General features: G+C 38.4%; 1 protein-coding gene and 1 long non-coding RNA gene across 2 annotated transcripts; both read right to left on the bottom strand.

The window, feature by feature from the left end:
* Positions 1-69346: 69346 nt before the first annotated feature.
* On the bottom strand, positions 69347-91276 carry LOC150057100 (uncharacterized). The gene is made up of 6 exons (XR_016537039.1): positions 91190-91276; positions 87494-87530; positions 80152-80314; positions 79214-79347; positions 70182-70252; positions 69347-69436 (listed from the first exon to the last, which is right to left on the bottom strand). It is a non-coding gene; the product is annotated as an uncharacterized LOC150057100 (long non-coding RNA).
* Positions 91277-93021: 1745 nt separating this feature from the next.
* Cog6 (component of oligomeric golgi complex 6) lies at positions 93022-143489 on the bottom strand. The gene is made up of 19 exons (XM_090342304.1): positions 143259-143489; positions 141910-142053; positions 139618-139689; positions 138031-138089; positions 132686-132797; positions 131144-131226; positions 130736-130806; positions 129084-129177; positions 122798-122926; positions 122630-122721; positions 121179-121243; positions 119384-119475; positions 116456-116573; positions 107790-107921; positions 106640-106807; positions 104040-104147; positions 102326-102379; positions 100273-100352; positions 93022-93536 (listed from the first exon to the last, which is right to left on the bottom strand). The coding sequence occupies exons 1-19, from the start codon at positions 143409-143411 to the stop codon at positions 93389-93391; spliced, it is 1974 nt and encodes a 657-aa protein (XP_090198430.1). The 5' UTR covers positions 143412-143489; the 3' UTR covers positions 93022-93388.
* Positions 143490-144179: the final 690 nt, after the last annotated feature.

The following is a 144179-nucleotide window of genomic DNA, read 5'->3' as shown; positions in this document are numbered from 1 at the left end:
CTTCAAGGCACCTGATGAATCTTCTTACTTCTGAATCAGGGTTCTCTCATAGTTTATGTGATTCCTCTCATCTGGTATTTAACTTATTCATCTCCTTTTTCCCAGGAAGGATGCCTCCTTAAATTCCTTCCTACCACACTCTTTTCTTCCTCACTCCCTTGAATTCCAGCAAATAGCCCCACAATTACAAATATGCGCCCCCCACCCTGCTTCTTTTTGTGTATTATGCTCAGAGCTACATTCCCCTAGGAAGGGTACCCCTCAGTTTTGAATGAAACTTTAAGTGTTGGAGTTACTTGTTGTCCTTTTCTAGACTTTATTCAAATAAACACCCTTCTAAACCAATTAATAGTAATACACAGCATTGAACACCATTTGTGTAAACAGCTCTTTCTTCTGAATTTCACAGTTCTAATGTCTATACCTGGATGTTCGCATGCTGTGTTTTCACTCTTAATTTCTTATCCACAGAAAGTTATGTCTCTCTAACTTTCTGTCTCTGTAAAGTCACCATGATTCATCGAGTTCCTAAGATCGGAAGCAGATGTCACATTTAGTCCTTCTTTTAATCGTTTAATTAGCTTCTAATCCAATCTAATAGCATATATTAAAATTTTCTCCTCTAAAATATAGCCCACACTACATCTTTCCATCCTCTTCTTGCCTCAGCTGTCTCATCCTTTGTCCATTTCACAGATGACCTAATTAGTTTAACTGAGTATATCCATGAGTCATGGAGTCAACTGATAGTATGCTCCATTCAAAGGCCTAACAGTGAGAATATTTATTAATTATCTGTAAGTTGAGCTGTCACAAGGTTTTCAGATTAGTAGCTTAAAAATGTCACCAAAGACTAAATTCCTTTCTATTTTTTTCTGCATACTTTGCAGGCTACTTGGGGTGTAAAGGAAACCAATACAAACTTGAAATTCATTCTTGCTGTGGTAGAAAGAGATCCCATAACTTTCATTTGACATTCTTATGTCTTCTGCTGGCATCTGTAAAATGGGTGGTGTCACTTATCAGCTTGCAAGTAGAATGACATATAGTTTATAGTTTTCGACTCACTCAGTCTCTGTGACCTTATTTATAGTTACAACCCCAGCAAACCCAGTGGAATCACTCATCGCTGTGGATTCATCCATCTCAGGATAGCCACTTGCTTTTCACTACAAGCATGCTCTAGACATACTTGCTATGACTTTCTCTTGTGTCCTGAATCTAGCCACCATCTTCTAACACCTGCCTGGTATTTTCAGGCAGGTCAACTTCTAGGTCAGTCCAAACAATCTTCCCTACAGTATCACTGTATTAACCAAATGCATCATAACTGAGCTATTAACAGCATTAATAATGAGGATTCCTCAGCATCTAACAACATTAGTTAGGAAGATGTCCATATTGTGAAAAATAAAGCCAGAGTCAGATAGCTTAGTAAATGCAACAGAGCCAAGGTAGCTGAATCAAGAGGAGAGAATATTATCATCTCAACTTTGCCAGACAGATCTCAGACACCCTGCTTTCTAGACTACAACACTCAATGCCACACAAGCATCATGCCCTCATCATGTGAGAACAGTTGCAGGCAAATTGCTCAACAATTAACATTGAGACAGCAATAGCTTATTAGAGTCATGTAGGTCATAGGACTAACTGAAATGGTCACCCTCTGAGTTTCTTTCATTTTTAAAATCAATACTTATCAAGGAGATAATAATCATATTAATTACAACTATAAAGAAAGTGTTTTACCCCTGGCCTCACATAAGGTACCAAGTACTTTTCCCAATAGCTCTTGTTATTTTTCCGACAACTCTTAAAGACAAATTCTCTGAAAGGGGTGACGTTGATTTAAAAAAATGTTGTATTTATAAACTGATTTTTTAAATAAAGATTTTATTAACACTGATTTTTTTCATATATTTTTATTGTAATTAATAGAAGGGTTATATTATATTTGCCAGATAGAAGGTGCATTACTTCACATACATTGATACCCTTTCTCATGTTTTGGTCCCCATTTCCCTTTCCCCCACCCCCACCCCTCATATTGTTTTCCCCCCTTCCCTATCCAATTTCAAATAACCAAATACACATATATCCAATATATCAGATATCAAAGTGAAATACTGTAACAATATGAGATAACCAAGGGACAGCAAAAGAGATGAGAGATAACATAGTACATTAAGGACAACAGTCACTCATTATATGGCTTTTGTTTCCTTATCCTGGAGTTCTTTACATTTAGTGTCATACTATTTGGCCTAATGTCTCTAGATTTTGTTCTATTGTAAATCTCTGCTAGGGAAGCCCAAGGTTTCTACTGATTATGACAAATGAGGGAGACTATTGGGCCTATGCTCCTTTGAGACTGGCTTACGTCACTTAATATGATTTTTTCTAAGTCTTTCCATTTCCTTACAAATGGGGTGATGTCGTTCTTTCTGACAGCTGCATAGAATTCCATTGTGTATAAATACCACATCTTGTTGATCCACTCATCAACTGAGGGACATCTGGGTTGGTTCCATACCTTTGCTATGGTAAATAGTGCTGCAGTGAACATCATTGTGCTAGTGGATTTACTATGTCCTTGTTTCTGGACGGTTGGGTAAATGCCAAGTAGTGGAATTGCTGGGTTATGAAGCTTAGGGTAGATGTCCAGGAGTGGTATGGCTGGATCATAGAAAAGGTGTATTTTTAGTTTTTTGAGGAACCTCCAGACTGCCTTCCAGAGTGGCTGTACTAGTTTACATTCCCACCAGCAGTGCAGAAGGGTTCCTCTTCTTTCACATATTCACCAGCATTTGTTGTCTGAGTTCAGAATATTGGCCATTCTGATTGGGGTAAGGTGGTATCTTAGGGTTGTTTTTCTTTGCATTTTCTTTATGACCATGGGTGATGAGCATTTTCTCCTGTTTCTTTGGCATTTTTACCTCTTCCTCTGATAAGTCTCTCTTTAGTTCCCGTGTCCATTTAGCTATTGGTTTGTTGGGTTTGGGGGGATTTGTTTCTTGAGTTCCCTGTAGATAGTGGATATTAAGCATTTATCTGATGTATTATTGGTAAATATCTTATTCCAGTTGGTTGGCTGTCTTTCTACTTTAGTAGCTATGCCCTTGTGCACAAACTTTTCATTTTTAGGTAGTCCCATTTGTCAAATCTCTCTCCAATCTGTTGTGACCCTGGGACTCTATTCAAGAAGTTTTTGCCTGTGCCTATGAGTTCCATTGTCTCTCCTACTCTGTCATGTAGCAGTTTCAGAGTTTCAGGTTTGATATTGAGTTCTTTGATCAATTTTGAGTTCATGTTCATGCAAGGAGACAGCCTGTATAAACTGATTTGTTAAAAGACAATTCATTTGTAAAATTACTTAAAGATAATAATTATTAAAAAATAAAGCAAAAAGAAAAGGACACAAGCACAGAATGATCTCTGGGGCTTTGAGTTACATTAACATGCATTGTGTGTGGGGGGGGGGTATTGGTATAATTAGAGATAAGAATCTCACAGACTTTCCTTTCAGGGAAGCCTTAGAACCTTGATTCTCAGATCTCAGCCTCCTGAGTAGCTAGGATGAGAGGCATGAGTCACTGATACCCAATTGACACATGCATTTTATATGTTTTCTATATGTACACTTAATATTCATGCATTTCAATATACATGCACTTGACATCAACAGAAAAAAGTATTTAACTCTGGTTATTTATATTTATGCTGCAATACTTAGGGGAATGAGTATGCATATTTGTGAATTTACAGTGCAATTGATCAGAACTTAAGGTGGATTGAGGAGTGGATGAAAAGGTCTGTGGCAAAGGAAATTGGAATAAAATAGAAAACTTAGGTAGGAGGCTGATATCTGCTCACTTTAGAAGTCCTCCTGCTCTGCTATTTGTTTGACATGTTTTGTAATAGAATGATCTGGAAGAAAATGGAGGCTTACGGGAATTAAATGGTGGTCTTCAGGTTACAGTCTGAGGCTGGGATAAGACTCAAATCCAGGTCATTTCACCTTAGTTCCCAGGCCAACCAAGGCTTAAGAAAACCATTATCTCTCAGTGCTTGGAAGAAAGCGGCAGTGCAAGGAAATACTTCAGCCTGGTTTACAGAGCTGTGCAGAAGGAGGGATGCCCTGCCATAAAAGGATGGTATTTCAGTAAGGTGAATTCAGATTTCAATCCCACATCAATTCCTCTCAGAGAAGCTTGCCTCCTTCATAGTAGTCCCTTTGGGGTGTTTGACATTTATTGTAATGATACTGCCTTGCTCAGAGGGCTGTTGCTTGTCTCCAGGGAGCACTTTCTGAGTTTAAGAATACTTCTTCGCATATTCTCAATGATGACAAACCTTTGTCATTTAAAAGGATCCAAATGTCATCTGAAGCCCAGTCAGGTGAATAAAATTCAAGGTTTACAACATTGTTTCTTTGCCAACCTACCCAGTACAGACAAAACATCAACAAGGATTTGTCATTTGTTTTGCATTTTAAAAATGAGATAGAATTCACCGCCTGTGGCTCACACCTGTTACCCTAGCTACTTGGGAATCTGAGAATGAGAAGATCAAGGTTCAAAATCAACCCAAGCTGTATGCATGTGGCCCAGCTCCACCCTGCAGCAAGAAAAGGTGAGGTGAGCGGCCCCTAACTCGGGCAGAAGGAGAAACAGCTTCTGCAGGCTCTGGGACTGGTGGCCCTAGTTTTCCTGCCCTAAGTGGGGCTGTGAGGTCTGCACCGCGAGGGGCAGCCAGGGTAGGATTGGGGGCCACGCTGGTAACGTTGGCCGGCCAGGTCAGAGCCCCAAGCCAAGTGCCCAGGATGTCTTCAGTGGACCTTGGGAGCTGTGACTTGAAGGGATTTCAGGCTGCAGAACCAATGTCAGCCATTCTTCCAGAATCATGTGTTCATTCTCAACAGCAAGAAAGAATGAAAGGATCTCTGGGCCCTGTGTTCCCAAACCTGTACTGATTGTCAAGCTAGAGAAGGTGCAGAACCATGCATAGGAAATTCTTCTGACAAGAATATCACAGCAAAGATATGGAACCAACCCAGATGCCACTCAGTAGATGACTGAATTAAGAAGATGTGGTACTTATACACAATGGAATGCTATGCTGCCATCAGAAAGAATGACATCATTGCATTTGTAAGGAAGTGGAAAGACTTGGAAAAAGTCATATTAAGTGAAGTAAGCCAGACCCAAAGGAACATAGCTCAATGGTTTCCCTCATTTGTAATAATTAGTACACATCTAGGACTCTCCTAGCAGAGGATTACAATAACTCAGAAACCTAGGTATATAAGGTCATATAGGGTGAGAATAAATGAAAGGATCTCTAGGATATGGGAACGAGAGCTGTATCTTGTGTCGTCGTTGTTCTTAATCTTGTGTGATTGTTGTCCTTAATCTATGTTATTTCTCATCTCTTTTTTTGCCTTTTGGTTAATACCAGATTGTTACTGTATCTGACTTTTTTACCTGGCATATTGTATATATGTTTATTTGTTTATTTGAAATAGGAAAGGGAAGGGGAAACAAGATGATTGGGAAGGGGTGGGGAGAGGGAACTGGGGACAAAACCATGAGGAGGGGAATCAATGTGTGAGAAGTAATGCAACCTACTACCTGTAAATGTAATTGTAACCCCTCTATACATTACCCTGACAATAAAAAAGAGACTACAAAAAATATCTGTAGAAAATGAGGCTGAATGATGGAAACAACCAGATGCCCTACTACAGATGAATAGATACAAAAAATGTGATACACACACACACACACACACACACACACACACACACACAATGGAATTCTACATAGCCAACAGACAAGACAAAATAATGGCATTCTCGGGGAAGTGGATGAAAAGAAAAAAAATCATATTAAGTGAAGTAAGCCAGACTCAAAGGAACATAGGCTCAAGAGTCTCCCTCATTTGTCAAATTCAGTAGAAACCTTGGGCTCTCCTAGCAGAGAGTTACAATAGAATAAAATCTAGAGACATCATGCCAAATAGTATGACACTAAATGTAAGGACCTCTAGGATAAAAAAACAAAAGTCATATAATGAGTGATTATTGTCCTTAATGTACTATGTTATCTCTTATCTTTTTTGCTATCCCTTGGTTATATTATATTGTTACAATATTTCACCTTGTTATCTGATATATTTCATATGTGCCTAATGGGTTATTTGAAATTGGATAGGGATGGGGGAAAATCAAGATAAGTGGGGGTAGCGGGGAGGAAAATGGGGACCATGTCATTAGAGGGGGTATCAAAGTTTGTGAAGTAATTCACCTTCTATCTAGTGAATATAATGTAACCCTTCTATAAATTACAATAAAAATAAATACATAAAACTAAGATCTGCACAGAAAAAAATAATAATGGCATTTTCGGGGAAGTGGATGAAATTAGAGCAAATCCTGTTGAGTGAGATAAGTCAAAACCAAAGGAACAAAAGGTGCATGGTATCCTTAATATGTGGATATAAGATTCAAACAGTACTAGAGTGATGACTCAATAGTTGGTACCCAAAGTTATGGACATAGTTTTGGAGATATAAACATAACTACATAGACATAAAAATCTATGATAGACTATATACTCTATAGACATATGTTTTATTATAGATTAATCTGTATCTATGACATACAAAGACTCAGTTTAATTTTTACTATATTCTAAAATCTATGTGCCAGTGATTGTATAGAGATTCCCTTCTTGAATACTTGTTTGTTAAACATGACATTTGAAATATGATGTAAAAATCAATGTTAATAAAATCTTTAAAAAAAAACAACCCGGGGCCGGGAGTTTGGCCTAGTGGTTAAAGTGCTTGCCTAGCATGCATGAAGACCCGGATTCGATTCCTCGGTACCCCACATACATAGCAAAAAGCCAGAAGTGGTGTTGAGGCTCAAGTGGTAGAGCTCTAGCCTTGAGAAAGTCCAAGGACAGTGCTCAAGCCCTGAGCTCAAGCCCAGGACTGGCAAAACAAACAAACAAACAAACAAAAAAAAAAAACAACCCAAGAACAGTACATGAGACCCACTTTTAAATCCATAACTGAGCACACATCTCAAGCTATGTAGGAAGCTGAAATGGAAAGAATTGTGGTGGCAAGCAAGCATGAGCATAAAAGTTCTCAATGTTCCATTTTCAGAAGAATGCTGGGCATAATAGTGACTGCTTTAGATTCTAAGACAATGGGAAGCCTAAAAATAATTGGACTGTGATTCTGATACACAAGTGAACACAAACTGAGGCTCATGTAACAAATAACCAGTGAAAAATAGGAACGGAGGTGTTGGTGTTGATCAGAGGTAGATGTCTATCAAAGATAAAGCCCTGAGAACAAACCTCAAAACTTAGCTTCGTGTGTGTGTGTGTGTGTGTGTGTGTGTGTGTGTGTGTGTAAGAGAGCGAGCAAGAGAGAGGAAAAGAAAGAGAAGATGGTAGAAGAAAAATGAAATTTCTAAATGTCTCTGCCATGTAGAGCCGTGTCAGCATCTCACTGTGTCTCACCCTCACATTCTCCCACCTTTATGATACCTACCCATGTCCTCCAATGACTGGGAACTATACATGGACAGATACCATGGAAGCTGTCTCAATTGTCCTATCCCAGTCGCTGGTTTATATTTAAAATTCAGCGATCATATTATAACTCAAGTGAATCAACTAATAAACTGACCATGCCAGCTTATTTGAAAATGGTGACCTTCTCACTGTCTTGTGTGTGTGGCCTGCACTTTCTTTTTCTTATTCATTCTTCTTTTATTGTATTTTATTGTCGGGATAATGTGTAGAGGGGTTATAGTTACATTGGTCAGGTAGTGGGTACATTATTTCTCAAAACTTGATACCCCTTCTCACATGTTTTTGTCCGCCTTTCCCTTCCTCCACCCCTTCCCAGTCATTCTGATTTCCTCCTTTCCTTCCCTATTTCAGATAAACAAATAAGTGTATATACAGTATACCAGTGTACAAATTCAAATGCAGTTACCTCATGAGATTAACTATAAGTGGAAAAAAGAAAGAAAAAAAAAGAGAAAAGAAAAGCAGTAGCTTCGCATAGTACATTAAGAACAGCAATCACAAAGATAAACCTCTTGTTTCATTAACCTAGATATCATTTTGTTGAGAATCATCCTATACTACCTTATGTACACAGCTTTTGAGCTATTATGATCCTCTATTAGGAGAATCCTAAGTGCCTATTAATTATTATAAATGAGGGAAACAATGGAGCCTATGTTCCTTTGGGTCTGGCTTACTTCACTTAATATGATTTTTTTCTAAGTCTTTCCATTTCCTTACAAATGAGGCGATGTTATTCTTTCTGATGGCAGCATAGAATTCCATTGTGCATAAGAACCACATTGTCTTGATCCATTAATTTACTGAGGGGAATCTGGGTTGGTTCCATATCTTAACTATGGTAAATAATGCTGTAATGAACACCAATGTGCTAGTAGCTTTAATATGCCCTTGTTTCTGGACTTTTGGGTAAATGCTAAGGAGTGGGATTGCTGGGTCATAGGGGAGCTCTATGTTTAGTCGTTTGAGGAACCGCCATACTGCTTTCCATAGTGGTTGAACAAGTTTACAGTCCCACCAGTGGCCTGCACTTTCTACTTTAATTTTCTTTGTTTGACATTAAGCCCTATGCATGCTCTAATGCTTTGCAATGATTCAAAGGAAGAAAAGCCACATGCTAACATAGCCATTTCCTACAGATGGCTTCTGAATTTTAGTCACTATTAATCAGTTTTGATTACCATTCTTGAATTTTCTAGGCACATAATTTCATCTTTTATTTCCAAAAAAATCTTGGTTTCCTATATTTACTTCATTTTCTCTGCAGGAGTACATATCATACTAAGCAATTGGGTAGATTGCAGTCTTGACTCTGCAGGTGTAGCTTTCAAATTTTCTGCTAAATTAATGGTCACTCTTGAACTAACTGTGTAGTATTTATTATCTCTATGTGCTGTAGTTTAAGTGCAGTTGGTCTCTTGAGAGCTATTTGTTTGAAACTTGGGCCTCTGTTTTTGTGTGTGAAGATTGCGGACCTTTAAGAGGTGGAGCTTACTGGGATGTCTTTAGACCCTTGCGAGAAAACCCTTAGAAGGGACTATAGGGCAACAGCCTCTCAGCCGTTTTTTCTGGGTATATGATTTTTTTCCTCTCATACCACTCACTCCATTGTCCTTTGAGGTGATGCAGGCAAAGGCAACTCTCACTGGAGTTTGCTCTCCAAAACTATCTTTTAAGTTAGTGAAATATACCATGATTCTATTCCATAATGTGATCAAGTAGCCAATATCCACACCATATGTTTTGATATGGTTGGCATAATCACATTACCATCCTGTATGAGGACTGAAGAAAGGCCAGTAGGCACCTGGCAGTACCAGTTACATAGTGTCAGTTCATGGTTTCCATTTCTTTTGTCAGAGTTATTTAGCTCTAGGATACTTACTCCTCTGCTGCTTGCCCATGCATCAGTGAGTATGTGTCAGTTCCTGCCACACTTAGGGATGATAGTAGGATTTCCATCCCACGGTATTGCATATCTCTGGGTCCTTAGGAGCTTATCTTCTTTTTATTGTAATTAGTAAAAGGGTTACATGATATTTGCCAGATAGAGCTTATCTTCTTTCATCCCTAGTAAAGTTGGCTTTTTCCAGACTCTGCTGTTAACTGATCTGTTCATTGTTGGCAACAGTCCCTCTCCAAGAGCTTATCCAGAAGATTTTCCCATAACCCTTTGGTGCTACATTTGACACTGGAAGCCACTGACGTATTGTTGCTCATCCTATCCCTGGAAGGGAAGAAGGAAAGAAGCTTTAGAGCAACAAATCATGCCAAAAATGAGTTTAAAACCTTTATTTAGAAAATAAATAATTTCACAAAAACAACTACAAGCAGCCTGCAAAACATAGCACCTAATCAAAAGCCATTTTCCAAGAGCCAATTTAGCCCTCAGTTAGAGGTGTCTGTTAATTGTAGTTAAAAATCAATGACAGTGCTTTAGCCCACCTCTGTGGAGTTCCACGTTCTGTTTCATCACTTACTGAAAGTGGGTAGTTAGAGACTGCTGTTGAATAGTGTACTGTGTGTGGTAAGTGCTCCCTCATGGAGGCTTAAGCCAGAGCCAGGGAATCCTTTGTTTCCTTTAGCATCTTAGCTGCTGATCTATCTGGGAGCAAAGTCCATGCTATATTAGACAGTTGTTTTTCATTTAGTAATTTATGTTTTTAATATAATCATTTTACCTCTTTTTATTCTTTGGATCTTGTCCTTTTCTTCTTATGCTATTTGAATGAAAATAGTCACTTGGGGTCTTGAATGTGTTGCTGTTGCAAATAAAGTTTAAAAAAATGAAGAAGAAAACTCCTAATTCCTCCCTTTTTCTGCCTATATAGAAAGCATAACAAGACTTTAAAGTCTGAGTTTTGAAGTCCACTGCCTTAGGAGAGTTGAGGTGACTTTGTACTTCAAGGACTCCAGATCTAAATAGTTCCTTCCTCCCCCCAGGTCTTTGGAAATGCTCAGTACTTTGTGACAAGGCCAATAAAGAGATGGAGTCTGAAATAGGAGACAGGGAGTGGAAACGTGTGCTTTGGCAAGAAGGATGCAGGAAGGAGATGGTCCAAGCATGTAGTACTGCATTTCCGTATGTTCAAGACCTGGGGATCACACTGGGCATGATGAGGAGTAAACACCTCCACCTGTAAGGATGTTAAGACCTCAGGGAAGAATGACTGCATTCATACCAATGCCTAGGCTTTAAGAGCAGCAGTTATTGTCGAGGCCTGGGGTGAATGAACAAGTCCCTGTAGACATGTCTCAGCAATCCTCCTTAACTACCAGAACCAAGAAGACAACTGCACATCCAGCTTATATAATCTATTGATGGCATTATTTCATGTTAAGTACCTTTGTGTTTTACTGAATAAAGTGGTAGTAATTTATATTCAAATATATAATATAAATTAATGACAAAAATAAGCTTCTGTTTTAAAGACATATTTTCTATTGCGATTCTCATAGGCCCAAACACCTTTCATAAATGTTTAACACAAAGTATGAAGTATGACCTTTTCTGAAAGTACAATGTTTAAAATTTTAGTTAGTGAAAACTATTGGACATAATTGCTGGTAGAACATAAAAGATGCCGATTGCTATATAGGGGCCTAACATTTGCAGACTGATATATATCTTTTCATGAGTTTATCAACAATTTTACTATAGGCCAAATTTTTTTTATTTTTCATTGTAATTAATAGAAGGGTTACATTATATTCACCAGATAAAAGGTACATTACTTCACAAATATTGATACCCTTTCTCATGTCTTAGTCCCCATTTCCCTCCCCCAACTCCCACCCCTCATCTTGTTTTCCCCCCTTCCCTATCTGATTTCAAATAACCAAATAAACATATATTCAATATATCAGATATCAAAGTGAAATACTGTAACAATATGAGATAACCAAGGGACAGCAAAAGAGATGAGAGATAACAGAGTACATTAAGGACAACAATCAATCATTATATGGCTTTTGTTTCTATATCCTGCCCGTCCTTTCATTTAGCACATATATCCAATATATCAGATATCAAAGTGAAATACTGTAACAATATGAGATAACCAAGGGACAGCAAAAGGGATGAGAGATAACAGAGTACATTAAGGACAACAATCAATCGTTATATGGCTTTTGTTTCTATATCCTGCAGGTTCTTTCATTAGCATCATACTATATGGCCTTATGTATCTAGGTTTCGTTCTATTTTAAACCTCTGTTAAGAGAGCCCAAGGTTTCTACTGAATTTGACAAATGAGGGAAACCATTGAGCCTATGTTCCTTTGAGTCTGGCTTACTTCATTTAGTATGATATTATCCAAGTCTTTCCATTTCCTTACAAATGGGGTGATGTCATTCTTTCTGACAGCAGCATAGAATTCCATTGTGTATAAATACCACATCTTGTTGATCCACTCATCAACTGAGGGGCATCTGGGTTGGTTCCATATCTTCACTATGGTAAATAATGCTGCAATGAACATCATTGTGCTAGTGGATTTAGTATGTCCTTGTTTCTGGATGATTGGGTAAATGGTCAAGTAGTGGAATTGCTGGATCATAGGGGAGTTCTATGTTTAGTCTTTTGAGGAACTGCCATAGTGGTTGAACGAGTTTGCATTCCCACCAGCAGTGTGGTAGTGATCCCTCCTGGCCACATCCCTGCCAGCATCTTTTGTTATTAGATTTCTTGATCATGGCCATTCTAACTGGTAGAGGTAGAATCTCAGAGTTGTTCTGATTTGCATTTCTTTTATGGCCAGAGATTTTGAGCATTTCTTCATGTGTCTATAGGCCATTCTTGTTTCTTCCTCAGAGAAGACTCTCTAAGTCTTTGGCCCATCTTTTAACGGGATGGTTGTTTCTTTGAAGATTAGTTTTGGAGTGATACAATTCTTTTTAGCTGTTGATATATTTTAGATATGATAGAGTCCAAAACTTTTAAAAAGTAGAATGGACATCACTTCTTTGAAAGTCACTAAGCATTTATTACATACATTTGGATAATACATTTAAAATGATATAAGAAGTACATTCATCACACTGTTCATATATCCAAATGCTGTGGTTTTCAATCAATGGAAACTGTAATGACTTTATCACAAAATGATACAAAATCCTGGACTTTTTAAGTGAGAGAATATATACTCTACTCCATTAATATTGGTATCTGGAATCAATATTGGCTATATTCTTTCACCCCAACCTGTACATGAGCTGAGATTTTAAGGGACTTTATCTGGAAAGGAAACTCATAATCTAATAATAATGAAGTCAATATCTTTAATCAGATTTGTTCTGGCCTACATATCTTCTTTTGATATGTAAATATCTTTTTTTAACTTAAACTTTACTGTAAAGGTGATGTACAGATGGGCTACAGTTACGTAAGTCAGGTAATGTGTACATTTCACTTTGAACAGTGTCACCCCTCCCTCATTTTCTCACACTTTTCCCCCTCCCAATCTCCCTCCACCTAAGTTGTATAGTTCATTTCGAACTTATTGTCTGATGAGTGTCACTGCTGAATTGCTTTTCACCCTGTGTCCCAATGTGTCCCAAATTAGATAAACGTATATACAAGACAAAGTGTACAGAAATAAAAAACAGTGATGAAAGGAATAAGCCAGAAGAAAAAGAAGAAAGAAAAAATATAACTGGGAACAACACACAGAAAAAGCCTTGTTTCCAATTCTTGGAGTTCATTTTTTTTGTTGGTTAATATTTATTTACATATAATCACCTCATAGAAGGTGGTTAAGCTTAAGAGTTCTCAAAACAGTTTACTCAGCACTTTAAAGAACTTTCTAGAAAATCCTCTTCTCAGAATAAAGTGGGTAGGTACCCAGGAACAAATGCAAGTGTGTCTGGCAAAGATATCACTACTCAAGTTGGTGGAAACAGCAAGGAAAAGAAAAATGACAACTCAGTTTTTCATAAATAAACAAGTTCAAGTATACACAGTTTGGTAGGCATAATTCTTTTATCGAGAAATGAAAGAGGATACCTTCCATATTGAGTAGGCCTGTAAGCAAATACTTGATCCATTTCCTTGGAAATTGATATTCCCTTTTCCATTAGCATCAGGGACTCATTGCCTTGTTTAGTGAGACATTTTCTATTTCTATCTTGAGAAAAGTTACTAAGAATTGCTTAAGCATCCACTTTTTCAGGTGTGAGATGGAAGTAAGACATTAAGGTTCACAATAACAGTGCCACCATGGCGTTTCCTTGTGTTCACAGGGTACCCCCTTCCCAGAATAGCTAACTATCAGCCATGAGGGAAGGGGTACTCGTTCACCCAGCTTTGGCAAAGAATATTACCTGGGTGAGGGGGGGGGGGCACAAAATACTCTAGGACGTGTTGGGAGTTTTGTAGTAGTTCTTCAGCACAGTTGTCTTCTGTTACATTGTCTGATCTCAAGTATAGACACCTGCCCTTCAGGACCTACTCCATGGGCTCCACTCTGACTGTGCTGACCTCGTGGAGCCAGTCGGCGAAGGCAATGGCTTTCTCCAGCTGTGCCACGGTGGTCCATCACTTTGGTTGTGACAAGACCACCGTGAGGACCGTCCTGTGAGGCAAATCACCAGCGCTGGCTCTGGACGGCACAGAAGGGTCCCCACACAACCAGCGCCCACATGTTCAGAGTTCATTAAGCATCACTTTATATGACCACATGTACATAGTTATTGAGTCATTGTGATCCTCTCCTAAGAATATCCTCCTTTGTTCACAGCGTGCAAACACATAGAGTGCTGATAATTAATCATTTCCAAGTGTAATTTTTTGCATCTTTTGCTATATAATGGGTTGACTTGTAGATTTATAGACATGATATGTGAATATCTTAATGCTACCTTCATTTTAGTGCAAGAAGCATATATCTTTTTAAAGGTAACATGTTGAATTAAATTGTTGTTTGTATGCATCCTTTTAATGTCTGAAAATCAATTTTATTTCAGGATGTATAGATTTACCTGGCAGATGAGGCAGAAACATTTTTCCACTCATATTTACTGCCTGTAGACTTGTTTTGGACTTTTTTCCCATTTGCCTTATAGGTCATACTTTAATTGTTTTCAAGGGCAGTTAACGCCAGGAAGTTTAGCTATTAATGAAAGATACCCATAGGCTTCACATCCATATTGGGGTTTGACCAATGAGAAGCAGGTTTGGGAGCTCAGAACCAGAATGGAGGATGGAGAGTTTTTATTCCCTCAGCTGCCTCCAGTAGTCAATCTTCTGAGGCCTTTCTTCTCCTCACCCTCACCACATTGGTTATTTTTTTTTATTGTAAAGGTGATGTACAGAGGGGTTACAGTCACGTAAGAATAAAGAGTACATTTCTTTTCAAACAGTGTTATCCCTCCCTCATTCTCTCCTGCTTCCCCCTCATCTTTCCCCCCAAAGTTGTAAAGTTGATTTCCAGCAGAGTGTCTGGTGAGTATCAGTGTTGCCTTTGTTCACCTTTTGCTTTTATCGCTTTGCCTTCCCCAAATCAGATAGATAAACTTGTATACAAGACCAAGAGTACAAAACAACAACAAAACAAAACAAAACAAAAAAAACAGTGACCACAGGGAATAAACCAAAGGGGGGAAATAAAAACTAAAGAAAAAAGACATAACTTCAAACAGTACACACACAGAGACCTACAATAACCACAACAAACCCCTCTTGTTTCCTTATCTTGGAATTTATTTCCATTAGCATCATTTTACATGGCCATATGTGCATAGCTGTGGAGCTATGGTGATCCTCTGTTAGGAATATCCTAGGCATATACTAGTCATTACAAATGAGGGAAAACATGGAGCCTGTGTTTCTTTGGGTCTGACTTACTTCACTTAATAATTTTCCCCCCAAGCCTCTGCTTAGAAAAGCAAATTAGGTGATGTCATTCTTTCTAAGGGCAACATAGAATTCATATATATATATATATATATATTCATGCCACATTTTCCTCATCCATTTACCTACTGAGAGACATCTGAGTTGATTCCATATCTTAGCTATGGTAAATAACATTGCAATATAAAGATTCTCTTTCTATAGACCCAATCCATCTGTCTCCAGGTTCTAGAACACTCCCTCTCTTAGCTTCCTTCAGGTCCAGGATGATAAATGCTCATTAAAAAAAATCATTTGTACCAAATTACTAATGGTTTTATCTTAATCAATGGCCGTATCAATGTTGTATCTCCAGAATAACTACGGTGTGACCATATCCTGAGGACATGTTTATATGTATAGATATTCAGCTCAGGAGCATGTTTATACCCATTGTAAAGCTGAAAACAAATCACCCCACCACCTACTGAGCATCACAGCTTAGCAACACATGCGCTACAGAGAATATCAGTTTTTTTCTCTTCTTGACAGCAGAACTGGGGGTGCGGGGGTTGGGGGTTGGGGTGTGTGTTGCAGGCTAGGGCTCCCAGTTGATAATAGGACTCCCAAAGGAAGGCCAGGCTGCATATCATTGGCCTGGGAAAAGCTCAAAATGTACAGAGTGATTTCTACTGAACGCATGTCTCTTTCATAATGCCATGCAGTCATCGAATATTTCTTTGTCAAATTAGCTAAAATAGTTTTATTGTAGCCCCTTCATCTTTCCTTAGATCACTTAAATTGAGTGTCCCTCCCTTTCTTTTCTTCCTGGAATTATAAATGTTCTAAGAGTTTTCTTCATTGCCAACTAAACTTTCATCTTCACTGGGTCCTTTCAAATAAATGAAACTCAGGTTCCATTATCAGATAATATTGAAAGTGTGGGCGTTGTAATCATGAGGTGAGCAACTCATTTTTTTAAGTGTAGGAATTTAGAAATTTCAATTGCCAAAGACAATCAATCAAATTCTTCACCCAAATTGTAATTAAGCTTTGAATAAGTCTCCTCATTGACATATGTAATTATACCTTGTTTTACCAAAAAAAAGTCAGAGTAAGTGTTTTAGACCTAATATCCTAGCTAGAAGTAAAGAAAGTTTTAAACAAAGACTTAGACTCTTAAAAATAGTGAGAAGAGCCTGGACTGTCTTTGCTTGTCAATGTTTGTACATTGCTAACCATAATAATATTATTAATAAAAGGTAATAAAGATTGAATGCTATTTAAGATAAATCTGCAGTTTCAAGATGGATATTATCCTCATTTTACAAATGAAATAAAGAATGGAAGGTTAAAGAATTCTCTCAAAATTATGGTTGTACCTATCTGGGTTTGCAATATATTAAGCAATAATTCCTGCCCAGGAATTCACATGTATTAATAGTTTTATTGGAAATCATTTTTATTAAAATTTTTATTAAAATAATAATTTTATTCCTTGCAGGACAGAGTAATTGAGTTTTGCACCTTTCTCAACTTGAAAGTCTGTGCCAAATCATAAAGTAGTTAATCTGAGAAACTTAGTTAAGGATACTCACATTGCTAAACATTTATTTCAGGAAATGCATTTACATCTGTGTATGTGTTGAAGCTGTATCTGGCTCAAGGGGAAAGATCATTATGCTTGAGCAACAGATCCTTCAACATCATTTCAAAGTTAGAGTAGTGGAAAATAGTGTTACCTTAACTGATGTGAAAAAATATCTTCATTAAACCTAAGCTGGGCAACATATTAAATGCTTGGGCAACTCATTCATTTGGCTAACTGTGGCAGCTTATAAACTTTTGTCACCTAATATATCATATTAAGAAGGTGAAAATGGCTGTGCATTCATGGTTTATGTCTGTAATCCTAGCTACTCAAGAAACTGAGATTTGAGGATCCTGGTTCATGTCTGCCTACGCAGACACATCCAAAAGATTCTTATCTCTAACCAACTAACCAAAAGGGGTATCAATATTGAAGAAGTAATGTACCCACTACCTGACAAATGCAACTGTAACCCCTCTATATATCCCCCAACAATGACATACAATTGAATATATATATATATATATAGGTCTACATTAAATAAATATTTTTGGATTTTTTGAGGTGGGTGGTCTTTAGACTTGTACTCAGAGTTTTGAGCCTGCTAGGAAAACACTCTACCTCTTGAACTATGGTAGTTACACAATATATGTTAGCTGCCATTAAGATGTAAGACTTCACTGAAACTCACAATTCGTTCCAATTTTCAACAATTTCTCCAATTAATATGTTCATTGTTTTTTTTTCTAACATTTGTCTGTATTCCATCTTTGGCTTAGAGTACAATGAGTTTTCTTTCAGTCAGAGGTTCCAAGTACATGAACTCATTTATACTGATAATGCCTCTGTAGGAAGAAAATATTTCATTTCATCCCTATTTCACAATACCTGCATCAGTCCAGGCTACTGCCCTCTCTCCAAGGTCATGACAAGGATGGTTGGGCAAAGCTGACAAACCAGAGCTCTCAATTCCAGTGTAACCCATGACTCTGATCTTAATACTAAGTCATGATCAGGGGCAAATTGTGGAACCTGTTACCAGAATAACTGTGGACTGGCATTCTGTAAATTTTCAGTAAACCCATGTTGACTGTATTACTAATATCTCCCCGTCAGTCTCTCTCTCTGTCTGTCTCTCTGTCTGTGTCTGTGTCTGTCTCTGTCTCCCTGTCTGTGTCTGTCTGTCTGTCTGTCTGTCTGTCTCTCTCTCTCTCTCTCTCTCTCTCTCTCTCTCTCTCTCTCTCTCTCTCTCTCTCTCTCTCTCTCTCTCAGCTCATGGGACTTGATCTCGGCCTGGGCACTGTCCCTGAGCTCTTCAGCTCAAAGCTACCACCCTCCTCTTGAGCCAAGCCCCACTTCCCATTTCTAGAGGTTAATTGGAGATTATCAGTCTCAGGTCCTTTTGTGCCTGGGCTGGCTTTGAGCCTTGATCCTCAGATCTCAGGGTCCTGAGTAGCTAGGATTACAGGCATGAGCCACTGCACCTGGCCCAATTAATCTCTCTTGATTGCTAATTTTTATTCTTCACATTTGTATAGAAAATAGAGAAACAAGTTCAGTCCATTTTTTTTTGTAGTGAAAGAATATAGGCTGAGGACAACTTAATGAAATGTAACCATAGAAAACATCCATGAAGCCACAAAGTAAATTCAACATGAACTTGAACTTTGTAGCAGCAAGAAAAGAAAAAAAAAGCCTGCAGAAGGGCTTTGACTATTGAAGTAAAATATTTTATTCCAGTGATGAGAAACCAGAGCCAAGAGCCAACTTTGTTAAATTTGATTGACAAAGCCCTGGTGGAGTCTGTTGTATAGTTTTCTGATATGTAACTCTTGATGTTTTAAAATTTTAGTAGAGCAATATTTCTAAATTTCACTCGTGAGAAGACAACTTCTAAAGGAAGAAAAATCACAAAAGTACAAAATATACTTCTCAGTATGAGAAAAACCAAAACAGAATGCTTAGTGGATTTCTTACTCTTCTGTGTTTTGCTGAATTTCTCTAGCTCTCGTGGTTAATGGGGAGAAGAGATAAGAGGGGAGGGGAGAAGAATAGAAGAAAGGAGACGGATGAAGAGGTATTTAGGTATTTTCAGAAGCCAAGGTAGTTTGCTATAGAAAATGGAGGGAAAACACTTTCCCTGGCTCTTTGTATATGTGCAAGTGTATAAATGATTACATATAGCCTTGAAAGCAAGTCTTGAATATTTACCCACATACCTTGAGCACATTCCTAGAAAAATGTGATAAATGTGAAAAATGTGATAAATCAGAATTCATGATATCCTTTTTTTTTAGAGCTTTTTTCATATATTTTTATTGTAATTAATAGAAGCGTTACATTATATTTACCAGATAGAAGGTGCATTAATTCACATACATTGATAACCTTTCTCATGTCTTTGTCCCCATTTCCCTCCCCTCCCACCCCTCATCTTGTTTTCCCCCCTTCCCTATCCAATTTCAAATAACCACATACAAATATATCCAATATATCAGATAACAAAGTGAGATATTGTAACAATATGAGATAACCAAGGGACAGCAAAAGAGATGAGAGATAACATAGTACATTAAGGACAACAATCACTCATTATATGGCTTTTGTTTCTATATCCTAGAGGTCCTTTCATTTAGCGTCATACTATATGGCCTTATGTATCTAGGTTTTGCTCTATTGCAAATCTCTGTTTTGAGAGCCCAATGATATCCTTTCTTACCTGAGATCAGTGGGAGAGCAGCCATTTCCTTAATTCTAGGATTCAAATGCTAGTAGAAATGACTCCTCAAAGTACAGAGCTGACAAACATGACTCATTGGCTATTTCCCTTCCCCTCTGGTGTGCAATTCTTCCAAAACTTTAATACAAGAATGGTATTGTCTTTGTGTGGCTAAGTTAACATAAAATTTGTAAAAATCAAAGTGTTCATAAAATTACTTTTGTTTACATTTGTAAACCCTAGACTTCACAGAACTTAGTACTTCCCTATAGCAGCTCAGTCAAGGGAGCTATTAATTCTGCATCAGAAGGATTTCTTTAAAGAATAAAATTGTACAAAATGAGTATGTACTGTGGAACTCTAATGAGTGGTCAGAAAATTAGATCAATCTTCCAGTTTCTAATACAAGACTACTTTTTAAGGGTTTTCAACAACAATAAACAACACTATTTGATAAGAAGCAGACATTTAAAATACACATTTCCACCATCAGATGTGCCATATTCCATGTTTTAAAAATGTATAAATGCAGTTATATATTTCAAAAGCATTTCAAGTGCTGGTTTTTTTTTACCTTTTCCAAAATAGGTTGTATAATGTTTGTTTTGGCATTTCACCATAAAATTTAAACTAATGGACACCTCTAATCCATGAAGCTATATCAGATTTCATGATATTATATAAATGAAACATAATGCCTATAATCCTACACACCTATGCACAATGAGTGAGTAATATTGAATAATAGAGACTACGGAATACTTTCATTTTCTTGAATTTGAAAAGTGGCATCAAAGAGAAGTAAACTTAACATACAGAAATTCTGAAACAATAATCTCTCATTAGTTATGCCTTTGGCTTAGGATAAGCCACATATTTCTGGTTAGCATTGTTTTAACATAATAATTGTTTTTACAACTGTTTTTAATCCTCTTTATGATTCTAGGGCTGGCATCTGTAATTAATAGATCCTTTACCCTAATTAACTCTGTTTAGACCAAAACACAAAATGATTAAGAGATAACACAGAAACAAAATAATTACCCCTTCACCCCTCTACCCACCCAAATCTGCTACACCTCTTTTCACATGACTTCATTCACATTTTTTTTAAAAAATGCTATTCATCCAGTTTATGACTAAAGTCACTCTCTTCTCCTAGTGACATTTTACAGTTGATGGATGGATGAGAAACCTGTCTTCAAACTTGGCTCTCCCCATGATCTCATCTGGTTGGTGCAAATGTCTCCTCTTGCTCCCCTGGGGCCAGTATTCTAGTCAAACTCTTGCTTTCTCTGGCTGGCTACACAACTTCCCGCCATCTGTCTAAACATGGAGTCTCTCAGCTCACATTCCCTCCTGGACTCATGATCTAGCCCTTCTCAACTGTGTGAGGTTTGGAGCCTGGCAAACCCTAGGGAGGTCACTTATGGCATCTCTTATGATCTAAAAAGTATTTAATGATGGAAAACTAAGCCTCTTAATAAATGACATTTTAATCTTCATGGGGGAATACTTTTTATCTCCTTCTACCCTCCCAGCAACAGGTCAAAATGACACAGGAAGAGAAACAGATAAACAGGAATTCTTAAAAATAAGAACTAATAAAATAATAGTGATGCATCAATGTTTGTGTAATATATCTTTCACTTTACAAAGTGTATGGGAAGTATTGCACATATAGATGGTGGAAGAGCCATGGAGACCAGCTTTCCACTGTCTTTCTGAACCAATTTCTGTCTGTCTTTTTTTCTTCCTTTTTCCTTCTTTCTTCCTCCCCTTTCCAGCACTGTATTTACATTCAGGGCCATGCATGTCCCTTGGCAATTTTGCTCAAGGCTAGTACTCTACCACTTGGCTCACACCTCCACTTTGGGCTTCATCACCTCTGAGCCTCTTGGGAACAAGCTCTGCATAGGATGCCATTCCCTTCATACACATCAGAAGAATTTTGAAAAAAATATTATTTTTCCCATTTTACTGGTTGTATCAGGAACTGTTATCCCCACCTAACTCAATCAACTCATGTACCAACTTGACTATAAGCCCTAATCTTCTTTCCTTCCACTAGACCTGCACTTTTAACAACAGTTTAAAGTCTAGAAATGTCTACAGCATGTTAGGAAGGCAGGTGATTACCAGGAAGAGAAAAAGACTGTTTATTGATGATTCCTGTCTACTCCAATCATTAATGCATTTAGTCAGTGTATATTTATTACACCCTTCCTAATGACAGCTATGCACCTATTACTAAAAATTAGTTGTAGGCATTCTCACTTCTTAAGCTCCTTATATACACAAATACAAACATACTCATTCCTTAAACAACCCAACAATAAGCTACTATTTTTTTTTCTGTTCTAAGCAAGTGATAGAAAATTGGGGAAGTTACATAGAATAGCCTGTATCTCAAAATTGTAAGTTGAGAACAAAGTAAGATTTGATCGAACACTGGCCTATAATGTCAACCTTCACAATTAACAGAAAGAAATGTGCAGGAAAACACTCCCATTCAAAGGGAGTATTAGTTCTACCATGTGGGTGTGTCCTCCATTCCCATGTTATTGGAGCACCAAGAAGAGTACTATTTTGTTCAGGAAGTTTTTACCACACCTGATCTACTACAATGACTAAGATGCAGAGCTCTCCAACCGAAGAATAAGAAACATACTTTTTCTTTCATTTACATTCATTTGGAAAGCGGTGCTGGAGTCTGAACTCATGGTCTTATACTTGCAAGGTCGTCACAGTACTAATGAGCCATGTCTCCAGCCCTGTTTTGAATAGGAATTCTTTTTAGAATAGGAATTCAGTTCCTGGCTGGATATGCTCCTGAGCTGCCATCAGCCTACTTTAGCCTATCCATCCATCAGCGGATGGAGCTCCCCACTACATTCAGCTTCCTCCATGGAAACCCAGTCTCATGGACTTCCCTGCTCCATTTGATCTGGTACCAAAAATAAAAAAATCCTCCCAATCATAGATTTCCATATAGCTTGAGATTACAGGGAGGTGGACTAGCAAGCCTCACTATGGGTTGAGAAAGTATCTCAAAAAGCCAACCAAGGTGGCTCAAGCCTGTAAACTTAGATATTTGAGAGGTAGAGATTGGGAGATTCTGGTTTGAGGACAGCCTGAGGAGAAAAGTTCATGAGACTCCACCTCCATTAGTGTTTGGGAACAAGGGTATGTACCTGCATCCCAGTGATTTGGGAATATTGCAAGTAAGGAATTGCATCATAGGCCTGTTTGCACAGAAAATAAGACGATAACTAATGTGAAAAAGAGCTGGAGATGGGACTCAAGTGATAGGGTGCCTTCCTAGCAAGCACAAAGTCCTGAATTCAGTCCCCAAGTGGGCCCCAAGAGAAAGAGTCTCTTGAACTTTTACTAGCCTCAAACTGTCAGCCTCCCATTGTCAGCATCCAAAGTAATTAAGATTATAGGTGTGAGCCACCATTGCTGTAATTTTCCTTTTATTATTTTTAAACCTTCAATAAAGTTAATATGTATTTTTCTCAGAGAAATGTATGTGTAGCATAGTTATTATGTCCTCATGGATCAGAAATAATTGCATTGTACCATTTGTAAGGAAATGGAAAGATATGGAAAAAATTACATTCAATTATGGAAGCCAGATGCAGAGAAACACGGGTTGTATAGTGTCCCTTATTTTTTGAGCTAGAATGTGCCGGTTATAAATGAATTAACAGGAGTATAACAGACCCCATGGTATACAAATAGTATAATTATTTAGAAAGACTAAGTCCATGCCCAACAATGCAGGAAATGGGTGCCTGCAAAGGTGGAGGAATGAAAGGGGGAAAGGAGAAAAATGTAGTTAAAACTGCATTGCATTTGAGGGACCAGGAGTCTGGCCTAGGGGTAGAGGGCTTGCCTAGCATGTGTGAAGACCTGGGTTCTATTCCTTGGTAGCACATACATAGAAAATGCCAGAAGTGGTGCTGTGGCTCAAGTGGTAGAGCTCTCACCTTAAGAAAACCCAAGGACAATGCTCAGGCCCTGAGTTCAAGCCCTAGGACTGGCAAAAAGAAATATTTCATATGACTCTAAAATTTCATTCAAAACACAGTTCTTTAGAATTAAAAATAAGAAATTTTTCAGATGTGGTGTTTTTTTTTTAAATCAATTGTATATAGCACAGATTTAAAAAAATAAGGGAAGAAAGAGGTCGAAAAGGTAGGGTGAAAATCCAGGGGATGCACTGTAACATAAACTGCTTTGTTAAATGGCAAAAAATTTCAGTACATGAGCTAAAACTTAAGACAAGTGAAGGAAAGGGTGGCTTGTGAGGAGTGGGTGAAAATTTTGAAAGGGGCGATATTAATTAAGAGGCACTTTCTGCACAAACTGCTTTGTTGAATGGAAACTCCTTTGTACAGTTACCTAAGGAAAATAGAAATGGTGATTTCTGGTCATTTTGCAAGGTGAAATAAAACCCCTTAAGTTTAAACATGTTTGCATAAAGAGAGAAATTGAAATATGGCGAGGCATTTTAGGGCAGTCATAGTTTTAGAATCTTTTTTATGGATAAGAGTTGTGCAAATAAGCCAGCAAAATCAAATTAACAAGTATAAATATGTGTCCCTGTTATAAAACCCCTAACGTGGGAGAATCTCCCTGACCACATGTTTTCTTTCCAACAGATGGAAGAAAGTTGCTAGTATGAGTATCTCTAAGGGGATGGCAGGAACCTATAGAATGAGCCAGAGCTGAAAAAAGAATCAGGTGACTATGTGAAAGGTAAGTGCAGTCAACTATCACTGAAAGAAAATCTTAGTACTTAGTTCCAGAACTTCGCTTCCCCAGGCAATCTCTCTATTCCACGATTCTCTCTATTTCCAGTCTGCATCCTTTTGTCTGGTAATGGTTATCTTTAGAACTTGAAAAAGGAATGGAATGTCAGTCTGGTTGGACTGAACATGGACAGTCATAGACAGCTGGATTCTGTCCCTGGCAAAGTATTTGTCAGTGGGACACCAGTGACACAGACAGCCAATGCTCAAGTCCCAACAATGTGGCTTCCTGAAGGAGTTAGACCACAACTAGGTGGGTTCCCTGAAATTTCAATCTGTTGTTTCAGCTGTAGTCATTTAGATATGGTCTTTCCCCACAGCCAGGACCTGGCTACAGCTCTTAGTCAATGGCTGGAATGAACAACAGTAAAGCCATCACTGAGGCCACTGCTCTGGGGGAGAAACAGGATTGCGGGCTCAAATTATGGGTTGAATTGATTCAGTGTTTCTTTCTTTATTTTTTTCTTTTCCGAAGTGGAAAAACTGAATAACCTGTGTTTGTTATTTTGCTATTTTAGTCAGAGCAGAATGTTTAACTACAAAGTGGATTTCACAACTTTCTTTTTGTGTATGCATATACAATGGAAATATTTATATGAAGTTTTTTTTTAATTTTCTTTCTTCTTTCTTTCTTTCTTTCTTTCTTTCTTTTTTCTTAATATGTGGTGCTGGGGAATCAAATTCAGGGTTTTGGTCCTGATAGACAAGTGTGTTATCATTGACCTGTAGCCTCTGCCAAGACTTTAAGTTTTCTCTTCTTTTTCTTAATTTTGTGCTGGTATTGGGGGTTTGAACTCAGGGCCTGGCACTGTCTTTTAACTTTTTCACTCAAGGATGGTATTCTACCACATGAACTACAGCTCCATTTCTGGTATTTTGCCAGGTAATTGGAAACAAGAGTCTTATGGGCTATCCTGTCCGGGCTGGCTTCAAACAGCAGTCCTCAGTTCTTGGCTTCCTGAGTAGCTGAGGTCATAGGCATGAGTCACTGGCATCTATGGAAGACTTCATTTTCCTTAATAAAATATCTTCTCTCTAAATACTGGTGATGGACAGCTGGGGTATTTCCCATATCCCCAGGTGAGTGTAACATCCCAACTCCACCAACCACATATTAGACATGTTTCCCAGGAATATTTCTACTGATACATGTCCAAGCCCAGGGCTGACCTCTGCTAGGAACCTCACTGGTAGATCTCTCGAGCTGAGCCACCTTCATATTTACTTGCTATGCTGAGATTCACAAACCTTCATTCAATTCCACAGGAATGTACAGGTATCTGGTCTCACCTGGGGTCACCAGAAGCAGCAAAGCAAGCATCATTCTTGATACATACCTTTATCCTTTGGAATTGCACCCAACATTATTGTTATTTCCCTATGCTAGGAATGTGGGGTTAATCAAGAATACAGTATTGGGGTGGGGGGGTGTCGTATGCTTGTAGTCCTAGCAACTGAAGAGACCGAGATCTGAGAATCGCAGTTCGAAATCAGTCCAGGAAGGAATTTCATGAGACACTTGTTGACAGTGAATCGTATACTTCAAGTGTTTATTTGATGCTATATGCCAGTAGTAGTTATTTAAAGCACAGTGGGAGAGATGTCACAGGACAGTATGTTACTGCCAAACAGCTGGTGTGGAAAATGAACTGTGTCTTTAAACCAGACATGAAAAGGAACAATCCCTTTTTTATTTTTCCCTGGTACTAAACTGAGAAAAGTTCAAGAAGGGCCTAAATTCATGGAGAATTTTTGATTCCCAGTTTTCACAACTAAGTTCTGGGAATTACCTGTCTTCAGCAGCTTATTTGCTTGTCACATTTTTCATCCAGTCCAACAACATTTCTCTCTCTTTTTTTTTTGCCAGTCATGGGCTTGAGCTCAGGGCCTGAGCACTGTCCTTGGGTCTTCTCAAGGCTAGAGCTCTACCACTTGAGCCTCAGCACCATTTCTGGCTTTTTTCTGTGTATGTGGTACCGAGGAATCGAACCTGGGTCTTCGTGCATTCTAGGCAAGCACTCTACCACTAGGCCAAACCCCGGCCCCAATAACATTTCTCTGCATTTTCTTTTGTTTCTTTGTTGTTTGTATTGTGGAGGGGATGAACAGAAGGGATACAGTTACATAGGTCAGGTAATGAGTGCATGTTTGGGCTGGACCTCATGGCCTCGGGGCTTTCACTTGGCTTTTTTGCCCACGGCTGTATAGCATTCTACCACTTGAACCATAGCTTCACTTCCAACTCTTTGGTCGTCAATTGAAAATAAGGGTCTTATAGACTTTCCTGCCTGATCCTCAGATTTCTGCCTCCTGAGCAGCTAGGGTTACAAGCATGAGCCACTGGCATCATGCTTATTTCTCTCCATTTTCGCTGCCACCATTGTCACCCAGCATTCTCTCTCTGGACTACTGTGATTTCAGTCCAGTCACCTTTCAGTTCTGGTTTTTCATCTCCATTTCTCTCATGCATTTGCCACACACAGCCAAAGTGAGCTTCTTAACACAGGTGTCAAATCATACCCCCAGGCTCTTTGTTTTGCCAGGTGCTTCATCTCCTCCCTCACTCCTGAAGGGCACTAGACTTTCTCTCACTTCTCAGGTCCTAGCTTACACAATTCTCTACACAATGTCCCCCGTTATTTCTTCTTGCTCATTCTGTCTTGCTTATGCATTTGTGTCTGGCTAATTGTCTGCCTCTCTTAATAGTCTGTGTGCTCCACAAGGCAGAGGACATGCTCGTTTATTCACCCATGGATGCTACAAGTCAACATGCCAATTGGTGTGTTTCTGAGTACTCAGTAAATATTTATTGTGTGAATGAGGACGAATGACTGGAATTGAGTGTAGAATGTGAAAAAGATCTGGCACCCAGAGCTTAGAATATGCAGCTCATGTTGGTTAAATGGCAAAAGGTAAGGATGAAATAATATACGAGGGGGAAAATGAGGCAGGAAAATTTGGTTGAGTGAGGACAGCAGAGCAAACATGTCTGAGTGTACACACAGAAGATGTGAGTAAAGAGCAGTGCGAAATAATTTAGAAAGAAGAGGCCAGGTAGGGTAGGTGTCACTGTGGGTCTTTCATGACCCCAAATACAATGAGAAGTCTCAGAAAAATGTCAAGACCATTTTTCAAAAGCCCTCATCTGTCCTCAAGTCCATCATACTGTCCACGGCGTGATATGTCACACCCAAGCACAATATATTGTGTACATTCATGAGTGCTGTTTGTGATACCTCTTGCATGGCTATTCAATAACAAGACATCTACAGAGAAAATCTGAAAGAACGTGTCAGTGACAAGGCAATCACGTGACGATGAGGATGACTCTTGGTAGTGGTGGTGCTATTTATTAAAAGCAGGAGGTAAGCACTAGTTGAGGCTTGGAGAAGACATTTAATTCTCTGCCTCTATAACTGAATGAAATTAAAACACCAGAGCAACAGAATACCTGGCCTTTTCACTCCTCCAGAGAGAAATAAATTATAGTGTTGATAGTGTTGATGGTAAATTGGATCATTGTCACGGGATCCCCAGCCTTATTCCAATACACTAATCCTACTGCAAAAGGCCAGGTGGGTGGGACGTGATCCGTGCATTCACCAGTGATTCAAATTACAGCCAAGTTTTTAACTGGTTTGATTAACACTATCATATACCTCACAGCGTGGATATGGGTTAGGAAAGAAGATTGGAATGATGAGACTGGGTTGAGTTTCTTAGGCCAGAGAAAAGCCATAGACCTAGGAAAAGCAAAGGTAATGGGAAAATGGACAAGCTTGCCTTTTTATTACTTTGATTTGCAAAGGCAGCTATGGGAGAGTAATGCTGGCATAGTTTTCAAGATACTTATTAAGCTCTTGTGGAGAATGGGAGTGGAATTTTAAGCACACCATTGTGTGAATTGCTCACCTGTAGGAAATGCTCAGCATATTCAGAAAACATTGCATTCTTTACCCTCTTTAGCTAGCTGATTAATGGTGCACCATTCCATTCCCATACATTATGACAGAGCTGGTCCAAGGTGAAGTGTACAATAAAGTTCGTGTCCTCAGAGCTCTTGAATGTCTAGCCTAAAGAGTTATTTGAGGAGACTTTTAGACTGCCATTCTATAAGGGTTAGATTTCCAAGTTTGAGAAGATGGGTGTCTGTAATCTTGCATGATTAGGTGAGTGATATGATTTAAATAAAAGCATAAGAAGGTGAAGGGAAGGAAGTGGGGTCGGATGGGCTCAGTTAAGTCAGATGCTCCTGGACCAGATCATCCATATCTCTGCTCCTGAAGTTAGGATTCCATACCAGGAACTAGATCGAAGAACTAGATCAAACCCTACCCTGGAGATAACTGCTGTCTATAGTTTCTGGGTTCTTTGTCTGTATCTACTTGAGGTGTTTGTTACTGATTCCTCTTTGATGTGGTTTGGATCTTGAGTGCCACACAAAGGCACATATGTTAAAGGACCCGTGCCCAGAATGAGGCTATTGGAAGATGGTGGAAATGTTAAGAAGTATGGCCTAGTGGGAAGTCTTTAGGTCTTTGATGGTGTTTCCTTGAAGAGAATAGTGAGATCCTGATTTCTTCTCCTTCTCATCCTCCCCCCCACTTCCTTCTCATCCTCTTTTGCCTCCTGATCTTGAGATGACTGTGTTTCTCCATTACCCTTCCTATGAAGTGCTGACTTCTCCACAATTGAGCATGGACTGGAACCCCCAAACCACCTTTTTGTCTCTTTAAAGCTGATTGTATCAGGTATTTTGCTACAGAGATAGGAAGCTCACTAATATACCACAGAAATCTCTGAGAAAAGGAAGCAGAAACAGAAACTGAGACACTTTCTCAGTTGTACTTGATGATTGGCCTAGGGTCTACTCACAGCCAGAACCTCCAGTCATGAAACTCACTCATTAGAAATATATGACAGGCTTAGATTACCTTTAAAAGTTATATATTTCTACTGGTTCCCCATAAACATTGCTACAATTTCCTGCAATTATTAGCCCAGTAAACTAGAAATGCTCCCACTTCCAGAACTCTAGCTACAAGAAACTTACAGTGGATTTGACTGAAAGAACAAATATTAACAAACTTTAGATACCTTAAAGCTCACACATGACAATTTTTTATCATCTTGACTCCATAAATTTTTACAACAGATTAAACTTAATGTTACTTAATTGCCTAACAAATATTGCTGAAAGAAGTCTTCATTCTTCTCTATATATGTCCAGAAATTACTGTTCTACTTCAAGTGTCCCGAGTTTCTCTTATTCAGAATTCTACCTGAAGAGAATATATAGATAATCCATTCTTCCATTATCATCTGTAACAAAATATCCACGATAATCACCTTATGTGGTAAGATAAAATATCTGCTTCTTGAAATTGTTTTATAAAGAAGAACTACATGCAAATATCAAAGAACATAATGCAGTGATTTCCAAATCTAGGCAGTAATAAATCACTTGATAAGGTTTAAACATGAAGACCCCTGGTCTCTATCCCACAAAATCTTAATCACATAACTCTATAATGTAAATAAGAGTTCTATAGTCTTACATCTACTCCCATAAATAATTCTCGCTGATACTGGAGTTGGGAATCCTCTATTGTATTGCTATGTGGTTGGTTTTTCAAACCTTGCCATTTTTGAATAATCACAGATTAACTTGCAACTACAAGAAGTAACACAGAAATACCATATACCACTTAGTTTCCAACAACATTAACATCTTGCAAAACCATAAGACAATATCCCAACCCAGATATGGAAGTGACACAACCCACCCATTTTTGTACAAACTTCTCCAGGACTGATTATACTGATACATGTGTGTATATTTGTATATTCTCTTCAGTTTTATCTACATGTAGTTATGTGTGCAATACCATAGTCAAGACATGAGCATTTCCATCACTGCAAGGATCTCTTGTGTTTGTTGGTTTTGTATAGCTGTACTTGCCTTGCTGTCCCCTTCTCATCCGGACAATTGCTAATCTATTCTCTACATCCCACCATTGCGCTATTTCTATAATACCATCTAAAGGGAGTTGTACCACATCATAATAGGCAAAATAATGACCCAACCAAAATGTTTACACCCTAATTCCCCAGCACCTCTGAATAGATTTTACTTGGTAAAGACATTCTGAAAAAAAGGTGATAATAATCATGAGTGCAAGAGACAATGATCCTAGATTATCCGGAAGGGTTTAATTACTCATGAATGTCTTGAAGGAAGAAAGAAGGTTAGAGATGAAATAATAGAAGAAACAGAGATTGAACATTTCGAAGTGATTCTCATATGAGACTCTGGGCCAAGAAAAGTAGGCATCCTCTGAAAGCTGAAAAGGCAAGGAATTGATTCTCCCCTACAGACTTTAGAAAGAACCAGCCCTGCCAACACCTTGATTTGAAAATGAGTAATTGATTTTGAATTCCTGACTTTCAAACTATTAAATAATAAATTACTGTTATTTTACCACTAGACTTATAATAATTAATTACAGTAGAAACAGGAAAACTAGAGCAGTATGTAACTTTAGGGACACTGGCTTTTCCCCCCTGAAGATAAATCAAGTTGTATAATTAATAGAGCATTCTTCTTATGGCTAAGTAGTATTCTACTGTATGCATATACCACTGTATGTTTAACCTCCCTTGGAACTGTTATGAATAAAACTTCTTTTTTTGTCAGTAATGGGACTTGAACTCTGGGCTGGGCACTGTCCCTGAGCTCTTCAGCTCAAGGCTGTTGCCCTACCCCTTGAGCCACAGCACCACTTCCAGTTTTCCGGTGCTTAATTGGAGATAAGAGTCTCATGGCCTTTAGTGGCCAGGCTGGCTTTGAACCACAATTTTTAGATCTTTGTCTCCTGAGTAGCTAGGATTACAGGCATGAGCCACCCGCACCCAGCTGAGTAAAACGTTTATAAATATTCTTATATAGGTTTTGGTGTAGAGTAAATTTCCATTTCTTGGGGTAAATGTCAAAGTTTGAGTTGCAGAGTTTTATGATAATTACATGTATATATACATATATATATATATTCCCACCAAAATCATATGGGTGATCAACATGTCACCACTCTATTTTTTAGAGAATCTGAAAAGAATGTAGAGATGCTTCATTTAGATTTTAATATTCTTCTTCCTATTCACTGATAATTTGAAATTTCCTTTGATATGTATATTTTCCTGTAAATCCTCTTAGATAAAATCTCTTCTTATCCTCTGGTATTCCAGAGATGCATTATTTGTATTTGTACCTTTGAGGTTTTTTGTGGTTCTTTTTTGGGGGGGTGGTTGGTTGGTTTTGATTTGGGGCAATACTGGGGGTTTTAAATTCAAGGCTTCACATTTACTAAGCAAGCATTCCACCACCTCTTCTGCTTTTGCTTATTTTTTTATGCTTTTCTTTTTTCTTTCTTTCTTTCTTTTTTTTTCTTCCTTTTCTTTTTTTTTTGGCAGAGGCTAGCCTCAGGCTGCTATCCTCTTATCTCTATCACCAAAGTAAATGGGGTTATGGGCTGGTACCACCACACTAGGCCTACTTTCAACTTAGGCTAAGTGGCTTTGTCAACACCTGGCTTGTAAAAACTTGGCTTTTCATACTGTTAACAACATATTTTGTAGAACTAAAAAGGAGTTTGTTTCTTGTTCTCTTGTTTTGATGGAGTCCAGTTAATTCATTCCTCCTTTCTGGATCATACTTTTTTCATCAGGGTATAAAACTGGCCTTCATTTACATCTTAAAACTTTTCTTGTCAGTGTTTTTTTTCACAAGTCTTGCAGTTTTATATTTTATTTGTACGTCTGTAGTATCTTGTGAATTAAGCTCTGTGTGAGCTATGAGGTTTAACTTGAAAGCAGCTCCTTTTACCCACAGAGGTCAGTTTCCCCCAGAATCATTTGTTGATAACCTATCTTCCAACAAATTTCCTTCTGCCTCTCTCAAAGTCAAATGAGTCTACACATATGAGTTTGTGTCAGGTTCTCTGCTCTGAGGTACTAAAGTATATTTATATCCTTCTACCAATACCACGTAGTCTTGCTTACTCTTCTATATTGGTCTTTGCTGTCAGGCTTATTTTAGTTATTCTAGGATTTGCATCTTTTCATATGACCATTAGATCGAGGCTGGCTGTGTCTCCAAAGCCTTTGCTTGTACTTTGATTAATCTATGGAAAACAGTTACCTTTACTTTCTTTCCAGTGTGTGAAGACAGCATGTATCTCTGCTTATTCAAGAAACTTGTGCTTTCTTTTATTGATACTTGTTGACTTTTGTTGTGTGCTTCTTATACATGTTATGCTTAATTTTTACCTAATATTTTATTTGGGGGGGCAACTCTCAGCATGCACAATTCTTTATGACAATAGTCATCTTTAAAAGAAATCTCTGATATGTTTGAGGTAGTTCAAGTGAAACTGAGGAGATAGGACTAAATAGTGCTATCTACCCACAGTTCAAGACAAATGACTGAGGTATGAAGCAGCAAGAGAAGAATGCAGAAAGCAGAACAGTCACTTCCATTCAAAGGCACAGGAAAAGCTATTAGTCCACCACTTCTTCCTCTGGGTTGCTTTCCCCTGTATGAAACTGGTGACAGTCTTCTGAGTTGGCTCGCAGTCCCATGACTGAAACTGACACTTGCAAACCTAGCCTTTATTTTGTAGTGAAAGAAACACGAGCTAAGTGTAAATTTAGCCTCTCACTGTCTAAGAGCTTATAACGTCAACCCTTCAGCGACTTTCTCTATCATCAGAGGGGACCCACGCCGTGATGATCTGAACAGAAGATTGATCCAGTCTCTTCATCTCTAGAAATGACAGCAGAGAGCCAAGCATTGGTCACAGAGGTCACGTCAAAAGCAGAAACAATGCTACTGACTTTTAGTCTGCCATGCTAACCACCAAATGGCATTTCCTCCTTCCTGTTTCCACAGTCCTCCACATAATCACCTCAGTCTTTCTCTGTGTTTATGACACATGGCATCCATTAGAGAGCTGAGGGTAAAAATGCTTTTCCTGACAAGGCAATGACTTGGGCAATCATTGCAGTTGAACTGAAAGGTAATCTCAGGCACATTGAATCTCGGTTCATATACTTAAAGAAACATTTCAGGGCTATATCCCAGAAGTCAAAGTCGTGGATACTTCAAATACCCATAAAGACACTAAAACTAAGATTTGGGATGAGAGGATCTCCAAACCTTTTGCTGGAGCCCCTCCCTTTTCCCAAGACTCTATGTCATATTATCCTCTTCCTTTTTGCCTTTATTCCTCTCTTTTGCTCCTATGCTTTCCCCCTTTCCACTCCTCCTCTTATTCTTCCTCTCTCCCACTTCCAATTACTCTTCATTACCCTCTATCTCACTCTCTCTTACAGTGTCTTTGGTTCTAGGATTCGTGTGATATGACTCAGGAACACACACATTCCAGCCATCTCCCCACTGCCATGCCTTCTGTGGAAAGGGTTCTCCCTGACCTTGTTTGACTGATTTGAAGCCACTTTGAGGCCAAAACTTGGTCCAGGGGAAGGGAAATACTTAATACAAAACATCCCTGAGGTGCTACTAAAAGGTTAAGTTGGAAAAAAATCTGTAAGGTCTGCACAGGCAAACTATTTGAAGAAAAGTACTTGTTTCCACTATAAATTTAGAAATAGAAAGCCCCTATCTATTAAGTCACTCTGTTTATAAGGTGGCAATATTGAATTTTGCAAGGCTGTCATGTCCTTTATACTTAACGCTCAACCAGACAATCTGATCACAGTCTTACCACCACATTAAAATTGCAGAATTTGAAAAGCAGATTATTATGTTTTTTAAACAATTTAATTCAGGAAGTGCAGACAAATGTAGTGATATGATAAAACTCCATCTATGAAGGATGAAAGATTGTTGATAACAATCACCAATTATGCATTTTAAATTCTCTTTTCTGGATTATGTGACCTATAATAAGTCATTCAAATGTTTGGCCTTTCATTTTTTTTTTATTTTGGAAATGAAAAATAATGCCTTCCTGGTTATGCTTTAGCATTCTTATAAATATCAAATGATTTAGTATGAAGTACTCTTTAAATCATATAGCTCTATGAAAAAAGTAAAATATGACTATCTTCATATTTATATTATTTTAAAATTAAAGTCTTTAAGCCAGGCACTGTAGCTCATGCCTGTAATCCTAGCTACTCAGGAGGCTGAGATCTGAAGATCACAGGTCATAGTGAGCCTGGGCATTTAAGACCGTGAGACTCTTACCTCCAATTAACCACTGAAAAACTGGAAATGGAGCTGAAGAGCTCAGGGACAGTGCCCAGGCCCGGAGTCCAAGCCCCACGACCGACAAAAAAAATTTACAAAGTACTTCATTTGTATTTGTTTTAATACATAATTTATATGAGTAGTCCTAGTAATTTTTGTAAGACCCTTTGAGGTTATTTAGGACAGAAGGTATTTTCATAGTTTTATTAAAGGCAAAAATGCACACCAAATAAAATAACTAGCCAAATATCACATAAATAGTCATGGAACAAGACCATTTGCCCAGGACACAACATGAAAGAAATAAGTTTCAGAACACTAGTCCAAATCATCACCCTATTTCCCTTCCAGGACAAAAGTTTTTCTTAGTTTGTAAAATCCCCAGATAATACACCCTGCCAGCCAGCCCTCCAGAAGATGGAAGGGGAAAGAAGAGGACCAGCTCTTAAATTTCATTGCTGACCTTGCCCTGTGCCCAGGGCAGGGAAAATGAATCCCCATGGCGCTCCAGACCTCTGAGAATTATAACTCCCATGTTCCTGGGATGTAACTGAGCACTTCAGCAGTCAGAATGTTCTGCTTGGTGCATTCCCAACCGGCAAGGATCAACCCTATTCATCTCTATAGCAGGATGAACCTGATTTCTGAGAGCACAAGGAATCTATTCGGCAAAAATAAAATGGCTTTGCCTAACTTCAAGACATTACAAAGAGGAACAGAATCATATCACAATTTGACAAGTACTCCCTTAAAGAAATCTTTAAATCTGCGGCTTCTGTACATGTGGAAAGTGAGTGAGAGCAATTCAACTCATTGTTTTTGGTATTCTGGCTGAAACAGGAAAGGTCTTTTCTGTTGAAGGGTCCTAGCTTGCTTGTCTTTGAGCCTGGTAAGCAGCCCATGTTTACTTTTTTTCTCCGTAATAACTGAAATGGTTCTAAGAAGGCCTGAAAATGGAAAAACCCAAGCTATTTCATGGCTATGTCATCATAAAGAGCATCTGTTGTTATTTGTTGATTAGGATACATTCTACAATAAAAATACCCAATGAACCAGGCTATTCCATTTATTACCGACACAGATATTTCAGATCCATTGTGTTCTATTTGTTTAATTGAAACATTATTGAGAAGTACAGATTTCCAGTGAAAAAGGAATAAAAAAATCTAACAAAATCATCCTAAATAACATACAACATTTTTCCTATGAAACTAGTAAGTAATTTGTACCCCATTTGTTTTCTAAGGATGGGGACAAGGGCGGGGGTGTATCAAATTGAAATCTAAAGTAAAGTACATTGATTTACAGGAAATGGTTCCCTTATACTCAAATTCATCATTTACAAATACTATTTCAGGAGATTTGATGGAAGGAAGACCTGTGTTTTGAGTCAAGTATTACACCAAACCTCTCAGTATCTCTTTATAAAGGTTTATTATTTTTTCATGTATGTGTATGTGCATGTGTTCCAGTTCAAGGATTCAAAGTTAACCAAAATATTTGTTTCATGTCATTTCAAATAAATGGCATAAAAGCTTCAGGACTCACTTCAGGGAAAATGGTGTTCACTTGTATTTCACAGAAAAAGAGGGTGGCAGGTGGGAGCTGCCGCGAAGTGATTGGGCCAATACCTTTTTCCTAGGAATTCATGGTGGTTCTTTCTCAAACTGAGAGGGGATGATTGTGCATTCTCATCTTCCTTTATGTAAATCTCCCAGAATTTTCCACTTGACACTCTGAGTTTACAGACAATCCTTTTACCGTCTAACAGATTTATTTTTGGATCTGAAAATGTCCATGTGTCATGGAAGATATGAGCCTTTGATGACAGGCAGAACTACTTTTCCAGGGCCCAGTGTCTGAGTTGCTGATGGAAGGGTGGCATGTCCCCAGAGTAGGAAAATGAAACACTGGATTGTTCTTAGCTCAGACCCATTTCCCTTCACACCTCTACCTCCTACATGACTTTATTTCTTTTCACTTGCAGCTGAGATAAGATTGCATTTTTCCAGTTCTGATTCTTCCAATCCAGAACATTTTTCTATTTCTGATTCTTTTCTTCCAAGGCCTTATTGCTAGGAAATTTTTCTTCTTTCTGTTAAAAACAAAGGAAAACAACAACCAAAAAAAAAAATACAAGGAGGGCACCAAGAAAGAAAATGTGTCAAGATTCCACAGATGTGGGAGGATTTGCCTATCTGTACAGGATGCTCTTACCTGCTGGCATGACTTAGAAATGTCCGGTTTTCAGAGGAGAAAATGCAAGGTGGAGCAGGAAGTAGGATGAGGGAGGAGGGCAATTTTTCTGTTATGTTTCTCTTTCCTCTCGAGTTTCAAATGAAAATATTTAATGACCAGTGCCTGCATAATTCAAGCTAGTTAGGGCCTCCCTGGAAGCCGAGAGTTATTCCTGAGTGACTGTGAAGCCCTTGAGTTCTGCAATTGCATGGAATGGGCTGGTGGAAGGGATTGCGTTTCTTGAAGGATGACCAGCGTTGGCGCAGTGACTCCGGTTTCACTTGCCTTCACCTTGACTGTATAATCACAGACAGAAAAGCAGAGAACGGACCCATCAATCGTCAGCCTCCACCCTGAATGCTTATTTTTCATTCCTCTGGCCTTGGAAATAAGATTTGATCTTGGCTGGTTTCCAAATCATTCGTTTTGCTTTGCTCCCCTGGGCCATCCTTGTCACAGGCAAAGGAAGGCAATGTGGATCCCTTCACTTTGTTTAGAATGAAACAACAACAAAACAAAAACCAAACAAAAAACACTGCCAATGTATCTGAGAAAAGAAGCAAGGACCGGGAGTAAACCTACTCTGCCTGTCCTGAGAGTTCTCCCAAATACAGCCAGGAAACATCTAGACTCTGGGCTTCTGCAGCTCCAATAAAACATCTGATTTCATTCAACTTCCATTGTAGACAAGCTGTATGATCATGATCCATGACTTATTTTGTTTTATTGGATTCGGCCAGAATCCCATGTATTGGAAGACCAAATTGAAAACTACTAATTAAGATTTCTTTTGGTTTCTTCCTGGATCCACGAACCATTTGGGCTTAAGTGTCTGTGTCATTCAAATAATCTATTTGGCGGGGGAGTGGAGGGAAGAGTTCTTTTGTTTGTTTTATTTTATCTTTTGTCAGTTTTGTTTTTTGCCTCCAATTAGTTTTTTCCCAATGAATTTGCATATTTTACACACCCCACATTCTTTGTCCTTATTTGTTTCCCCTTTCCAGTTTTGTGTGTTCCAATGTCTATCAATAGGCAGACAACAAACATTTCTCTTCTAGTCTGAAACCTCCCATAGCTTATTAAGATCTTAGTGAACTGAACCTTTACCTATTCATCCGCTGCTATAAATGAAGAGAGAGAGATTTTTAGATTTCTCCTTTGTTCAGTCTATAATTCTGAGGCATATCAGCATCTGGGCTCTTCTCTTTCAGTGTTCAGCTTGCTTTCTTTTTCCTTCTTTCTTTCTCTTTCTCTTTCTTCTTTTCCTTCTCCCTCCCTCCTTCCCTCCCTCCCTCTCTTCCTTCCTTCCTTCCTTCCTTCCTTCCTTCCTTCCTTCCTTCCTTCCTTCCTTCCTTCCTTCCTTCTTTCCTTCCTTCCTTTCCTACCTTTCTTCCTCCCTTCCTTCTTCTCTTCCTCCCTCCCTCCCTTCCTTTTTCTTTTCTTACATATTCTTTGCTTCTTTTGGTGTGGCACATGACAAATTTGGTTACAAATTTTCATTTCAAGCCTCATATATTTCAATTCTCTACCCAAGTGATCTTAACTCTGGCCCAGAATACCCTCAGACTACTTCATTTATCCCTTCCAAACTTCAATATCTATTATGCTAGCAAGATGCCCTGGGAGGTAAATGAGTTTCTTTTCATTTCACAGATGAGGAGGCTGAAAGGAGAGAAGGATTGAAAGTAGAGTACCAACCTAGTAGAAGCAGTGATTCAAATTCTCAGTCCTCACTTCTAGTACAGGAATTGCATTCTGTCCAATCATTTTGTGTAACCTTTTCCAACTTCTGCCAGCCTTTATGAATGCCCCAACATGCAATGCACTGCTTGTGATGTTATACTTGTATTTCATAAGGGAACTGCCCCTTTGTAGACTAGATACTTCCACCTTTCTGATTCAAAATCATTATATTTCAAAGCATGCTAAATCTCTCCTTGGATACACCTTTAGATAGATACACATCCACTAGTGTCAGATAAAATTTACTTTACTTAGTCTTAAGTGGTCATTACTTCATGATCTCTCCTCTCCTCTCCCTTATCTCAAATCTCCAAGAGCTCAAAAAGAATATGGTCACATCATTTCTGTAGCTTAGGTCTTTAACCTTTCTGCCAATCAAATGACTATAATCCATTTCAGGTAATGACAGAAAATTCTAACTGTGTCGATTAGCCACAGCTCATCAACAGCTTCAGGAACCTGCTGGAATTTTCCTCAGAAATCAGTGCATTCAACTGCAATGTGCTGATTGAGATAATGAGCTACAAGATGAAAATTAAGGAATAATAAAATGGATAACCTTCTCCCACAACTCTCCCCACCCCGTTCAAGAAAAGGAAAAGGAAAAGGAAGAAAAGAATCCAGAGGAAGCTCAAAATTAAAATTTATATTCTAATATATTTCTCATTTAATTTTCCCTCTCTGTCTGATTAAATCTACTACTAACCTACTATGCCTTTTACAAGTTTCTGCGGCTTACAGCTTTTAAGCCAAAGGACATCTCTGAAAGAATGGAACTTGAATTTGACCTTGGTGGTTTGAATCTTAAACACCACAGGACCAGAAGCTTTTCTGTTTTTCTTCTCTTCTTCTTCCCCCAGAGGATCAACTTTAATATTGCCTTTCATTTTTCACAGGAACCTTGACGTGACTGAGCTCTGTTGCAGACTCACAGACACGAACCACACCTGCCATTGTTCTGCTGGAATTTCCTGGGTGTCTGGCCACCTGCCACTGCTGCCCACCTGTGCCACAGCCTCTTTCTCCATCATGGCTTTCAGAGTACAGACACAGTATCCCAGAGCTCTGTATCAAGGCACAGCCTCTGCCTGTCTCTTTCCAGAGCAAGGTGCAGCCATGAGGAAAGACAGGCTGTCTCAGACATTTCATTCTTTGAAGTTTCTGTCTAGTTCTTAGGGAGACCAATGTCAGTACAGATCTTAAGGTTTTATTTTTTCTTTTCTGGTTTACTTACACAACGAACTTCAATTATGAGATTAGAAGCAGCAAAATGAGGTTTTTGGAAGAAAGTATGCACACATAGTGTGTGTGTGTGTGTGTGTGTGTGTGTGTGTGTGTGTGTGTGTGTATGTGTGTGTGCTTCATGTGTCCTGCTGAGGGAGACATGAGTAGCATAGGTCTCAAAACAATCCTTTTGCAATCCTGGGTTACTCACATGCAAAACACTTTAAAAGCAGACACGACCACATAACTGTGTATCTCCAGTTACTGGACCCTGTGGCTTATTTGCTGAGTTGTCTTATTTTTCTTTGTGGGGAACAAGAAGGATGCTAATAATGAGGCTGGAATTCAGGGTCTTGTTCTCTCACTTTTTTTTTTCAATCAAGGCTGGTACTCTCTTCTGGTTGTTTTCTGATTAATTGGAAATAAGAGTCTTATGACTTTTCTGCCCAGGTTGGACGCTCTCAGCTTCCTGAGTACCTAGGAAGTCATGAGCCATCAGGGCCTTGTGTGTTTCTTATTGATGAGTAACTTTATGCACGGGGTCAATATTGAACTTATATGGTGTGTATCATCAAAATAATTGCACCACACAAAAATATGAAATGCCTGTGTATATGCATACATAAATCAACAGCTTGAAATTGTATATGAGAGAGGAAGAGAAAGAACATAATCATCAACAGCTTGAACCTAATTAAAAATAAAGCATAACTTGATTAAATTTCATATGAAAAATATCGCTTTTCAAATGTCACACACACACGCACACACACACACACGCATTCAAAAAGCAGTAAAAGAAAACATTCACGTGAATGATCCTGTTTCCCATTTCTCATCTGGTCTTCTGTCACTTCCTTATACTGATTATTCTTTCCTAGTGCAGACTCTGCTGGAGTGAAAAAGTAGGCTAGTTGTAAGGGAAATAGTGCTACAATGCCAGAGCTCCTTCCCTTCTCGGTGAAGTGTGTGTTCTTAATCTGTTTCTTTAACCTTCTGTGTCTTACGTCTGCAAACAAATGAGCTTCTGAGATATCCAGTGGGAAAGAAGTGATGAGAGCTTGCTCCTAGCCCTGTAAGACTTTCCCACTGAGACCCATGACACCACCACTTCTAACACCTGTAACACTGGCTCACACTTTGATGCCTCTGAGTTTAAAGCATATTTTACAAGGGCACATTTTTCAAGGGAAGATACATTTTGGTTTATGGACAGCATAGTTTTATCTTTAGTAGTACGTGATGAGTACATCATTACAAGAACAATGATGTTCTTGCAACTCAAATATTTAATAATGTATTAAATTGAATCAAATACAATTTGGGTTATAAGCTTTTAGCTGGTTGATGTGAGCTGGGCACTGGTGACTCATGCCTATAATCCTAGCTACTCAAGAGGCTGAGATCTGAGGATCACAGTTTGAAGGTCGCCTAGACAGGAAAGTCGAAGAGTCTATTATCTTCAGTAGAAAGTGGTAGTGTGGCTCAAGTGGTAGAGTGCTAGCCTTGATTACAAAATGGCTCAGGGACACAGCCAGGCCCTGAGTTCAAGGCCTAGAGTCAGAAAAAAAAAACTGTATGTGTCCTTATCAATGCAAAATGAACCATGGAAATTAGCTCTCTGGTCTTCTCTAAACAGTTAAAGGAATTCACTGTGTCAGAGTGGAAGGACTAGAAAAATTAAAGGGAAAAATGTCTTTCTTGTGCTCAAAATGATACTTCCTTTGGTTTAATGACTTTTTGTCATTTTTAATATATTCATTCCCCCTGGTCCTGGAAATCATATGTTGCATATCTTAGTGAGAATTTTACTTAGTTAAAAAATTCATGCTCTTGGGCAGAGAATAAAAGAATTGTGACTAGGCAAAAGTTACAGTGACTTCCATCTCAATAAAATAAGTTGAGCATGAAAGTATGTGTCTATAATTCCAGCTACTCAGGAGGTAGGAAAATCATAACTTATTCCAAGGCTAGACAAGGACAAAACACTAAAAGAAATCAAAATACTCAGCATATCACTCAACTAGCGGAACACCTACTAGTTCAAATTTCAGTACCAATTTTAAAAAAGCAAGGCAAAACAAAATCAGCCTTAAAGTCTATTTATTTTTCCTGCATTCATCACCTAGCTACAGGCAGGGAAAATCGTAAGCATTTTAAAAATAGATTCTGAGTACCTGTCATCCTAGCTACTCAGGATGCTGAGATCTGAGGAGTATAGTTCAAAGCCAGATCAATTAAGAAGGTCTATGAGGCCTTTACCTCCAATTAACAACACACATACACACACAAACACACTAATACACACACACACACACACACACACACACACACACACAAAAGCTCGAAGTGGAGCTATGGCTCAGATGGTAAAACATCAGTCAGTCAGCCTTGAGCAAAACCAACAAACAAAAAACAAAGACTCCAGTCCCTCAGTTCAAGTCCCAGTACTGGCAAAAAGAAGGTGGTAGTTCTGAACATGTGAGGCCTTGAGTCAAATTTCCAAGCACACGATACCTGCTTTCAGGGTTTGTATGGCCTTACTCTCCTTGAGAATGGATCACATTGGCCTTTTGGGTTTGAATGTTAAGAAGTCATGACATATTTTAAACCTTCATCTTTTAAGATACAGCTCCTTAATGAAAGTTCATGTACTTTTTTTTGCCAGTGCTGGGGCTTGAATTCAGGGCCTGAACACTGTCCTTTGAATTTCTCAAGGCTAGAGCTCTATCACTTGAGCCATAGCACCACTTCCAGCTTTTTCTATGTATGTGGTACAGAGGAATCAAACCAAGGTCTTCGTGCATGCTAGGCAAGCAAGCACTCTACCACTGGGCCAAACTTCCAGCCAAAAAAGTAATTTTTATAGAAGAATTTGTCTAGCACAGAAACATTATCTCCACGTGATACCTACATTTTTTGTTGTTTTACTGGGGACTCTGTGGTCTAAGCACTCAGGCAATTTTCCCTGCTGATACTAAAGGAAATACGGGTATTATTAACATTCTTCCTTTGAAGTTGATCACCTACTGATTTGAGCCAGTAAAAAATTGTAAGCATCATTCTTTTATTTTTTTTTTTTAATTTGATTTTATTGTCTGGATAATGTACAGAGGGGTTACAATTAACATTAGTCAGGTAGTGGGTATATTACTTCTTGAACCTTGATGCCCCTTCTCATGTTTTTGTCCCCCTTTCCCTCCTTCCCTCCTCCAATTATCTTGTTTTCCCCCTTCCCTTCCCTATTCCAAACAAACAAATAAGTGTGTATATAGTATATCAGTATACCTTTGTGATTACTGTTCTTAATGCACTATGTAAAATAATTTCTTTTTTCTCTTTTTTTCATGTATGGTTAATCTCACAAACATCATTCTTATCGTAGCTTATATATACCTAAGACCTGAAGACCTGGAATTTCTGGGTGATTTACATGAAAATGTTGTTGGAGTGAAGCTCAGAAATACATCTTAGTCCCTAAAACCTCCACAGGCACAGGGAGGAGTTATTTTTCCCCTCAAGCAGACAACAATTGCATCATTTATTTTTGTTGGTTATAGGGCTTAAGCTGTGAGGCTGGGTGCTGTCTCTGAGCTCTTCAGCTCAAGACTAGTGCTCTAATACCATGAGCCACAGCACCACTTCCAGTATTTTGGTGGTTAATTGGAGATAAGAGTCTCACAGTACTTTCGTGTCTGGACTGGCTTTGATCCACAATCCTCAGATCTCAGCCTCCTGAGTAGCTAGGATTGCAGGCATGAGTCACAGGGGCGAGGCTCAACTGCATCATTTTTCATCTTGCTTTACAACCTAACAATGTAAAGTTTCCCCAGGAATGAATGGTCTGTGTAAAAAGCTTTAGGATGGCTTCTGCTGAAAAATTCCATTGTTATTATCAGAAAAAAAAACTGTTATGGGGGCGAAACCCTAAGTAATGAACAAAATAAAGTAAGATTGTTTGAAACACAAAAGAATCTGTGAAATTAGAAAGGAATTATACTGGTCTGGTGGTGCATCCCTGTGGTCCTAGCCCTGTGGAAGCTAAGGCATACAGAAGAATTTGGTGTTTCAGATCAGTCTGGTACACGTAGCAAGATCCTTTCTTAAAACAACAACAACAACAAGAACCAACAAGCAACACCAAGCACCAGTGGCTCACCTCTGTAATCTTAGGTACACAAGAAGAAGATAGCTGGGAACTGTCATTCAAAGCTTGCCAGGACAGGAGAGTCCAATGAGACTCAGAGACAGAGACAAAGACAAAGAGAGAAGCTCAAAAACAGAGCACAGACCACCCTGGGGATCAATATGGGAAACCAAACCAAAGTAAACTAAAAACAAGCAGGGATGGAGATCAGTGCACAGGACACCAGAACATCCAAACCCACTCATCTATTTCCCATGAGGAATGCGTGCATGGATGAGGACAGCTGAGGTGAAACTAGTGACAACCCACTATGCAAAATCTTCGAGGAGTTAGAATGGAGAATGCCCTTGAAAATTCTCCAAAAATGGAGTCAGTAAGGTTTATCTTACTTCCCAATTTAGGCATAGTCTCCATAATATCAAGGATTTAAACAGGCCTAATGAATCATGCTGGTAATCCTAACCAGGTTGATGGATTTTGTTGTGAGACCAATCAATCTCAACTCCCATAGCAACCAGTAAAAAGCTGGGTTTGGTAGTACACACCACCTATCACCCCAGCTATGTGGAAAGTGTGAATAGGAGAATGGCAGTTCAGGACAGCCTAGGCAAAAAGTGAGAACTTATTTGAGAACTAACAAAAGCAAACAAAGGGCTAGCAGCATGGCACAAATGGTACAATGACCACATTACAAGTGAAAGAGCTTGTGTTCAAATACATTACCACACACCCAAACAAAAACAAAGAGCTACTTATCTTTAAATGCATTGTCATCTAAAAATAATTCAGCCATTTGGAAAGCCTAAGAAATATTAGAGAATAGACAATTTTAGAGCTTTGTCACTTTCCATTTTAAGGTTAGATGAAAATTGTTTGGTGAGTGGTTAAGAAAAATGGGTGAATGAATAAGTATGTAATGCAAATTTTTTTCTTTTGATGTTTTATTTTTCTGGCCAGATCAATCCTGCTGCCATCTTTATCCTAGCAGACATTTGGCAAAAACTAGAGCTATTCTCACTGTTCACAGGTAGAGTACTGCTATTGTCTAGTTGGTAGGGGTCAAGGATGTTAAATATCCTCCACTATACAGGAAGATAAAGATTTATCTGGCCATCAATGTCAGTAGTATCATACTTGAAAAAAGCTGTACTATTTTATTCCTAGAAAACCACAGACAGACTGGCCTCTTTAAAAATCACTTTCACATGTCTGAAATGGTCCCTTCAACTCTGGGGTGGAGGGAGAGATGGAGGGGGGGGGGGTTCTCTCTTGTACAGACAGACATCAAGGGTCCTGTCTTCTACATCAAGCCTCTCTGTATTCCTCCTCTGCCCTTTTAACTGCACTAACTCCTGTAGGCTCCCTTTCCTCTAGTAATTGGACCAACTCTGCCCCCCTGCCTATGATTTAAACAGCTGGAAGCTTGACTTTGACACGCAGAAATCAGGAGTTTTACAGCTTGAAGAAGCAAAATTCTGTGCAGAAACTTAAAAATAGACTGGCTCAAAGTGTGTCAAAAGGTAGACGCTCTAATCATAAACATTAGGGAGTATTCTAAAAACGTGCCAAGTAGAATCTGAACATCTAGCAGAAAGTCCTCTGTCAGTTTGACATTTTAGGAGAGCCCGTCTTTGAAGCTCTCAAGATTATGCTATTAATTTGTAGGATCTCTCTCAACACATTGACTTCCCTTCCTATCTTAACTTTCAGCCGCCACCCCCATTGGGCTTGAGTTTTTATGCCAATTTGCTGTTATTCCATTTGGGCTTCTTTTTTTTCCTTCACAATGATGTGGGGAAATGACTTTGGTGGACATTCCTACTGTGAATATTTGCATTTTTGAACATTACCTGAATGGCACCATGAATTCAAACAATTTGAAATCACACAGCCTTGCAGGTAGCAATCAGAGTAATTTGATATGGATAGAAATTATTATGCTGCACAGGAATCCATGGCAGTGCACTCTAAAATATAAAAGTAGCCAACCATACAATAGTAATAAGCAGGAAACATTTGTCTGAAAAACACACAAGAAAAGATTTAGTTTACAATCACTCTATTCTGTTGGAGCCATTTGTATTTCTCTTTGGTGCAAATGCATGCTGATTTTTAAGTGCATGTCCATATATATTTACCAATACATTCACTACACACATATATATATATATGTGTGTGTGTTCTTGTGCAATATCTGTATTGCTATTATTGATGATTTTTAAGACATATATTAGCAAGTCTTATAAAATGAGTATTCAAGAACTACTCTGGGACATTTCAGAAGCTGCAAATCTACTCTAGGGTTAGGTCCACATCACAGCTGAAAATGTAAATACATTAGATATTTCCACATGAAAGGTTTGGGTTTTTTATTTTTTTGCTACTCCTGTGGCTTGAACTCAGGACCTGAACATTGTCCTTGGGCTTTCCTCAAGGCTAGCGCTCTACCATTCAAGCCACAGCACCACTTTTTCTATGTCTGTGGTACCAAGGAATCGAACTTGGGTCTTCATGCATGCTAGGCAAGCACTCTACCACTAGACCAAACTCCCAGCCCAAAAGCTTTGTTTTTTAAAGGCAGAGCAAAAGAAAAAGGTGCCATTGATCAAGATCACTACACATCTGGGTGCCAGTGATGTAAACCTGTAATCCTAGCTACTCAGAGGCTGAGATCTGAGGATTGTAGTTTGAAACTAGTCCAGGTAGGAAGTTTGTGAGATTCTTATCTCTAATTAATTATCAAAAATATTGGAAGTGGAGCTGTGTCTCAAATGGTAGAGTGCTAGCCTTGAACAAAAAAAGCTCAGGAATAATGTCAAGTCCATAGTTCAAACCAGCACAACACAAGACTAAACAAAACAACCTGACCTGCTGAACGAAACTTTTCTCTCCCTAGCTGAGACCAGCAGGGGCTTGTGCCCATTCGCTAGGGACTACCACAGAAGCTGACCTTCTCAAGAATGAAAAACCCATCCTTCTTGGTGGCAGTCTCTGAGCCATTAGAGTTGTGTTTCATAAGAATGGAAATCAAAGAGAGGGGATAGAGAAAGAAGACTGAGGACTTTCAGTAAGAAACCAGAAATTGATAACCTGGACAATTTCGTTCTACTCAAATTTGGAACAGAGAAAGTTGATGACATATAAAAGAACATGGATTTTGAAGCCACCTGGAGGGAATTCCCAGGCACATCTAGGAAATAATAACGCTCACCTGAGACAGTGACTGGGAAGGAAGAAGAAGGCAGTGGACAAATATCCTCAGGCCTCACGCTTTTCCTAGGAAAAGGAAGGACAACCCAATGGCGGCTATGGCTCTTCCCATGCCTACTTCCTATCTGAATGGAACCGGTTTTTAAAGACAGGTCTTTGAAGATAGCAAACAGAAAGACAGCTAACATATATAATCTATGCCCTGTATAGGGTTTGACAATAGTGAGATGGCCATTATAAGTATCCTGGAACAAAGTGAGTGCTAGATTTGGGTATTTGTGCCTCATGCCTGTAATTCTAGCTATTAGATAAGCTGAGATGCAAAGTTTGATGCAAAGTTTGAAACCAGTTTGGGCAGAAAATTCCATGAGATTCCGTCTCAAACAAACCAACAAAACATAACCAGTGAAAAGCAGGACTGGGGACATAACTCAAGTAGTAGATCACCAGCAGAGCAGCAAGCTGAACAAGTGCTAATCCCTGAGTTCACATCTGGAAGCCAGCAAAAGAGAGGGAGACAAAGAGAGAAAGAGAGTGGCAGGCAACTGCAGAGGTGAAGACATACAATTTGGTTGAACAGATTCTCAGAAGGCAGAGAGGAGAGGTTGAGTTGGCCTGTTACTAGAAGTGTTTGGGTACCCAGACCAACTCCAGTAAAAAAAAAAATAAATTGGGTCAGGAGCATGGCCTTGTAGTAGAGTGCTTCCCTGGTATGCACAATGCCTTGGGTTCGATTCCTAGGTACCACATACACAGAAAAAGCTGGAAATGGTGCTGTGGCTCAAGTGGTAGAGTGCTAGCCTTGAGAAAGCCCAAGGACAGTGCCCAGGCCCTGAGTTCAAGCCCTAGGACAGGCCAAAAAAATTCAAGCAACCTTTCATGCCTCAGTTTCTCTGTATATTTTATTTATAGCTCATCACTTCCTACACCTTCCTCTGTCTAGCTGTGCAACCTTCCGTGCCCATTAATAGATAAGTTAGAAAACAAATATAGCATAGTGAATTTCAAATTAACCTACTGGTCTAATGGGCTTGTTATAAAGGTTTTCTGAGTCATAAAGACCATTTCTAGAACGTTATTTATAGATTTCTTTTATCCATGTTCTCTTTTATTCAACTTTACATGGAAAAAGAAACCAATTATTTCGTTCTGTTGTACACAAAATTGGAGATTTTGCAGGTTAGATTTGCTCCAGAATGTCAAGCTTATCTGTGCAAAACCCACTGAAGGTGAAGCACATTAGATACTAGAAACTTGAAAGCTGTCGGCATAGAGCAAACAGCCCAGCTCAGATGATCAGGACTTGTTTGTGGTATTATATAATTTATTGTACATTTTGTAAATGTACTGGCCTTGTGGTTTGTCTTCCTTTTTACTACAGGAGCTGTCATGAGTCATCTGCTACCTTGGTGCAGGCTTTTCTTTTCTGTTTTCATATTTATAAAAGTGTCCTCCTGGAAACCATCAAGGTCAATTTCTGCCATTTGTTGTAAAATGCAGCATGTTTAACTGAAGGCAATGTTGATTATGCCCACATCCAAATATAGATATGAGTCTTCAATATTTATTTAAGGATTGAAAACACTTAGACATGAATACATACAAAGGCACAAACAAAACAACAGAAAAGAAAAACATAAAGCACAATGAAACCTGCAACGTGTTATTTCTTAGCTCTCAGAGTCCTGTGGTATGAGAATGCAGGGACCAGTTCTGCGAAGTTTGGGAATAATTATGTGGCTAAAATGAACACATGAAGGTAATATTTAATAGATAACGAACTAATATTTCAGTCATTTCCTGGATTCATTTTAGTTGATATTTTGTTCCCCTGGCAATAAATTTTATACTTTACAATACTGTTAGTATTGTTCTTATTCCTACTTTTTTCTCTTAAGACAGGGTCTTTCTACTCGGCCCAGGCCATCCTCAATCTCATGAATCTTCTACCTCTGGCTCTCAAGTGCTGGAATTACCAGTATGATCTACTATATAACACTTTTTTTTTGCCAGTCCTGGGACTTAAACTCAGGGCCTAAACACTGTCTTTGGGCTTTCTCAAGGCTAGAGCTCTACCACTTGTGCCACAGCACCACTTCCAGCTTTTTCTTTGTACGTAGTACTGAGGAATCAAACCCAGGCCTTCGTGCACGCTAGGTGAACACTCTACTACTAGGCCAAACTCCCGGCCCAACCACATGAGGCTTTGAAACAAAGTAAACTGTAAATTCAACTCCAAAGTGGTGTGTGTGTGTGTGTGTGTGTGTGTGTGTGTGTGTGTGTGCCAGTACTGGAGATTGAACTCAGGGCCTGGGTGCCATCCCTAAGCTTTTATTCTTCAAGGTTAGCATTCTACCACATGAGCAACATGTCATCTCTGGCATGTGATGGTTAACTGGAAATGAGAGGCTCTTTCCTGCGTGGGCTGGCTTCAAACCTTGATCTTCAGTAGCTAGGATTGCAGGGATAAACCACCAGCTTCTGATCCCAACGTTATTTTAAAACATAACAAAAACAGAAGGAAAATCCCAAGACTATGGAAAACATTTCATGTATATCACACCTCCTGAATCTCAACAATTTCCTTTTAGACACAGGAGTGAAAAATCAAACACAGAAAATGAACAGGGGAGAAAATACTAGGGAATGATACTCAGCAATTGTTCCCATTAATTTTAGGAAAACCTTTAGATAGAGATAATCTTTTAGTTAAATAGAAGATTCTGTGAAAGAGCAAACACAACAGAGATTAAATGTGGAAGCCCACATCTAGTAACACAAGTACAGTGGAACAACCACAGAGCCTTCACTTGGAAAGAAATGGACAGAGCTTCAAGACTCCTGAGAACTGAACTGGAGCTTAATGAAAGGCAAAATATAGAGATTCTAAACATGGAAAGTCTGGGAAGATTTACTACTTAAGCATTCTTCCATATTGCTCATTGTCCACCACAACAAAGAAATAAATCAAGACATAAATGAAGGAAACTGTAGTTCCAAGAATAGTTGGGAAGTTAAATCTTGAGATCAACCACATCCTGATATGAAAGAAAGGAAAGAGGACACTGGTTGGGAAGTTTCCAGGGAAAGAGGAAACCTGTGAATCATTCCACCAGATTTCTACATGTGACCAGTGTTGGCATCGTTTTAAACCATTTTTGTGTGCTAGTACTAGGATTTGATCTCTGGGCGTTGGCACTATTCCTTCCTTAGTATTTTCACACAAAGTTGGTACTCTACCACTTAAGCTTCACTTCTTTTGGTTATTCATTGGAAATAAGAGTGTCCTGGAGGCTGGGAGTGTGGCCTAGTGGTAGAGTGCTTGCCTTGTATGCCCAAAGTCGATTCTTTGGTAGCACATACACAGAAAAAGCCAGAAGTGGTGCTGTGGCTCAAGTGCTATAGTACTAGCCTGAAGAAATCCCAAGGACAGTTCCCAGGACTAGGAAAAAAAAAAAAAAGAGTGTCATGGACTTTCCTGATTGGCTAGCTTTGAAATGTGATTCTCACATCCCAGTCCTGAGTAGCTAGGATTATAAGCTATACCACAAGTTCCTGGCTACTTTTGTTCTTTTAAATTTTTTGTATATTCCATTTTAGTGATTTTTTAAAGCATACACTTCAGTGCATTAAGTATATTTGTATTGTTGGGAAATCTTGGGAACTATCGATCTCCAGAACTGTTTCACCTCCAGCAGAAACATTCTGCCCATGAAATGCAAACTCCTTCATGTCTTGTACCCCAATCCCAGGATGCTCGATACTGTATTTCCTCTCCATTTGAATATTCTACTTACCCTGTGCAAGTGAAATCCTAATACTATTTGTCCTTTGGTGACTGGCTTATTTTGCTATGCATAACAATTCCAAGGCTCATCCATATCCTACTATTTGCCAGAATTTTCTTCTGTTTTAAAGATGAACAATATTTCATCATTTTTACATACCACATTTTATTTCTTCATTCACCAAAGAATGTTGAGATTGGGTTTACATTTTGTCTATTGCTAATTATTCTGCTATTAAAAAGTCTGGCTACCTGTCTGAAGCCCCTGACTTTAGGTGGACATAGGATAATTTCCACTCTTTTTTAAGAAATGACCACAGTATTTCCCACTGTAGTTCCACTACTTTACATTTCCATTTGCAACCTGAAAGGATTCCTGCTTTCCTTTCTGCTAACCACGTCTTCCTTTCTTTGATAACCACCAACCTAATAAATGTCAAGTAGTATCTCCTTGAGTATTTAATTTGTTTTTGCTAATGGAGAGTGATATTGAGTATTTTCTCCTGTGTGTATATTTTCAGAGAAAGGTCCTTTGAAGTCCTGTGCCCATTTTCACCTTTTAAATATATTCATAGTGCCCTTTGATACACAAAACAATTACTTTTGGTGAAATCTAGCTCATCTGTATTTTCATTCATGGATTGTGATTTTGGTATGATATCTAAAAAATGCTTCCAAAATTCAAATAGCTGTAGATGTTATGTTTTGGTCTTTAATTCATTTATAATCAGTTCTATATAGAAAGTGAGGGGGAGTCCACATTTAAAATATTCATGATTATTCATGTTTCCCCAAATTCATACTGAGGTGTAAGGTCAACAGGGAGAGAGTAAATGAAGAAGAGAGGAAGAGTGGAAGTATGTGGTCAAAATATTCACTGTGTATCTGTAAAAGTAGAACTAGGAAATTTGAAAGCACGAGAGGGGATGGGAGCGATAGAAGAAAATGATGAAAGATGTGGCATTGATCAAGATGGCAGTGTACTCATAAACCGATGGGCTGAATTAAAACTCCTTGTGTAACTACTCACAGATAATGGTGTTGGAACCCTAAGTTCTAATGGTATCTTGCATTGGAGCTTTAGGAAGAGAATTTGATTCACATGACATCATAAGGATAGGTCCCTGAGAATGGGTATAGAACCCTTGGAAGAAGAGACACTAGGGAGCTTGTCCTGGTCTGAGTGGACACATTCCAATCTTCACCTACTTTGGAAGGGCACAGCAAGCAGTGGGCTAAGAGCAGGGGCTGGAAGTCAGAAAAGGATCCTTTAGTAGAAAATAAACATTCTGGAATATTGATGGGGGACATCAGGCCTTTGAAGTTGTGAGGAAATTCTTTTTATTGTTGAATCCATGTAGCCTATTTTATTATGTCAATAACAGTTAAGACAGTATCAACTGAGCATTTTCTGTGTGCATGACACTCAAATAAATGTGGAGAAAAGATTTTTTATCATAGAATATCTCCAAAATGCCATACTTGAACTTTTCCTAGGTGACAATGTCACCACCAAGCAATAAAGCATAAGCCCTGATAATCTAACTACCCTTTTCATTTCCACACATCCCCTACACATAGTCATCAGTCGCTGCTCCTCAGTAAATATATATTTCAGTCTTCATTCAGTGTTCAGGAATGTGAAGCCTTTCAAAGCAGGAAATTGCACCTGCACTTTAACTCAGGAAACTCTAGTTCACATTCAACAGAGAATGTGAATGAAAAAAGCAGTAGCTCTTTAGTGCTATGATGAAACTTAAGAGTGTTAAGTTAGTTATGATGAGTTAAGGCATTGTTATTTCAATGTAAATCTGCACCCAAAACCTGCTACATACATCATTAAACCATCTATAATATTTAATTCACCTAAAGATTTCTTTATTGGGGACCTAATATATACATTTATCAGTATAGGTTCCCTGGTCCTTTCAAACTTGTTCAACCATTCTGGAAAGAAGTATAGATATTCCTCAAAAGACCAAACATAGAGCTACCCTATGACCCAGCAATCCCACTCCCGGGCATTTACTCACATGACCACAAACAAGGCCATGTTAAAGGTACCAGCACAACCATGTTCATTGCAGCATTATTTACCATAACTAAGATATGGAACCAACTCAGATGCCCCTCAGATGAATGGACCAAGAAAATGTGATATATGTGTATATATAATATGTATCTGTATATATATATATATATATCAGAATTCTATGCTGCTATCAGAAAGAATAGAATTGCCCCATTTGTAAGGAAATGGAAAGACTTGGGAAAAAGCATATTAAGTGCAATAAACCAGAACCAAAGGAACATAGACTCCATAATTTCCCTCATCTGAAATAATTAGTATATATCTAGAATAGTACTAGGAGAGGATCATAATAGCTATGTACATATGACTATATAAGATGATGCTAAGCAAAATGAACTCCAAGATATGGAAACAAGAGGCATTTCCTAATTGTAGTTTTTAATGTACTATGTAGTGTTATTTCTTTTTTCATTCAGGTTTATCCCCTGTTGTCACCGTATTTGATTATAGTACCCTGTGACTTGAATATATGTTTCTCTGAATTGGGAAAGGGAAGGAGAAACAACAAAATGTTGAGACAAAGGACAAAAGGTGAGCCAATGTAACAGCGACATTCTGTTGAACACGAACTTTACAGCTTGGGGGGAGTACATTAGGGGCAGGGAAAGTGGGAGAAAAACAAGGGAGGAGATAATCTTCCACAAGAAATGTTATTAGTTTACATATGTAACTGTAATCCCTCTGTACAGCAACTTGACAATACAAATAATTTTTTAAGTCAATGAAGAGCTTCTAAGAGGTTACTCTTGGAAATGTATTAAATAGCAACCTAAGAATGCTGAGAAAAGTGTATGGTTAGTTCTGTATTTCTCAACCCTGGGAACTTAAAAAAAAAAAAGAAGACTTATTTGAAATGATACAGACCTGGAATCTCAGCAATTAGGAGGCAGAGGCAAAAGGATTTTCTGGCCTGAGTTCCAGGTAACATAAAGAAACACTGTCACAAAACCCATCCAAACAACAAGAAAGTCAACTTGATTCCATTTCAAACCGATTCAATCAATTTTGTTTGGAAATTAAAAATTTGAAAATCTGATGGGTGATTCTAACATAACAGCCATGATTTATAAATAGAGATTCAACAAGCAGAATATAAACTGCAGAAACAAAAAGTGAGCATTTGCTTGTTGCCTTCATTAATCCAGTTGCCTAGGTAAAAGTCTCAGTATTAATGTTGACAGCTGTGTGGCCTTACACACTGCAGTGTGTTTATCCTCTCTCACCTCCCTTAATGGTAATTCTGAAGAATAAATTCATTCAGATATAGAAATCACATGGTATAATGGGCACCAAGACATGTGAAAGGGTATCAATGTATGTGAATTAATGCACTTTCTATCTGGCAAATATCATGTAACCCTTTTATTAATTATAATAAAAAAAAGAAATCACATGGTAACTATTCATCAAATAAGGGCATTATTTATCTATTTTTGTGGGAGGGGCATGGGGTTTGAACTCGGCCTGGGTGCATTCCCTGAGCTCTTCATCTCAAGGGTACCAACTTACCCTTGAGCCAAGCCCCACATTCTGTTTTCTAGAGGTTAGTTGGAGATAAGAGTTTCAGGTTCTTTTGTACCTGGGCTGGCTTTGAACCTTGATCCTCAGATCTCAGCCTCCTGAGTAGCTAGGATTACAGGCATAAGCCACTGTCCCTGGCAGCATTATGTATACTAATAGTACTATAGAAACTGATTGGTCAAAATATGAATTAAGCAAGTCTAGTGGAATGAAATGTAAGGCTGAAACATTTGATACAGATAATTTTAATAGATACAATTAACATGAAGGCAATTGCAACTCTAAATGTCACTCCAGCATAAAGTGACTCAGCAGAGTTCAGGGTCTGATTGAATAGAGTGTTTTGATTTTGTGTGTGTTTCTTTAATCTTTGACGGAGAAAATGACTCTAATAGATTTGACCATACAGGACTTTTGGCAATGGTTAATGGGTTGTGAAAGCATGTATTGATCTTCAACAGTAGAGCTTTCATGTCTTGAGAAAGAAATGCCCCTGAAACCGTGACAAACCAGGTAACCATACTGCATCAACAGACCCATTGACTGTATGTAAACATTTTTTTGGCATTAATGTGGAAAATACCAATCAGAGGCCCCTATTCATAAATAAGGTATTTGGACAAGAAGAAAAGCTACCACAGACAGAGTTAACTTGCCTTTAAAGTCAAATAAGAAGTAAAAAGTGTAAATTTGAAAGATGGGGTCTACATGAAGGAATATTTTGGATATATTGAAATAATCTGGTTAATTCCAGAACTCTTCCAAACTGATTCTACATCCTGACCAAGGTATTGGAATAATGAACAAATAATTATTTTGTGTTTTCAGTAGATGAATAGCGTTCCAAAATATGTAGCAAAATGGTACAATATGGCTGAGCACTGGTGGCTCACAACTGTAATTCTAGCTACTCAGGAGGCTGAGATCTGAGGATCTCAAAGCCAGCCAGTCAGGAAAGTCTGTGAGACTGTTATCTCCTATTAACTACCAGAACAGTGAAAAGTAGAGGTATGGCCTGGCCCTATGTTCAAGCCCCATGATGAACCGAAAAAAAGATCCAATGTAACAAGTATGGTACAGGACAGAAACGCACAGTAGATACTTGCTCAATCAGACTCTGTGTCCACGGTAAGTGTGGACATTAATATACCACAGACCATTAACTAAGACAGAAGTACCATCTCTTCTCTCCTTTTTTTTCTCTTTTTTTTCTTCTCTCCTTTTTAACCACACTTGCATAAAAATGGACTCTTCAAGATGCTCTCCCTAAAAATTCCACTGATTCCAAATGGCTTTCTGTACTCAGCAGTTTAACAACAAAACACCAATCCCAATTTTGTTGCAGAAATATTGAGAGAAGAAAAAGGATTTTTTAAAATTATTATTGTCAGTGTTCTGGGTCCTTTCAAAATGTCCGTTTAGAATATTCCTGGCATTGTAGAAAAAGAACAGATTAAAACACAGGAGAAAAATCAGCAGTGCAAGTGCCATCTACAGCAAAATGAGAAGAGATCGGTGTGTTTCCTCTGAAAGGCTGACAAGTAGTGAATGTGAGTATGTCAGGAGAAAATGCTCCCAGCTGCAGAACCCAGAGAATGTCATACAGTTCTCCAATGCTCATCCATTAAGGGAATCAAACAACAAGAAATTGCCTTCTTGGTAGCTTCAGGAGACAGGGATTCTTAATTAAATGGGGTTGGGCTGGAGATGTAAGTCGGTGGTGGAGTATTTACCTTACATGCAATGCCCTGGGTTCAAATCCAATGACACATACACACACACACACACAACCCACAGCACCTCTGCATGAAATTATCTTTCTAATGCTGTTTAGGAGTCAAAATCTAAAGTTTAGTTAGAGAAAGCAATGAAGTTTCAGTAAGTTCTTTTTGCAGTAACTTTTCACTTCTACACACAGCTCTGAAAATTAAGAAGACTTTTTGCTAGCCTGAAATATGATTGGTACTGATTATTGTTCTAAACATCCCTCTTAAAATTGCCATTGAAAGATACCACAAGGAGGCAGAGAAAGATTGAAGCAGATTTCAATACTGAAAGAACTTAGAGGGAAAATTACACTTAACAAATCACATTTCTCAGTGGGGTAGCAGTACTGGAGATTAAACACAGGGCCTTGTACTTGCTAAGCAGGTGAACTACTACCCTTTTCCCATTGGTTATTTTCAAGGTCCTGTCTCACTTCATGATTATTCAGCCTGGGCTTTGATCCTCCTACCTAAGCTTTCCCACATCACTGTGATGACAGGAATATGCCACTATGCCAAGCTGTTAAGCAACACACACACACACACACACACACACACACACACACACACACACACAATAATTTGGAAAACAGGCACACAGCACTATGTTCTACCATGGTTCAGTTGGATCCTTGTCAACTTTCATGACTGGACAAATAGGTGGGATTGTGACCCACTGTTCTGGGCAACAAATATTTTGCTATTAATTTTAAGGCTGCAAGTCAACCATTTCTCCAAATTAAAACCATATAGTAGAAATATAAGTGCTCAGAGGAGTCATATTAGAAAAATGGGAGATAACAGAGATGGAGATAGAGACAGATGAAAGAGAATTAATGAGAGAGACAGACATATTTCCTCTAATTGGAGAGTTTTCAATCATTATTTCTTTAAACAATCTCTCTGGCCCTGCTTCTTCTGTAGCTCTTCAATTCATATTGATTTCTAGATGGTGTCTCTTAAATCTCTTGGAAGTTGTTCACTTTTCTTTATGTTTTTTCTTTTTGTTCCTCAAAAGACTCCAAGTGACTTCTATTTGGTGTTTGTGTGTAGCTTTTGGATATTGAACCATATAGATTTATTATCTACTCATAAATAATTCCATTGACAACTAGTGGCCACAAAAGAGAACCTTTTAGTCATCTTTTACCTAATGAATTGAAGTAAGCAACCTTTGTGACAGTATAATGAACAGTAGTAAAGAGAAAATCAAGACTGGCCAGGGAAAGAACTGTTCAGTAAGTGGATTTTAGTGCTTACTACTCTTTAGATAATCTTAGTTTTCAGTAATTCCCCTAAATTCAAGTTATTTAGAGGGTAGCATACATAACGATCACGACCAGCATTCATATTGCCAGGCATCATTTTCAGCACCATAAGTGTATTTATTTCTGCTCCCCACTTACCCCCAATAAGCCTTCATGCCACATGTGCATATTATTGCCTGTAACATTCTGAAGGATTAATGTGGGTTTCTAGTTTGTCACTACCTCATATTATTCCAATTAAATAGTTACAGACATACTGAGGCAGATGACAAAGCATCCGCCCCCACTTCTACAATCTAGGCTTCTGGGCACAGCTTTCTAAGACATCATCACCTCTCACAACTGGAATGGCTCCAAAAACATAAGGTCCTCTACAGGTCATCAGATGATGATGATGACCCTTGGAGTGGACTGACCAGGAGCAAATACCAACATTCAAAGACAATGCTGCTGATGGTTCAATTTCCTCTTTGGAAGGCTTCGCATTCCTGAGCACTCAGTGAGAGCTGAAATACAGATTTGCCCTGGAACACTGACTGATTACCATCTGTATGGGGATGTGTGGAAAGAGCAATTAGGCTCTCAGGGCTTATGCTTTATTATGTGGTGGTGCCAACTGTCACATAGGAAAACTTTAAGCATGGCATTTTGAGGAGATCCATGACAAATGATCTTTCCTCCACATTTTTCTCTCAAGTGTTTGAAATTCCGTAGGAAGTGTGATCTTCTGACTGCCAAGCCCATTTAAAAATTTTTATATGTATATGCTATATGTGTATATGTATATATTTGTGTGTATATGCATATGTGATTATGAAGTAGCAGAATTAATATGGCGTAATTATGCAATAGAATATAATGTTATAATATTATGTGGTATAAGTCCACATGAATGTTACATGAATGTTACAGTAAGGAAACTGAATTACTTTTAAAAATCAAAAGTGCAGAAGTCAGATATCTTCACTCTGTGTCTTCAGGCAAGCTTTCTTAAATCTGAAGATTATCATCTGCAAAACCGAGGTAATTCTCAGTCCACAAATTTATGAGAACTAAATGAACACACACACACACACACACACACACACACACACACACAAAGAGAAAGAAAGAGAAAGAGGAAGAAAATATTAAAGTTATAGAAAGGGGATACCTCTTAGTGGTTTCTATGTGACATACAAATCCCTTGTAGTGTCCCCAAAGCTCACCAAACTGGCTTGGGCACACTTGATGGTGTTCAATGTCACCTGCGTCTCCTGGTTCTCAGCCACAAATATGAGACTGCATTTGGAGGGTCTTTCCAGGTCCTTCTTAAATCTGCTTCTTTTGATTAATCACTCCTATTCTTTTAGCTCAAGGACAGTCTTGAGTGTCATTATCACTCTTGGAATAATAACTATGGCCTACCTCAGTAGGGCGTGACCAAGTAAGCCATCTCTTAGGGTTCACGATGCGATTAATAATATTAAGTGTGTCAGTCATCGTGAGCAGTCCAGATAAAAGTTTCTTAAAAACATAGTTGTTGCTAGGTGCCAGTGGCTCACATCTGTAATCTTAGCTACTCAGGAGGCTGAGATCTGAGGGTTGTGATTCAAGGCCAGTACAGGCAGGAAAAGTCTATAAGACTCTTTTCTCCAATAAACTAAAAATAAATAAATACAATATTTTTTTAAAGCTGGAAATGGAGATCTGCCTCAAGTGGTAGAACGGGCACCTTGAGCCATAAAAGCTCAGAGACAGTGCCCAGACCCTGAGATTAAACCCCAAAACAAAAGCAAACAAAACATTGAATTATGAATGGAAGACAGTCCCATCTTTTTCCTCTTTACATGGGTGGCACAGTTCCTCACAGGACTCAATCAACAAGTAAATGTTTTTGCTTGATTCCCACAATACATAAAGAGTATTGCTTTAGGTAAAAATATAGTACCACCTCCTGCATCTGGAGACATTACATCAAGGAGTCTAATCAGAGTGGGAAACAGAGAATAGTTCTACTCAGGAACATAATTCTCACGTTTATTTGAAATGCTACCTCCCTAAGGTTGAACCTTACAAGTGCAAGTATGTATGAATAATGATTTCTCTCTGCACTATCATTCAATATACTGTCATTATTGTTAAAATTTGATTCCTACACCACCCAGTTTAACTACTGGGCCTGTACCATCCACTTCCTATGTACTCAGAGCAAACTGTAGGACCTCTACTATCCTCCAGAAACAAATGTCCTTCTCTAGACTTCTACTATTCTCTCTCCACTCTATGCCAGATGGATTTAAACAGGCCAGGCCAGTGTTCCAGCCACCCTCTTTATCTGCTTTCACATTCCTTCCTCGGCCTATTCATGCAACAGCCCAGGGCTGGACCAGCTTCCTGTAATCTCATGGGTGGTGGGGAATTTTCTCCCTTTACCATGGCCTCTGAGTTTAGTTTTTGTTTTGGATAACTAATTCCCCGCCCTCTTCTCACTTGAGTTCATATGGCTTCCTCTCCTCAGCCTGCTAGCTCCCCTTCTTTTAGGCCGTAGAATCTGAAGGTGCTCCTGTGCTTCCTCCTGTCAGAGAGCAGGATTTTCTGAGCCAAGAATGTGTATGATTGAGGCACTGCTAGGATCTATCCTGAACTTTTCTCACAAGCACCTCCCTACTCTCCTTCAATACATATTTACATCCTAGGACAATAAGCCCTGTCCTAGTTTTTTGTTTCTGTGATATATCATTTCCTTCAATCTCTGAAGCTGAACAAAAAGGAAAATCCTTCATTTCTAAGTTCATCTACTCTCTATTCTCTGTTTTTGAGTTAGAAGTATTCCTTTTACTTCAATTCATAATGTGACAGATTTAACGAAAACAAAGGTTAAACAAATAGCTAAAAAAGCAAAATGTCACAAAAAGTAATGTCAGATAATCTTCTGATTACCTTATTAAAAACACTGAGTAATTTATTTAAAAAAAAGATTGGTAGAAATATCTAAGTTAGGATAAATTCTCAGATGCTCTTTTTTTCTATTGGGGAATTGCAAGTTGATCTATCAAAATTTTAAGATGCATATGCCATATAGTAGAAGAATTCTGAATACTAACTAGGAAATGACCATATTTCTGGATACTGGTAGCTTGCACCTGTAAATCTAGCTACTCAGAATTCTGAGATATGAAGATCATGACTTGAAGCCAGCCCAGGCAAGAAAAAGTCAGAAATAGAGGTGTGGCTCAAGTGATAGTTAGCCTTGAGTGATAAAGCTAAGATTCAGATTCTCAGTACAAGCCTCAATATTGGCACAAAGCAACACAGTAAGACAGACAGAAGCAAACAAGAGAGAGAAAGGAAGAGGTAGAGAAAAAAAGAAAGAGAAAGGAGAATGAAACAAAGAAAAGAGAATGAACAAATGAATGAACCAAAGAAAGAGAGGAAGAAAGAAGAAAATGAGAAAATAATCAGAGAGAAGTCCACTGTAAATCTGAAAAGGTAACATTTACTATGGAGACGCAAAGACAAAATACTCAATTTCTTACAGTCAAATAATTAAACTGCCTTCCCACCTGGCTTTCCCACATTATCACTCGGTATCTCCTGATACCACCCTGATGATCGTATTTAGCTTTCCACCCTGATTTTGGAACAGAGTCTCAGAGACACCCCTTTTGGTTACTCAAAGGTAGAGCCAGCAGAACACCCAACTGTTCCGAGTTATCCCTTGGCTGTGCCCTAGCCACCAAGCTGAAGCCTATTGCAAACTATTTACAATCAAGGTCAAGAGCCCCAGACTGGACCTTTCAATCCTACTCTGTTCCATGAGAGTCCATCTAGTTCCACTAACTCTTCTCCAATACCAAGCTCATCTGAGTAAACTCATAACAAAGTGCATGCTGGAACTCAGATTCACTTTCTCTGGCACTTTGTCGGTGACCAGACTGCCAGCAAAACACTACTTCTCCATCATTCATGCACCACCTCCTCAGTCACCTGCCTCCTTCAATAGCTACAACTGTGTTGCTGGGAACCAACAAAAGGGCTCCTATCTTTCCTCTCTTTTAGTATGTTTATTTGGAGGGCCTCACTTTTCTTTCAAGGCACCGTGCCTATCCATTAGACATGTTTCCTTAGTTATGAATCTAAGAGAATAGGAGCTGGAAATCTTGCAGGCATCTGGACAATTGCCATGAGGATTATTCACTCTCTCACAGGAAACTAAAACCTCTGATTATTTATTGTTTCCACTAATTCCAGCTCAGTGCACAGCCTATTGTGTTCTAGATTATGAACTCCTTATGAACATCTTGTTGGCTTACACAATGCTGACAGTTCCTGGTGCCAACTGGATGTGCAGTGAAAACAAGCTGGATGGATAGTACCCCAAACCATCTCCTCCTTTCTAAGTGGTATTGGTTGCTTGTAACTCTGTTCAAATTTCCCAACTCAGTCATTCTCTAGTTATTCTAGATTCCATCACTCACTGCTGACAGCTCTTCCTAGCCGTGCCATTTCTGTCGGTTTTCTGTCACTATGATAAATATCTGAGAGGATCAATGCCTAAGGGTTTCTTTCACATCTATTGACAAGGTGTCAGCCCAGGGTGACTTGACTCTGTTGCTTTGAGCCTGTGGCAACACAGGGAATCAGGATGGGCACATGTGGTAAAGCAGCTTCTCACCTCATGGCATCTAGGAAGCAATAACAGAGGAAAGGAAAGGGCCAATTCACCAATCATACTATTTCAAGCACACAAACCCATCTTTCTACAAGACTCCTAGATTAGGCTAAGGACTAAAAAAATTCAACATATGGGCGCTGAAAACATCTTCAAGATCCCAAACCGTAGTATTTTGCTCCTAATTTCCCACGACTTATATCTGTTTCATCATAAAAAACATTCATTTACTCCCCATTGTTCTGAAAGTCCTTGTAAAAGGTCCAGCACTGCTCAGAGACTTCTAGAAAAAAATCAAGAGAATAAGTAATAAAGGTCCAAATGCAGTGACATATATATATATATATATATATGACAATCACATTCCAAAAGGAAGAAGTAGGGGCACAGAAAGAAGGATTCAACTAAAGAAAAAGCAAAACACAGAAATACAAACAATAAATACTTATTCTTCATATCCGGCATCCAAGGTACATGGTGGAATGATGTCAGTTGGGCAGCCCAGTCCCAGCATCCTTTCTAGCTGAAGCCCCCATGACCACGCTCCTGGGCTCTCTCTGCTCCCTGCCTACAGCATTCTTTGGATGAAATCTTGTATTCTTAGAATCTAATTGTCTGGGTTCTCCATTGAGGCATCGCCTTTGCTAGCTTAGTGGTCCATGCCAAGGATGCTTATAGTGATTCAAATTCTGAAACATACTTCTCTTCTTTTTTTCTCTTCTTTCCCTCTTCCCCTGTCTTCTCCTCTTCTCATTTTTTCCTCCTCTCTCCTACTTCCCCTTCCCTTCCTTCCCTTCCCTTCTCTTCTCATTTCTTCCTTCTTTCCAATTACAGAAGAAGCCTCTGTAATCCCATCGCTCTTGCAAACTGCATGCTTATAACACTAGAGTCATGTGGATAACGTGAAGGTTTGCCACTGGTCTGAGCTATTGTCAAAGCCTACTTTGGAACATGGATACACTAACTCCTAAATGACTTTTACAACTGAACTCAAGCTGAACACAGAAACAGTTCCTTGAGCTTCTCTTGTAAGCAAGGCATCCAGGAACTCTCTTCTCAGACTATAATCTCTGACTTGAGTTTATGCATTTACATAATGGACATGGTGTGTGGACTCTTGTAGTTTCTTGAGATGCTATCAAGGCATCTCTTCTGAGTCTAATAACTATATAATCCTTGACTGGAACGTTATACATATGTCTCATCTATGACCAAATTGCAAGTATTTCAAAAAATTCCACTCTTCATTCTGGTTCTAATTCTCACTATAAATTGGTTCAAAGTAATATCTTTGTTCAGCAATATCTAGTGCTGCAGCCTAAATGCTATGTTGCCTTGGAATTCTTCCAACCTGAAAGTCAGCCTAACACAAAGTTTTAGGGCATGGGCAAAATGTAGTCAAGTTCTTTGCCAGCATACAACACAAATGACCACCAGTCCAATTTCTAATAGAGTTCTTATTTCCATTTGAAACTTCATGAACATAACTCTTATGGTTCATATTTTGATTAGCATATGGTCTTTGAGCCTTTATCAGAATCATCCAATAATCTCCACCTAAAGCATTCTAGGCCATATCTAGCCTGTATCTTTATATGTTTCCATATTCCTCTCATTGTCAAGTATATCTACAGAAATAGCCTTCCTTCTTGCTGTCTATCACCTTTTTGTGTTAGGCAGATTCCTATCATGGTGACAAAATACTAGGGAAAATCACCTTGGAAGGAGGAAAACTTTATTTTGCCTCATGGTTTTGGAGGTTTCAGTCTATGATCAGTTGGTTCTATTTCAACCTATAATAAGGCAGCACATCATGGTGGACAGTCTGTAGTAAAGCAAAATTACCCCACTCATGGCTGTTGGTAATACTACGAAGAAGAAAAGAGGAAGGAGGAGGAGGAGGAGGAGGAGGAGGAGGAGGAGGAGGAGGAGGAGGAGGAGGAAGAGGAGGAGGAGAAGAAGAAGAAGAAGAAGAAGAAGAAGAAGAAGAAGAAGAAGAAGAAGAAGAAGAAGAAGAAGAAGAAGAAGAAGAAGACAGGAGGAGGAGAAGGAGGAGGAGGAGGAGGAGGAGGAGGAGGAGGAGGAGGAGGAGGAGGAGGAGGAGGAAGAAAAACAAGGAGAACAAGAAGGGGCCAGGTTCCCAATATCTCCTTCAAGGGCATGTCCTCAGCAACCTAATTTCCATCCCATAAAGCCTTCCTCTTAAAATTACCACTCCCTCCTAATTACACTGCAGGCTAAGGACAAAGCCTTCAACGTAAAATATTGAAGCTGTAGCAATCCATCAAAGAATTGTTTGTGTCTGAGGTCAGACAGACTACCTTCTGACATAGTCAGATCTCTGCTATTATCTCTCCAGTTCAAAGACTAGCAGCTGTGGGCTCACCATGAAGTTAATGGAAGCAACTTCTGGTTAACCATTCTCAATGTCTGCAATGAACCCTGTGTGAGCACAGTAAGCCAAGTCTATGCCCAGCCAGGATGCAACCAACTTTCTTTGCCTACCACTTTCTTGCTTTGGAATCTATGTAGTCTGGGACCACTTGTAGCCTAGCTCTCATTTTCCCTAGGTTGAAATGAAAAATTTTCTCCCTTGGCTTGAGGTTTCCATTGGTGTCAGACCTTCAACAAAGAAAGAATAGAAAAATCCTCTCAGTAAGTCAATTGATTATGGCCAAGAGATAAACAATGATTTGATGCTCTGGAATTAAGCTGAGATAGATTCTGGGTTATTTTCTGGTGTGGAGTTTGAGTGTAAATTGGAGACTAGATTGTGTAATACAGAATATATTGTGTAATACAGTTCACTTAAGTATCCCACCCAGGTCATTTCAAAATAGTAGACAAGCTGAACACCAATGCCTTATACATGAAATCCTAGCCTCAGGAAGTTAAGACCTAGAGGATCATGCCTTGCAACCAGAGCAGGGGAGACTCTATCTCCCCATCTAGCTAGCAAGAATGGATCAAGGTAGAATGCCAGCCATAAGGAAGCAAGCAAACAAAACAGTAGGAGGAAAAAGGGGGGAGGGGGAAGGAGAAGGAGGAGGAGGAAGAGAGAGGGGGAGAGAGAGAGAGAGAGAGAGAGAGAGAGAGAGAGAGAGAGAGAGAGAGAGAGAGAGAGAGAGAGAGAGAGAGAGAGAGAGAATGCTGAATTCAAGACATGGCATTAGAAGAAGTGAACATAAAACACAGAAGAGAATTACCTAACTAAGCTATTACTTTCATTTGTGACATTAGGAACATAGGAAAGAAAACTCAAAAAGGAATAAATGTTAGTTATTAATAGCAAGCTTTTGTGCTATTTACCATATGCACATTTCTATATAATGTTATCCTATGGACCCTCAGGCCTTCAAGTATCTGTCAAGAACAATATTTATATCTGTTTGAGAAGATTTCTTAACATAGAGCCTAGGATTGAATGATACAGCTTTGTCTCCACCTGCAGGAATGAAAAAATTCTTATTTGTTGAAAATATGTATGGCCTTCAAAATTATCATTAAAAAGGAGGCCTAGCCAGGTACCAGTGACTTGTGCATATTAGCCTAGCCACTCAGGAGGCAGAGATCTGAAGTACACAGTTTGAAACGAACTCAGGGAGAAAAGTTCATGAGACTCTTTCTCCAATTAATGCCAGTAGTGTGCTGTGACTCAAGTGGTAGAGCTCTAACTTTGACCAAAAAGTTAGGGGACAGTGTCTTAGCCTTAACTTCGAGCTCTAGAACCAGTACACACACACACACACACACACACACACACACACACACACACACACACACACAACATAGTACCCAAGCTGTACTAACACACTTTTTGGTAAAAACTTAGTAATGAGTTTGCAAAAGTTAAAGAAAAACATGACTATCTTATTCTCTAACTTTTTATGGAGCAGTATTACACATCTAGAAACATTCGAAGCCATTAATGCAACATTAGATGAATGTACAATAGATATATGCATTGTGCTGGAGTGGGAGTGGGGCTGGGCTCAATGGTAGAATATCTGCTTAGCACTCATGAATCTCTGTGTGTAAAACCTCTGCACCACCAAAAAGGAAAGAACTACCACCCAGATTCAGACACAGGGTATCCATATTGGCAACATCCTGTAAGTTACCTCATAAACTGCATTTGCATTTAGTTTTCAACCCATCCTTCTGCCGCATATTATAGGAGAAGGAAGCCCAACAAGATAGATATTTAGCCATTAAGTATCATAGTCCGGAATGGAAGAAGACAATAGCCTCTGACCTTCTATGATTCCTCAATCCTACTGAGGCTTTAGATGTGACCAGCTCTTGCTCCTGTTCAAGGGTGTGTGTAGCATCCATTTTTATTTGGCCAAGTCTGTCCACAAGACAGTCCAGATGTCAATAAAACAAAGATGTTTTCCTTCTCCTAAACTGTTTCCTCACAGACTTCTTACAAAAATGCAATGTTTAGGTAGGACTCTTGTCTGACACACTGTTACAGAATTCCACTCTCATATCCAGTGGGTAAGCAAACACATTTGCTTATGTCCCAAACTGCATCTCCTAGCCAAAAATAATTCGGCATCTGCTTTAGGTTATCCTTAGCTTACCATTATCCACTATGTTGAAGCTATTATTTCAGATTGTTGGTGTTTCAGACATATATCTGGTTTGTTTGTTTGTTTTTTACTCAGTGATGGCTAGAAACAGAAATGTATAAGTTTCTTTCTGATAATCCTGTAGGAAGAATGAAGTTTTGACAAAAACAAATCACCTGATTGTTCTTAAGGTTTCTTTCTGATGGTTTTTCCTTTATACCATATGAGTGGTTGCTAGTTTGAGGACTATAGATATATTCGGGCTTAGATTTAAAATCAATTTGGAGTTGTATACCACTGACTCATGCCTATTCACAAGCTGAAATATGAGCATTATGGCTCCCCTCAGCCTTTGCAGTAAAGTCCATGAAACTCTGATCTTCAATTAACCACAAAAAAAAAAGAAAGAAGTAGAGCTATGCTTCAAGTGGTAGAGTGCCAGCCTTGAGTCAAAAAGCTAAGGGACAGCTCACAGGCCCCGAATTCAAACCATATACCAGCACAACAATTAATTAACAATAACTTGATAAATGATGAAACGCCTCTCACATTGGTTGAGTGAGGAAGAACAAGTTCACAACTTAATGAATACCAGAATACCAGAATGGATACCAGAGAAAGAGGCCCAACCCTGAATAAGCATAGGAAAAAAAGTATGAAACAGAAATCTTATGAGCTTTACTTTCATTCCAACTTTTTAAAGAATTATTAGTATTTTATAACCCTTTGTTGAATTACTGTACAAACAGAAAGTTTCATGAACCTTACAGTGTAATTCAATGCACAGCTATTGGTTAGAATATTTCTAATATGGGAACGCATTTGTCAAAATTATAGGGTGAAAACTATAGATGTCTTTCACACCAAGGGTTAAGCAAATCTCTATAAATAGAAATGGGGGCCCATGCAGGCGTTGGTGACCTACCAGGTGTTTTGGTAAAAGGGAAGGAACAATGGTCTAGTGCATACATATTGTGGGCACACTTCAGCTATTCAAACCCAGACAGAGGAAATGAGGTGGGGGAGGGATGGGGCTTAGAAAATGAATAAGAAGAGAAAATGGTCCCAAACTCTTCACTGTGGCTCTTCAAGTGATGAAAGCCTGCATTGTGAGAAGCTGTGAGTCAAAATAAGGTTATTCAACTATCACAGACTACACAAAAATGCAACATCCTTCCATTCCAGAGAGTCAGTTTTTCATACTTCCAAAAAAAAGCCCTCTTTATTAGCTACTCATTTTTTTTCTACAATCCACAATCATGTCATATTTTCAGGGGGAAAATTACTTCCCTAAAATCTCTTTTTCTGTCAACTGAATTTGCTTGTCCATGGACTTGGGTGAATGTTTGGACTAATTTGATGTTTGTGGGAGAGCCCTCCCTGGCCCTTCTCTAAAATAGCTCCCCTGAGACTGTGTCCCCACCCCTAGGCCCCTCACCTCTATCCATTTTTCTTGGGTAAGAGCCTTCGTGTGAATAGAAAACATCTTTAAGGGAGGGGAGGAGGGGTTGAGTAAAAGAATTAGAGGCCAAATGGGGTTGTCGGAGGGAAAAGAATGCAGAACTGCTGATATAACTCAATGGCATTCACTGTTGCGGAGAGTAATGAACTTTTTACTTACTTAGCTGCAGTTCACTTAATGTCCTCCACTAATTTGAGGCCTTTTCCAAGAAGAAAAGAAAGCCGTGTGGTTCACAGTCCGGCATCTGTACCCAGTGCTTAAGAGTCCTTTTGCCTTTTCTTGCATGGACTTTTGTACACAGGAAAGACAAGCTCTTCTCTTTGTCTCTCTGCCTGGTTCCTTGTATAATATTCTTCCATATGAATAAAACACAAGAGGAAATTAGACAGCTTATCATCCATTGTGAAAGGGTACATTTTTGCCTGAAACTTACGTTTTTTTAACTTGATTGTAGTTTTCCATGTTGAAATGTCTTCAGACCTCCTCTAGGTATTGGATTGTACATAAAATATCCAACTTAAAGTGGGCTGTTTTATGAAGCTGACTGAAAGTAAAATGTATTGGTGAAACTATACAATCTTTTTTCTTGCTTCTCCCAAGTTAATATGCATGCTTGACCTCAAAATAGTAAACTTTTCATTTGTTATATTAATTAATTCACCTCAGATACAAAAGACAGTTCTATTAGGACTTGCACGGCATACATGCTGGTGGATAATCTGTACATTTGCATATGACCTGGACTTCTATAACTTTACATGTTCAAAGGAAAATTGGTTAGATATTCAGAGTTAGGAATATGTGATACTGTACCTAATTCTTTTCTTCACAGAGGCAAGCTTGCTGGTGTGAGGGTTGTATCTGGGAGGAAAAGGTAGCAATGACAATCTCCATTTTGAACTCAAACATCTGTAAGTAAAAAAAAAATGTGAATCTCCCGTCACTCAATTTCTGATACTCTCCTAGAATATCACAGTAAATTTTGACTGCACCAAGAGGTAATTGATCTCTCTAAGATCCTACACGGTTATAAACCTATTCATGTCTTGGCCATAGAGAAAGTTTCTTTCAGATTAGGAAATACTGTGACTTTTTTTTTTTTTTGGCCAGTCCTGGGCTTGAGCTCAGGGCCTGAGCATTGTCCTCGGACTTTCTCAAGGCCAGAGCTCTACCACTTGAGCCTCAGCACCACTTCTGGCTTTTTTCTATGTATGTGGTACCGAGGAATTGAACCCGGTCTTCATGCGTGCTAGGCAAGCACTCTACCAAACTCCCAGTCCCTTACTGTGACTTTTTCATAGTCCATAACTTTTAATATTTATCAATTTTATTTAATCTAAGGTAGGATCTGGTATGGATTGTTTGATAACTGGATTCTTGAGCAATATGATATTTATTCCTGATTGTTCCATTCTCAGATATGAAATGGAAGTGGGGGAAAATGCAAGTAGTTTCCCGGAATCCTTTCCTCTGACATCAGAAACCTGGTTTTCAAGATAAGTTCAGGGCAGAGCCCTGGAGAGACTTTTCTTCAATTAAGCTATATTAAAATCTGAAAGGGTCTCTTCAAGGGTTCCTGGATGAGCCTGAAGGCTCTATCTGAGGCTAGACTTCCAATTTCCATAGGAAATAAGTTCAATTTAATTTTTCTCACCTGCTTGCTTGAACTTGAGGACTCAATCACCCTGAATAACAGCTTATCAGTCCATTTCATCTGATGAGAAACTAGGATACAAAATTTTGTAACAATGAAGGGTACGTGCTATTAGTCCTGGATCTCCAATGATCACATTTATCCATGCCCAATAGGAGAACATAGAGATTGCTTTATCTATAGATAATTGATCAATTTAAGGCTTCTCCATGATGATTCAGAGAAAAATAGCTTCCAGATTGCCTGCATCATAGCCCAAAGAGGTCCAGACTGGAATTAAGCTCTTTTGTGGGGAAGCCCATCATAAGATAAGAATTCTCAAGAATCGTGTAGAGAGGCCCGTATAGGCAAGACCAACAACCCAGCCAACAGATGAGCTACATGAGTGAGCTATCAGATAAAAACAACTATATGATGAATGCTAAGGCAAAACCACCCAGCTAAGCCACTTCTCAGTTGTCACCTAGAGAAAGTTCACTGCTTTTACCACAAGTCTAAGATAATTTTTGTATCTCTCCACGAATGACTAAAACACGCATAGCTTCTAAGTGTCCCATCAATCCAAGAGGAGCTTCAGGCAGAGTTGAACATTGTATCATTCTGTCTGTCCCATTGCCAAAGAGGTTATTTGGCAAACTCACATTTAAAACTAAAATTTCTCAAAAAAAACATACAGGAAAATGTGACACATTTTAGACCAATGATGATAAACTCCACATCAGCTGCCAGTTATCACTGCCTCCAGTTTAGGTTAATGCTGATTGACCTGTTTTGTCCAAGCATGTCTTGTAGAAGGAGGCTCCTTTAGAAGGACACTCCCTTTACTGAATAGAACACAACTTCCAGCATGCTCATGACTGGTCATAGTTTCAGAGAGGTCCATTCTTGTCCTGACAACACAATGTAAGTCACCTCAACCATGGTGGATATGCAGTCAATATCTAATGATCTCAAATACTAACCATCTTTTATCTTCTATTACCCTCATCCTGGGAAGAAAATATGAGCAACCTCATCTCCTAGATGGGAGTATATTGATAAGTGGATCATCTCCTATGATGTGGTGGGTAGGGATTGCTCAATGCTCAGAAGGATGGCATACTGCCATCTTATTGATGTCATAACATCATGGCCCTGGGATCTGTAGAGTGGAGTCTCAATAAATGACAGGGTTTTTTTGTTGTATTGTTTTTTTTTTATATCAGTTATAAGGCTTGAACTCTGGGACTGGGCATTGTCCCTGACCCCTTCATCTCAAGTCAACTGCCCTACCCCTTGAGCCTCAGCCCCACTTCCTATTTTCTAGTGGTTAACTGGAGATAACAGTTTCATGTTCTTTAGTGCACAGGCTGACTTTGAACCATGCTCCTCAGACCTCAGCCTCCTGAGTAGCTAGAATTACAGGCGTGAGCCACCATGCCTGGCTGAACAGCAATTCTTTTATATCCCTCCTATATGCACTTAGGAGGATACTGATCTCCCTCCAGAACTGACAGACAATTTTCAATAAGAAAGCATCATCTAACATAATCACACTGTTATAGCAAATGATTCTGCTCACTTTTTACAATCAAGATAACTTAGAACATCTGTTGGTGAGAAACTTCTCGAGTACCTAGATATGAGGAAGACAGATGTTATATTCGACTTGTTGCTGCTGTGACAAATACCTGAAACAAGAGGATGGATTTATATTTTTCCCATGGCTCCAGAAGTTCTACTCTGGTAGCCCAGCTTTGTTGTCTTTGGGCCAGAGTGAGGCATAAGGCCGTGAAAGAAGGGAGGGAGTTAAAGAATGTTGCTCTCCTCAGAGTGGTCAGAAGGTAGAAAGCAGCATAGGAAAAAGGCATGGCAAAATAGAACTCACAGGGACACTCCCTCAGTGACCTACTTCCTCTAGCCGAGACACAATCTACTAGTTCCTGCACCTCTTAGAATAACACTACCAGCTGGAGAATATCCCTTAACATATGAGCCTGTGAATTTCATATTCAAATGATAACAGATGGCCCTTAAAGATATGAAGAAGAGTTAACCAAATCCTAGCATTCCAACACTCATTGTCTTTCAACAGGACAGATGCTGCCATTTCTATGTTTTCCCTATGGCAGCCATGTTACTCCCCTGCCTACATCTTGGCCACTGGTCAAGTTTTCCAACAGGAAATACAATGTTTTCTGGTTTCTGACTCTGTCTCTCTCTCAATAATGACCATGTTTTTCAGTCTAGGAAGAATGAAGTGCATGTAGTTTACTGAATAGCCATGCTTTCCTCCTTCACACACACACACACACACACACACACACACACACACACACACACACACACACACCTGTCCAACCCAACTAATTGTTTCTAAGGTTCCAGTTTAGAGTTCCATCTTCTGGGATATTACCCTTCTTTCTATTTTATCAGATTTCTGTTCTTACATCTTTCTCTTCAGTGCTCTAGCTTCCTCCCTTGGCCACATGCTGGCGTTTACTTGGAGATAGTCTCATGCAATATATATCCCATGTCAAATGCTTCTCTCTCCTCGTCACATTGTGAGCTCTGGGATAGCAATTTTAGGGTCCAATTTAACTTTGCATGCTCAAGTGTCTGCCAACTAGTAGCTACTTAAAAAATGAGATCATGTATGCAAAATACTTAATTCCATTGACAGTGGAATTGCGCAATTAATGATGCTGCTATATTATTAATTTGCGTATGTTTTACTTGTTTGCTTACCTGTCCCTAGCAATAGGGAAAAATAGGAATGTTGAAGAAAAAGCAAATAAGTAAGTAGAACAGATAGGAATCAATGGAGACCAAATCAAATGAGATCAGGTAGAAGATTAAACAAAGCAATGTGAATCTGAGAAACTTTCTGAGAAACAAGATTTCACTAGGAAAGTAGCAGATTTCCTTTAGTTCGAGTTACTAAAAACTAGATCAGACAAGCTACTTGAATGCATGCAACACTAAACATGAGGATAATGGCTGGGCTATAGTACAATATTAAGAATTTTTATTATCATATATTTAACTGAACAAAGAATTTTTCTCTGCCATTTCTACCACATGAACATGGTACCTTGATCAAACACATCCCTTTAATTACTCTCTTGGTTTTCCTTTTCCATTTTTTGTAACAATATCGAAGATTTCAAAGCTCAAGGCCACATTACCTAACTTCAAGCTATAACACAGAGACATAGTAATGTAAATAATGTGGCACTGGCAACAACAATAACAAAAAAAAAAAACAGAGACCAATGGACTAGAACAGAAGATCCAGAAATAAGCCCACAGCTGAAAACATACATTAAAAAAAGAAAAGTCAGCTTCTTAACAAATGGCACTTGTCCAACTGGATGTCCACATGTAGAAGACTGAAACCAGATCCCCATCTCTTACCCTGTGATCACATACACACAAAGTGGATGAAGGACCTCAATATAAGACCTGAAACTTTGGAAATAGAATAGAACACATATGCATAAGCAATGACTCCCTAAATAAAACTTACATAGCCTGGAAAGTAATCACAATATTTGCATGAAATTCAAAAGCTTCTGTACCATAAAGAGAGTTATCCCTGATGGAGATGGCCCTACAGAATAGGGTTGTTTTTTTTTAAGTTCCAATTCTCCATTTTTAAAATATTTATAATAGGGCCATACCATATTTTTTTATATCTTCTCCTATTTCCCTCGTCATTATTTTCCCAGAGAAAGGTAACCAGTTTCAATATTGACTTTGTTAACATTAACAGGCAGAGGTCTTTGAAAAAACTAGAGTGGCTAATGTTTAACAATCCATCAGAGAAGATAGAGCTGTTTTACTGGAAAGTTTTCTGATGTAACCTTATTATTTTTATTAGGTCTATATTTGGAATTTTTTTTAAAAAGAAGGGCAGATTGCTTCTGGGTGTTTGTTGATTTATTCCTTGAATAAAATCGATCAGAATAAACTTCCTTAAAATAACAGTTCCACATAACACAGACGTTGTACTTTGTTTCTCTTGTCCCCTCCCCTCCCTTTCCTCCCTCTTCCTCTCACTCATCCTCCCCCTCATCGTCTCTCATATGGCCATGCTTCCTAGAAACAAAGCCAAACACGAAAATAAAAGAGCTAATACTACTATTCTCTCGAGGTTGTTTTCTTTAGCTTTTTAAATATAGTCGAGTTTTTCAAACTCTTGTGGATCAAAAATTTTGCCTAGAAAACATCTTGTAGAAATATCTCAGAAGAGATTATTTCAGAACATTTCTGGGATTCATTTTAGTTAATTTCCAAATGCTTTCTATTGTCTTGATAACAGTCAAAACATGGCAGATTATTAGGGTTTGTGCAGTAAGAGGGGAAAGGAGAAATGAGCTTCCCACAGCAGGCCCTCCTATCAGCATTGAGAATTCAAGGCCCCAGATGCACAGTCAGTTTACAAGCTGAGGGTAATGGTCTGCATGAGATGATTGGCATCCACGCCCTTCACATGCAGCATTTCCAGTGTTTCCAAAGACTACGTGAATAGAGACAATAGAGCTGATACCATATATATCACATATATTATGTATGACATAATATACCTTTCATATATATTATACAATAAATAATATACCTTATGTATACATTACATTTGTATAGAAAGACATGCTATATATTATACAATAATATGGCACATGTTATATGTGACATGTTAGTGTAATATATGTATATAATACATATTTACACATATTTCACTTTTTGCATATATACACATATATTATTCTAATTCCAGTAATGTAACTGTGAGAAACACACTCACCAGACCAAACTCAAAGGACTGACATGGAGACAGGAAATGCAACAAAAGTGAAACTTTAATGGTAGACTTTCAAGATGAGGTTGGTAGGCTGGTGGGTACATTGTCCAAGATTACAACAAGCAATTTTATATGTAGCACATGGAGATCACTTCCTGGGTTTCTCCTTGGTGAGAGAAATACGGGGTTCACATGATCTCCCTAATATCACCTAAGTTACATTTCTTCTTTCTGGGTAATTTGAATGAATTCTTGTACCTCTTTGGGTTGGTTGAATTTTAGAAGCAGACTTTCGTTTACCTCCACTCATCTTTGCTCTCTAGTATGTTGTCTGGCGCACGCACGTGTGCACACCCACCCCCCCCCACACACACACACAGAGTTTCTGTCCATTTTCTTATTTTTTTTAGTCCCTTTTTCTCCTTGATAATCACTTCTCTTTCTAATCCACCCTTGTTTTATCTATGGGCTTTCCATTGCATGGATTTTGTCATATCCAAAAGTTGCTATGCAATCAAGCTACTGGTAATTTCTTACTCATATTTGAATTAAAAAAGGACCACCACTGAGGGAGAAACAAATGAGCAGCTTCTAATAAATGAGAATTATGGTGTCCAGTCATTTCATTTGGTAGTAGGCACAATGTATAATGGGCATGAAAGCTGAATATGTCAGGGTTTATTAGGGGACTTTAAATCATATTCAAAACGCAAAGGATTGCTATTTCTTTCTCTGCCCAAGTCTCTTTCCAAGACGCAAGTGCATGTAAATATCCCAAGTGATCTGCACTCTGAGAAGACCCATCTCCTTTGGTTGCTTTAGAAACAGATTTGCTATTTTCCCCATCCTTGGCATTTGAATGGAAGGAGGGTGGAGAAGAAAGAAGAACATGAAGTAGATAGAAATATCTATGGTCTTTACTGTGCCACTCCTGGTCTTGTCCGAAAAACACCAAGAGAAAGACCAGACCTATCATGGGAGGCTGGCATAGGAAGTGTCCAATTAGGGAGTGGTGATATCAAATGGTAGGTGGACTGGGGAGAGGCAGATGGGGTAGGTCTTCACTAGCTAGTGACTGTCCTGTCATTGGAGTGGCTAACAACATCTATAGAATTTGGGTGGTTTGTAAAAGTTTTTAGATCCTAAGTAGGAAACAAGAAAACCCAAGGTCTTTTTATCCATTTTGTAAAGATTTATCAAGGTGATTCAGGTGTGTGGTAATATGGACTGTACTTAAGAGTCAAGTCCAGGACTCTCAGGCCAGGAAAAGGGAAATCTGAGCAAAATCCCTAGGCCAAGACATAGGTTGGGGATGTGTCAATTCAGCTGATTCTGTTTCAGGTGTTATAGAGAACTCTTTCAACTGTTAAACAGGGCTGGCGTCTCTGCAAAGAACTCCATAGTGAGTAAATCCCAACACCAGCCCTCCCCTCAAACAATGGGGAGTTGAGGAAATAAGGTCTTGTGAGCCTCTCAGGGCAGGCACCTGACCTGTTTTGTTTAGAATTGAATCCATAGTGCGGTACCAAATACCTGGTGCTGCAACAAATACCTATGTATAATAGGACTCAAGGAATGTTTATTGAGTAAACTATGAAAAGGAATACAATGTGAAGCAGGCACAATGTATTCTGGAGGCTCAGACCTGGGTGGGTAGGTACCAAATGGATTAGTAGTAGAAGCAAACAGAAAAATTCTGATGAAGCAATGCAAGATTTTTAAACAGCAAGAGTGAGGAAAGATGTATCAAGAGCCAGTACAAGCACGGGTGAATCATGGTGATACAGTCTAAGGTCCACTTAGTTTTCACTGCCAACTAAAGAATTAGAGAGAAGGGCAAGTTTATTGAAAAGCAAAGGAAAGTAGCAGAATGGACAGGGCGGGGGGGGGGGACAGAGTGGAGGACCTGCAATCTGATTATCTGGGCCCAGTAGATATAGGTCCCTATGGGTCTTTGGTTTGATTGGTTAAGTGGTAGCCACATGCAGCAGGAGACATTTCTGACTGGGTCCCTTGCTTAGGTACCTGGGGGCCTCGACTCCCTTCTGATTAGATGCCCCTCCCTCTCCTTGAAGGAGGAGAAAGATAGTGGGAGGGCTCCCTTTCGTAAAGCGTATATGTCCTAGTGTTGGAAACCCCAAGGCCCGATATGAACAAAAGTTTTGTGCTGTCATTAGTCCTGATCATATTGACCTGTGCCTCAGTCACCATTTTTCTATCCCTAATAGATGGGGTCTGCTCACCAGCCCTCAATGAGATGTTTATAGACCTAGTATTTCAGGCACATGCTGGCTTTGGGAAGCAGCACCTGGTCTGGTCAAGAAGAGTCAAAGCCTTCCTGGTGTCATGTGGGGAGGAGGCCAGGGCCTTGGGACTTCATTTTGAAGCGGGGGCCAGTGCTATCTTGGTCGATAGTAAGGTTTGGTATCTTGTCTTCATGGTGAGGGTAGGTGAACCATCCCTCTCCCCCAGGGGATGGGCAGGTTATGGGTATGTCTGAGTTCCTGGAGGCAGGGACAGGCACCTGGCTGATAGGTTATTAAACCTGTCAGTCTAGTGCCTGGGACTGGGAGTTTCCTGTGACCCTTTCCTCCCCACCCCAACCACCTGACCCTATCAGGACCAGCTCAGGCAGCATTACACCATTTCACTTATCTTCAAGTGTCTGTCTCCATGTTTGTGTTCTGTCTCCTTTTTCCTGACTCTCCCCCAGTCACCATGACGTCCCACTAAAGCTCTCCAGTTTTTTGGTATTGTGTTTGTTCTTTCCTTTCTGGTGTTTATGGCTCAGCTTCCCGAAAGTGTTAAGTGTATTTGTGGATTGCTGGTCTTTGAGATAGGAGTCCATCATTCATTCATCAGCTTTTTAATAAAGACTCCAAAATTTAACCTATCAAAATGTGGCTTCTCTGTTTTCTCACTGTATGATTTCAGAGGCTGTGTGAGAATGATGGATGGAAATTTTATTTCTCCTCTGTGCCAGGCTTCACCCTCCTCACCTCTCTCTGGCTTTCTGCTTTTACCCTGAGAGCACCAGGTACTAGGTAGACATCAGAAAACAGTTGCATGGATGAATGAGTGGATTTTAAGGCAGGAGGGTGGGATATAAAGGATCCACAGACATTTCAAGTCACCATAGGAGTGCATATGCTGTTTTAGTCAATGTATGCAATTTAGTTCTCAGATTGCTGTTTTTAAGGGAGGCTTAAAATAGCTTGACAAGGTGAATAGGCTGTCTGCATTATATTTTCAGGCAGACAAGAGGACAAGAAGGTGGTTCCGTGCACATGTTCTCGGGGACTAACCCCAGGGAGAGGTGGAAATAGGATTTCTCTAGAAGAACATTGACCCTTGGGGCCTGTGTGCTTCCATCATGGCTCTAGAGCCCATTGAAACCTCACTCTGACAAATGAATGACAGGTCTGGGCAGTAAGGCAGGACTTCTCTGGGGTGTCCAAAGAGGGTCTGTGCACTGGCAACCCCACATTTTACCTTCACTGCTTTTGAGACATACACCTGGATAACCTTTTCTGACATGAAGATGGAGCACAAAGGAATGCCTGGAGATGATGAAGGGCTAGTCAAGTGGGCAACTGCATTTCAGTACCTCCAGGTACTGAACTAAGCCGGGGGTGGCTGGATGTGTCCTCCAGTGAGTGGCCTGCAGAGAAGACGGGCTGGGCATTGCTGGGTATCCATCAGTTCTGATCATCAGCCTTGTGAGACCCCAGACACTGTCAGGTCTTCCAGCTGGCTTGGCTGGCACATGGTAGAGCTTCACCTGTGCCTGCAGGGGTTTGGTCTGTCACTACATTTGCCATCAGGAACAGCTTAAGAGACCTTGAGTTGTTCTTTTAATGAAAGGGAACATTAAAGAAACCGATTAATACGATGGAGTGAGGTCTTGTAGCAGGAAGGCAACGAAGCGGGAGAAGCACTTTTGAGAAATCTCCCAGCAATAAAGAGCTCTGTAACTACATGCTTCACTTGTTATTATACGTTTCAGTGATTAAAACTTGATTCCAAGGAATAAAGGGCTGTGATCTTAAGCCTTTTCCATTCCAAATAAGCTTTTCACAATTAATTCTTCAGCTGTTCCTTTTAAAGCAAAGTTGACAGTGAACTTGGTTGGGTGATTCTGACTAATGGCTCTAAACTACCTCTAGAGGCACAAATGGATTTCCTTTTCTTTTTAGAATAATAAGATGGATTAAGTTAAATAACATTGAAAAGAAAAATGAACACATACCTACTAGGAGGCGTAGGACAGTAAGGCTGGGAGAGGCAGTGAAAAAGAATGGATTCAGTGACAGAAGACCTGGGGTTCAGTCAATCTTCTGTCAGTAAGATGGACCACTTGTTTCTAACTCTGCTTCTTTATTTCTAAAAATAAGACCAGTAAGAACTCATAACATTATCTCAGAGGCAAATTAGAAATGAAAGGTATTGTGCTTGGTGAGAGCACAATATCCCTAATTCCATATATCGTCCTTCCTTCCTTCCTTCCTTCCTTCCTTCCTTCCTTCCTTCCTTCCTTCCTTCCTTCCTTCCTTCCCTCCCTCCCTCCCTCCCTCCTTCCTTCCTTCCTTCCTCACTCTCTACCTTCCTCCCTCCCTCTGTCTCTTTCTGTAACATCCCAGCCACTTTGGGGGCCCTGAATCCCCCATCAATAGAGTCACTAGCTCAGTGAACCAAGCTAGGAGTCATTTTAATAGCAATGTAGCAGCTACTGTCCACTCTGGGCTGATAGAGAGCAACTCTGAGCTTCAGTGGGGCTGGGCTTTAAAGGTAAACACCACACACAGGTGGTCATCACCTCATGATGTCACTTTATGATGTCCACAGTCAATAAGGTCCTTAAGGATGGGACCACATGCAGGTGGTAGAGCCGGTAAAGCAGTTTTTATAAAAACAAAAACCATTTGGCAGCTAAGCCTGCCAGGTTATTACTCTTTTGGTCTTTCTTTCTTTCTTTCTTTCTTTCTTTCTTTCTTTCTTTCTATCTCTCTTCTTTCTTTTGTCCTTACTTCCCTTCTTTCTCATTCTCTTTGTTCTAGTATCAATATTTGAACTTAGGACCTTGGCACTGTCCCCCAGCTTTTTCACAGAATAGTGACACTACTATTTGAGCCACAGCTCTAATAAATTCTGGCTTTTTGCTGATTAATTAGAGGCACAGAGTCTCACATCTTTCTTGCCCAAGTTGGCTTTAAATTAACTTCAGATTTCAGCTTTCTGCGTAGCCAGGACTACAGCTATGAGCCACTGGTGCCCATAAAACTATCTTTTAAGTTTTCATTGCGACTTAGCTGCAAAACTCAGAAGGCATATCAGGAATCTCCTCTTCCTCCTGCAGTTGAGACATGTAAATATATGTGACTACAAAGAAAAACATCAGACCAGTGTGCATGCATGTGATTGTACTGGGTTGTTTGAGTTTTTTTCTCCCCCTCACCAAACTACCTGACTACCACAGAGCTCTGAGGTTTAGATAAACAATCCTACCAGCACAACAAAGCAGATGAGAGAGATCTAGGCCACCCACACAACAGTGAAGAGCTCTACAGGATGGGCCAGGAAATTGTGAATGCCCCTGCCTCCAGGCACTGCTAAGTCACCTGCAAAGTTTCAGTAGAAGCAGCTAAAGTAACAGTGTTATCAGGCCCAGCTATCCTCAGTCCCAAGGACCAGCAAGTGAATGCTAGTGAGATAACGACACCCAGGCACTCCAGCTGAGACAATTTAAGAGAGTGCATAATTATATGTAATAGAGTTAAAATATAATTGCCTCATTAAAATGGGTGACTAAATTCCATTGTGCATGAGTGTGAAGAGGAAAGTCACTTGTGTTAAACTGCTTGAAAAAGTAATGGCATAAATGATTGGGAGCTGGTGGGGACTGATAGTGCCTGGCAGTGTCTCCAAGATAGCAGATGACTCTGGTTCCTCAAAGATAAGGGACTGGGGGACTGAGCTTGTGTGGCTCAGAGTTATGGTCTCATCTTCTGTAAGGAGGTCTACAGTATGGACGCCAAAAGTCTTCTTTAGGGAACCTCTTTCCTTATCCTTTGCTGTCTCTGGTGTTCACTCTTACATGGTTGTCCTTAGCTATAAAAGTAAGCTTTCACGCCTTATGGAATTCAAATATGGAGTTGGAAATCTAGGAATCAGAGGCAAGTGCTGGTGGCTCAGGCTAATTCTAGCTATTCAGGGAGACTGAAATCTGAAGACTATATAGAAAGTCCATGAGACTCCAATTAACCACCAATAAATCAGAAGTGAGGAGTAGCTCAAGCAGTAAGAACATCAGTCTTGAGTAAACGAACATGTGAAATTATGAAGCCCTGAGTTCAAGCCCCAGTATCAACACACACGCATGCACATGCACACTCACAGAGTTAGAGTCTGATGCAAAATACAGGCCCACGCCTTTGCCACCCTTAAAGGGGAAAGTACAAGTGACATCTCCCCAATCCTGGAAGTTTGCACTCCACTAAGCTCTGAATAGAAGCAGTAATCTATGCTTCTGCCATTAATCTCCACAGAGATAGTGCTCTTTTACTCTTCCATCTCTCAAATCACCAATGTACTGTGCAAAGGCTCCTGAAGGGAAAAAGATCTCAGCTGCTCACCTCTTTTGGAATATCTTAATGAAAAAAAAAAACAACACACGTTTTTTGACCAAACCTGGGGCTCCTGCTACTTTGAGAAAAAGGCATCCAGTGGCTGTGCCTCAGCTTATTCCCAAGTGTTCAATGTAAGCCAAACCTGGCAATTAGCACACCTTAACCCAGAAGCAAAATGTTAGCTTTTGTCTCATTAAAACATTGCAATGAATGAGTTATTTTCTTTTCTGTTTTCAATGCAGATAAATGTTAACAATCTGGTGTCAATAAGTTTCACGCACAAGACCCAAACTACACAGAGTGTTTCTTGTAGGTGTAGCTTAAGGATAGGAAGGAAAGAAATGAAGAAGAAAAAAAAATGATGACATTTCTCCATCCCCAACCTTGCACAAAGCTTTAACTGGGACCCATCACCCTTAAAACAAAGTGGCATCAAGTCTGCATGGAAGAGCTTCCAACTTCAGACTCATCAGTCTTTATGACTCACCTCTGCCAATGAGCAGAGGTGAGCCAGTCAAATGCAGGTTTTTGTCACATGGATACATTTGTTTCTGTGCATGATTAAATATCCTGTGGATGCCTCCGATAAGTTCAGGAGAACAAAAAAAAAAGGAGGAAGAGAAGCTTTTTAATTATAAGCAATTCAGTCTGGCAAGTGGAACTCTCAACCTGTCCAAGTCCTGGACTTCTGAACCTTGCCAAGTTCTCCATCTGCTTCTTCCGTGAGAGCAGTGGAAGTGGTGCGGAGGCAAGTTCCCACAGAAAGAAATCAGAAGATATTGGACCAAATGCTCAGCTCTAACAAATAAAAGAGTCCCAGTTCTAGATAAAAGTCAGATTGTGAAGGCATTCCATTGCTCTGGTTTCAAGGTGGGGGGAGGGGAGGGGTAGATGCCATGGAATGGGGATCAAACACGCCAGATTTCAGTTCATCTTGATGAAATGTGTGGAGTTATAAAGGCTCTCCTTGTTTCCCTAGGTTTTCTGGGCACAGGCCACAGACTCCTGGATGTCTACAATGCCTTGAGTGGCTCTCCCCATTCCCATGCCTATTCTCTCTGAGTGCCAGGCTACTCCAGAATCCTCTGAATGGAGGCCTTGAATGTTATGAAACAGAGATTGGCAACTCTTTCTTTTAAGTTGCCAAGCGAGAGAAAAGGTGATAGGAGAGAGGTGGAGACCCAGGAGAGGTGAATGCAATGTGTCAGCTGAGTGTCATGACTCAACTGGAAAGGTGCCTGCCGTGGTGTACCCACTGCTCAAAGTGGCAGGCAGATGGAGGGTAGATTGGCAAGGAGGGTGGAGACAGGCAGCTTTGCAGAGAACATCTACCAGCCAGGATGGGCCTGGTAGCAGCTGCTGAGTCTCTGCCAGCCTGGCACGGCTATCAGGAAGCCTGGAGTGCCACCCTCTGGTAAGGGAGCCAAGGGTTGGTTGCTAAATCCTGTAACAGAACCCTCCCCACAGGCACTTGGCATTTGAGTCTTAATGGTGTTGGCATACGGCCTAATTGCTCAGAATATGTGCTCAGTAGAGTAATTCATCCACCGCTCAGTAGTCGTCTGTACAAAGTACAGAAGCTGTGATATTTTTATTCCAATGATTCCTTTGCCGACCACCAAAATTCTATGAACAGTTCTCTGAGGCAATTGGGTATAAAGCGAACTTGGAGCTTTACATTAGGTTTAGGCCAATGTAAAGATTATGGATGATTTTAAAACCAACAGGATGCTCACACAGAAAGAAAATTGCTTTCCTATTTTGTTCAAGTTGCTATCTAGAAGGAAAACGGCAACATCCAGTTATAAATAAGATGTATATTTTGCCTTAAAAAAACTAGAAGGTGGAAAGCAATATGACATACTTATATTGTAAGAATAATTAAGTGCCATAGTTCACTTTAAGACATGTTAAGATAATTTAAGATAACACGTAGTCGTGTTATCACTGATGTATAAAACTGATAGCTTTCAGAGAGTCGATCATATATTAGCATTCAAAAATCAGTCTAACATGAAGAAATGCTCGATACCTCTGGTCATAAAAGAAATGCAAATCAAAACAACTCTAAGATTCCACCTTACTCCAGTTAGAATGGCCAGGATCAAGAAAACTAATAACAACAGATGCTGGAGGGGATGTGGCCAGGAGGGATCACTACTACACTGCTGGTGGGAGTGCAAACTCATTCAACCACTATGGAAAGCAGTATGGCAGTTCCTCAAAAGACTAAACATAGAACTCCCCTATGACCCAGCAATTCCACTACTTGGCATTTACCTAACCATCCAGAAACAAGGGCATACTAAATCCACTAGCACAAGGGTGTTCATTGCAGCATTATTTACCATAGCAAAGATATGGAACCAACCCAGATGTCCCTCAGTTGATGAGTGGATAAACAAGATGTGGTATTTATACACAATGGAATTCTATGCTGCTGTCAGAAAGAATGACATCTCCCCATTTGTAAGGAAATGGAAAGACTTAGAAAAAATCATATTAAGTGAAGAAGCCAGACTCAAAGGAACTTAGGCTCAGTGGTTTCCCTCATTTGCCATAATCAGTAGAAACCTTGGGCTCTCCTAGCAGAGATTTGCAATAGAGCAAAACCTAGATACATAAGGCCATACAGTATGATGCTAAATGAAAGGACCTCTAGGATATAGAAACAAAAGCCATATAATGAGTGATTGTTGTCCTTAATGTACTATGTTATCTCTCATCTCTTTTGCTGTCCCTTGGTTATCTCATATTGTTACAGTATTTCACTTTGTTATCTGTTATATTGGATATATGTGTATTGGATAGGGAAGGGGGGAAAACAAGATGAGGATGGGGGTGGGGGGAGGGAAATGGGGACCAAGACATGAGAAAGGGTATCAATATATGTGATGTAATGCACCTTCCATCTGGCGAATGTAATGTAACCCTTCTATTAATTACAATAAAAATATATGAAAAAACAACAACAAAAAATCAGTCTAAATATGGGCCGGGAGTTTGGCCTAGTGGTAGAGTCCTAACATGTCCAAGGGCCTGGGTTCAATTTCTCAGTACCATATACACAGAAAAAAAATCCAAAAGTGGTGCAGTGGCTCAAGTGGTAAAGCTCTGGCCTTGAGAAAGCCCAAGGACAGTGTTCAGGTCCTGAGTTTAAGGCCCAGGACTGGGAAATAAATAAATATTTTTAAAAATCAGTCTAAATGGAATGACTTGATAGGATTTAAGTCATTCAATTATGAGAGCAAGAGAAAAAGAGAAATGAACAATATGAAACAATCCTCAGCTCAAGCTGTGAGGATTTGGCTTAAGGCACCATGGGATCAAAGCAATTGGAGCTGCTAGTAGTTTGCTCAGTCAGTAGTGATTAGCTTAAATGATAAGTATACAATTTTACAGTTGTGCAATAGGAAGAGACAGAAGGTGAAAAAAGCACCAAAGAGACATGGCAGAACAACTGTGTCCCCACCAAGTGTGTGTGTGTGTGTGTGTGTGTGAGTGTGTGTGTAAGAGTGTGTGCACACCTGCTGATACAGGGCCTTGAACTTTTCATTAAAGGATAGGTTTTTTTCCCCTAGCCTAAGGAAACCAATTTACTAAAATAGATCTTAGCTGGATATATTGTCAGTAAATGTAAACAAAGGTAAAAAGATTGATATCCACATTATATTTTTGGTTACAGTATAGCTTAGTTTGAAATCCATAACAAAAGATAACTAAGGAATAATGTTCTAAATAACATATGGGATCATATAAATCACTATGGAAAATGTAAAATATTCTGAAGTGAGAGATAATGAAAGCATAACATGCAGACTTAGTGACACAGCCAAACTTGTACTTAGCAGAAATATAGATGAACATATTAAGTGCATATTTTCAAATAAATATGGGTATTTTAAAATTAGTACAGAAGAAAGTCCTAGATCAATCATGAAAGTCTCCACTTCAACAAGGGTAAACAGAAAAGCAAAGAAAGGAGAAAGAAGAAAATCGTAAGGAAAGTGCAAAAGTAAATAAAAACAAACATCAAGTAAAAAATTCAACCCGGCTGGGAGTTTGGCCTAGCGGTAGCGTGCTTGCCTAGCATGCACAAACACCCAGGTTCGATTTCTCAGTACCACATACATAGAAAAAAAAAAAACCTTGGTACCACATACATAGAAAAAAAGCTGGAAGTAGTGCTGAGGCTCAAGTGGTAGAGCTCTAGCCTTGAGCTAGAGCACTGTCCAAGGACAGTGCTCAGGCCCTGAGCTCAAGTCCAGGACTGGCAAAATAAAACAAAAAATCCAACCAAGTAGTTATGCCTGTAATCCTAGGTACTCAGGAGGCTGAGATCTGAAGATCAAGGTTTAACACCAGCCCAGGCAAAGTCCATAGACTCCTATTTCCAGTTAACCACCAGAAAACCAGAAGTGGCCCTGTGGCTCTAAGTGATAACACACTAGCCTTGAGCTGAAGTGCTCAGGGACAGCGCCCAGGCCCAAAGGTCAAGCCCCATAACTGTAGAAAATAAAAAAATCAACCAAATGAAAAAGTAATTTCTCTGAAAAAAATCCATATCATAATTAATAATTTGTAAGACCAAGAAATTTTAAAAAAATCTGAAAATCACCAGTGCCAGGTCTATAAGCATTGAAAAGTTAACAGGACCATACATTTAGATGAATTGGACATATGCCTTAAAAAATAAAACTTACTAAAGCTTACACAAGAAAAAATAGAATGTCTGCATAGTGCTAATACTATTTTTTTAAATGAGTCATTAATTTCAGATATCTCTTCAAAGACTTTTCTGAGTCTAATTTCCCTCACTGGGATTCTTATAAGTGTTTAAGTAAAAAGGAATGCAAACCTTACAGAGATTTCAGACAACAGGAAAAGAATGTAGACATCTTAGTTCATTTTCTGTACCAGTTATTAAGGCCTGACAAAGATATTAAAACAAAACTTTTACAGGGAATTTTTCTCAAGAATAAACATGCAAAAATGTATATATACACACAATGCATTTGGAAGAACACTACATCATTTGCGAAGAAATGAAAGGATCCGGAAAAAATTATGGTAAGTGTTAGGCAAGTCAGGCTCAGAGAGACAAACATGCTTTCTCTCTTATGTGGAAGCTAGAAATAATTTATAAATATGTAAGAAAACACTTCAGGGTGGTATTCAACTATATATAGTGGATTAGCATTCAGGGGAGTTAGCCTTGCACAGCTGAATAAAATAAACACGAAGAAACAACGACTCGAAGTACTGCAGTAAGACCAAAGGGAAGTAGGGGAAGATGAATGAAGAGAGGGAGGGGGAGGGGAGAATGCAGTCATAACATTCAATGTATATCTTACAAAATTAAGAGAACTGAGGTGGGAGGGGATGGGGAGAACAATCAAAGGAGAAGCAGTGATTAAGATGCATGGTCTTCATAAATTCCTTTGTTGAATGACAACTTCTTCATGACAATTTAAAGGTAATTTGTACAACTACTTAAAGATAATTTTTAAAAACTCACCACATCTAAAACAAATTTATTGCTTACATGGTGAATGGTAATACTTTGGTCAGAAGTTGCATTATGTAAGAAATTAGCTACTAGTTGTATCTACGTTAGTCTACTTTTTTTCCTTGTTGGTAAAATAGAACTTTGGAAATTAAAAACAAGCAAATAAGCAGGTCCATTGCAAAGGTAGTATAGTGGCCCTGAGAAACCACAGGTATCTGATGCCGAGACCACTAAGGAAAACTCACAATCAAGATGCAGAACATAGTTCTCAAGCTAAACATAATGCTTGATTCCTTTTCCCCACAATACCGCCCAGCTTCACTAAAGACATTTCACCTTTCAGTCAACCCCAAATTTTGACATAAAACTTAACTTAAAAAGCATTCACTTTTACCTTGCTTTTTGGGTACCAATTGCTTTCGGAGAGGCCACTTTTCACAGGGTTCAGTGCATGAATTGTCAAGAAAAAAATAACATAAATATATGATGACATGTAATCAACATCCCCAAGTCAATTCATTTCTATAAACAACTCACAATTGAAAGTGTAGTCAACAAATGCATAACATTTACACTATTAAGAGTTACGAGTTTCAGGGCGCTGCGTGTGTTGGCTGTCGGGGTCGCAATTAATCTCCATTTCCTACTGGAGGATTTATTTAAATAAAATATGCTTATTAAACCCTTCTTCCAAAGATGCTTTCATTAGTATCCTGGCTATTGTGTTAAGAAGGGGTTGGTTATGTGGCAGTCTCCTTGAAATAAATTTTGCCTAAGGGGGAAAAAGAGTTATGAGTTTCTTAGGAATAAACATGTCAAAAATTTCAGAGATTTATACAGAGATTACAAAGTATTTAGACAGTATAACTATCCTAAGAAGGAAAATTAAGGTTATGATTTTAATTATCTTAAAGAAATCTCTTCTTTCCAAACTGATATATAGATTCTAAGTAATTCTTAATAGCTTTTTGGAAATGTAAGTTGAATATCTATGATACTGAGTGAAGTAACTTGCTACGTATGAAAAAGAGCAAAAAAGTGAAGAAAATAGAGCACCATTCCACATGGCAAGAATTTTAATAAGGCTCCAATAATTAAGGTTTTTATTGGTAGATGAATATAGTCAAATCTACCAGAAAAAAACACTCAAAATACATACATGCATCCACATCTATAGAAGCTTATTTTATGACAGACCACGGCACCAGTCTTTGTCCAGTATTAATTATTCACAGAACAGGGGCAACAAAACCAGATCTACACCACCAGAGACTGTAAGTTACCAAGAGCAATTTGAGGGCTAAAGGTTTTCCACTTACAAACAGGAGAGACTTGTAGTAAATAAGGTGTTTGCACAGATTTTGCGCTAATAAAAATATATTATGCAATTCTTTACATTAGCTTGTGACTACTTGGTGCAAAAAAAAATGTCTTTTCTGGAAGACTCAATAGGTGGGGTATTCTGTTTGATTTGTATTTTCTTTTTAAACAACATTTGAGGGTTGTTAAATGCTTACCTTGCTTATATTTTTGTTTCTGCAAAGGAACTAATAGAGTTTTAAGCCAGAAAAAATTCTGGTCTGCAATTAAATATGTATTACAACTATGTGGAAAAGTAATCAAATCTTCCCAAGACTTCAAAGGCAATTCCATTTCTTTACCTTCATTTAATCCTCATAGCATTTTATATTCTATCCAAGCCCTGCCTAGCAAAACAGCACCAGCTGTGGCCTGAACCCTGCAAACTAGATTATTCAGATGGCAACCCAGGAGATATCCTTGGCCTCTCACCACAGGAGACCTAACTTTTTATGCTGGCTTGCACTCCATCTTCCTGTCATTTTGTTTTCAGTAAGATGAAACTATGCTTGCTCCAATGCAATTTCAGATCTTGATGCTGATGGAAACACAGGTAATATTTAAACTTAATTTGTTTCATGGTGGCAGTTATAAACTTTAAAAATTCCAGAATCACTCACATTTCCAATTTTAAGTATACAATAAGAATACACCATCAGAAAGCGATACACCACCTTGACCTGAGCAAATATTTTATATGAAAACTTTTGGCCCTATTAAGATTTTCCCCACCTCTGCTCTTACTTTTTTTTGTAAACCTAGTGCAATTACGATTAGTTATTAAATTATCTATGCTAGGAAAGTTTTTATTTCTAACATTCTCTATAATTAATGTTAGATTTGATAGGTTGGTGTGCTCTGCTAGGATAGCTATTTTATTAATTTCTCAGGGAACTTGTAGAAATTTTGTCTTTGAACTTTTAAAAACATGTAATTATAGCATGCATTTCCACAGGCATACTCAGTAGGGAATTAAGTATGTATTTTTGACAGGTATTATCATGACTGATAACCATGTGTAATTATAACCCCAAAGCAACTATATATGGGTCAAGATAGATTATCTAAACTATATTTAATTAAATAAGAAAAAATCAACTTATATGCTCCAAGTATTATTTAATAGCATATGATTGTATTTTCCTTAGGTATTTAAAAGTACATGGAGGACAAAAAACGAAACTGATTATTATTGCAAGAAAAAGCTTTATTTTCTGATGGCCTAAAATGGTTCTCAGACAGTATTGCTAAATGTCAAAAAAAATTAGATCTCAGAATCTGAATTTGATATGCAAAATAGCCTGTTAAGTTTCTCATTGAAATAAAATTCACATAACAAAAAGATATTTCATAACATAAAACTAAGTGATTTTTTTTAGTATATCTAATATTGTGCAGCAATCACCACTATCTAAAACAAGAACTTTTTGGTTCTCTTTTCTCCTTAATCGCTGGAAAATGCTGTTACTTTATGTCTGTATGGATTGGCCCATTTTGAACATTTCATTCAAATAAAGTAAAAGAAGATGTAGCATTGCACTTTGTTATACTTCAAGAAGCATAATAAGATTAATCTACTCTGCAACATGTGATAGCATTTAACTCCTTGTTATTGGTGAATATTTCACTGTATGGCTATATCACATTGTTGTTGATAGTTGGGTTATTTCCAGTTTGTAGCTATTGTAAATGCTGCTTTAGACATTAGGATAAAAAGCTTTATATGGTCATAGAGGTTTCCAATTTTCTTAGTATACTGAATTGATTGGTCATAGGGTGATCTTCAACTTTTTAGGAGCATCAAATTGTTTTCCATACCAGTGGCACCATTTTACATTTCCACTAGCAATGTATGGCCCTGTCAGTCCCTTTGCATACACTCTTACTATCATTCTCTAAACTTCCCAATATCCTTGTATTGTACTACTATGTACTTGTATCTCTATACTAGAATGTGGGAAGTCCATCTCACTGTGGTTTTGACGTGGATTGCTAATGAGGTTGGGACTCTTTTCATGTGTTTATAAGCATAACTTCTTTGGGGAAATACCTACTCAAATCCTTTGTATATTTTAAAATGCAGCTCACTTCTTGAGTTGTAAGACTTCCATTCTAAAGATATGTAGTCTGGGTACTAGTTTTTGGCAGGTGTATGGTTGACAAATAGTTCTCCCCTTGTGTGAGTTGTCTTTTCGTTTTCTTGAGTGTCTTTATTAATGTACAAATTTTAAAATGTTGATCAAATCTAATTTTTTCCCTTAGATGTTTGTACATTTGGTGACATTTTAAAGAAACTCCTAATATAAAGCCATAATGATTTATACCTACAGTTATTTTCCTGAGAATTTTATAACGTAAGTTCTTACCTTTACCTTTCAACTGAGTTTATTTTTTAATCTGGTGTGGTATGGATTTAAAGTTGTCTCAACTCAATTTGCTAAACAAAACATTGTTCCACCACCAAATGATCTTGGCCGCCATGCTAAAAAATAAACTGAGCATAAATGTATGGGCTCCTTTCTCCATGTTAAATTCTATTCTATTTAACTGCAGATGGTCCTGCCTTAATGACAGTTCATCTTAGCATGCTTGACCTTTGGAGGGTAAGAAAGTGATAGGCCATCAGTAGAACTTGCACATTTCAATCTTGTCAGGGCTATTGACCATGCCACAGCATTCCTGTTACAGCCAGCAGGTTAGGTGTATTAAATACACTTTTGATCCAACTTACCTTAGTTTTACTGTAATATAACCTAATAGTAAGTAGAAGAGAGTCTATATGTCACCTCTATCAGTATCCCACTGTTTTGTTACTGTGGCATTGTAGTAGGTTTAGAACATGGTAAGCTTCAAGATTCTTTGGCTATTCATAGGTCTCTGTAAGCCTATAGATTGTTTTCGTTTCTGGAAGACAAGAAAGGTAGATGATGTGTATTTTCACAGGGGCAATGCCGCAGGCCAGTGTGGGGAGTATTACCATCTTAGATCTTCTACTCCCTCGACATGTCATATACTGTCATTTAGATTATTTCTTACATTTGATTTCATTATTTATTATTTATTAACATTTTACTTACAGAAAATCAGAAGTCTGAGATGTATAAAAACACATCTATACCCAGGTGACACTTGCAATCCTAGCTATTTGAAGAATCAAGGCTCAAAGTTAGTTGAAGTAGAAAAGTTGATGAGACTTCATCTCTAAAATAACCAGTAAAAAGCAGGGCTGGAGGCATGCCTCAGATGGTAAAGGGTCAGCCTGTAAGCAAGCTGAATGACTGTGATAGCCCACATTTTATATACCTAAAAATACAGTGAAGATTATTTCTTTAGAAAGTTTAAAACTTTATTCAGAAAAACTAAATAAAGAGCAAAATAATTTCTCCCTAGAGAACAAAAGAATTCACTAATGGTAAGAAAAAATAAATAATTTATATTATATTTTATTTTTGCTATATATGACACATAGACTAAAGATTTATATAAATTGAAGGTTTATTTTGAAATGAATCTCTCCAAATATCTGTAGCTATATATGCATATATACAAATTTAATATATATGTATATTTAATAAAATTTTACTTACAGCAAATCAAAAGTCTATAAGATGTGTATAAAAACACATCTATAGCCAGGTCACACCTGCAATCCTAGCTATTCAGAAGAATCAAAGTTCAAAGGTAGCCAGAGTACAAAAACTGATGAGACATCATTTCTAAAATAACCAGTAAAAAGCAGTATCTATATGTATACATTTATATACTTATATGTATGTACACATACACACACACCTGTACTAAGAATTCACATTGGTTTGGCTAGCAAATAAACTGGGTAGTTGTTAGAATTTAGGGATCACATAGTGTGACAAAACACTGTCTCTGTTTTGCTGGGCTTACATTAAGCTCAAGTTGCCTAAACACCTAAAACACATACACTGACCAGGCCCACCCTGACCTCTATGCAAGACTTCCTCAGAATGAAGACCACCCTATTTCAATTCTTTTCTCTCTCTTCTGGCTGTTTATTTTAAATCACATAAAAATGCGTATAACTGATGGTGCAGTGTGGTAGAAGTACAACAGCAACACAATCTGCGGTTACTTTTCTCTCTTCTGACAAGACTGTTGGGACAGTCTTGTGACCTTACACAGGCCAGGTCACAAAGTGCTCCTCAATATGCCTGCTCACATAAATCACTGTAAGGAAGGGAATAGATCTTCAGACATTAACAACGGTAATTCAAGTTTAGATTAATTTTTATGATAATTTAGAACTAGCTTTGTAATAAAAGTCCTTCAAACCTACCACATCACTTTTTGGTCATGTTTCAGAATTATAAAAAAGGGTTGGGGGTTGGGCTGGGAGTTTGGCCTAGTGGTAGAGTGCTTGCCTAGCATGCATGAAGACGCGGGTTTGATTCCTTGGTACCACATACTTAGAAAAAGCCAGAAGTGGTGCTGAGGCCAAGTGGTAGAGCTCTGGCCTTGAGAAAAATCCAAGGACAGTGTTCAGGCCCCGAGCTTAAGCCCAGGACTGGCAAAAAAAAAAGGGGGGGGGGGTTGGGAACCAGTGGCTCATGCTTGCAATCCTAGCTACTCAGGAGGCTGAGATTTGAGGATTATGCTTGGAAGCCAGCCTGGGCAGGTAAGTCCATCCAAAAAAAAAGGCTGGAAGTGGAGCTGTGGCTCAAGTGGTAGAGCATTAGCCTTGCAGAGTAGATGGACAATAACAAAGAAGAGAGTCTGGAGATCCAGACACAGACACAGAGCAGTACTAGCTTGGGTTCACATTGATTTATTTCCACCTATGATCTTATGATTTAAAAAAAAATGACTCTCTAAATCTCGAAGTAAAAGAAAGAGACCAGGATCACAAACAACCTTTAGTGTTTTGGGGGAGCAACAGTTTGGGGGCCTGTGGAGATGGTCAGGAGAGCAGTGTCTGCACTTGCTGAGGTGGCCGGTGCAGAATACACTCTGGATCTTTATATGCGTTTTCTGGATTCATCACAGCTGCATACACCTCACCATAGGCTCTGCATACCAGTTCTGTAGATTGTTTCACAATCTGTTCCCTGTTGACAAGCAAACAAAATGTAAATATGGCATCTGAAAATACTAAGACTTCCTAAGAAAACTTCCCATCTGAACTAACGCAAGTCATTTCCATCCTTATCACATGACTGCTATTTAAAAATCACTGTGAGCCAGATGCCCATGGCTCAACACCTGTAGCTAGGATTACACAGGAGGCTGAGATCTGAGGACTGCAGTTGAAAGCCAGCCTGGACAGAAAAGTCCATGAGACTCTTTTCTCCAATTGACCAGCAAAAAGCTAGAAGAGGAACAGTGGCTCAAATGGTACACTGCTAGCTTCAAGCAAAAAAGTAGCTCAAGGACAGAGCCCAGACCCTGAGCTCAAGCCCCAAAATTCAGCACAAAAGCAAATAAACAAAAAACAAAAACAAAAATGAAACTATTGCCCAACTATACAAGTTACTTTTCAATTGTGCGATGAAAGATACGTAAGCCTCCCTCATGGCTAGGTCTCAAGACAGCAAGGCCCCTTCAGTTCCCTGCTATGTCCTTATGGTTAGATCAGTGCCTGACATATATAGTACACCTGCTGGAAGGTGAACACATTGGAAAGCAAAGATGTACTTAACTACATTTAAGCTAACAAACACAGTGACTTAGATACTGAGTTGGCTTTAAGTATGTTCACTTAACGTTAAGCCTGTAATTAGACAAGTCATCTCACACAAAGCCTATTCTATAAGTAATATTGCCCAAGAGCCCATCCCCCTTTCAAAGTCATTCCCCAATGACTTAGCTTCCTCACAGTAGGCCCACCACCCTCTGAAGGGTTTCACAATACCCAGATAAAGACACAGGCTGGCAACCCAGCCATCTGTGCTTTGCCGGGGGCGGGGAGGGGGGGACATTTATGATCCAAACCCTACTGAGCTCCTAGGCTAACCACTAGATTTCTTTTAATCTCTCCATGTTACTGGGCTAAAATAGGAGTCCTGGGATAGAACAGATTGCAGTATTCTCATAAATATACATTTCTACAAAAAATACACATAAAATATACTCTTGCAAATGCTTTAAAAACTATCCAGCTAGAAAAATACTGGGCTCTTTAGGTCTGCAACAACTCTCACTATGTTGTCATGGTACTTATGTCCTATCATTCCCCAGACACTATATCGAGTTCTGAGAATGGCCACAACTAAATTAAAAATGTATCTTTTAAACTTTTTTGCCTGAGGTTACTTTCCTTGTAGGATCCCCTATTTCTACATAGGGCAGGAATAACCAAATCTTCCCACCTCAGTCAGGGCTCTAATGGCATCCAGGAGACATAAGAAAATTTTCATTCAGCTTTCCTCTTTCAGCTATGTCTGCACCCATGATAAGCAGTGTTGTTAGATAAGCCATTGGAAGCAGAATAGCTACTGTGTTTGCCATTCCTTGGGTCCTTCTATAAAGGCTGGTGGAAGTCGGAACTTCTTCCTCTGATACTTTGCATCAGTTCTGCCACTCTAGCACAATGTAGCTCATCTTTCCTCTTGCTCTGTGCTTACTAAACCCAGATTCTTTGCTGTCATTGCCAATTTAAAACCCTTGCCACTTTCAGCCCTTTAACATTCTGCAAAAGTGTACTTTGTATCTGTGAAATCTCTGGTCTGAACAGTTAGAAATAAAGGCTTCTCTTTTGGAATGTCCCCAGTACTTTCTCTATGACTCTCCTGCTACTCGTCACTCCATATCTACATTAAAGCTTGTACCTTTCCTTATTCTCACGCTCTCATTTTTCTGTGTTGAGGGAGGAGGTAGTTTCACATCAAATGCATGTAACAAGTGAAATAGAACCCAACTTCAAGGGTCCAAATGCACGTTCATAAATATTTGTAATTTCAGAAAGATATAAAATGTCCATTTCCTAGCTAGCCTACAAGGCTTTATGTGATTTGGTTTTGTTCACTTTCATGTGCCCCCTCAAAATAGTCTATTTGGAGTGTTCACTGAAAGCTTGAAGTAGACCAAGAAGCTTTTATAAATGTAATGAGCCTAATTCTAGGCCCATAGGCCACCATTCTTCTGTAAGTCCAGGTTGAGCTCTTGAATCACATAATGACTGGCTGAGCAGACTAGCATAACAGTAACAGTGGTAGTTAACCGTTGTTCACTGTTGTCATACAAGTCAATGCAATGAAGACACTAAAAAGAAAACATATTCTTTAGGCTGTTTTCCTATAAACTGTGTATGTATGTGTATGTACCATTTTGCTTTTAATAATAGCCAATACAATACATATGTAGGATGATCTAGGGAAATATAAGTTTGTGGCCTAGAAAAGAATCTAAGTAGCCGGGTAGGACGTGGAGGAAAGTCCACTTCAGAATCTTAGTTCAGTACCTAAACCCCTTGGTGAGACAAAGTAACTTGCCATTTCCGAACAGTGCTAAAGTTTCCAAAATCAGAATAGAGAGATGTGCTGCGCGCATGTTCTCTGAGTAGAGCGTTACGTTATGCAGGAAGAGATTATGCTAGAAACTGGTTTGGAAATCTACTTAGCAAGGTGACACCTGAAGGTATTTGCCTTTTGATTGGTGATCTTTCTTTTAATTAGCTGAGTTTCACAAGGATTTCACCAAAATGATGCAAAGACTATTTTTCAACAAGGAGATAGCTCAAAAATACTATAAGCTAGTGTTCTGAAAATTGGTTAGACAGCTTGATAATGATTTTGTAACAAGTCAGATACTGGATTTTTACAAGTAGCATTGGGTTCTTTACACAAAACAATACAACAGGTTTTGGTAGCGTACAAAGCATTCATTACTTATACTTCATCTTTATGTAATCCATATTCAGTCTGCACACATGTACATAATAAGTACACAGAAATAAATTATTCTTACAAGAAGTTCAACATTAGAACAAGGTACAATATTTTTTAAGTACAGAGTAATTGATAAATGTTGATATGTTACTGAATATTCCGAAATAGTAAGTTATATTGTTTTCAAGGACTAACAATAGGCAAATTGAATTTACTGAAATGTTGTTGTAACTCAGGGTATATTTCTATTTCTAGGCTAAATTAGCTTGTCTTTAACACACAATGTAGCTGAGAAACCATTATAAGTCTGCAACAGAATATCAGAATAAGGCAGAATACTGCTTAAATACAAATCATTAGTGAGACTTTTTACTTTATTTTAAATGTTGATGTCTAATAGCATTTGTTTCTATCTGTTTCTCAGTTTAAGAAACCACTGAAGCTGGGTGCTGGTGGCTCATGTCTGTAATCCTAGCTGAGATAAGGGGATGATGGTTCAAACTTAGTCCAAGCAGAGAAGTCCATGACTCTTATCTCCAATTAACCATCAGAAAGCCAGAAGTGGAGCTGTGGTTCAAGTGGTAGAGTACTAATCTTGAGCACCAAAGCTCAGGGATAGTAACAAGGCCCTGAGATCAAGCCCTAATACTAGTACCAAAAAAAAAGGAAAAAAAAATCAAACTACATGCTTCCAGTTTTAAATTATACTACTCAATTGAGGACAGTAATTTCATGAACTCCCACTTAAGAAAAATTCTACCTACAAATGTGCACACATACAGGCATGTATATACATGTTACTTTAGGGATTTAGATTCCCTAAACAATTATTTATAATAAGCATGAAAATTATTTGTATATAATGAATGTCTTTGTAATGCTGAACTTGTTATTTTCTATTTGATTTTGTATTGTCTATTTTAATATCCCTTTTTATTTCTAGTAATAATCACCATGTAAATTTCTGTCCCTAAATCCACGATGACAATAAATCATCTCTAGCTAGTCCCAGCGCTTCTGGAACTTTGGAAACATGTCCACTGAGCACCGTATTAAAATCACTTCCTCTTTCTGCAGTGTGTGGTGGCACTTGGCCTATCAGGGCATCAGCCTTTATCTGATCAACCTGAGCCAAGAGCTGATGGGCGAAGACTATATTTAGAATTGTTTCTAGGGGCCAGGAGTTTGGCCTAGTGGTAGAGTGCTTGCCTAGAATTGTTTCTGTAGTCCTGCTTTTCACAACATCAAAGGATAGACAAAAGGGGAATGGGAAAGGGGGATATTTTATTTTAGTAGAAGCTATGATCATCTATAAAAATAGACCATTAGCTTTCCAGGTGTCTTTGTTACCAGGAAATCTTCTTGGGATTGATTGATTAAATTCTGCCCCACTGGCAGTTTAATAATTTGTGCAAATATAAGTATAATTTTCAAAAAATAAAAGTCATGACCTTTATCTTATAAAGATAAAGAACAGACACTTGTAAAAATCTGAGCAACTCATTAGTAAGGAAGTTACCTTTTAAGGAATTGTTCATATCCATCAGGGCTATCCTTATCAGAGTAAATCAACAAAGCGATATATGGATAAATTTTTTAATTAACAGTAAAGAGAATCTAACGAAAGTGCTCTCTCAGTAAGCCATGCCTGCCTGGCCTGTTACCAACCACTCAGCATGACACCAAACAGAGAGGCATTCTCCAGACTCAATCATTTTACTTCGAAATTTCAGAAACTCTTCAACATACATGTTTAGGAAGCAGTCCATTTTAGCAGTGTAGCACATGACAGCAAACAAAATAAGCACGTGTAAGTCACTTGGGCACCAAAATTCCATAGAGTGAGAAATTTAGTTTGTCCACAAACAAATGGTAGTGCCATCACAGCCTAGTAAAAATGCATTTCAAGAGTCCTAAGGAGGATTGATAATAGAACCACATGGAGAAATGATTCTAATTTTAAAATAGGTCCATAAAATTTGACCGGATTTTACGTAATTATTTAGAGCACTGAGTTGAGCTATGAACTACTTCTAGAATCAGGGAGCTTGTCATTAATCAGTACTTTAGGACTGGGGTTGCCATAACAACATGATACAAGTTTCCTCATTACCATAAACCTAGCATGTCTAAAAATAGGTGATTTCAGCATTTAGGTTCTCTGATCACTAAGACTCAGCTTTATTATGGCACCACGGTTAGTAAAGTCAATGTGCCACAGGAGTGGGGGTACAAAAGGGTTAGGATGAAATTAAGAAGACAAGACAATTGTGATTATAAATGCACAAAACTTTGACGTTCTCACAATGGAAATAGCAAAAATGTCACAATGGGTCAGGTCAATTGCTTATTTCAGATTTACTTTCTGTTTCTCAAAGTGTAATTAAAGCATGTTTTACCTGAGAACGAGAAGCACGTCTTACCTTGTATCCTGTCATACAGGCACACATCTTTAAGCATTCTTTTTTTTTTTTTTTCCAGCTACTGCCCAAGCATACTTTAGACAGTTCTGTGCAGGAGCACTCATAGATTTTTTTTTCTCTTTTCATATATTTTTTATTGTAATTAATAGAGGGGTTACAGTTTATACAAAAATAACACCGGCAACATAGAAAAAGTTAACAAGAACACAGTCCAACACAGTGTTGGAAGAGAACAGGCAATGGGACCACCAAATAGTAGCAGGTTCGGATCTTGGTTCTGCTTCTAATTGTTGGAAAGTGGTTCGCCTGTTCAACCTTCCTAAGCGGTGCTGGTTTCTGAGGACAGTCTAAGTAATAACTCATGGAGGAGATTACAGGATCATTCTAGTTGAGGTGTTCAGCCTGCCCTACAGAAGCAAGCATGGATGGTGGTGGGCAGGACAAAGGGAAATGTGAAAGATCTAAGAAGATGGCGGTAGCTTGGAAATGACCAGTGGTCCCTTTCACACACTTCTAGATAAATAATAAAATAGTCTGCCTGGAGTTTTGATTGGAATTGCCTTTCACTTATAGATCCATCCAGATTCATCTAGGACTTGTGAAACCTAGGAATCCTTAGTGGTTCCAGACAATGATGCTACTGTGGAAATGATCCAGTATTTGAGGGTCTGGCATGTGGGGAGAAACCCCTACCCATTCAGAAGAAATGACACTACAGAGTTCTGGTCTTTCTCCAGGTGCAGGCTCTGCTTAGGTGTGCCTCCTCCCCGCCGTGGGCAGGGGCAGTAGGTGGCAGCTCCTGGTCAGCTGTAGGACCTGGAGAAGAAGCAAATGGCACCCAGTGTGCTGGGCTGCCTAGCCATGATGTTCAGTAGTTCTGGTGTAGCAAACACATTTCTGGTTCATATGTTAAGCTTGAGATTAGTTTGCCAGAATGTTTTCCCCATTTGTAATCAAGGAATGTACAATACCAAATAATGTTATAACTTTCCATAGAAAACCACAGAGGTCCAAAAGAGTCTAGGTATAAACAGAGTTTGGTTAATACTCTGAAGGGCCAATGCATGAGAAACAGTTGAAAATCATAGCTCTTCAAAGACAGTTCTACTAGTCTTGAAAATATGTTTGTTTGTTTGTTTTCAAAAAAAAAAAAACAGTTGATATTCAAAATGATGTGGACCAGGCAGAGTACTGTGGCTCACTTTTGTAATCCTAATGAGATCCACAGGATAATGATTTGAAGCCAAATGGGGCAGAAAAATTTGTGAAACTCTATCTCCAATTAACTAGCAAAAAGCTAGACTAGAAGCATGGCAAAGTAGTGGAGCATCACCTGTGAGCAAGAAAGGCCAAGCAAGGGCATGAGGCCTTGAAGTCAAGCTCAAAGCTCAAGTGATGACCAAAAAAAGCAAAAGCAAAGAGAGAGAGAGAGAGAGAGAGAGAGAGAGAGAGAGAGAGAGAGAGAGAGAGAGAGAGAGAGGAGGGAAGAAAGAAGGAAGGGGTCTTTCTCGATTACTTAGAAGTAAACTACTTACTTCACTGTGGCACTTAGGAGAAAATTCAGCTGTGGCATTAAGAGGTTGTCTGGGGCTGAAAGGTAGCGATCAAACTGAACCTAAAAGAGAAAGGAAGGTAATACATAAGGTGTATATTTTGCTAAAAATACCTCAAACACAATTGTTTCTTTTAGTGATTAAATTTTAGGAAAAATCCTACATCCCAATGAACTAGCTCTTATTCACATGAGCATTGCTAAAGTATTCTAGGACTCCTGCCAATTTTTTAATAGTCAATATAAACAATACTAAAAAAAAATTTATGTCTTGGTCCCCCCCTTCCCTATCCAACATGTGAAAGGATATCAATGTATGTGAATTAATGCACCTTCTATCTGGCAAATATCATGTAACCCTTCTATTAACTACAATAAAAAATATATGAAAAAAACCCAAAATATTTAGGGAAAAAAAATTCTAAATGCCAAGGCCGCTGCCTGGGTAGTATCTGTAGCATTTTATATAGGTTGGCTGAGCTGGCGGAAAGGGTGGAATTTAAGACTGAAGTGTAATAATTACCAGGACCTGGTTACAGATGGGAGAAAGGGGATGGCTTAACCAGGCTAGAAGTATCTAGACTAAACATATTACCATTACAACACAGAACTGTGCTCTCTGTCCATTCATTTTGTTGTGTTAACTGCAACGTCCCTTAGTAAATCATGTCTGTTTCCATCACAGTTCTTAGCAGACACTGCGTTGTTAACTGGGAACTGGACACGTGTTCTCACTGCTCTTTAGGTGAAGAATTCCTGGATGCTGACCTGGGTCTGGAGAGCCAGGGTCACTTTTGGGTATCCTGAAGTATCTTTGAAACCTCACAGAGGAACAATTATATAGAAAACCATGAAATAACACACACACACACACACACACACACACACACACAGGACTTCGTTGCTTTAAAGGTAAGGTATATTCAACTTAGTTCTATTTAATTATGTGGATGTTCATTTGTTTATTTAGGACAGGACCTTATTCTGCTGCCCAAGCTCACCTTGAACTCATAACCTTCCTGCCTCTGCATCTCTAGGGCTGAGATTATAATCACGGGCTATCTTGCCTGTTAAGTTTAGACATAACTTTTTAGGAAGCTTTTTGTTCTTGTTGTTGTTTTTCCCTGAATAAATCTAAAAGTCATTCATTTTCATTTCTTTTATTTTTTATGGAATTTTTTATTTATTTAATTTACTTAAATTTCTTTTGCACTGGTACTGAGTATTCAGGGCCCGGGCATTGTCCTTAGTTCTTTCCACTCAATAATGTTCTACCACTTGAGACAGCTCTACTTCTGGCACTTTGCTGGTTAACAGGTCGACTTTCAGGAGTAAGTGGAGTTAGCTCAACATTAGTGTTAAGGCAGTGTTAACACTGACTGGCATACTCAGTAAAAGTTAATGGCTATTGTTGCTCATTGTTTTATTTACTATTACCAGTAGTTGTATTATTAAAGGGGAATATGAGCAAAATATTCATATATTTTTCTTAAGATATATAAAAAATGTTATACAGTAGTTTTATATATATATGTATAAATATACACATAAACAGTACATATTTGCAAATGTACTTAAGATAGGGAAACATACAAAAAATAGTGTTCATGCAGACAGAAAGTCTTCACATGCAAAACAGGCAACAAGATGGGAGCTCTTGTGCTCAAGAATAATAGTCTGCATTAAGACAGGAATCCAATTTTCAGCATCATCTCAGAATGAAGCCAAAACTATAGACCAAGGATCGAGACAGGAATAGATATATGATACACAGCCAAACTTCCTCATCAGCACTTCCTGTTCCTGTTAGATTAGAAATCTCAAATGAAGACATCCCCAACAGCAAGAGAGACACTCCCAGACCACAGCAGGTTTGTCTTGGTCAGACTTGACTAGTAGGAGGAATACATACTTGATTATTATTTCTGGATCACTGTGAACAGAGCATATCCAGGTGATAAAAATTACCATCTGCACAAAAAATTAAGAGAAAAAAAGGAAATTTAAATTGAAACTATTTTAATTTATGTACTTACCATTGCAGCCTTTAATGCACCAGAATCTAGGCCAGGCAAATTGGATAACGGGCCCTATTGAAAAAAAAGAAAAACAAGATGTAAATATGGAGACACATGTTTTCATTCAGTTAAGTAATAGGGGTTGTCTAGATTTGGACACCTCATATTTCAGTAATTTCTAAAGAACTCAAGTGTTGTTAATTAAAGCTTGATAATAGCAGCTACTATAATCTCAAGAAGAAGCACTGTAGATCTATCAGCAGTGGAGCTATGATGCTGCATCTTTTCTCATGAGCCAGACAAAGAGCAATGCAGTACCTGGAAGATGCCAGTGATACATGGAAGACGAAGAGCTTTACTTTGATAATGGTAGAAAATATGAATAGTAGTAGAACTGGTTCCTATTGGTACAAAATTGCTTACTTCAGCAAAAGAAAATAACTGAAAAAGAACTGTGAATTTTGATAAATTATTTAAGTGTTTGAGGGGTTATAGTATATTCATGTTACTATCAATTGAAAGAATTGTTTGCTATTAAAGAAAAGTGTCCTGGAGCCAGGCACTAGGGGCTCATGCCTGTAATCCTAGCTAGTCAAGAGGCTGAGGTTTGAGGAAGATGGTTCAATGCCAGTCTAGGTTATCTCCAATTAACCAGCAACTAGCTGGAAGTGGTGATATGTGACTCATATGTTAGTGTTAGCTTTGAGAGAAAAAGCTCAGGAACAGTGCTCAGGCCCAGAGTTCAAGCCTCAGGACAGGCACAAAAAGAAAAAAAAAAGGACTGATAGTGGCCCAATAATTTAACTACAGCATATGTTGACCACAGAAGCAATTATCATTCTTTCAATGATTTACTGGATTACTGGATTAAAAAAGAGCTCCAGGGTGGCTCACACCTATAATCTTAGCTACTCAGGAGACTGAGATCTGAGAGTCACAGTTCAAAGCCAGCCTGGCACAAAAGTCTATGAGACTCATCTCCAATTAATGACCAGAAAACTGGAAGTGGCACTGTGGCTCCAAGTGGTAGAACTCTAGCCTTGAGATGAAGAGCTCAGGGACAGTGCCCAGGCCCAGAGTTCAGACCCCACAACCAACAAAAAAGGAGAAGGAGGAGGAAGAGGAGGAGGAGGAGAAGGAGGAGGAGGAGGAGTAGGAGGAGGAGGAGGAGGAGGAGGAGCAAGCTAGTATTTATATGGTAATCAATTCCTTCCCCTTCCTCCTTCTTCTCTCCTTCCCCCCCACTTCCTCTCTTTCATTTTTTCAACATTCTTTCTACAGCTTAATTGGCCCTCCAACTTGGAATCTTCCTAGTACCTGCCTTTTAACTACTGGGATTATAGGCGTATACCACCCCACTTGGCAGAATCTATTCATGAATTAGCTAAAAATGACACAGAATTTCTTTTAAGTTACTAGGATGGACATCCTTTATACATTTTCCAAAACTAATCTATACACATTTTATGTTTTTCAATCAAGGGTCTTTGTATTTGGGAGTAATCTGCTACATCTTACTCATCTAAGAACTATATGGGCATCATCTTACTTAATTTGGAACAACCCTATGACAAAGATACTATTATTAGCCCCCACCTGCAGCCGAGGATACAGATACAGAGTGATAAGTCACTTTCTTAAGAAGTAAGTGGTCAAGCCAAGATTCAAACCTACAGTCCAGCTCTAGCCATACTCTGAGCTGGCATATTTTTCAAATTACGTATATGCTCACCTGTTCAGATTTATGCTGCTGTACAGTGTTGTAGATATAACTCAAACCTGCTCTAGTTAGAACATAAGAGGCTTGCTCATTTATAAGTGTGTCCAAATGTGCTTCGATCTAAAATAAAACACAGCAGAGAGAACATATTTAAAGGAAGAAGGAAGAAGGGAAAAGAGCAGCAGCCCACCCTGGACGTGGGGCTGAATTAACTTCATTGCAGGAGCTCTGACCCTGGGCACGGGAGGCCTCTGAACCAAGGCTTTCATCCTCAACACAGGAGTCCTCCTGTGAAAGAAGGACAAAGTCTTACCAGAAAAAAAGTCATAATCTAGCCAAAGAATAGAGATTGTGCCTTTGCTTTTCTAAAATACATTTTTATTGCAATTAATAGAAGGGTTACATTTTATTCGCCAGATAGAAGACGCATTACTTCACATACATAGATACCCTTTCTCATGTTTTTGTCCCTATTTCCCTCCCCCCACCCCGCCCCCTCATCTTGCTTTTCCCCCCTTCCCTATCCTATGCCTCTGCTCTTTTAAAATAAGAACGCCAAGAAATCTGGAAAGTGGGAAGCTTGAGGGGCCTGACGGCCATCGGGAAAAGCCTGGAGGAAAGCTCATTGCAAGCAAACCAGAGTTCTCCCAAGGACAAAGCAGGGCCAGACAAACCTAGACTGATTTTATGGTCAGAAATGGCCTGATATCTGACTGAGTGTGAGCATGAGCGTGTCATGCTCCCGGCTTCGCAGTCCTGGAGGAAGCTATGTGGTTAACACATCCACAGGAGGAAGCAGCCTGCTTCTCCCTTAGTTACAGTCAGCCCTAAAAGGCTGGAGAGGTCTTCCTCCCGATCCCCCAAGAAGTCCTTCCAACTCCCAGTCTGTGCACCAATGGCACACAGCTCTTCCACCTGAAGTCTGACAACATCTGAATATCTGCCTTGTACAAGCAACTCCAATTATTCTACTTTCCTAGGAAACCTACAGCTGTCATTTTTAAAAATGTAAATGCCCTAGGAAGTACATTTAGAGACCCTATCTACTGGGATTCTTGGAAATCAAAGAAAAATAACATAAGTAAAGACAACCATTACTGGTAAGAGCCAAATTAGTGGATAGAAAGAAAAATGGAAGAAAAATAATGCAGAACAAATAACAAAGAAACCAAATAGAAGAAAAGTTTAAAGAAAACTAGAAAAAGAGCCATGAGATAAAATCAGCCAAGGGACAGGAACTTCAAATATTATACATATGTATTATATATGTTATATAATATGTAATTATATATATAATACTTACAGAAATGGTGATTAAAGTATGATATAAAATTTTGCTCAGCGAAAGGAAAATCTGGATCTTTAAACTGACTGAAATGGTTCATAGGAATCTGGGTGAGAATAATCAAAACATAGAGCACACATAAAAACAACCCAAACATACAGGATAATCCTTGTAAGCTTCCTGATGGATAGATGTGGTTACTGCAAGTGAAAAGTAAGACTAGCCTAGTTTTCTGACTTGGAACACTGGAGAAAGCTAGGAAGCCTGTTAGATGGGAGATAGAAAAGGGCCGAAAAATCAAGAACTCTTTATTGGACAATCAACTGCTACTGTGGAAGACAGCATTTAGCAACCCTTCACACTCCTGTGCTAGCCTTTCCCACGCAGAACACAGGATGTTCTACTGACCACTGGAGTCCACCCTTTTTTATGTCTGTTCAGATGACCAGTGCTAGTCTAAGTGTTGAAAAGATGGCTAATAAAGGCTGGAGGAATGTGGGTGTTACTCATATCCAGTACAAAATTGTTCATACACTTGAGATAACATATCTACTAATATGTTGGAGTTGGAACCTATGTAATCAGTAAATTTTACAAATAGCTTTCTTTTGGCCATCATACAGACTTTTTTTTTTTTCTATTCTGGGGCTTGAACTCAGGGCCTGAGTGCTGTCCTTAGGCTTTCTCAAGGCTAGAGCTCTACCACTTGAGCCACCGTACCATTTCCAGCTTTTTCTGTGTATGTAGTACTGAGGAATCGAACCTGGGTCTTCAAGCATGCTAGGGCAGCACTCTACCACTGGGCTAAACTTCCGGCCAGTCATACAGATAGTTAAGTGATAACATTTGGCAAACAGAAATAGAGTAATTGGTATAAAAAAAATTGTAATGTTTTGCCTGACACCAATTTCCACATGTATATGTGCTGTGTAACACATTCTGCACTAGCTACCTAGCTCTAAATGTACTGACTACATATTGACTAAATATTTAGCACTGACTAAATGTTAAAATTCCTCAGAAAAAGCTTCATGATACCCTCCTATACTCTGGTATAAATCAATCATCCTCATCATTTCATAATCTGGCTTCTTTCTCTAAAGCTAAAAACAAAAATTTTAAGTGTGATGGTGTGTTCATGCATGTGTGCTTGTGTGTGTGCGTCTGTATATGTGTGCATGTGTGTGCATGTGTGTGTGCATGCATATGCATGTTCATCCTTTTATCAGATTATATCAATGGACTCATAGAAATTAGATCATTGAATTTAGGTCAAGTCCATACCTTAAAGCTAAACTATGAAGAAAACTTATATAGCAACAATTACCTGAAATTGTAGCATTTCCAGACGTCTGTCAGTGAATTCAAACAGAGCTAATGTTGTCTTCATCATGTACAGGGAATTGACCATAAATGTGGCCATGTCAGCTGTGCCCAAATTGCTGGCTGACACTGTGCACATCTGGAGGAGAGGATCCAACACACATGATAACACCTGGAAGTAAAAAATTAGAAAATAATGCCTTATTTTCTCATCAGGGACACCTTTTGTACTCATGACACTGCAGAAGGTAGCTAGCTTACAAACATATATAAGAAAAGATTAAATAATGTAATGCCTATATAGTTTAAAATGAGTTTAAATGAATTAGTACTTCATAAATTAAAGAGAAGTGGTTTAATATAAAAAAAAATCACCAGCACAACAATGTTCATTGCAGCACTATTCAACATAGCAAAGATATGGAACCAACCTAGATGTCCCTCAGTTGATGAGTGGATCAACAAGATGTGGTATTTATACACAATGGAATTCTATGCTGCTGTCAGAAAGAATGACATTGCCCCATTTGTTAGGAAATGGAAAGACTTAGAAAAAATCATATTAAGTTAAGTAAGCCAGACGCAAAGGAACTTAGTCTCAATGGTTTCCCTCATTTGTCATAATCAATAGAAACCTTGGGCTCTCCTAGCAGAGATTTGCAATAGAGCAAAACCTTGATACAAAAGGCCATATAGTAGGACGCTAAATGAAAGGATCTCTAGGATATAGAAACATAAGCCATATAATGAATGATTGTTGTTCTTAAGGTACTATGTTATTTCTCATCTCTTTTGCTGTCCCTTGGTTATCTCATATTGTTACAGTATCTCACTTTGTTACCTGATATATCAGATATATTTGTATTTGGTTATTTGAAATTGGATAGGGAAGGGGGGAAAACAAGATGAGGGGTGGAGGTGGGGGGGAGGGAAATGGGGACCAAGACATATGAAAGGGTATCAATGTATGGGAATTAATGCACCATCTATCTGGCAAATATCATGTAACCCTTCTATTAATTACAATAAAAAATATATGAAAAAAATCAACAAGAAAAGGTGTCTGAAAATACATATTACAAATTCCAGCATTTGAGCAGACTGTATAGCAGAGGAACAAGAGAAAGCAATGATCAAACTGAATTACAAGCTACCTGAACAAAGTCAGCCTGACGAGCATCCAGTGGTACGACAGAAGAATCGTGAGATGCCAGAACTTCGCGCAACAACGTGAGTGTCTGATTTAGGGCAGAACTGGGTCCAAGGTCAGGAGGAGGGAGTTCAACCTAGAACAGAGAATGGTTTATTCGCTATTTGTATTTTTATTTCAATTCTAAAGTCTATATATGTCAGCATGGAAAGTGAAACAAGTTTTAGTTATAATGTCACTGATCACTGCCAATGTAACTGTCATTCAGCAATTTATGCGACAAGTTAGTATTCATTTGAACTGTTAAATTATTTTTGATGTACTTGAAATGACCTAGAGTTTTTGCTTTACTATAAAATTGAGCCCATGTTATCCATCTATCTATCTATCTATCTATCTATCTATCTATCTATCTATCTATCTATGCAATATAAATGAAGTAAGACAAGCTCAGAGAAACAAAGAATGGATGTTTCCCTTCTATGTGGAAGCTAGATTTAGCTTATTTACTTGTTAGTAAATATACTGGGTGTGTACATGCAGGGGCATACAAATATATGAATTGATTTAAGTTGATTCAAGAGAGAACTTAAACAACGTAATTCCTTAGAAAGCAAAGTCAAAGTTCAGCAAAATGAAGTGTTAAGAATAGGGGAGCTGGGAGTTTGGCCTAGTGGTAGAGTGTTTGCCTAGCATGCCTGAAGACCCGGGTTCAATTCCTCCGGTACCACATACACAGAAAAGACCAGAAATGGTGCTGTTACTCAAGTGGTGGAGCTCTAGCCTTGAGAAAACCCAAAGACAGTGCGCAGGCCCTGAGTTCAAGCACTGGGACTGGCAAAAAAGGAAGAAAGAAAGAAAGAAAGAAAGAAAGAAAGAAAGAAAGAAAGAAAGAAAGAAAGAAAGAAAGAAAGAAAGAAAGAAAGAAAGAAGGAAGGAAGGAAAAGAAAAAGAATAGGGTAAGTGAAAGAAATGGGGAGGGGTCAAGAGGCAAATAATAGAAGAGGGGTAGAATGCAGCCAAGAATCCAATGTATATTCTACAAGACTGAGAAGATGAAGGAAAGGATGTGTAAGAGAGGCATGGGTGAGAATGTTGTAAGGTGGGGCACTGATTAAGACAGCATTCATGAACTGCTTTTTTAAATGATGACTCCCTTGTACAACTTAAAGATAATTTTCAAAAAGTAAAGGTTAAAAAAAAAACGATGTAACTTGGATATAATCAAGAGAAAGCTAGAATAACTACAGTAACATTAGACAAAACAGACTTTTATGATAGAATTACTCAAAACAAAGAAAGACATTTTATAATGATTAAGGGTCCACACATGATAAGTATATAGCAATTGTAAAGATGTGCATCGAAAACTAGCATATGAAAATACATAAATCCAAAACTAGCAAAATTGAAGGGAAAATATTTTCTGTAGTAAAGAAATAATTATTTCACGTGCCACCAGTCATGCAGTTGTGTTAAAATAAACGAATTAAAAATTTTTCAGAATGTTATTTCATCTTTTTAAAAATATTTCATTCATTTGTCATATTTTAATGAAATATTTAAAAGGTTAGTAAATTGTTGGTCATGGTGGTTAATATGCATGGCTTTTGGTTGTTTCTAATTTTGTCTTTATGTTCTTCTAAGTGATTTAAATATGTCCATGATTTTAGGATGTGAATATCAGTTATAGAAAAATAATAGTGATTCTTGTCTCCTAAAGACTAATGAATTGTGGTCAAGCTGTTAAAAGGAGCAAATTTAGGGTGACAAGATGTAGATAATTTTTCTGGCTTTAAAAATAAACTTTTCATTTCATATAAATCAGTGCATGCATAATTTAAGATTTGAAACTATATATAAAAGCACTGGATATGCACTCATGCATATGTAAAAGTAATATAAACTGAATAGAAGATACTAACCTAAAAGCTACTCAGTGGAATTCTTGCTTAAGCACACATTAGTAAGACTTGTCCACAATCTTAAACTTGGCATTTGGAAGTAGGCAACTACACAAACCAAAGCAAGCAGGTTCATATGTGTTCTAATTTCCCAATATTTCTCATAACTGGAAAAAGAAGTCATTAAGAATTTAACAGATCTTCAGGTGGGGGGATAGAACTCTAATAAAACTACACATAATATGTGATTAATTCTTAAAGAGTAAATATATAAATTTCTAGTCTAAGTTTATAAAAAGTATACTGCCTTTTGGAAGCAAAACTAGAGACCAGTAGTAGAAATCTTATGTAATAATGGGAGAAAATTAAAGATAATTTTATTTTTTATACCTTTTGAAGGCTTTAAGAGCTATTAAAATATATAGCAAAAGTTCCCACCTTGCCATAGTTCTACTTAACTTACTCCATTCAACAAAGTGCTATTCTAAGAGGCATTTTTACGTTGGCTGAGGCAAGAAACACTTTTTAAAGCAAACCAGTAATTATGGGAGGTAATCAGATAAAGCTCAATCTACAGTAAACAGAAAATCTAAAGAGAAGAAATATCATATGGAATTAAACTAATTTTCTTCTTTCTTCATTTTAATGTCACCTGATTAGAAAACTCATTTCTAATTGGTAAACTTATAAGAGATGTGCATGTCTTTCTTTTTAGAAGTTCCTCCTACACAATTTATGCTCCTTTTAGAAGAAAGCCTCTTTACTATGTTCTCTATTACTGCATACAAGGCTGTGGAACACAGACACTAGAATTAAGTGGACTTTGTGACTTAGAGAATCCATAACAAGTAGAGGAACCATTAAAAACAAACAAACAAAGCAAGTCTTATAAATCTCACATAGCACAATAATCATGTCAAATTTCCTATGAGCTTGAAGCTGTGCAGGCAGAATATCTGAATGTAGTCACATTCTGCTTCCGTAGAAATCAGTGAGCAATAGCAATGGGGCTGAGAGTGAAAGAGATAGCTATAGCATTCAGTATCACTGCTGCTTGGACCTAGATTTGAGCTAGTCACATAATCTTTACAGACTGATTACACAAACAAACAAACAAAAAGATGCAGACAATTGTTTTACAAATGAAGTTTCTCCCTTTCTTACAGTGACCCATGTTTGGGCCTTACTTCTATAATTATCCTGATCTCAAACTCCAGATATTCTAAGTAGAGTGATGCCCTGAGGCTGATCACACCTGACACAGCACCTACAGCTAGAGCTTGTAAGCACCTCTGCAGGAAAGTGAACACTGTTCTAAACATGGCTGTACAGAAATCTGAATTGTAACTCTGTGTCATGAATGCAAATGTATTACTGGTAATACATGGAAACAATACATTTGCTGTATTCAAACAAACTCCGAGAGAGACAATAAATGCACATCTTTTTGTTTACTGTTGTGTTTAAATCCCAAGGATAGAATTGCTAAATTAATTTAGAGAAAGCCTTCATTTCAGCTAGACTCCAGACTTCTTATTTCAGAGATCTTATTCATTATGCATCTTTCTGTGTTTTACATAAATATTCATTGAAAAAAGTTTACCATGATCATAAAACCATGGACAGAAAATGCATACATATGCAACTTCAAATTAATACAAACTTTAATTTCCAATAGAAATAGTTAAAATTTTCTTGCCATTAAGTATGTGGTACAGAGTTTAAGCTTCAAGTCAACTATATTCTCTGTAGCACCAAATGACATGTGGAAAATAAAATTTACAAAGCAAAACAACTTATTATACCATCAAGGAACCAGGCAATATATGGGGTAAATCTAAAAATAGTGAAAGAAACCTAAGAGGATCTTGATAAAAGGAGAGATATGGACACTGATACTGGAAAACTCAGTATCAATATTAATTTCTCTGAATTTGATTCACTCAAGATTTAAGATTTTTCTGACAAGTTGATTTTAAAATCCACATGGAACTGAAGAGGACATAGCTAATGCAATGGTATACACAGAAAGAAAAAAAAAAAACAACAAAAACAAACTCTAAAGAATTTGCATATAACAGATACCAAAGCTGGGAAGCAATTAAGCAAATGTAGAATTAGTGCCAGGATAGAAAAACAAACCTAAGAAGCAAACCCTCATGCATGATCATGGGATATATAGCAAAGATGTCCCTCTAATTCAATGGGGGAAAAAAAAAGACCTTTACCATGCATGGTACTAGACCAAGTATATTACACATAGGGAAAAGCATTCATCTTAACTCCTTCCTCACACCAGAGTGAAAAATTTACTTTGAAATAGATCAAACACCTTAATGTGGAAGCGAAAATATTCAAGCTTCTTAGAAGAAAACATGGAAGAAGATCCTTGCGACCCTAGGTTGGGCAAAGATTTTTTTAAACAGGCCCTAAAACGAACAAACCATAAAAGATTAGTATATAGGGCTAGTTAAAAGTAAAGTACTTCCATTTATCAAAATATGGCATTAAGTGAGTGAAAAGACACTCAAAAATCTAACTATCCCATAAAGGGTTTATATACTAAGTCCTTATAAGACAATAAGAAAAAGATAGAGGGCAAGCAGCATGACCTAGTGGTAGAGTGCTTGCCTAGCAAGTACAAAGCCCTAGGTTCAATTCCTCAGTTCCACATACATAGAAAAACCCGGAAATGATGCTGTGGCTCAAGTGATAGAGCGCAAGCCTTGAGAAAGCCCAAAGACAGTGCTCAGGACCTGAGTTCAGGCCCCAGGACTGGAAAAAAAAAAAAGAGAGAGAATTAAGACAGCAGACTTCAAAAGATCCTTCCTTCATAAAAGTGTACAGCCAGCTATAAACAAAAATAAGAAAATGATGGGATGCAGTAGCTCTAGCTTGTAATCTGAGCTACTTGAGATGTGGAGATAGGTGGACTACAGTTTGAGACAAGCTCAGACAATAACCAATGGCAGTAGGCTCCATTGCTCATGCCTGTTATCTCAGCTATGGGGATAGAAAATGGCTGGTGCAATGGTGCAGGTGTTATCACAAGCAACGTGGACGCATGAGTAGGTGGAAGGCAGCAGAGTCCAGCCTCGGGTATAAATCAAGACCCTAACTTGAAAAACAGCCAATACAAAAAGAAACTGGAGGTCTGGTTCAAGTGGGAGAGTGCCTGCCTTGAATGCTTGAAGCACCAAATTTAAGCCTTAGTACCACCAAAAGGAAGGAAGGAAGGAAGGAAGGAAGGGAGGGAGGGTGGGCGGGAGGGAGGGAAGGAGGGAGGAAGGAAATCTGTTCAACAGTGTTAGTCTTCAGAACAATGCAAATTACAAACAACCGAGATACTATCACATACTTTCCAAAATGACTAAAAGTAAAAGGAGTCTAAAACTATCAAGGATCGAGGAAGTCTAGGGAACAAAAAACACTGCCGCATTAACTGGGGCAACCATCTGGAAAGCTTTGTAGAAGTGCCTGAGTGGGTCAATCCCATCACCTAGACAGAGGCTACTTCCCAGGATACATACAACAGGAATGAAAACGAGTATTCAGCAGAGGGTATGTACAGGAATATTCACAACAGCTTTATTTACAATATCCAAACCTGGATACAACCCAAATGACCATCAATTACAGAATGGGTAAATAAACTATGGAGTATTAATATAATGAATTATAGATGATCACACTTAGAGATCACAATGAAATGCCTTGTAAAATTAATATACACTGATAAAATTAGAAACAAACACTACTGAACATTCAAGATTAATGTATTATATTAGAGCCCATGAAAATACACACCATCAGAATCTGTTAAATAACAAGATCTAAATAACAAGAAAAACAGAATACTGAAGGTCAAACAGTGGTTTAGCCTGAGGAAGGTACTGACTGGAGCCAGCTTGAGGAAGATCTGAGGTGTGAACTGTATTTATATCTTGGTAGGGGTGATAGTTAATGAGCCTATTCAAACATGACAATTCGGTGAGCTGTACACTGAGAATTAGATGCTTTAACATCTATCTCCACTTAGAATCCAAAAGGTAATAAAGAATTTTTAATGTGTAAGAGTTTACTGAAAATCGTATGATTTTATGTCCCATTCCCAAGTGACAAAGTTAAGGTATAAAGCAAACACTGACATTTGAAAACATTTGGTCTCGTGAAGATGTCCACTCCCTGAAGCTCTGTGCCTTGTAAATTGGCAGAAATGACCGTGAAGAGCCCACGTACTTTTTACTCCTACTAGAGTATAGATATTCTTGTCTAGCCAGAAGAAAATGACAAAATTCACCAGAAAAACTGCAAAAGCTGTTTCTATGACTTAATTGTAATGACTTCAGTTTTATTCTATCAAAGATCTTCTATACCAGGTTTTCAAATTTTCTGTTCCATAGCTGTTGAGAAGGCCTCTTACACTCTGAATCAAAAAAATAAAACAAAAACAAAACAACCAGGAAAACTTTCCTATTTTTAAGTTTCCTAATTCTGTGTTTAAATTGCTTTTGCTCTATGTTCTAATAATAAATAATATGTGAAAATGAAGCTTATTTTAAGTCAGCAAAATTGGCAAAGAGAAATTTAAGAGTCTAAACTAATACTTATCTGAAATACTGTTAACAGAATTCTCATCACAAAGTATTTGTTTTGTGTTTTTCCCCCCTCCAGGCAGAACAATCCACTAAGAATAATGTAAAATTCAACACTATTTAGTTATAGCAGTACTGCTCAAAGTCTAATGAGTACAGTTAAAATGCATATTCTGACTCAGTGGGGTTGGATATTTGCATGCCTAACAACTTCACAGGTTATGCCCTAAATACTCTTCCAAACACCACGTAAAAAGAGACTCATAGTAATATTTCTGGAATTTAATTTGCAATTTCTTAAAAGATCATTTTGGCTTTTGCCAGAAGACTAAACAAATTAGCTATGTTGTTACTTTGACATGAACTTTACTTTTGTATCCTTTTAAATTGTATCTCAATATCATAGTTCTGTATCTGCCTGCCTCTATATCTTTCTATCTAATGAAAAGAATTTCAGGAGATACCTAACTTAAATTCAGCCCAGATATACTGCCATTCCCAGACGTTCGGTTGAGTTCTCCGGGAAACGAGGAGAAAGGCCTGTGTACAGGCTTGAATGCTCACCTACTCTACACGGCTGAGAAAACATATGTATTTCAATAAAATCATGTTCTTGAACTTTCTTTCTTTCATAACTACCAAATATGTCTTTGTAAAAGCACAAAAGAAGGGCCAGGAGTTTTCAGGGAAATGAATGGAACTAGAACAATTCATATTAAGTGAGGTAAGCCATGCTAAGAGAGAAAAACGGTGCCTAATCCAATATGTGGAAATTAGATCTAAAATGCATTGGGATATCATCAATAATACAAGATTCTAGATACACACAGTGAGGCCAAAAGAGGATACTTTAGGGATAGAAACACCAAAGCACAATGTCTTGATTCCTCTTCATATTTACATACAATAACATACATACTGAAGTAAACTCCAAGATACGAAACAAGAAACCTTGCTTCCCACCACCCTTTATCTTTGTTCCCCTTTTTTTTTAGTTTTTTATTTATTTACCTTATCTATATTCAAGTGTAAGGGTTGGGCAAAGGAGATACTGAACTATAGAAAAAAGGGTAAAAAAGTGCAGCAGTGGAGCTCACTGGACACAGATAAAAGTGAGCTATACAACTTATGGATGGAGATGAGAGGAAGAGACAAAGAGAATGAAGGAACAGAAGATAAATTATGAAAGAAAATGTGCTCATTACCTGACTCATGTAATATAATCGCTCTGTACATTACCTCTACAGCAAAAATAATGTAAATTAATAATAATAAAAGAACTATATTAACATATGAATGACTGATATAATATCCTTAATGTACTAAAAAAACTGTAAGCACTGCTAAGACATGTACATTCTCAGTTCCAGGGGAGTGAAAATCTGTTCTGACACATTCTATTTGTTTCTTCTACTGAAGATGGCACCTGTTTTACCTCCTTCTTCAACTTTCAAAATCCTACATGAAGCTTTCTCTGGAGAACATCTTCTCTGTAAAGGAGGCATTAACATGCACATGTAGATCAGTACATCCTCTTGTGCTAACAATGCTCCCTAGGCACAGCAATCATTTATTGGAAGAAATGACTTCAGATCAACAGACCTGTCAGGAAATGGATTCTAGTAAGGTTTCTCCAAGGTCAGGAAAGTCAGCATTGCCCAGGCACAAAGAATTCTATTGTTAGTCTTCTCTTCTCTACTGTTCTATATTCTAAAACCTCAACAGACTACTGCAAGTTGAAAAGAGAGGGGGGGGGGAGGAAGAAAGGAAGGAAGGGAGGAAGAGAGGAAGGGAAGGAAGAGAGAAAAAAGAAAACAATTTTTCTAAGATTTCCAATTTTTCAAGCCAAATGTTGGAGCCTTATCTGTCATCCAAACACAGTAAGTTTGGTTTAGTTCCACATTTTTGATTACAAGTAATAAAACTAAGGCTTAAGATTCTTTTTCCAGTTGTGACTCAGTTACATAATTCCAGGAAGACAGACTACAAATTTATGTCCAGTTAGTCACTGCAACATGAAGTTTGGTGTTTGTAAGAATTAAAAAAACAAAATAACACTGCACAGAACAAGAAAAAAAAGTCACCAACGAATGTAAAAACACTGCAACAACATCTTTAAATGTGAAAGATTTACAAGTACACAGGTTAAGAGATGCATTTTGCAAACATACCTTATCCATCAGTTTACTTGCATGAAGGCTCAAGCTATTGAAGAATATTTTTTTGCTTAACAAATGCATTTCCTCAATGGTAGTCAATAAAGTAGTCGCACTATTTCCAACGATGCCACTAAGAGCAAAGAACATTTCAGGTTGTAAAATTTCTGGTTCTTTCTATAAAGCTTTAAGATGTAGATTTAAATTAAAAAATGTTATGTAGACAATGCATAAATTAAAATCAAAAGTCAAAAGGTTTTGTTTGTCATTTGGTTTATTAATCAAAACAAGAAAAAAACTGAGTATTTTTGTTTTAAGAATCCAAAATGTGAAATATTGCAATACCTGAAACATTTTGAGTACTGCATCAGTGTTTAAAAAAAAAAGTTTCCGATATCAGAGTGGACTGACAGTTGAGATAGAGATGCTTGCACGTATTCCAAAGTCCAAAACAAAAACCCTAAAAACCTGGATCTGTAAAACTTCTGGTCCCAATTCCAAATCGGGGACACTTGGCTTGTCCTGGCTGTCTAGTATTTCCCAGTCTATTAGCCAAACTGGATTAGGAGCACCACTGTGATATGGAGGCTCCCTTTCTGTTCTTTCTCTAATACAGTTAGTACCCTGACCAAGGAAGCCATTCCAACAGTTCTACTGTTAATGAAACAACTAATTATATCACACTGAGTTCTTCTTTTAATTAAAACTGGCATATCCCAGCAATAACATGCCTATGTATTTCCATTTTTATACAGCTGCTTAAATAATGGTATGTCTAGATTAATTATGAAGATTCTGATAGCACTTCAAAATAATCACATTAGCACATTCTGTAATATTTAATTTGGGATTAGAAGGATGATTCATAGACAAAGGGCTTTTTCAATTTTGCCAAGATCTAGGACTACATACAAACTTCCCAGTTTTGTCTTTGTCATTCATATAATTTTTATTATATTTTTGTGGGGGAAGTATGTTGTGAAAATTCCGTAGAAAATCATAATTTCCAAAGTTATAATAATATCATAAAGTCATTTAGGTTGTTAAACATGAGTACGATGACATCAGTAAGTATGGGTAAATTATATGCTAAAATCACCTTAAATTTACCAAAAAGTTTATATGTACTGCATGTACATACTTACATTATTTACATCAGTATACTTTGAAACTAAAATGACTTGAATAAAGTTTTACATAGTTCTTGCAAACAATATATTACATACTACGAAGCTGCATTTGGTCCTCAAGGCTAGCATTCCCCAGTGTTTGGTCCAGTTCCTTTTAGGTGCTCTTTTTGATACTTCACTCTATAGTTCTATCCAACATGCTTACTGTGGTTTAATTTTTAGGTATTATATACAAATCCCTGGTATAGACAATGACAGTGAAACTCTCCAACACAGTTCTTCTTCCCCACCCACATCAAACTTCACATTCCCTAGGCTTCCTAGTAGGAATTACAGCATTCCAATAGATACATGTTTACTGTTTATACTGTCACTTAGCGCATAAATACCACTCACAGCTGACTGAGGAAGCAGGACATACAACACCAGGGAATGAGAAAACTGGAGGAAAGACAAGCCCTAGTGTGTAGCCACAGAGTAGATCTGGGGGCCTGAGAACAATTCATCCAGCCTGAGGAAGGGGGATCCAAGAGGGGTGTCAGAGGAAGGGTGGAACTACTTGAGATGCTTACTGTGTACCTAGAAAAGGTCAAGTTCACCTAGCACTTTGGATCTGAACAGTGATAAGGACATTGGAAAATAAGCAAGTATAAAAACAAAGCAATTATAGACTCCAGGGAGAATTTTTACAGGAAGGACATATAATTATATACGAGACTCCTTATTTCCTGGACCTCATATCTTCCTTGTGAGAGGTTATAACATATATGAAATAAACGTATCAGCCCTCACACGTCTCCCACTTTTTCTCTAACTTCATTGCCTATCCTTTTCTAGTATTTGTGAGTATTGAAATACCCAGGGATTAGACCGAGGTCCTTCTATATACCTCCACTCATGCCCTCACTTCTTAAACCACCTTTCCTTGCCACACAGTTTTGAATATCACCTATATTATGAATATTACCAAAGGCAATGTCAGCCCTGGTTTCTTTGTGTCTTTCTTACCATGTGGCTTAGCTCTGCTGAAAATGAAGCAAGGGCACACAGACAAGGCCCGTCTGGTAGACTGCCATTTTAGTTATGCTCAGCCTTTAGGAGGCTGGTAGCATCATCACAGTAACCTCTTGGTGCTCTAGGATTTAGTGACTGCTGAACCTCTCCTCTTCTCTCCTAAGTCAGTTAGTTATACCAACTTTGGGTTTTCATATTGATCTTTTGTTCTTCATTCCGATGTAATGGAAAACAAGTCATTTTTCAGTGCAGACACTAATAGATACATCAAAGAGACGGTGAGTGCAAATCTTGGGAGTCAAAGACCGCGTCCTAAATAAGACAAATAGTTTCTAATCAGGTAACAGCGTGGCTTTTGTTTAGGGGGACAGAACTATAGTTCTACTTTCATATTGTTAGTTATGACAGGTAAATGCTGAGTTTGTTATTTACACCTAGAATAGGATATTTAGTTTGCTATGCTCTATTCTAAATATAATTTGTAGCTGATTCAGTTGTCATAAACTTTATTTACTAATTCAAGAAGACTCAATAAATACTTTAGACTCACGTTGTGTGTGTGTGTGTGTGTGTGTGTGTAGTTATGGTTGGAGACAAAAGAGAAAAGGAAAGGAGAGGCCTCGGGTATCGCAGACGTAGCATGTATAGAGCGGTGGCTCTACTGGCCATGCTTAGTTGGGAGTGCACTGAAAACAATAGGCATTGGAATAATATCCTTTGAAACATGAAGCAATATCTCTTATAACTCCTGTAAAACACCACTGAGGTTTAGGAAGCCCTTTGTTGTTCCTCCACTTACCTGATTGTATGGTGGTAAAATTTGAGGAGATTAGAAATTTTATACAGTAAAACTGCACCAGGTTCAGCAAGTATTACTTGTTCAATTCGAACCTATTAAAGCATGTGAGAAAAGAATTAGACATTCCTTACATGCATACCTTTCTTCATTAACTCCATAGTATGAATAGAGCAAAACAAACACAGGAACAAACTGCATCACTTCAGCAATCACAAAATACCTTTCAAAGAATTTCAGTACATTAAGTCACAGTTAGAAAATGTTTTAACTATAAAATTTGGTTCAAGGCAGGCCTCATCAGGTCAGTGGGGTTACTTTGAGGTTTACTGTCAGCATAGAAATTAAATTAGCTCAATATTAAATCTCAAAAGTTATCTTTCTTACAGCAGATTCTCAGTGGATATACACTGCTCAGTCACTAAACGTTCAGAAAAAAGTGAAAGACTTTTTGTTTTTAAACTATAATACCATGTTTGTTCCCATTAACCACAGAATAAACAGGCAAGCAGATTATAATTAGCACCAAGTTATTGAAGGAAAAAATCAGATCTGAGTTAGGATAAAATTGTTCTGCCTCAAAGTCAGTCACCAAGAGTCTTTTCTAACTCAATTCCATCCCTCCCTGTACTTTCCATTACTTGGTATTTCCTCATTAACAAGTGCTATGGAAATAACCCTGATCCATGCCTACTTACATGCTGTACTCAACCTGTCCTTAAGTGACTACTCACTTTCTCCCCTTTCTAACTACTTTCTAAACACCAGTACATGCTGCAATGCCTGCTGCCTTACATCTCTGCAGCATCTGTTAGTACGTTACACACACAGCAGATGTTTTGCAAGCTGAAGTTTCTCTGCACATGGATTTCAGCACCTGTTATAATACCAACAGATACAATTTGAAAAAAAATGAGGTCCTTATGAACGCATCCATAATGGCACACAAAATCACTTGAGTTTTCAAAATCAAGTTATCTTTACATCAATATGTTTATGAAACTGATTCATCTCTCAGCATAAGGCAGCAGACTAGTTAATGAATCTCATTTTAATTTCTTTTCAGGCTAAGACCCAGTAATTTACATTATACATTATATCCATAAAAGTGATGTTTTCTGAATTTTGATAAAATTATTATTACTAGGCCGGGAGTCTGGCTTAGTGGTAGAGTGCTTGCCTAGCATGCATAAAGACCCACGTTCAACCTTTTGGTACCACATACATAGAAAAAGCCGGAAGTGGTGCTATGGCTCAAGTGGTAGAGTTCTAGCCTTGAGAAAGCCCAATGACAATGCTCAGGCTCTGAGCTCAAGGCCCAGGACGGGCAAAAAATAAATAAATAAATAAATAATAGAGCAAAATAAAAATAATGTTAATTGTAGACAAGACATTTTCCCAAACATTTATAACATCATCTCAGCTACCTAGAAACTCACCTTCTAGGCTTTAGAGAGCTCAAGAAACTATTCCTCAGTTTAAGAAAGGGAGAGAAAAAGGTATAGGGAGAGAACCAAGAAGCAAAATGAAAAGAGGGGAGGGTTGGGGAGGGGAGGGGAGGGAGGAAGGGAGGGAGGTAGGGAGGGGGGGAGGGAAATCATGTCACCCCTTGTTACACCGCAGGGGTACTGAGAGAAAGAGGCTCTGTGGGCTACCTTAAAGATCACTCAAAGGAAGGAAGGCTAAAAGTAAGACTAAAAAAGACACACAGGCTGGCACATTTGCCACACAGACATATCCTCTCAACACAGGGCTGCATGTTTCTTTACATAACATATATAAAAACAAAATATTCTACCTTTAGAGGTCTGCAGACACCTTCCGTGATATGCCCAACAACTTCCTGAATATTTTCTTCAACACCTAAAGTGAATTACTATGTAAATTATTTTTCCACATTATGTTTTGCTTCATATAAATGCAAAAAAAAACAACAAAAATGTCGATAATTAATGGCGTTCATAATATTCACAGTAAAAGTTTATCTTTAAGGACATTACTTGTTAGTAACACTACTAATTGTGTTAATGACTAATGAGTGTCTAGAAAACTTTTATTCATTTGACTGTTCAGTTAACAAAATGAACATCTTTGTTTGAAACAGTATCTGAGACAGGGCAAGGAGGAGGACTATGAAGAAAGCAATTCAAGATGATTATGATGGTTAGGATTTGCTCTGTAAACACTTTATTCAAAGCATGCAGAGGAGCACATGGGCTGAGGGCAGAAAGATGAAGATGGACCTTGCAACACTCCAGAGTACTGAATATCCAGCATTGCACCAGGTACTCAACATCTGCTGCTCATAACCACTTTCTCTTTTACAGATAGAGAAACTGAGGATGTGAAGACTTAGGTCATTGCTGTGGAATTTCTCCCTTTCAGAAACACCCTTCCTACAAACTTTTCTAAAACATTTTGGAAGTAATAAACTCTTTTAAACTAGATAATTAGGGTAACAATAGAGAAAAAATGTTGAGAAATGCATTTGTGGCTCAGATCTATGCTGAGTCTAGCCTCAGTATAGAAGAAATAAAATATATGGGGGAAAGTAAGTCTAGTCTCAGTATAAAAGAAATAAAATATATGGGGGAAAGTATTACAACAATTTGCACGTGGCCTCTCCCTAGATCATCAGCTACACAAAACAGTCATGTGAAACTTGTCTTTCTATCAACAACAGAATATCTTTTAATTACATAGCCCATCAAACTCTAAAACAAGCCTCTTCAGCCAGTTACAATTCAAATCACTTGAAATTCTACAGACAAGCCATTGGTGACTCTCAAATGTAGTCATGTTCTCACTTGCAGCTAAGATAAGCACTTTAAGTACATATGGTAATTAATAAAAACAACAACAACAAATCCTTTAGAGTGGTCTCATCAGAATGAAAACCAAGGATGGATAGTAGAAATTAAAAAAAAAAATTAGCAGCTTAAAGACAGTAAGCAAACCACTCTGCTCACTCATAAAGATAATCCCAATTCAGAAATGTCTATGAAGTGAAGTATGGGAGTGTAGACTTTAGATACAGAGTAAAAGAACCCGCCGTAAAACTGAACAGTTGAGACATAGGATGCCAATATAGAGAAGAAACCTACAAGCAGAAGCAAAGAGAGTAAGGTGAATTAGAACATGCATTGTACCATCTATGGGTTAACATTTACCTCCAGGAAAAAGACACTGTCTAGAAAGGAAACAGAAGCCTGCACTGTTTGGCCCTCAGACTACCATTAGTGCACTCACCTTGGGCAGTCACAAGTTTTAAGAGGGCCTCCAGGTGCTCCTTTTCAGAAGCAGTAGCTTGGTGGAGCCAGGCCAACATATCTCCCACATACCTAACAAAAACTACATGTTAGTAAAGATGTCCTTGGAAAAGGTCTCCAAGTCTCTACATGTGGCTGATTACCATACCTCAAAGGGTCATGGGAATGCATCTCAATGGGTCGAGGTGTCCCTCCTGGGCCGCCTCTCGTAAGAGCATCAATGAATCCACGAACAACTGTACTTCGTCTGGCTGTCCCAAATTCATCTAAGGTATACCTACAAGACACACATTGGATAAGAAACAGGCTTTTTCAGTATGGCAATTCCTCAAAAGACTAAACATAGAGCTCCCCTATGACCCAGCAATTCCACTCCTTGGCATTTACTTCTGGGCATTGGCCCAGAAACAAGGACATACTAAACCCACTTGCATGATGTTCATTGCAGCATTATTGACCATAGCAAAGATATGGAACCAACCCAGATGTCCCTCAGTAGATGAGTGGATCAATAAGACATGGTATTTATACACAATGGAATTCTATGCTGCCATCAGAAAGAATGACACCACCCCATTTGTAAGGAAATGGAAAGGCTTGAAAAAAATCATACTAAATGAAGTAAGCCAGACCCAAAGGAACATAGGCTCAATAGTTTCCCTCATTTGTAATAATTAGTACAAATGTTGGACTCTCCTAGCAGAGGATTACAATAGCTCAAAACCTAGGCACATAAGGTCATATAGGATGAAACTAAAGGAAAGGAACTATATGGAAACAAGAGCTTTATCTTGTGTGATTGTTTTTCTTAATGTACTATGTTATTTCTCTTCTCGTTTGTTGTCCTTTGGTTAATCTCATATTGTTACTATATCTGACATTGTTAACTGGTATATTATACATATATTTATTTGTTTATTTGAAATAGCAAAGGGAAGGGGGAAAACAAGATGATTGGGAGGAAATGCAGGGAGGGAAATGGAGACAAAAATATGAGAAGCAGTATCAATGTATGAGAAGTAATGCACCTGCTATCTGGCGAATGTAACTGTGACCCCTCTATATATTACCCCAATAATTTTTTTTAAAAAGATGCTTTTTTTTCCACCTAATGGTTATATCAGACTACTCATGCAAGTTATTCAAAGGCTTTTCTTAGGTATTTTCTCAAGAAAGTTTGCTTATTTTTTTAAAAGACAATTGTGAGATAGTTTTAGCATTCTGAAAGTTCAGCTGATCCCACCATTCAGGAAGGATGGGTTGGAAGATCATGAGTTCAAGGCCACCTATTTCAAAAACCCAAATGAAATATAATTTCAATGTGGAAAATAACATTTTTTTTTGCTCCTCCTCACAAGAATGTGTGAAACTAAAACAGTAACTGGGAAGAACAGCAGACTTATTTAGTAAGATCAGCAAGCCCACATGAGAACCCTGAACTCTTCAGGCTTCAGTATCTTTTTAGTTCAAAACAAAGCTAGTTAGGACTCTAAGACTTTCTTGTACATTAAAAAAATTTCCTGGGTAGGGACCATGGCCTAGTGGTGGAGTGTCTACCTTGCATGCACAAAGCCCTGGGTTTGATTCCTCTGTACCACATACACAGAAAAGGCAGAAGTAGTGTTGTGGCTCATGTGGCAGAGCGCTAGCCTTGAGAAAGCCCAAGGGCAATGCTCAGGCCCTGAGTTCAAGCCCCAGGACTAGCAAAAAAAAACAAAAAACAAAAAACATCCTTATGATTACTATTACAACCTACCACCAAAATGGGGCCTTAAAATTGCTAGCCATTTTCAAAACCTTGTTTTGACAGATTAGATGTTTTTTAAATTGATTAAAAAATACACACACACACACACACACACACACACACACACACACAAGCAAATGCCTGTGTGTTAACTTATCTTAGAATTACATATTGTCATTGAAAATGGGAATGGGAGCTGAGGATCTTTCTACTGGGGAAGGACTGATAGGGTAGAAAAGCTTTGAACTGGGGGCTTTGATCACATGGGGTACAATTTGGGAGTGGTCTTACTAGAACAACAGTGACTATTTCTCTGACTTGGTTTGACTCCATCTCCACTGTCACTGCCTTTCTTTACTCCCATTCTCCAGTTAACAGCTCTTTCTGTGTTTCAAGGATAAAGGAAACAACACCAAAAATACAGTAGTCTATAGTCAGCAGAATCTATACTAACCCATTTTAAAATCCCTAACGAGTATTCTATCAAACTAAATATTAAGAGTTCACCAATCAATATATAAACAAAAGTCACCAAAAATGTCCAGAATTCACTTTTTATATTCTATTGCTTTCTCTGAAAGGTTGCCAATTTAGGAAGTGGTGCTGTGGCTCAAGTGGTTGAACCTTGGACTTAAGACCTCAGAGACAGCGCTCAGGCCCAGAGTTCAAGCCCCACAATTGACAAAAAAAAAAAAAAAAGGTTGCTAATTTAATGAAACTTTTTTTTAAGTACAAGAAAGCTAAGAGCTGGTTTACCTCCCAAGAAGGGGGACAAGTAGGTAGAGAGGAGGTGGCAATCTTTAGAAAGCTTTTCTGAGGACCCCTCACTCTCAACTATACTGTGGTTCTTTGTGGGTATGTCCATTTTCAGTTAAGAGGAACTAGTTTTGAAATTCTCTGCAGTATTAAACCAAGCCAAGCTTTACTGAAGTACATAACTGCAATTACTTATATTTTTTTCATATATTTTTATTGTAATTAATAGAAGGGTTACATGATATTTGCCAGATAGATGATGCATTAATTCCCATACATTGATACCCTTTCATATGTCTTGGTCCCCATTTCCCTCCCCCCCACCCCCACCCCTCATCTTGTTTTTCCCCCTTCCCTATCCAATTTCAAATAACCAAATACAAATATATCCAATATATCAGGTAACAAAGTGAGATACTGTAACAATATGAGATAACCAAGGGACAGCAAAAGAGATGAGAGATAACATAGTACCTTAAGAACAACAATCATTTTAAAAACAAACTCTGGTCAAAATATTTGCCTCTTTCCCCTTTCCTCTTGCACTTCAATTATACAGACAGCAGATGTGCATGCCTTCTTTTAAATGACCACCTCATTCTATGAAATAAGGAACTTATCAGATGACTATCAGAATAAGGAATATGCAGCCATAACTCTTTAAAAATATAGCAAACTAACCTTTCCCAAGATCCCAGTGACTACAGAAAACAGACACAACACAATTTCTGTGCCAAGGATCTTTCACTGTAACCACAGTTTCATCAGAAACAAGTTATTCCAATAACACTTTAAAACAGTGACTATCAAGCCATGTAAACACAAGGACTTACTGTGTACAATAACACAAAAATATTAATAAACATGAACATTAGTACTGATCCTCCTGAAGAACAAATGTAACAAGCAAAAACAGTGTGAATCAATAAAGAACCCTCCACTCTATCTTCAATGAAACAACCGTGTCAGAAAAAGATAAAAAGACACTAAAAATCACTCTTTCTACAAAGTAAAAAAATCAAACTGTACCTTTACACAAACTGCCTACACATACTTAAATGCCTCCAGTTAAAATTAAAAGTCCCATTTTTATTATATTTGTCTGTATTAAATAAAACTCTGGTCAGAAGCAAGTGAAAACAGAACAAAAATGTGCTCAAAAAGAAAATTAAAGAACGAAGAGTTAATGTAGAGTTCCCTCTTTAGAATGTAACAAAAATACATAAAGAATGAACAAAAATAAATATTGTACAAATTACTACATTTTCTAATAACATGTTTACCACAGGATGAAATCTTCATCGTTTGCATTTCCATTTAGAATAAATTCCGAAAGAAAGTTTTGTATTGGTTTATTAAAATAACACACTGTACTATGTAAAAACAATGTTAGGCCATACTTCCCAAGAATTTCAATAATTCACATTTTATTTTCTTGGCATTTGACAACTTTCACATGAAGGCAACAACCAAGAGTAAAACCTTCACTGTAAAAAAATTCACATACTGCCATCTGGTGGGTAACATGAAACACTGCTTTTTTCCCTATATTTAGAAACTTGGAAGGCAATTTTTGCTTTTAGTATTCATCGTATCCTAATCAACTGGATCTAAATAACCCTTCTTCACTCAGCTTTCAAATGTCTGTTAAGACCTCCCAAATTGCTGTTACTGCCCTCTGTCCTAGCACAAGCCTTCCAGAGATAAATCTTTGCTTTTCCATAAGCCTCTCTACTCTTTCAGATTTTCCCTCTTGTCAGAGAAGCCTTAACTGAGGCTTTTAGAATCATAATTTACAATGGGGCTCTATCTCATTGCAGTAGGAATGGCTACTATAAAAAAGATAAATGCTGGTGAAGATGTGGAAAAAATGAACTCTCATACACTGTTAATGGCAATAAAAATTAGTGAAGCTACTATGAACTATGGAAGTTCTTAGAAAATTTAAAAAATGTAACTACCTTACGAGTTATCATTTCTCTGTGTGTGTGTGTGTGTGTGTGTGTGTGTGTGTGTGTGTGTGTGTGTGTGTGTGTGTCCGAAGGATATGAAGTCAGCATGTGGAATGGAGAATTGTATGTCCATTTGCTTTGTGGCATTGCTCATTATAACTATGATAGTTGAGCAATGGAAATACATCAACAAATGAATGGATAACAAAAGTACACACACACACATACACACACACACACACAATACTATTTAGCAATAAAGCAGAAACAAAATCTAATCACTTGTAGCAAAATAGATGAACTTGGATAACATAACTTTGAGCAAAATACGGTAGACATAGAGAGACAAGTATTGCAAGTATTCTCTCTCCTAACAGACAACCTCAAAAGACAAACACAAAACCTTGATATGAAGCCAAATACAATTATTAGGAAGTGAGAATGAGGTTAGAAGAGTAGAGAGTAGATAGATTCAGCTGGATAGATAGGTATACTATGTGCATGTAACTATAGAAATATCACAACGGACCTTACTAAGTTGTATAATCAATATAATGCTAGAAAAAAATAGATATAAAAATACTACTTCAGTAAAAACATTGCATAGCAGAAGTTAGCTGTCCTATTTAGGAGCTCAAACCACAAAAGGACATTTAAAAGAGTAATCTTGTGAATAAATGTAAGTTTATAGATAAGGTAATACTTGATTAAAGTCAAACACCAAATGTCTTAAGTAGTAAAAGAATCTCATCTTTATTGCCAATGTCAAAATAAAAACACTGGCAACAAAATTCTGAAGCAGAAATCGACTGCTAAGCAGTGAATCAGTGGCTACTATGCTGATATATACATGTACAACACTCGAGGCCATAGAAATCTAGCCTTGATCTTAACTCAGCAGCCATTTCAGGCTTTTACAATAGATTCGGCACTGCTGAGTCTCTTTCACTCCACATCTTGGCATCTGCTATTTCCTTAATGTGGAATGCTCTGTCACCCTTCTCACAGAGAAAGCCTAGTCAACCTCGGGATTCACTGTATACCTATTTCCTTGAGGAAATGTTTTTCCAGTACTCCTCTTCCTCTAATTCAGAGTTCTTGGGCCACACAGCACCTGGGGAAGGCCCTTGAGACTAGTAATTAATACATTCTATTACAATCTACTCACTTATGCCTGGTTTCAAAAAGTAGACTACTTTGGAAGGCACTGTTTTACCCAAGATGTATCTCTGCACATAAAACAGTGTTGAACATGTAAGTACTAAGTAAGCAAGATGAAGGACAGTCATTTTATATAGCTGAGAGACCCGTGTGCTCTGTATCCTTACTAGAGGACAAGCAATGGTCCAATTTGAAAGTAAAGGAGGAATCTTTAAAAGCCATTCAAGATCCTCTGCAAGGGATGCTTTAGGCCTCTGCAGGAGTCCTCTAGCTGTTTTCTGAATGACTGCTACCCTGTTGGACTCTTAAAGCTTGCTTTTATATCATGTAAGATATTTAAGAAAAGTAGGCTTTTTGGTTGTTTTGAGAAAACTAAGATGAAATAATTAAATTTAAGAATAATTTTTTTAAAAAGCTAAGCGACAGGTTCTCATGCAAAGAAATCTGTTGGCTGGCATATTTATAAGATGAAAGACCTGGACTTTCTCTTGTGTTGAGTCCTACAGATGGAATCCTGATTGTAAATATGACAGTTTCACCTGTGGGTAATTATATTTCACGGTCCCTGTATGCCTGCCTTTTCTTCAGGGCAGGTTGATACAACAGTTTAGTGAATGAATGAGATGACAAAGTAGTTTGAGTAGAGACATCAGTCTTCGCCTTTATACTGATTTCTACATGAGACACTCAAGCTGTAAAGATACTCAGTACAAATGCGGCAGCACAACCTACAATTACTCAAACTACTAGGGAAGGATTTGGTATTATTTTCAAGATTAAAACAAATCAGCAAAGAAAAAGTAAGATTCCCTACGTACTTATATAAGACAGGCCTATCCTGTAGGGCTTCCATAGCCTGAGTTAGGACTGGAGAGACATCACAGGATTCTTGTGTCAATGTTCTGCATTCATCTGGAAAATAAGTTACATTGTAACTTATATTAAATAAAAATTATTTCTCTTGGATGTCCTGCACATACCAATAGTCTAAATTCTATAATAAATGACCCCATGTTGAGAAACACATTAAAAATATACCAAGCAAAATCTAGGCACCAGTGACTCATATCTACAATCCTAGCTACTCAGAGGGCTGAGAACTGATGAAGGTACGAAGCCAGTCCAGGCAGAAAAGTCTGAAAGACCCCATCTCCAATTAACCGGCAGAAAATCAGGCTACAGGTGTGACTGTGGTAGAAAATCAGCCATGAACAACAAAGCCAAGAGAGAGCACGTTAAGCCCAAGCTCTGGTACAGGAAAAAGAAAAAAAAAACAAACTCAAAAATAGAAAACAAAACAACAGTACACAAAACCCCACCTAATTTATGTTATCAAGCAATCAAGCTTGTGTAGTTATACAACTTGGCATGAGCATAGATGATCTCAGGTGTACTTCAAAAGCTATTTTTTTAAATATCTTACATATAAGTATTTAAAAAAAAAAGACTAAGAAACCAATGAACAAATACTTCTGACTTAGTAAATGCCTTAACCATGGCATGATAAATATTTATACTAAAAGTTTACTCCAAGTTTCTTTTCTTAGAAGCAATCTTTAAGGAGTTTGTTCAGGGGCCAGGAGTGTAGCCGAGCAGTAGAGTGCTCACTGAGCATGCACAAAGCCCTGGGTTTCATTCCTGGGTACCACATGCACAGAAAAAGCTGGAAGTAGCTCCAGTGGCAGTTCACTAGCCTGGAGCAAGAAGTGTCCAAGGACAGTGCACAGGAAATGAGTTCAAGCCCCAGGACTGGCAAAAAAAAAAAAGTTTGTTCATACAGATAATTGGTATGTGGAAATAAAATCCTAAATAGCCTGAGTTTTAGGAACCTTTTCTTCCAGTATTACAGAAGCAGAGTCTTGTGCTCCTTAGGTAAGTACTCCACTACTGAGTTATATCCCAGCCACTATATATATATATATTTTTTTTCATTTTACAATCCAGTTGATCCCCCAAATGCTTACAAGTACCTACTATGCTCACATAACTTAGTTCTTGTTCAGAAACCAACCTTCTGGGGAATGAGGACTCCCCTAGTGAGCTTCCTGGTAGACACAACTGCAGATAGCTTATAGTTATAGGAATAACAAGAAATGTCCTGTTGGCTGTCCTAATCCTCTAGGGAGAAGCCGTGTCTTCATTTTTACTCTTACTCTTCATCACCAAGGCTGCTTAACTGACAACAAATGCTCCAAATATAAACACCAATGCGCTCTGCTCAAATGTAAAAGTTTACATTTCTTTTCTGAAAAGCTCTTAGACTTATAAAATCAAAATATATCAAATAAAGGCCAACTGAAATTTTATTGTGTATGTGTCTAGTTTTTTTCTCATCTTTTAAAAAAAAATTATTGTTGTTTTAAAAAGTGATACACAGACGGGTTATACTTACCTAAGTCAGGTCCAATTGAAAAATTTTTAAATCAAATATTAATATTCGTGAGTATAGAACAGGGGGGAGATTGCTTACTTTGAGCCCACCGGTAAAGTCTTTCATAAGCTGTTTCTTGAAGGAAGGCCATCTGTTCCATAATTTCCAGACTTTAAAAAAATTATAAATTACAATTTAAATTTTTTAGTCAATAGCTATATCTAAAAAGTAATAATTTTTTGATTAATTACTAATGACTAGGGTTTCCTACAATAGCATTTTTTCATTTTATGGAATGATTCTTCAATGATTATTTTTCTAGTGCTAGGGCTCAAGTGCAGGGCTTGTACATGCTAAATCTTTTACACTTATATAATTTCCTTCTTGTCCAAGGATAAAGACCATATTCCTACTTCTCAAAATATGATACAGATTTAAAAATTCAATGTCTTTCGAATTTTGGAAGTATGAGTAGCAATATAATTAGTGCAATGAATAATTACTCACCCCGCCTTTTGTTGGTTTGTACGCAAGAGAACTTTGACATCATTATGAATCTGTTTCACTCTCCCAAGAGCCTTGAAAAAATCCTTTAAAATTAAGAATACGACTTTAAAGGATTCATACTTTCAGGTAAAAGTGTAGTATTTAAATTACAAGATCAATACAAAGGGAAAACAAGTTTTCATCTATTCTAATGGTGTTATCCTTCATTGCTCAAAGTGTATACTGATCTCAGCTTTCTTCCAAGTTTTACAGAAGTCACAAGATATTTCTTCACATTTTGCGATATATAAATTCAATGTCTACTACGCGAAATTGTATGCTGGTTGTCAAGGATACAAAATCTATCGACAAAAATCTCTGCCCTCAAGATATGTATAGTCTAGTAAGAAAGAAATGCATATCTAAAGAAAGTCAATATCGCTCTTGAATTAAGCAACAGTCTTAATACTCAAGATGTTTTATAAATTTGTTATATACCCATTCATACCTCTTCATCAAAGACAAAAGTAAAAAAAACCAAACACATAGAAGATATTCATTAAATATATAGGAGTTGCCCGGTGTAACCACTTTTTTTTTCCTTTACAAAAAAAATACTGGGGTTTTAGATTACAAATATTACACAGTGTGCCACTGAGAGACACTAGGCAGAACCCTATCCTCACCTCAAGAACCCTTCTTCAGCCAGGCACTGGTGGCTCACAACCGTAATCCTAGGTACTCAAGAGGCTGAGATCTGAGGATCACAGGTAAAGGCCAGCCCAGGCAGGAAGGCCCACGAGACTCTTATCTCCAATAAACTACTCCAAAAGAGCCAGAAGCATGGCAAAAAGCAGCTCAGAGACAGTATCCAGGCCCAGAGTTCAAGCCCAGGACAGGAACAAGGCCAAGAAAATACAGGAGGAAAAAGAGAAAGCACATGTGTAGTTGCATTTGGTAGAGGGAGCAGAAGTTGTTAAATCCTCATTTTTCATGGCACAAAACGAACAGACGAGCAAAATGTATTCTTTTTAAATATAGTTTTGAAGTACAGAATTTAGAAAGCAATTATCAATGCTATCACTGGTGACAAAGTTCTTATAGAGAGGTTCTTGGGTTTTGTTACCAAGCTGTTTTATATGCTTTCATTTTTTTTTTGTTTGTCTGTTCTGTTTTTTTTTGTTTTTGCCAGTACTAGGGCTTGAACTCAGGGCCTGAGCTCTGTCCTTGAGGATTTCTCAAAGCTAGCACTCTATCATTTGAGCCACAGCACGACTTCTGGCTTTTTCTATGTATGTAGCACCAAGGAATCGAACCTGAGTCTTCATGCATGCTAGGCAAGCTTTCTACCACTAGGCCAAACTCCTGGCCCAATGCTTCCATTTTTATCAACAAAAACTAAAAAGTAATTAAAATATGCATCTTACTTTCCACTTTAAACACACTTTCAGGAAAAATTATTTTTTTCAGATGAGAAGATCCAAGTTCCCATCTGAATAACATTTCTTCAGCACATTTAAAACTGCCATGGCCTCAGTGTCTCTTAAGAGAAAGCAAGACTACCTCAGTAACAGGTCCTCCCTTCGAGCCTCGAAGCAGACCCATTTCATCAGCCGTCAGCTGGAACTTGGATAAGAAGGCATCCGCAACTTGTGCTCTTATTTCTAATCTTTGACTACAATAAAAAAAAAAAGATCAAGAACATACAAGTACATCTCTGGTAACAACTTCTTTTCTTTATTGTATTTAATAAAAGGGTAACATGATATTTGCCAGATAGAAGGTGCATTAATTCACATATATTGATACCCTTCCACATGTCTTGGTCCCACTACCCTCCCCTGGTAACAACTTCTTAAACAAAGATGTGAAAGATTCTCAAGAAGGCCTTGTTTCTGTCTCCAATATTAGAAGCTACTAGTCACATATATGTTATCATATATTTTATAATAATTATTATATATAATTATTAGAATATAATTATGTAATACATTATTATAATACTTATTTTATAATAATTATATACAGCAGACACATAGTCAATGAACTGATCCTCACAAAAGTGAAGTAGTAAATTCACAACCAGTGCTTGAATTATAGATTTTCAGGCACTTACAAGTAAGTGAACAATTAATAATCCAATGAGACTATTTTCCAAGAAAGAAATATATGCCTGTTTTTAACCTTTTGTTGTCAGTTACTAAAATATCCCAAGCCTTTAAAGTTTTCACACAAAGTCCACCAGTAGACAACAACCAAAAATCAGGTCTGTTAGTATTTTTAACTATCAGTTTAAGTTAAAAAGAGAACTTAAAGTAGTCAGGTATAGTAGTATAGTGATAAACATTCAGATTGTTGGGAGGGAGATGGAGTACACAGAGTTCAAGGGTAGCCTGGGCTATGCACTTAGACAAATCTCAAAAGAAAGAGGGAAAGAGAGAAGAGAGGGAGGGAGGGAAAAAGAGCAGGAGGGAGGGAGAGGGAGAGGGGAAAGGAAGGGAAGGAAAGGGAAAGGGGGAAGGGAAAGGAGGAAGGGAAGGGAGAAGGGAAGGGGAAGAAAGGAAGAGAGGGAAGGAGGGAAGGAGGGAAGGAGGGAGGGAGGGAGGGAGGAAGGAACTATTCTCCAGAAATGATTTTCCTGAATTCAAATTCAGAGAAAAGTTTTCCTCAGCCTAAATCCAGGCTCCTGGGCCTTTCAAGAGATAAACATGTAATGAACAGAACTCCATCTGCAGCACTGTTCACAGATGCCTAACTTCTCCCACCTCTCAAGGGCACTCACCTTCTATCCAGGGATGCCACACAGGGCATGGGGGGACGGGGGGGGGGGCGTGCTAAGCTGTGTCCAGTGAAGACAGTCTCTGCTGAGCAGCTACCTAACTAAGCATAGTCACTGTGGCCATCCTCTTAGCCAGCTGAAAGAACTTCTGCCATCTACACATCTGCCTGAACAGGAGTATCACGGTATCCAAACAATCCATTTCTATATACAAAGCCATTTGTTTAACCTCCCCCTCCTCCTTCTCCTTCCCCTCTTCCTTCTTGTTCTTCATTTGTTTTGTTGTTGTTGTTTTTGTGAAAGTACTGGGGCTTGGATTCAGGGCTTCCACTTCTGGCTTTTGCTAGCTCACTAGAGACAATCTTGTAGACGTTTTCTACTTGAGCTGGTTTTGACAAAAATCTGAACAGTCAGAGAACAGATCTGAACAATCAAAGGTCAAAGCCAGCTCAAGTAGGAAATGTCTACAAGATTGTCTCTAGTGAGCTAGCCAGAAGTGGAAGAGTGACAGCTGTGAGCAGAAATACCTACTGAGGATTTGAAGCTAGAACAAATTACAGGTGCGAGCCACTGGCACCCCACTTTAATATCATTTCTTGTTAAAAAGGAAGATAATATTTTAAAATAGAAAAATAGCTCTTTGCCAGTGTCTAGGAACCTAGTATCATAATTTCTGCTAGGTAATTCCCTAAAATATATTCACACAAACACTCACTCAGTACACCATAATCACAGGTCTTGGGATATCAGAATGTCCCAAATTTTTACTTCCTAAAAGGCCAAACAAATTCACAGCTTACTTTAATAATGTTCATAAACAAATTGTGCAAGTTATGAGAATTTATAAACAGAAGCACGATGTTCCAATGTTGCCCCCTAAGGCAAGGTTAAGGTATGTTATGTTACTAGCTCTAACACAGAGCTTATTTTTCTGTTTTCACTCAGTGTTCCTCTCCCGGCATAAGAGTACTTGCTTTCCAAATTTTCCAACTCAAAAAGTATTTATTAAATCTACAATGTGCTAGGGGACTGGAGATACAAAAACAGAATAGGAAACCAACATTGTTCCCAAGAAATAATAGTTAAGGAGGAAAAGAGATGCATAAACCAGTATTTACTCCATGAAATAACTATAATATCCCCTACAATAAAGATGGCAACATAAAGATTTAAATGAATATTGGGAAAATTCAAATAAGTCTTGTAGATTAGATTGCTAATTGGTTTTAGTCACATTTTTAATGCCACCATTAAATTAAGAAAAGAATCATGTTCTGAATCTCCACCTGGTATGTATTTTTTAAGTTGCTGTGTTCGTTTTTTTCAAAAGAGCTATTGTAATATGAGAAACATTCTAGTTGCGTGACCATGGCTCAAGCTTCCTTCTGTATACAGCAATTGGATTTTCTAGCTCAGCCTTTTCTAGTATATCTGACTGGCTATCTGGCAGTCCAGAATCCCCACACTTCACGATGGTCTGCAACTTTTCTCACCACATCTTTGTGATGTCAGAGCTGTTCTGCACCTTGACTGAGTGGTACACACAAGGACCCTCCCAGGTGAGCAACACAGTTTTAAGACGCAGATAAGCTAAAGCTGAGACATCTGGATAAGACTGGAAGACTATGAATGTCATCACTGTGATATTTATCATACAGAGATATCATAGAAGATGTACTCACAAAGGTTACTGGCTAAAGGCCACAGAGAATCTAGTATAAATTTTAACACCTGGCCATAGGATCCATAATAAAATCATCATAAAAAGTAATTAATTTACAAATTAATTTTTCAAATCTTAACAGGAGATGGAAGATTGATAGGAGGGATTCACATCCCAAAGGGGATAAAAGATATGAATGATGCTTTAGCAAAAAAAAAAGTTATGCGCACTGTGATCTGTGGACCATCTACACAGAAAGACCTGGAACACTGTAAAAGGGCATGGTCCTAGCCAGACACTGGTAGCTCACGCCTATAATCCTAGCCATTCTGGAGGGAGAGATTCTGAGGATTGCAGTTTAAAGCCACCCAGGGCAGAAAAGTCTCTGTGAGATTCTTATCTCCAATTAACCACTCAATAACTGGAAGCGGCTCAGTGCCTCAAAGCAGAAGAGTCAGGGACAGTGCCCAGGCCTTGAGTTCATGACCCATCACTAACCAAAAAAATGGGGGAGTAGGGGCTGGCATGATCCTAAGCCCAATCCAGGACCTATCGAGTCATAGAGATAAAATACAAGTGTTTACTTTTATTCTAGCAGTCTGTGAGGATGGACTTGAAAGGTGGCACTCTATTGAGCCTGTAAGTGTTCTATAGACTGGATAGAACCCCAGATGGCACCTGTGACACTTACGATGAGTCTAGGCAATGAAAAGAGCAGTATTTGAAGAAGCAACAGTTCCATTTATAACGGACAAAAAATTTGTGCTCATCCTTAGACAAAATTGTGCCACCTACAAATCTCTACTTAGTTTCAACTGCAATAGTAATACAGAATAGATTGAATCATGGATAAACTAGAACAGTCATCAAATATTTCAGAGAACCATTATGTCCCTTGCAGGTTTGTATTTTTTTTATTCTTTTGGTTTTAATTTGCCATTCCTTGGGTTTGAGTTCAGAGCCAGAGCACTGTCTTTGGGCTTTCTCAAAGCTAGTGTTCTACCACCTGAGTCACAGCACCACTTCCAGCTATTGTTATTTATTATTAATTGGCCATTCCTTGGGTTTGAGTTCAGAGCCAGAGCACTGTCCTTGGGCTTTCTCAAGGCTAGTGTTCCAGCTATTGTTATTTATCAAGCAATCGAACCCAGGGCTTCCTGCACACTAGGCAAGCACTCTACAACTAGACCAGGCTCCTGGCTGCAGTAGGCTTGTGTTTCTAACACACAATTCTGTCAACATTATAACTCTGTGGAAATCTTAATTAGCCTGCTAACCCTTAGATACCCTACTTTTCTTAACTGCTTCATCTTATTCCAATGTTACACTCATTTACTGCTTATATTACACTCAATGTTCCATATTATTGTCACTCATAGTCATTCCAGAGTTATCTATGTCTAATATTCAGATATCCAACAATAGTGTAGTCTCTACCAAAAACAAGTGTAAAAGAAAGTGTGATTTGTTTTGTAAAATTTGTCAAGGATTTTTGAAAGATGTTAATTCACAATAATTTCAATTTGTTAATTTTAGCAAACAGTATGTTATTCAACATCTGTAAGATGGATTACCAAGAAATACTGCACCCATCTTACCTACAAGAAAACATTCCAATTAACCTTAGCATCTTTCCTAGTCCTGACACTTGAGGCTCCTACTACACTAATTAACTGTACAACTCTGCATTGTTTGTAATTTCCCATTATACCTTAGTCTAGAGGAAACTGTGTTAAGAACGATTAAGGTCTGGGTATAGTGGCACATGCCAGTGATCTCAGCACTAGAGAGGGAGGAAGATCCTAGGTTTGAGGCCAGTCGGATTCCAAGAACCACTGTGTAAAAACAAAGCAATGATTAAAGCCTCAATACGTGAAACCAAGGAATGGTGCATATTATGCACTTGCCAATGCTAACCTATTGGTGTTTTCAAAATTCCTTTGATTATGACTCATATTGAGATGTATTTTAAACCAGACTAAAGTTGAAAGAAAATATTCACAAAACATTTACCCAAACTAGTTATTTTATCGTATCCTTTATCTATTTATTTATTTTTTTGCTAGTACTGGGACTTGAACTCAGGACCTCAATCTTGAACTCAGTTTTATCACTCATGACTAATGTCCTACCACTTGAGCTATGCCTCTATATTCTGAGAAATATAGAAAGTTATTAAAAATCTGAACTTCATTACATCTTGAGGAGCAATCAGTTCTGAACTTCACAGTAAATAATTACACATCATCTATCTTTCAAAAACAAAACAATCTCCTAAACCTATGATCAACTTTAACGCTCACTACCTGCATTGTATTGAAGTTGCTAATGGATATCAGTTTAGGATCATATGTGTTTTTATCAATTGTGAGCCATGTTTATTATAACTTTAGTTCTAGTTTAGTTATCCATACTTTTCTTTTCACTTCCAGATTAATGATAAGGTAATTGTATGAAAAAACTTACCTTTCAGCTTGAAGCTTGGTGGTTTTTACTATTAAATCTTGAGTCTGTTCCTTTGCTGCCTAAAATTATAAACATATCTCTAATTAGTATGTCCTAATTTCATTACAGTTCAGAAAGCTATCACCTCTTTCTGAGGTTCACGATAACAGCAATGGGATCACTCTCTAGAACTCCAAAGTTTCAAAAAGATTGATATCATTGAAACTGATGTTCCAGGACCTACCTTTAATAACTGATATATAAAATACAGTATTAAAATATACACAAAAGTAAGAGAAGTAAACATTTTGAGTAACAGACCTATAGAAAGATTACACAAGCAACCTATAATTAATTTATTCAACACAAACTAGTGATTCTTCCTAGATGACTGATTGTCGCTGTGCATAGTTTCAGGAGACTCTCAGGCACATAAAGCATCTTGTGTCTGTGCTTCCAAGATGGATATGGAAACTCACTGAAAGCAGCTGAATAACAGAGGGGTGGGAGAGATGTGCAGAGAGAAGTAAAGGTGGTTAATCTGACTTAAGTTTAATGCATGCATGTGTGGAATGCCATGGTGAAACTCTTTTGTGCAGTAACCATACACTAAAGAAAATGAATGACAGTCATGTATAGCAGGCTCTGGCCTGCTACATGTATAACAGTGGTAAAGAACAAACAGAAAGGGTACAGAAAGAAGAATATGGTTACAGTATTTTATATGCAGAATAAGAAAACCTGTTAAAGTTCTTTAAAGAAGAGAGGGAAAACAACAAAGGGGGTGAATTTGATCAGGGGGCAGTGTACACATGTAGGGAAATATCACAATGAAACACTCTTGTACAACCAATAAAGAAATTATAAATAAACAAAATGTGAAAATACCAATGTAATCATAACTGATTCTTAGAAATAGGCCGTATTATTCCTGTTCTAAACCTACTGGATGAGGACAAGCAAGTCAAATTCAGAATCTGCATCTAAACCAAAGGTGTGGGATTGTCTAAATAAGTGCAATGAATATTACACATACTTCTCTGAAACTTAGGTTGAATAAAGTGAGATTTTTATAAAGACCTACTGTAGCCAGAATTTACCCTAAGGCTTTCTATTGTAGATTTCATTCCTCTGGATCCTCTGGAATCGAAAGGTTTATTACCAGGTATAGTGGTGCACAGCTGGAATCCAGCAATAGAGGGACAAAGACAGGAGAATCTCAAGTTCATGAATAGATTGAACTACACAGTGAAACCCTGACACTCTGTTTCAAAATAACCAAGCACTTGGGGATGTAGCTCAGTGGTTGAATGCTACTTGTCTCACATGTGCAAGTCCCTGCAATTAATTACAAGCAACACACACACACTCCAGATCTGTCATAATTCTATATGCAGGTCAGTATAGACTCCAATATAAACGGTTCTGGTGTTAACCATCACCTAAAGGAACAAAAAGCTACTTCTAGTTTTAAGCATAGGTTATAGATCATATATCCAACAGGTTATAGATCATATATCCATATACACTGCAGCCTTCCTTAGCAATTTCTGAAAGCTTACTTTGTACCAGGAGCTATGCTGAAGTCTAGCCCTCCTCATACCATACCTGTAAACGACTGGTCATGTCTTGACAACAGCTACTCATTGCTTGAACATCTTCATTGATGCTTTCAAGTTCCTAAAAAAGAAAAAAGTAACATCAAGTATTTTATATACTGTTAAAAAAAAATGTTCTCAGCCAAATCCTTGCTTTAGCCCCACAATCTTTTTTTTGTCAAAGTATGAACAGAGATACCATACTTAAAAGTAGAAATACCTAAAAAGAATAACTAGTGTTTAAAAGAAGAAAAAGATGTACTTCCTTCAAGTGGTACAAAGAAACAGTTAATGCTTTAAACTATAGACATCTATTTTTTTTTTCCTGTCGGTGATGGGACTTGAACTCTGGACCTAGGTGTTGTCCCTAAGCTCTTCAGCTCAAGGCCATAGCCCTACCCCTTGCACACTTCTTGTTTTCTGGTGATTAATTGGAGATAAGAGTCTCAGAGACTTTAGTGTCCAGGCTGGCTTTGAATCAGAGATCCCCATATCTCATCCTCTTGAGTAGCTAGGATTACAGGCGTTAGCTACCCAGCTATGTCAATTTTTTTAAAGAAAAAATAAATCCAACATATTTAATTGAATAAATATGTATCAGTATATAATATATATGACAATGATCGACAGTCATCTAAAATAAGTGGAAAATGTAAAACATTTTCAATCACAGAAATCAATGTCTACATTAAGAACAATACATGTGTATTTATTAAAAGATATCTACATAAAGAGAAAAAAGTCATAACAAATATAGGTGTCTCCCCATTTTCTTAGAAAAAATTCTTTATGAGCCAAGAGCAGTGGCTCACACCTATAATCCTAGCTACTCAGGAGGCTGAGATCTGAGTATCAAGGTTCAAGGCCAGCCCAGGCACAAAAGGACCTCAGACTCTTATCTCCAATTAACTCCTAGAAAAGGGGAAGTAGGGTTTGGCTCAAGGGTAGGGTGGTAGTCTTGAGCTGAAGAGCTCAGGGACAGGGCCCAGGCCCTGGGGTAGAGCAGTAGTTTTGAGCTGAAGAGTTCAGGGACACCGCCCACTCCGAGTTTAAGACCCATGACCCATCCACCCCCCCAAAAAAAATCATGTATGTGCAGGGAACACAGGTAAGGTTATACCATAGAGAGAACAATTATTTCTTGCTGGTTAGATCTTAAGTACTTATTCTTCTTCCAATTCACCTAACATTTCTATAGTAAATGGCAAATAAATTTTAATAAAAATAAGAAATCTTCAAAGCCAAATAAATGTGTAATTCCTCCTGCTGCCGCAACTCCGAGAGTTCAGAGGTGAATCCCCAACATTATCTAGCTTATGATGACAACAGCGCCATGGCAGGTGCTGCACCGGATCAGTTACAATGATCAAAACATCTTCTCATCTTCTACTATTTCCTTGCCATTAGATACACTACTGCTGTGAGGAGAGGCCTCCTCAAAACTGTACATAGTTGATTAAAAGGAAAAAAAAGACAAAATTCATGCTAGAGTCTTACCAGTTTCAGAATAATAACTTGGTTTCCCTCGACATGCCAGAAGTAATCAACAAGGTTTCTACTTGATTTTCAGTATTATGAACTCCACAGTTTAATGTTTGATATATTTCATATAAATCAGACCTATTCTGTCTTTGGTCAAGGGAGGTCTCTTAGCTTAGCTCCAGAATCTTTCAACACAGGTTCCCATATCCTTAGATAGCTCTCCGGCTTTCTAGTACTGAAAAGATTGTATTCTACTAGAAAATTGTGTTTAGAATCTGGTTGTCTCTTTCTTTTTTATATATTCTACTAAGCTTCCTTCCCACCCTTCTAGAGTTATAAACTTTTAGTAAAGGAAACCCTACTAAATGGTTAGAAGTAAATCACTTTTAATAACAGCTTAGTGAAACCATGTATAACTCTTCATACAATTCACATACCAAAGTGTTATTACTATGTAACACATATATGACTTAACATATAACTAGGTATTTAAAAAGTACCGCGTAAGAAATAAAATATTGCATAAACAGATTTATTTTCTGCCTTACTATGAGTAATTCACACTCAAGTACGGTGAAATATCATGCACTAAAGTGCTTGATCTTGATCTGAAAATTGTATAATTTAGGACACAGTGAAAGTTACTCAGTGCTAATCAGTTTCTACTAGAGACTCCATAGGAAGAAATTTTTCTGGAAGAACACTCAGAGAAATGCTATATGTTGTTTAAAAACAAATATATCAACAAATGTGAACAAAAAACAAAAGCACAGAGCCAAACATAAAAGTTCTCAATAAATACGAAATAAACAGTACTTACCGTCCTTACTGCCTTGAAAATCTGCACAAACTCCTCATTGATGGCTAAACTTCTGCGTTCAATATCTCCACGTAAATTTCTTCGAGTCCTCAAACTGTTTTCAACAAAAAAGGATGAAAGTGCCTTGAGAGCTTCCAGCATCTCCTACAAGATTGGTAACAGAACACAATCAGTAGACCTACACACAATCCAAAATGCAATGAAATAATTTTCTGATCAATTGCTTCTATTAAACAATCCAAGAAATACTGAATGACTTTCAAATTCGTGAACCCTTCTCCCAACAACCCTGAGAAAGTTACCAGCAGCACTTCCAGACCCCACAGGAGATTTAATTCATAATGCACAATTTTGGTGATGACAGCTAATTACTGGTGACCTACAGCCTTCTTTTTTTGTTACTCATGCAACAAATGAGGGTAATTTTATTTACTATATATGCACCAATTTTTACTAACAGCATATTTTCATTTACCTATAAATATATACCTATAAAACAACTTTTTAAATTATATACATATGTATATACTTTTTTTTTCGGTGCCTGTCCTGAGGCTTAAGGGCCTGGGCACTGCCCTTTAGCCTTTACGATCAAGGCTCGTACCCTACCAGTTGAGCCACAATTCCACTTCCTCAGGCTCTATTCTTTATGCCACACAGACAAGACAAATTTACCAGCTTAGGACCAAAGATGACAGACACAGTTCAACCTGCTACAGGAGGAGCTTGGGACACCAGTAAAGAAACACCTCATGAAGCCTGCTTAGCTCACCACAAGCCCTGGCAAACATGAGTTTACTGGAGCCACGGGGCAGGCAGGAAACAACTGTTCTGCACTGCAGCTGGTGGTGGTTGGTGGGAAAAGCCCTGTGCCCACCGTGGTCCTCACATCCCTCCGACGCCCATTCCTGACCCCTTTACTCCACAGTCAGCTCATCCAGCCAGGAGCCGGGAACCCCCGACTCCTCTGTGGCTGGAGGGATGGGGGGAGGGGCACTTCCAAAAAGTTGCAAAGTTTCCAAGAAGTATTAAAAAAAAAAAAATGGGCAGGGTGGGGGGAGAGAGAAGTGACTCCCAGGATGCCCTTTTCCTTTTTCTGGGGTATCCCTTGCCTCCCTGCCCGCCCCCACCCCCACTTCCCGGGCCCCTGGCAGAACAGTGCGCTCTCAAGCCTGCAGAGCGGACCCAAGGGAGGACAGCAGGTGCTGCACAGAAGTCATTCCGGGCCGGCTCGGCTCACCTCGGAGCCCCCTGGGGAGCCCCCCCCCCCACGTCCCCCCTTCCGGGACCCGGCCGTCGAGAACCCCCCTCGGGGACTCCGGAACTCCGGCCCGGCCCAGCCCGCTCACCTTGTCGTTGTCCAGCTGCGTCTCCAGGATTTTATGCAGCTTACGCGACAGCGGGTTGTTGGACTGAGCCGAGGTCCCGCCGGCCCCATTGTTGAGGCCGTTGGCGGCCCCCGTGGCAGGCGCGGCGACCACTTCCCCGCTGCTCTCCGCCATAGCCAGACCCTCAACCAGCTTGGCAGCGCTAGCAGCGGCTCTGCCAGCTCAGTTCCAGCCTTGGGTTCGGGGCCGGCAGTGAGGGTACTGCGCATGTGCGGCGCGGAGCACGCATGCGCGCTGGCGCTTGTCACAGCTGTTAAAAACACTTTATCTGAATTCCACTTTTCTAGGCTGCCTTTCTGAAGGTCTAAGTGCCAGGATCTCTGGTGATCCCTGGACAATCTACCTTTGTGTCTGATTAGGACAAAGGAGCCATCAGAAATATACATATGCCTTATGAGAAAATGTTCATCATCCATGGTCATCAAGGAAATGCAAATAAAAACAACCCTAAGATACCACCTTACCCCAACAAGAATGGCCAAGATTCTGAACTCAGACAATGACAGATGCTGGCGGGGTTGTGGAGAAAAAGGAACCTTACTACACTGCTGGCGGGATTGTAAGCTAGTTCAGCCACTCTGGAAAGCAGTGTAGAGGTTTCTTAAAATTGACCTTCCCTGCGATCCCGCCATACCACTCCTGGGCATCCATCCTGAACACCATAACCCAGGATATGATAAGGACACCTGCTCAGCTATGTTCATCTCTGCACTATTCACAATAGCCAGGCAATGGAAACAACCCAGATGCCCTACTACAGATGAATGGATACAGAAAATGTAGTATATATACACAATGGAATTCTACATAGCCAACAGACAAGATAAAATAATGGCATTTGCAGGGAAATGGATGAATCTAGAGCAAATTATGTTGAATGAG

This window comes from Megascapheus bottae, chromosome 11, assembly GCF_031878675.1.
Source record: "Megascapheus bottae isolate mThoBot1 chromosome 11, mThoBot2.hap1, whole genome shotgun sequence".
Lineage (NCBI taxonomy): Eukaryota > Metazoa > Chordata > Mammalia > Rodentia > Geomyidae > Megascapheus > Megascapheus bottae.
This window is presented reverse-complemented; position numbering and strand designations above follow the sequence as displayed.

Excerpts from the sequence above, each read along its gene's own strand:
- Cog6 (XM_090342304.1), bottom strand. The coding sequence starts at position 143,411 with ATGGCGGAGAGCAGCGGGGAAGTGGTCGCCGCGCCTGCCACGGGGGCC. Across the intron at positions 122,927-129,083 it reads GATAGGCCTGTCTTATATAA|GTATACCTTAGATGAATTTG; the intron begins GTACGTAGGGAA and ends TGTGTCTTGTAG. Across the intron at positions 107,922-116,455 it reads CAAGTAAACTGATGGATAAG|GTTGAACTCCCTCCTCCTGA; the intron begins GTATGTTTGCAA and ends TCTCTGTTCTAG.